At 36.5% G+C, this 144179-nt stretch overlaps 9 protein-coding genes, 1 long non-coding RNA gene and 5 pseudogenes across 17 annotated transcripts; 10 read left to right on the top strand and 5 right to left on the bottom strand.

The window, feature by feature from the left end:
* The first annotated feature begins 879 nt into the window (after positions 1–879).
* LOC148959721 (uncharacterized) lies at positions 880–2295 on the top strand. Its single transcript, XM_089110005.1, has 3 exons — positions 880–1211; positions 1751–1817; positions 2165–2295. The coding sequence occupies exons 1-3, from the start codon at positions 880–882 to the stop codon at positions 2213–2215; spliced, it is 450 nt and encodes a 149-aa protein (XP_088966131.1). The 3' UTR covers positions 2216–2295.
* A 1454-nt stretch (positions 2296–3749) lies between these two features.
* LOC135689310 (uncharacterized) lies at positions 3750–16348 on the top strand (annotated as a pseudogene). Its single transcript, XR_016144005.1, has 5 exons — positions 3750–4332; positions 4682–4724; positions 4887–4949; positions 6628–6684; positions 16282–16348. The product of XR_016144005.1 is annotated as an uncharacterized LOC135689310 (transcript).
* A 3407-nt stretch (positions 16349–19755) lies between these two features.
* Positions 19756–26880, top strand: LOC135688676 (uncharacterized). Its single transcript, XM_089109967.1, has one exon. It carries the CDS (start codon positions 19756–19758, stop codon positions 21385–21387), a length of 1632 nt encoding a protein of 543 aa, XP_088966093.1. The 3' UTR covers positions 21388–26880.
* Positions 26881–71555: 44675 nt separating this feature from the next.
* LOC135694147 (uncharacterized) lies at positions 71556–76210 on the top strand. 7 transcript variants are annotated; one of them, XR_016144010.1, is made up of 4 exons: positions 71556–74962; positions 75093–75156; positions 75778–75925; positions 76057–76210. XR_016144010.1 is itself a non-coding variant. In XM_089110004.1 (4 exons), exons 1-4 carry the CDS (start codon positions 74773–74775, stop codon positions 76145–76147), a joined length of 471 nt encoding a protein of 156 aa, XP_088966130.1. In that variant the 5' UTR covers positions 71556–74772; the 3' UTR covers positions 76148–76210. The 7 variants fall into 7 exon arrangements, 1 of the variants encoding a protein (XP_088966130.1); XR_016144011.1 differs by having other exon boundaries at positions 71556–74966; XM_089110004.1 differs by having other exon boundaries at positions 71556–74966; positions 75804–75925.
* A 5883-nt stretch (positions 76211–82093) lies between these two features.
* Positions 82094–104027, top strand: LOC135693859 (uncharacterized). Its single transcript, XM_065212443.2, has 4 exons — positions 82094–83190; positions 83319–83858; positions 84171–84437; positions 84821–104027. The coding sequence occupies exons 1-4, from the start codon at positions 82123–82125 to the stop codon at positions 85991–85993; spliced, it is 3048 nt and encodes a 1015-aa protein (XP_065068515.2). The 5' UTR covers positions 82094–82122; the 3' UTR covers positions 85994–104027.
* LOC148959720 (uncharacterized) lies at positions 95001–96079 on the bottom strand. The gene has a single exon (XM_089109977.1). It carries the CDS (start codon positions 96057–96059, stop codon positions 95001–95003), a length of 1059 nt encoding a protein of 352 aa, XP_088966103.1. The 5' UTR covers positions 96060–96079.
* Positions 99930–103336, bottom strand: LOC148959719 (52 kDa repressor of the inhibitor of the protein kinase-like; annotated as a pseudogene).
* A 16802-nt stretch (positions 104028–120829) lies between the features above and the next one.
* Positions 120830–122013, top strand: LOC148959718 (uncharacterized). Its single transcript, XM_089110011.1, has 3 exons — positions 120830–120937; positions 121499–121569; positions 121693–122013. Exons 2-3 carry the CDS (start codon positions 121531–121533, stop codon positions 122011–122013), a joined length of 360 nt encoding a protein of 119 aa, XP_088966137.1. The 5' UTR covers positions 120830–120937; positions 121499–121530.
* A 1164-nt stretch (positions 122014–123177) lies between these two features.
* LOC148959717 (uncharacterized) lies at positions 123178–123931 on the top strand. Its single transcript, XM_089109995.1, has 2 exons — positions 123178–123314; positions 123547–123931. The coding sequence occupies exons 1-2, from the start codon at positions 123178–123180 to the stop codon at positions 123929–123931; spliced, it is 522 nt and encodes a 173-aa protein (XP_088966121.1).
* Positions 123932–126972: 3041 nt separating this feature from the next.
* LOC148959716 (uncharacterized) lies at positions 126973–128076 on the top strand (annotated as a pseudogene).
* On the bottom strand, positions 127720–130550 carry LOC148959715 (uncharacterized). Its single transcript, XM_089110010.1, has one exon. The coding sequence runs from the start codon at positions 130134–130136 to the stop codon at positions 129582–129584; it is 555 nt and encodes a 184-aa protein (XP_088966136.1). The 5' UTR covers positions 130137–130550; the 3' UTR covers positions 127720–129581.
* Positions 130551–130895: 345 nt separating this feature from the next.
* LOC135683779 (uncharacterized) lies at positions 130896–132642 on the top strand (annotated as a pseudogene).
* A 309-nt stretch (positions 132643–132951) lies between these two features.
* Positions 132952–135455, bottom strand: LOC135683513 (uncharacterized; annotated as a pseudogene).
* Positions 135456–135868: 413 nt separating this feature from the next.
* Positions 135869–136525, top strand: LOC148959714 (uncharacterized). The gene is made up of 2 exons (XR_016144013.1): positions 135869–136037; positions 136398–136525. It is a non-coding gene; the product is annotated as an uncharacterized LOC148959714 (long non-coding RNA).
* On the bottom strand, positions 136387–137436 carry LOC135694171 (uncharacterized). Its single transcript, XM_089110008.1, has 2 exons — positions 137231–137436; positions 136387–136762 (listed from the first exon to the last, which is right to left on the bottom strand). Exons 1-2 carry the CDS (start codon positions 137434–137436, stop codon positions 136591–136593), a joined length of 378 nt encoding a protein of 125 aa, XP_088966134.1. The 3' UTR covers positions 136387–136590.
* Positions 137437–144179: the final 6743 nt, after the last annotated feature.

Genomic DNA, 144179 nt, shown 5'->3' with positions numbered 1-144179 from the left:
ATCTGCCCAGTGGAATAAATGCTTTAAGTCTTTCAAAGACCTTCATTTCCTTTTGTTAAGTATTATATTAAGGAAGACAAACAAACTAATGATTTGAAGATTTCTTGTTAGCATAAGCTCTAAAAATCCAGGCCCTTTTTAGGTAAAATTGTGCACTGTGTCCATTTCCCCTAAAGTTTCTCGATAGAAGCTTGAGATTTTTTTAACATTCAAAAGGCATGCTAAGATGGAAAGAGGGATCTAAATTGACAACCAGTGCTACTTGTTACATAGCTTTGGAAGTAACTGACAACCTGGATTTTTCAAGACCACGGCGAAATTGTACCAGTTGTTTTTATCTCCTGTTCAAATTAGGAGGATTGCTTTAGTAAAGTTTACTTAAAAAACCAAGTATCGTGTTAAAATAGTTCACTGTAACCTTAAATGGGTATTAATTTGACAAATTTAAGACACTAAGCTCCATCTCTACACATATGCTTTATTTGCCTTTGCCTTGGCAAATCAATTCAATAAATCTAGACTGTAGACTGTAGAACCAAATCTTGAGAGACACTTTTGGTTCCTTCAGTTTACCTTCTGCTCTGCAGAAAAATATCAGTGATTTGAAGCAAGCAAGCTGCTCGGGGAGCTTGCAGTCTTCACAAAGGCCACTTCTCGTATTCAATGCTCAAAAGCTTGGTAATTGGTAATTCGAATTGGTAATTCGAATAAATATAAAAATTGCTAACCTCAAGCAGCCAAATTTTATGAATAAAAGTTCTGTCTCTTTCTTCATTTTAGCCTAAATTTCTGAAAATTTTGCCCAGGCTATACGCAGCCTTCCTCTATTGAAGCGTCTTTTCATTCTTATTTTGCTTTTTAGCTCTTGTTCACTTTGGAATGTTGGCTGAGGCACTTAATGTCGATATTAAGTGTCATTCGGTCAATAATGACTTTTCTTGTACATATAAAAGTGGCAACGCGTGGGCAGAGGTCGATGTTTTGTGGTATTTTGGCAAGGAAGGGCAATGTCATGTATATCCCCTGATTGAGCTTCCTGAAAAGATACAACAAATGTGCCTTGCCTACGACTGTGCTGAGCACTTCGGTTGCTCAACAGGGGACGATTCTTTCTATTGTCCTTTTTGTTGCCAAACGTATCATAGAAAATGCCTTGGTAAAATTTATGACAACTGCTGTGGTTGTCATGCATTAGCAAAGGTACTTCCAGTGTAAGTATGTGTTTGAAAAAAGTTTGTCAATAAATGCTTGTTAGTCCCGATATAGTTTATTCACTTCAATGATGTAAAAAGAACAAGGAGCCAGAAAAATCACAGTTGTGTAGCAACGAACCTCATGTAGAATTAAACTGAACTTACTTACACAAATAAACACTATCACATATAAACGTGAGGACACAAAATAGCGGGGACAAAATAAATGAGTTTGTTAGAGGACTTTGTGTTTTTACAGAATGAGAAATTGCAATCAACTTCTTTACCCAGTTTTTAACTAGTAAACTTTTCTATGTCGAAAAATATGTTTGATATTTTTAACTTGTACTCGATAGCTTGTGTTCACTATAGGATTCAATTCAATTTGAGGACTTTAGCAATCAAGCAAGCTGTGTTTTGAGACTTCGGATATGGTTCTTTAGTTATACCATTTTTTAATTGATAAAGAGATTGTTCTTTTGATTTTCGAATTTCGATTCCTGGAAGAACTTTGATACCAGTAGATTTGTGTAATAAATACTAAATGATATTTGCAGGAAATCTAGATTGAGTCAGGGAGACAGCATCAAGAGAATGCTGCAGAATGGCACCTCAATGTTGGAGGTAAATGGCAATATCTATCTATTAAAAGTATGGTTATATCATTATTTGGTTATATGGTTATATCAGTAAATGGCAATATGGTTATATCATTACTTTTCATTTTGAGGTTACACTATGAAAAGAAAATTGGTTGCAATACCATTTGATATTCATCGCTGGATCTTAAACTTTAGGTGCATTTATTCAAAAATGATTAAATTTACATTCATTGATTGTAATTCTTCAAAGCTAATGCTATTTACATGTCTATATTATTGGTAACGTGCACTCAACAGTGCTGATTATGTAAGTGAGCTAATGACCTAGCACGCGTAGTCAGTGTAGATTGGTTGCTGCTCTATTTTTAGCTGACTAAGGATATCTGTAGAACAGACTGCCACAACTCATGCAAGATATAATAAAGGAGAAACCCAATGCTGCGTATGAAGAACTAGTTACAGATTTTCAATCGAAGATTATTTTTAACGACAATCAGCTGACGGAGCTCTAAAAAGTCACCAGATCACAAGATGGTTCAAAAATTTGGGGACAAAGATCTGGATGTATCACTGCAACTTAAATTCGTGACTTCTTTACAAAAGTAAATGCGATTTCCAGATCAAAGGCAAAAGCACCCAAAATCATGCCATTACTTGCAAAGTTGTTGAAGCACAATGACATTGGGATGTTGCCAGCCATAAAATGGGGGCGAAAGCATGAGGAAGATGCCAAAAAAGCCTTTTTCAGTGCTGTTGTTTCGAAGAATAAACATGGGAAGCTACTCGATTCTGGCTTAATAACCAACTGCTCATTCCCTTTAGTTCGGGCTACTCCAGATTATTTATTTTTGTGCCAATGCTGCGAGGGTCCTGTGCCAGTAGAGTACAAATGCCTGTTTAAGTTGCGGGAGAAGGGTGTAGAAGAAGGAGCAGACGGACTGGATTTTTTATACATTGATGAATACAACAAATTGCACCTAAAAAAGCAACATAAATATTTTTCACAAGTTACGACACAAATGGCTTTAACTGGAGGGAAAAGGTGCTTTTTTGTCGTGTGGAGTCCGAGAAGACCTGGAAAGAAATGCTTTTCTCTTTTTCAACGGGTATGTGGTTCCAGTGCTTCTGGAAAGAAAGCAGATTTATTACTGCCCCGAAAGGGAGAGGAGAAACCATGCTTGGAGAAAGAAGAGACACCGGACGAATCAGAAAACAGTATTAAGTGCACTGAGTGTTCCTTTGGTACCATTTGGTTTGTGTTGGAATTACAAGAGACAGGGAGCGATATTGGATTTGTGAGAGGTGCCTGTTATCATCAGTTTTGCCGTATGAAAACGTATCCATTATAGACGACAGTGACAATTTGCAATGAACTATACCATGACTTGATTTATATAATATGCCACTTTGTTCCTGCCCTGATTTGAAAATGTTTGCATATCCTTGTAAACTTTTTTTTGCAATATTTGTCAAGTATCCTTCATGGTCCTTGGATGCCTTGCCCTCTGCATACTTCTGGACCATCAGAACCCACAGTCAGAGAGCTCATTGACGATAACAATTCCCTTATTTCAAAACTGCACACAAAGCTCTAGGAGATAAAATCTTTGATTTACAAAGAAGCACCAGCTGTGAAGGGCATTCATCTTCGACAAGTTACACCAAAGAAGAAACCTAAAAAGAAAATGAAAAGTTTAATTAAAGCAAACAAAGAGGCTAAAGAAAGACTTGCCACATCACCATAGAGAAGTCTGAAGCTTTTTTAAGGAGGATGTAGTAGGGAATATTGTAAGCGACAATCAAGAACAACTAGGTTCTACAATTTTTTGTAACATCAGTTGACAGAGATACAGCAAGAGATAATTGAACAGATTTTGTTGAAAAAAATACAAAATTTTTTGTTGGAAGGCAGCGACTGAACAAACATGACTTCAAAAAGATATCAGAGAATGGCATGCTTAATAACTCAATAATCAATGTATTCCAAATTCTGATGCTGAAGGAACACCCTGAGTCAAATGATTTACAAGACCCTTTTCTTGGGCAAAACATGTTTTTTACTGTACACCACGACAAACCTTTTGTTCAAATCCTCTATGATGGAAAACTACATTGGATTGCTGTTTCAACATATGTATGTGGGCCTGGGAAGGTCTTCTACTTTGACCGTTTGTGTTCTCTGGTAGAATATCTGAAAAAGTTAATCAACTATTAGGTGCAGTCATGCATTCTTCAAGGTCAATTTTGAAAATAAATGTTGTCCCAGTTCAACAGCAATCAAATAGAGTGGGCTGTGATGCAAATGCCATTGCCTTTACAAATTATGTTCTAAAGGAAAAGAGAAATCCCACTGAGGTGACATTTGACCAAGAGATAATGAATCATAATCTATTAAGGTCCTTAGCAGCAAAAACAAAGCTTCCCTTTCCGACAACAACAAGAACTGTAAGAAGATGCTGCACAAAAACGATTTCATTTGACGTATATTGTTCTTGTATAATGCGCTGGGTACCATTCCACAACAACATTTTTGAAAGGTAAATTAATTACACATTTACTCACAATCATTCAATTTTATAAACTTTTCAATTTCCTCTCTAAGATATTAAAATGTCTTATTTTAGATGTGTATTTGAATTCGTGAATGCAAAAATAAAATTATATTGAACTTGCTTTATTTCAACAAAGATATTCTGTTACCTTTAGAGAAATATTAAGCAGTTCCATAAAAATTGCTAAAAATATTTTATAAAAATTGTTTTGCATTTTACACACATTTGAAAGGTAATTAAGGAATCTAACTTTTCACCAAAAGTTCAGCTTTTCAAAAACTTCAGAAACTTCAGAAACAGAGGCTTATGAAGTTCTTCTATTTTACTGTGGAAGGAAATTGCTTCGAAATTGGGTTGGAGATGAAAATTCGGCCATAGTAAGTATTCTTCATTTCAAAAAGATATTCTTTTACCTTAACTCTTATCCATCGTGTTTGATTGAGTGTTGTTGATATCAAAGTCAAATGAATTAAATCCTATTTTTTCCTATTTGAAATTATACAATTTGAAAAGCTAACCTTAAATCATATTTCTTCCAGATTTTAGCATATTTGGTTGGCGGCCAAGAGTTAATAACTCCTGTACGTGCATGGGAAATTCTTGTAAGCTGCGTATATTTTTTAAGATAAAATAAAACGATATACGAGGGTCACTCCAAAATTATTGAGATATTCAGTAACCGCTTGAGATATCAGTTTGAAATTTTTTTGGTGGCTTCTACCATCTATTTCACCCATGTTTTGTAATTTTTGTTAATTTCAAGCGCGAGAAAAAAGAAAGAAAAGGGTTTTGAATTTCAGCACCTTAGATGTTCTTATTTATTAAAAATGGAGCTTGAAAGACGTGATTTTCGCGCGATGATTTATTATGATTTTAAAAGGGGGCTGAAACAAGAAGAATGCCTAGCTCAACTTCTGCAGACATTTGGAGATAATGCACCTTCAAGGGCAACAGTTTTTCGATGGTTTGCCGAATTTAAGAGAGGGAGGGAGAGCCTTAAAGATGAGACCCACCCAGGGAGGCCCCCAACTGCTGTTGTGCCAGAAACAGTTGCCGCTGTGGAGAAGATGCTAAGGCAAGATGGTCGGATGACTTATTCTATGATGCAGGATAGCGTAAAGATTGGATCAGCAGTATTGCACACAATTTTGCATGAAAACTTGCAAGTTCGGAAAGTGGCTGCCCGCTGGGTGCCACATTGCTTGTCAGATGAGCAAAAGGAGCAGCGCGTCAATTGGTGCCAGTTTATGCTGCAAAAATTTAATGAAGGGAAGTCGAAACGGGTTTATGACATTGTGACAGGCGATGAAAGTTGGGTTTACCAATTTGACCCCGGAAACAAAGCGCCAATCCTCAATTTGGATCTTTCCAGGTGAAAACCCGCCGCAAAAATTTCGGCGATCCAGAAGCGTCGGCAAAAGGATGGTTGCGTCATTTTTCTCAAAGACAGGTCATGTCGCAACCATTCAAGTTGAAGACCGTCGTACAGTGAACGCGGATTGGTATGTTAACCACTGTATACCACAGGTTCTAGAAGTTTGGCGAAATAAACGTCCAAGGACCGGCTTAAGAGGTCTACTTTGGCACCATGACAACGCTTCCGCTCACACAGCTGCTTTGACCATCGACTTTCTGTCCGAAAATTCAGTTCAGTTGACGACCCACCGGCCTTATTCACCTGATTTGGCACCTTGTGACTTCTTTCTCTTTCCAGCGGTGAAAGAAAAAATTCGCGGAACCAAGTTTGATAGCGCTGATGATGCAGTTAGTGCCTTCAACGAGGCTGTTTCTGACCTTGCTGCAGAAAAATGGGCCCATTGTTTTGATATGTGGTTTTATCGTATGAGACTTTGTGTGGAAGCCAGTGGAGAGTATTTTGAGAAACTGTGAAAATTTGAACACGATGCCTCTTGCGGTTTTTGAATATCTCAATAATTTTGGAGTGACCCTCGGATTAGCTTGAAATTAATATTTATGGGGAAAATACAGAACAAAAATCTATATGTTAACAATGTAAAGAAGAAAAAGGAGCTCTTGTGTGCATTTGTAATTGACAATTTTTATCAATATTTTTTACATCAATAGTGGTTACCATTGATTGGCCTACCTAGTGCTTTTTCCCGCCAGCCTCAAAGAAAATAATTATTGTTATTATTATTATTGATCAAATAGGGATTTGTAACGTTTTTTGTTAGTATGATGACCAGGTCTTTTTCTGTTAACTGCTTATTTTCTTAACTAAGATGGAGTTATCTGAAATACAGCTTTCTACCGTTTTAGGAAAAAACATCGCCTTTGCATCAAGATCCTTAAGTGGAACTTCTATAAATCTATCAGGTAATGTGTTTCTAAAATATTGTTTGTCTTGGTATAGAAAATTCAATTTGAGCATTATGAGCACTGGATTTAAGAGAAATCAGGCTCAACTAGTTTTTATATTCAAAAGATAGGAACGAGGCTGTAGATGTGTTCAACAGCAAATGCTTGCAAAAAAACACGAAATCTCTACAATAATACTAATGTGCGGATATGCAAATGAGCTCGCTCCGTTGATATCGGTCCGATTACATCTGATATCGGTCCGTTCCCATCGAAAGTTCTTGCACGAACTCCGCAAAAACTGCTACACCCCTTGAACTGAGCTTCGGTAGTTCGGTTCCTCTGGGGTTGCGATTGTGTGGAAAGGTCTCGAATCTTCGTTTGCTCGCTTCCCTCGCTCCGAATTTGCGACGTGTCTTCTCTCAATGGGCCTTGCTCAACGAGGCCATTTTCTTTGCTAACGCTTCGCTCTCTTTGTTTGTCTTTTCAAAGACTTTTTCTAGCGCTTTCCTGGATGTTTTGAAAACGTCGATTGTCATCCAGTCAGTAGTTGTTGATTGAAAACCTTGACCTTTGATTCTAAAGCGAATATCCCTTTTCATCCCTAACTTTTTTGAAAGAGATCGAGTACCTTTTCGAAGGATTTTTCAAAACACTTCCTCCCTCCCTTTGATGGGTAAAATACTGGCTTTTGCGTTCGCGTTTCTAAAGGTTCTTTCTCTCTCTTTTCTTTTGCTCTCTACAAAAAGTTTCAAAACTTCTTCCTCCAGCAACCCTTCAATTTGAACGGAGGCTTTTCAAATTCGTTTTGCTTTCCACAAAGAAGCTACTGTGTGCCGATAATTTCGGTGATTTGGAATTGGATAAATCTACGTGCACTGCTGCTTGGCATTCCTTTTCGAACTCGAAGCGGTTGTCGACAGTCGTGTTCTGTGCTACAGTGCTACAGCTACAGCTACAGGTGAGTCTCGCTAGCTTTTTCTAAACTTTTCGCCGTCATTTTCCTTTCCTTTTTATCGATCGATCGATTAAAACCCCGTTTGTTATTATTTCGTTTGCAAGAGCCATGTAATTCGTGCTTCTGACAATCTTCCTTTTCTTCGTTTTAGTAGCTACGCACACTGCTGCCCGTTTTTTGGTTTTGCAATGGCTGCTGGCTGTTCCACTTCTTCACTGGTATCAGAATCGATGGCATGCGAATACAGGTAAGCGTTGTTGTTCTTACGTGTTTTCGATATTACTTTTTTCAAATGATTTTGTGCTCATTTCGATGAAATTACACTAAAAACCGGCTGCTAGACCCCCGCTGCGAACGAAAACTTTTTACCTCTTCTCGTGGTTTTGTGCTTAAAGGAAACTGGATTGGCTTTATTGCAATCAAAGTATGAAGAATTGTGGTAGATTTTTCCTGCTGTTTATTCTTGATGCAAGAAAATTTGATTTTCATAGGAAACCCGTTGTAATGCGAATTTTGTAATCCCGCCAGCCCCCAACTTTTTATGTCTAACGAGAATCCTTTGCAGCAATTTTTCCTAACCGCCTTCCTTTTTTGTAGATAAACGATCGGATTCGCTGTCTTTTTGGTACAACAAGTGGGTGTTTTTCGATTAAAATTTCACTTTTTGTGCGATTTTCCTGCCTCTTGAGTGAAAATTATTTCTAGCTTTTTGAGAGCATTTTTGGAATTTTAAAAAAATCATCCTAGAAACCATTTCAAATGACTTTATGCTTAATTGATGAAATTACACTAAAAACCGGTTGCTTACTGCTAGACCCCCGCCGCAAACGGCGAATTTCTACCTCATTTCGTGGTTTTGTACTGAAAGGAAGCTGGATTGTTACGGTAGATTGTGCCTGCATCATTTTCGGAATTGTAAATTAATCATTCTAGAAACCATTTCAAATGACTTTATGCTTATTTGGGTGAAATTACACTAAAAACCGGTTGCTTAATGCTAGACCCCCGCCGCGAACGGCGAATTTCTACCTCATTTCGTGGTTTTGTACTGAAAGGAAGCTGGATTGTTACGGTAGATTGTGCCTGCATCATTTTCGGAATTGTAAATTAATCTTTCTAGAAACCATTTCAAATGACTTTATGCTTATTTGGGTGAAATTACACTAAAAACAGGTTGCTGAAAGGAGACGCTAGACCCGTCACGAACGTTTTTCTCTTAATGTTTTACCTCTTCGCAGTTTTGTAATTCAAGGAAAATGGATTTGCTGTATTGCTCGCTTAACGAGAACAATTTCAAATGATTTTATGCTTAATTTGATGAAATTACACTAAAAACCGGTTGCTTACTGCTAGACCCCCGCCGCAAACGGCGAATTTCTACCTCATTTCGTGGTTTTGTACTGAAAGGAAGCTGGATTGTTACGGTAGATTGTGCCTGCATCATTTTGGGAATTGTAAATTAATCATTCTAGAAACCATTTCAAATGACTTTATGCTTATTTGGGTGAAATTACACTAAAAACCGGTTGCTGAAAGGAGTCGCTAGACCCGCCACGAACGTGTTGCTCTGAATTTTTTTACCTCACGTAGTTTTCTGCTTATAAGAATATGGATTGGCTGTATATCGATTTCTTTGAAACGTGCTTTCATTAACCATGGAATAACATCTTCATTAATCTTTTTGTTCTTCATCTAGATCAAAGAGCGTTTCAAGCAATAATTACGACGCAGACGTGATTCTCGGACCTTCGAAACGAAATTTATGGCATTTATGCTGGCGTTAAATCAAACGATGAAACAAGAAAAAACTTGACTGTGGAGAAAAGGACTAAAGTTGTATAATATAGATTAGCTGTTGTCCGTAAATTGTATTTTGTTAATTTGTTGTTAGAGTAAGATTCCTTTCTGATGCACGAAACTTGGCTGTTTTTTATCTTTCTATTTCTTAACTGCTTTGTTCCTGCAGTGTTTCAAAAGCTAATTGTGACGAAGATGTGATATGTGGACCTCAAATGTATAGAACTGCGTAATAACTCTATAACTCTTTGGAGTTTAGAAGAGGAGTCATTAATTCTTAAGAAATTTTTAGATGATATATATCTAAACGAGCACCATGGACCAATAACGGCTAACAGGAATTTATTGTTGGAAAACTTTAATGTTTGATTCAAAATAAACAGAGGAAGTTTAAAGGTGGCCCCAAATTATACCTTAAAACAGCATCACAAGTGAACAAGAATTGAACGAAATGCTCTGATAAAGATATTCATGTTGGATTCAAAATGAGCATTACAGCTTTAAGAATGGCCTTAGAAAATATTTTCAAGCGCCCTATAAGTCGACGAGGGCTAAGAATGTATGATTGGAAAACTCAAAAATTTGTTTATGACTAAATAGGAGAAATTATAGGATTAACTCATGAAAATGATGGGGGCTGGCAGAAGTATGTAGCTGTCAAGTTTAAAGTAGAATTCAGAATATTAAACAAAGCTTTTAGATAAGCCTGCAAGATATTTAAACGAGCACCACGATTCACCGAGAGATAAAAGAAGATGCAAACTTTAAAACATTGCAATTAGAATAAGCAGTAGAAATAAAGAGGGTAACCCGTGAAAGTATTTAAACGAGGACCCCAATTAGATCGTGGCTTACAAAATGTATTGAAGCAACTTTCTGTATTGTCTTGATATTGCAACCGTTTATGTATCAAATTGATATGCACATTTTAATAAACGGAAGAGTAGCTCCCAGTAAATCCCGCTCTTCGGGCACCCTATGGCCCCAAAATGGGATAGTAAGATTAGCCTCTGAAAGTCAAGAGTGCTATTAACCTTGATTTCAAAGGGGTTCAGATGGTGATGAAAGCTATGATATTGCTAAGTGGTAATCGTAATAATCGAGGAACTACTCATTGGATTGGTTCTATTAGGAATTTCGCAAGTATGGGTATCTGGAGCCAGCAAGTAATTAAGTTTGGGTTTACTTTTCTAAAAGGATTTACTGAATTACAATCAAGGTAACAAAGCATTATCTTCCTACAGAAAAGAAGCTCTTATCTCAATAGGGTTGTTGCTGCAAGTAAATAATACTTTGTCCTCGAGCAATTATTTCCTGCTCTTGCCAATAGTATATGCTACTCACAGTAGGCGTGACTATGGATTGGTTTAATTATGTTTGTCTTTTGTCACGTTTAGAATGTGCTTGCCTGCTTGCTGTATGATATTACACTTTTTGCTTGCATTCCTTATTAAATTGAAAGAATGTAGGAGGGCATTGTTTTTTTATTCTCATTTTCAGGATAGATTCAATTTTAATTTTATTTGTCAGAGGAGTAAACAGATAAGTAAAGTTGGGAAGTCTTACCATGAAATTTTATGGAAAATTAAAACACAAGACTTAGGGGGTAACCCATCAAAATATCTAAACGAGGAACACGAATAGACCTGGGCTGCAAATGTTTTGAAGCAACTTTCAATTAACGGAAGACTAGCTCCCCTACGAAGCCCGCTACGCGGGCTTGCCAGTGACCCTACGGTCGAGTACATAGATTAGCCTCGGAAAAGACAAGAATTTTCTTAAAACCCCCTGTGAATGATAGTAAAATCAGCCTCGGCAAAGACAAGAATTCTGTCGAAGCCCCCTATGAGTATGCAGATTAGCCTCGGACAAGACAAGAGGTGTATCAACCTCGATTTGAAAAAAATTAGCTCCGCACAGGTCACGTGATAAAAAAATTACTCGCACTCCTGTGACTATCGCTAGGAAGGGGGGAGCCTCTACCCTTCTCTATTTCAGGCGACCCCCTGACTAGCGATAGTCACAGGAGTGCGAGTAATTTTTTTATCACGTGACCTGTGCGGAGCTAATTTTTTTCAAATCGAGGTTGATACACCTCTTGTCTTGTCCGAGGCTAATCTGCATACTCATAGGGGGCTTCGACAGAATTCTTGTCTTTGCCGAGGCTGATTTTACTATCATTCACAGGGGGTTTTAAGAAAATTCTTGTCTTTTCCGAGGCTAATCTATGTACTCGACCGTAGGGTCACTGGCAAGCCCGCGTAGCGGGCTTCGTAGGGGAGCTAGTCTAACTAATACTAATATGCCAATATGCAAATGAGCCCGAACAAAAGACCTCCACACTGCCCCGCGATTGTACCACCGCCCGGCGTTGCACACGGTGCCCAGCCAAAACTGCTTGGCCGATTTTCAAAATTCTTTTTTTCCCTTCATCAACGAATCTTTGGTTCACCATACTACGGTCTCCTTTTTTTCCTTTTCGCTTCCGTTCCTGAGATATTTACGGTTTTCTCCCGGGTTCGTCTCGATCCCCACCGCCCCGCGATTGTACGGGTTTGCAGCCAAAACCGCTCGGCCGATTTTGAAAGTTCTTTTTTCTTCTGAATCCTCCATCCCGATGCACCATCATCAGGTCTGCTTTTTCTCATCGTTCTTTTCGTTTCTCAGATATTTACACGGTTTTCTCTGAGGATGCAAGATCTCGATTAGTGCTCTCCGTGGTCTTTGTCCCGCGTTTCTAAAGGTTCTTTCTCTCTTTTCTGTTGCTCTCTACTACAAAAGATTTCAAATCTTCTTCCTCCAGCAACCCTTCAATTTGAACGGAGGCTTTTCAAATCCGTTTCGTTTTTAAGACAAAGAATCTACTGTCTGCCGATAATTTCGGTGATTTGGATGATTTGGATAAATCTACGTGCACTGCTGCTTGGCATTCCTTTTCGAACTCGAAGCGGTTGTCGACGGTTGCGTTCTGTGCTACGGTGCTACAGTGCTACCGTGCTACAGCTACAGCTACAGGTGAGTCTCGCTAGCTTTTTATAAGCTTTTCGTCGTCATTTTCCTTTCCTTTTTATCGATCGATCGATACTCCGTTTGTTGTTATTTCGTTTGCAAGAGCCATGTAATTCGTGGTTTTGACGATCTTCCTTTTCTTTGTTTTAGTAGCTACGTACGGTACGCACACTGCTGCCCGTTTTTTGGTTTTGCGATGGCTGCTGGCTGTTCTTCTTCTTCACTAGCATCAGAATCGATGGCATGCGAATACAAGTAAGCGTTGTTGTTCTTACGTGTTTTCGAAATTTAAATTATTTGACATGATTTTCTGCTCATTTGGATGAAATTGCAATAAAAACCAGCTGCTAGACCCCCGCCACGAACGAAAAATTTTTACCTCTTCTCGTGGTTTTGTGCTAAAAGAAAACTGGATAGGTTTTATTGCAATCAAAATGGTATATTTTTCCTGCTGTTTATTCTTGATGCAAGAAAATTTGATTTTAATAGGAAACCCGTTGAGAATTATGTAATGGCAGCTTCCAACTTTTTATGCCAAGTGAGTATTTTTTGATTAAAAATTTCACTTTTAATGCGATTTTCCCACTGAGAATGAATCATTCTAGAAACCATTTCAAATGACTTTATGCTTAATTTGATGAAATTACACTAAAAACCGGTTGCTAAATGGAGTCGCTAGACCCGCCGCGAACGTGTTTCTCTTAATGTTTTACCTCTTCGTAGTTTTGTCCTTCAAGGAAAATGAATTTGCTGTATTGCTCCCTTAACAAGACCATATTAAAATGATTTTATGCTTACTTTGATGGAATTACACTAAAAACCGGTCGCTTACTACTAGGCCCCCCCGCGAACTGCAAATTTCTACCTCTTTTCGTGGTTTTGTAATGAAAGGAAGCTGGATTGTTACGGTAGATTGTGCCTGCATCATTTTCGGAATTGTAAATGAATCATTCTAGAAACCATTTAGGCACGTAAATGAATTTACGTGCCAGTGTGATTCTGGCTACGTAGGGCGCACAACCCAAAGATTGGGGGATAGGATAAAACAGCATGTTCCTTCCAACATACGAAACAAAACTGCCCCTCAAAGAGAACAGCCTCCTCGATCTTGTAGGTCTAGAAACACTGTTAAAACAAGTGATTCTGCCATTGGTCAACATCTTTTAGACAACCCAGATTGTGCAAAACTCTATAATGACGACATGTTTCGGATAATTGGCAGAGCCCGGTCGTCCTTCCATCTGGCAGTTTTGGAGTCAATCTACATAAAAACGAAAAAGCCGCCATTGTGTAGACAAAAGGAGTTTGTTTTCTCTCTTGGACTCCATTGGTAATTTTTCTTTAGGCTCGCGGCACTGATTGGTCAACTATACCGGTCTTGTGCTTGCGTTTTTCTGATTGGCCTATTTCGATCCACAACTGGGTATATATTTTTCAAACGTGTTTTTTCGGAACCTATTCTGACGTTTTATGCTCTGAGGAGTGTCAGACGAAAAAGCTTTAAGTATGTTGTAAAATGTTTGCTTTTTCAAAGCCATTTTCAAATTCTGTACCGCGAAAAAATTGTTCACAGAAACCATTTCAAATGACTTTATGCTTATTTGGGTGAAATTACACTAAAAACCGGTTGCTAAAAGGATTTGCTAGACAACGAACGTGTTTCTCTGAATTTTTTACCTCTTGCGTAGTTTTGTGCTTAAAAGAATATGGATTGGCTGTATATCGATTTCTTTAAAACGTGCTTCCATTAACCATGGAATAACATCTTCATTATTCTTTTTGTTCTACATCTAGATCAAAGATCGTTTCAAGCAATAATTATGACGCAGACATGATTCTCGGACCTTCGAAACGAAATTGATGGCATTTATGCTGGCGTTAATTCAAACGATGAAACAAGAAAAAACTTTACTGTGAAGAAACGGACTAAAGTTATATAGATCAGCTGTTGTCCGTAAATTGTATTTTGTTAATTTGTTGTTAGAGTAAGATTCCTTTCTGATGCACGAAACTTTGGCTGTTTTTTATCTTTCTATTTCTTAACTGCTTTGTTGCTGCAGTGTTTCAAAAGCTAATTGTGACGAAGATGTGATATGTGGACCTCAAATGTATAGAACTGCGTAATAATTCTGTACCTCTTTGGACTTTAGAAGAGGAGTCACTAATTCTTTTATGAATCAACATAATTTTTTTAGGAATTTTGATTGTTAAGAAAGTTTTAGATGATATATATTTAAACGAGCACCATGGACCAATAACTGCTAACAGGAATTTATTGTTGGAAAAACTTTAATGTTTGATTCAAAATAAACAGAGGAACTTTAAAGGTGGCCCGAAGTTATATCTTAAAACAACATCACAAGTGAACAAGAATTGAACAAAATGTTATGATAAAAATATTCATGTTGGATTCAAAATGAACATTAGAGCTTTAAGAATGGCCTTAGAAAAAAATTATAAGCGCCCTATAAGTCGATGAGGGCCAAGAGTGTATGATTGGAAAACTTAAAAATTTGATTCTGACTAAATAGGAGAAATTATAGGATTAACCCATGAAAATTTTGTCCTTCAAGGAAAATTGATTTGCTGTATTCGTCGCTTAACAAGACCATATTCAAATGATTTTATGCTTAATTTGATGAAATTACACTAAAAACCGGAGAATGTTTACCTAAAGTTGTTTTGGATTTGTTTACATCGGGGGGCAATTCGCTCTTGCAAGTAACGTGCGAGATTTTGCCTAAAACAAAAGGATTTCTTGGGATTATCAGATAAACCAATAGTATTTTCACAAAAGGGGTAATGATAGACCGACTGAAAGTTGCTAACACTTAGGGGGTTAAATCAGCAAATTACCTGCTTTAAATACCAGATAATGTATATTTCGAGATGAAAAATGAATTGATAGGTACAAGGGGCCAACTGAAATTTGCTGACAGAAAGTTATAAGCCAATTTTGAATAAAGAACGCACTTAGGGGGTAAATCTGCCATTACCAGCCTTAAAGGAAGGTAAAGCCAGATAATGTTTATTGCGAAATGAAAAATGAATTGATAGGTACAAGGGGCCAACTGAAATTTGCTGACAGAAAGTTATAAGCCAATTTTGAATAAAGACCGCACATAGGGGGTAAATCTGCCCATTACCAGAGTGTATATTGCGTCCTTGATCTTGCATGATCGCCATAAAAGCTATGATACTGCTAATGGTAATTGGATTGATTCTGCTAAGAATTTCCCAAGTATTGATAGTCAACAGGTAATCAATTTCGGGTTTACTTTTCTAGAAGGATTTACAAAATTACAGTGAAGGTAATAAAACATTATCTTCCCACACGAAAATAGCTCATATTTCTATAGGTTTGTTGCTCTAAATGAATACTTTTTCCTCAAGGGTTATTTTCGTTTATATGCCAATAGTAAATGCTACTCACAGAAGGCGTGACTATTAATTGGATTAGTTATGTTTGGCTGTTGCCACATTGAAATAGCGCTTGTGTGCTTGCTGTATGATATTACATTTGGTGTTCAGATTCCATATAAAATTGTAAGCGTGTAGGAGGGCATTGTTCATGGTGATTCATTTTGATTTAATTTGTAAAGAGAGTAAACAGGTAACTAAGGCTGATCAATCTGATTTGAAGGCTAGATGATTTTGGCATGTCCATTACTTTTCTAAAGAAAATGCTGGCAAATCTACTACAACAAGTATTTTTCCATCAATTCAAAGCAAGCAAAATCACTCCTCCACGACAAATTGTTTACATTCTTTTAAACCCTCCTTTATTTATGAGTGCCTATTATCCTGTATTCCTATTTAAGAAACAATCTTTCCTTCTCTGAACCAAAAAGTCCACCGTTACCAAAAATGAACAAAGACAAAGAAACGTTCGTTGTACATTTTAGAGGAGAGGTAAAAGTAAGTACTCTTCCTATCTCAAATATTATCTTTAGAAATTAGTTGCTATTTGCTTTGCTAAGAATAATTCCTTTTTTCTTATATGAATCAATGCCACTTATTTCTATAACACTATGCAAAAGAATCCTCTAAACGTTACGAATTATATCGTTGTAACACTTTCCATATTCACAAATTAAATGCACTCAACAATTTTTTCACAAGTTCTTTTTTACAGAATCTCCCGTACAATGACGGCAGTATTTGCAAATTGAAAATAGAAGCTGCAAGTGCATTTGCCCTAAGCAGAAAAATAAAATTCAAAATTGTAGATCGTCAGCGGCATCTCATAAGAGAATTAAGGTACGTTTAGCATTTGGTATAAAAACTCCCTTTCTACAGATCTTTTCGTCTTTTTACATTTATTTTTTAGCTGTTTTCTTGACATTGTTTTTTCAAGACTGGTTACCTTCAACAATTTTTATTTTTTTCACAGGGCCGGGGATGAGGTATTCCTGCATCTTTGCAGGAAACCAAGACAGAGTTTGCAGAAGAAAGTGAGAGAGACAGTAACTTTTAATTTTTCGTTTTCTTAACCCCCTTTTCATCTTTTTTCAATATGTAGATCGATTTCTTAACAGGCTTTTGAATTTATAGTATCATTTTAATTAGTTAATTCACTGATTAATTAATTACTATTTACGTTTGACAATTAATCACCGTTCCCCAAAAACTCCCCTGTTCAGAATTGACTTCCAAATAAGGGCAAGTGTCTTTCAATGATCACATGACCATTTCGTCTCATAAAACTTAGCTGTCGAATGACAACCCCACATTGCACTTTCCCATATCTCTGATGGCATTTCAACTTTGACGCATTCAAAATTGTAAGTATCTTTTATTCATTGATTTGCAACTTCCTTATTTCAGTCAACAAAGTTTCGTATCGACAAAATAATTTCATGAAACCCTTTACTAACTCAGGATTTTTCCGTTGATATTGCGTATGACTGTTTTAAAGATCTGACTTTCTTTATTGATTTAAAATAAGTTTCATAATTATTTTACAATTCCGCTATGTATTTAAGCTGCATATATGCGGAACCACCCCTCTAACAAACATTGACCCAAAATGGAATTTCATCAAAAACAATTACAAGAATGCCTTATTTCCATCTTAATGCGAAGCAAGCCATCTTTAACTCAAAACAATTTAGTTTTCCACCTCCTAGAGAAATTTCACATTATGCCATTGGAAACGCCATTTCGACAAAAAAATCATATCTGTAGTTAATTCTTTAATTTTAGTTTTGACCTTCTGCTGTTTAGTGATAATTCTAAATGATCAGGACTTCTACTCATTGATTCCTTTCGAATTCGTTGTATTTGTGAAGTTTATGAAATGAACCATTAAACAAATTTAACTGTAACACCGGAACCTTTCACATTTATAATGCATGCCAGGGGCACATCCGTACCTGTTTCTTTGGTTCTGTGAACCAGTCGAGTTGTATTTAAAATACCCCATTTTCCCAAGTTTTTGCATGTTCATTATGAAGTCTGTATGAAAATTATTAGTTACAATACCATCAAATGTTACAGTGCCATTGAAATTATTAGGCAGTCTATTTCTCTTACGCTCATTTTTATAAGAACAATTTTAATAGAACAGTAGCCTCAAAATTTGTCAAAAGTTAAGAACAAATTAAGAACACCCAATTAATTAAAGAACAAATTTAGAACAATCCAGCCTCAGATTGCCGAAAAAAATAAGAACAGTCAGCCTTAATTTAAATTTACTGGTTCTTTTACAAAAGAGTATAGTTATATGATGGTTACATACAGTTTGAACTTTCATTTACCTAAAATTTATCCGTTGATATAGCTTGCAATATGGCTCAATGTAACATTGAAAAGAAATTAAAGGAGCTGGCATCCTTCCTTGACGAATGCAAAACATCCCTTTCCGAAATTGAGAAGGGGGATACCAACCAAGAAAGATACATTCGAATTTGCAGAGCAAAGCTGCAAAGTGCCTGTAGCCGCCTTGAGGCTCTAACGAAAAATCTCGAAGAGTTTTTTTGCGAATTAGAAATAAGAAAAGACATGGATGATTCTGACTTTTTATTGGAAGTAAAAGACATTAATTAGTTGTATATATATGCATTTTACGTTTAGATTTTTTACAAATATGCATGTTCACTTTGTTTTATCTTTTCATGTCTCTGTTCTTCGGACTTGGAGATATCTACAAATCTACTAATATTAATTAATCATTTAACCTGTATCAGTTAACGATATATATTCCTCAATGATCTTATTGCCATAAAAGATAGGACAGGAAAGCAGGAAAGATGCTTATTTTACCATATCAAACATCCTCCTTGCGTGATACAAGGACGCCGCAACGACCAAGGGGCAAGAGGGTAGGCTTCAGTAGCACAGTGTATGTGCAGTGCCGTAGGAAGGACAGAACTATATAGGATTACCACTGTTTTGCAACAGTACTAAGAAAACAATTTCTTCATTGGAAAGAAAGGATTTTTATAATCTTTAGGGGCATGAGCATGTTCTTTTAATGAGATGAGATGTTCAAAGTAGTTTAACCTTTTACACCTTTAAAAAACTATCGAATTTTTTAAAGTGTCCATTGCATTGTGGGACTTGTTGGGCCTCATTTTGGAATTTTTCGCAAATTGGATTTGCACTGGCTCTATTTTATGTACATCCATAATGGCGACCTAGAACAGATCGTTTCTGTTGGGGTTACACTTGAAACGAAACAACAAGTTACAGGATACAAGAGACGTTTACTTCCATTTCGAAATTTTGGGGTTAAGTTAAAGTATGCAACTTTCTAATATTCTGGCTTCTTTAAAGCAGGGAAGTGTGTGGTTTTTTACCTGCTTTTTGTCTGTTTTCAATAAGGCCACAACCTTTCCATTGTTTACATTTTACATTATTTATTTACTGAGGTACAATCAACAATAAACTTGCGGAAATTTTTTGTGAAAATCACTTGCACCCTATGTGCATTTGTTCTGTTTTCCTGCTTTTCGTGCTAATGTCTATTCTTCTTGTAATTTTCGATTACAGGAAGTAAATCTACGTTTGGCAACTAAAGGGCTAAGTGACAATTACAGTAAGCTATGGAAACCAGCTCAGAAACCAAATAGAACCGTGGTTTGAGTGTGGCAAATAAAGTTAATTTCTTTTCATTGGCCTTCCTCACAGTCGTTTACCATCTGCAAAAAGGTCATATATAGGCCCTGGCTGAAAGGTCTGTGCAATATTCCTTTCCAATTTTAAATTTTTTCAAATCCAAATTAAATTACATGTTTTTTTATATTAAATGTCAGCCATATTGATTTTACTACTAAACTCTCACACCGTTTTACAGGTAATTTTGTAATCCCCAGCCTTGAGATATGCCACGTCGCCGTCGGCTAAACTTTAATCGGCAAAGAGCAAGAGAAAGGCAAAGACAATATTATCAGAACCGTCATAACAACAATGGACCACCAAATGCAGGTGAACAACAATTTGCTGTTGCAGTAAATGAATTAGCTGCATTGGATCAACAGGGCAATAATGAAGCTGAAATTGACCAACAGCCCCCCCAACAGTTTGATAATATTCAACCTAACCAACCTGCTGAGCAGTTGAATGCCAATCAGCACCCACAGCCATTTTTCAAACTACCACAGCCACATTACATTGGCATCATGGAAAATGCATGTCATCATTGTCATGGCAAATTTTTCAATGGTGAGCAGAACGCAAATAATGTTTTCGCCAAATGTTGCTTTCAAGGTAAAGTCACTCTACCACCAGTTACACTACCTTCAGCAAATATTATTGACTTATTCAGTGCAGAAACACCACAATCAAGGCATTTTCTTGAAAACATTCGTCATTACAATGCTGCTTTGGCAATGGCTTCCTGGAATGCCACAGTCAATGAACTTCCTGGTAGAGGACCCCGTGTTGTCACTATTCATGGGCAAACCTACCACTTGACAAGTGCAGCAGATGCACCTGAAGGCCAACATCCACAATATTCACAGTTATATATACTGGATACAAATCAAGCATTGCAGGAAAGGATTCATGATCCAAGAAATGCAAACCTACAACCTGACATCTTGCGGTTGCTACAAGATGAACTTATGACTGTTAATCCATTTGCCAGACAGTTCCAAAACATGGGACAAGTTCTTGAAAGAGAACGCAACAATGCAGTGGCAAACAATCAGCCATTACCACCAGTGAGAATGATCATAGCACAGCACCCATTTCAAGATCGACGTTATGATAATCCTATAGCCACAGAAATAGCTGCAGTTTATGTTGGAGATGAAGGGGCACCTCCTGATCCTGCCAACAGAGACATAGTTATATACCATACTGCCAAACACAATACAACAAAAATAAAGGCAACATCTCCAAATGCAGACCCAATGACATATTCACTGTTGTTTTTACAAAGAGAATTGGGGTGGATTATTGAACTTGGACGCAATCAGCAGCTACCAGCAGCACATCGTCCTTATCAAAGGGAGCGTATCTCTTTAAACAAGTTTTATGCTTACAGGATTGCATGTCGAGATGGCTTTTCAACCATTCACCGTGCAAAGTTGCTTTTTCAACAATATTTGGTTGATGCCTACACAAAAATTGAAGGGAATGAACTGACATACATCAGAACCCATCAAGCACAACCGAGGGTAGAATCATATCAAGGTCTTGTAGACCACGTACACAGACGATCAGAAGCTGAAGATGCAAATGTTGGCCGTATTGTCATTCTACCCTCAATCTTTCAAGAAAGTCAAAGAAACATGCATCAAAATTATCAAGATGCAATGACCATTCTCACAAAATTTGGTAAACCTGACATCTTCCTAACAATGACTGCAAATCCAAACTGGCCTGAGGTGAGAGAAAATCTCCTTCCACACCAGACAGCCAATGAAAGGCCAGATATAATCAGTCGTGTCTTCCACCTAAAACTCAAGGAACTTTTGTGTGACCTTCTTGAAAGAAATGCTTTAGAATAAGGTTGCATATGTTTACACAATTGAGTTGCAGAAAAGAGGTTTGCCGCATGCACACATGGTTCTGGTTTTCTCAGATGGTGATAAACCACGTGTGGCAGAAGACGCTGACAGGTTAGTATCAGCCGAGATCCCAGATCCACGACAATTTCCAAATTTGCATGAAATGGTCAAGAAACACATGATCCATGGACCATGTGGTGACCTTGATCCACACTGTGTTTGCATGCAAAATGGTGAGTGTAAGAAGAACTTTCCAAAACAACTCTCACAGGTAACTCAGGTGAATGGATACCCAGAGTACTGACGACGAGGACAACATCATGCGCAGCTACGTCGTCACTTGGTTAATGACTCTTGGGTGGTTCCTTACAATTCTCACCTTCTCATGAAATTCAACTTCCATATGAATGTAGAAATTTGCAGCACTGTGAAAAGTGTCAAATACAACTTCAAATACATTCACAAAGGCAACGATTGTGCACATGTTAAAATAAAAGAAAACACTTTACACCATGATGAGATTCTCCAGTATCTTAATGCAAGATATGTTGGCCCACACCAGGCAATGTTCAGGATCATGCAGTACAAAATGCACGACAGAAGTCATGTCATCATACGACTTGCAGTGCATCTTCCTGTACAATAGAACATCTATTTCCAGGAAGGAAATGAGGAAAGAGTTCTTAATGAGCGCCTTCAAAACCATCTTGTATCTCAAGGTACCATTCTTTCCTTCATCTTTGACCACTCTCTTCCTATAGCCTCTAAAATATGGACCACGGTTCAAAGCAACATGCCCAAGAACATTTACAGTTTTACTATCAAATATCTTAGCAACTCTCTTGCCACGCGAAAAAACCTATCTAAATGGAACATTACTCAGTCGTCCGATTGCTCTTTTTGCCATATGCCAGAAACGTTACTTCACATTGTTGCAGGCTGCAAAACATACCTCGAAGAAGGCCGTTACACATGGCGCCATAACTCTGCATTGAACTTCCTAGCACAATCTTTAAAAGCTATACCTAATTGCTCTCTTTGCGCAGAACTTTCAGGTTATCTCTCACCCTCTATCATAACAGGAGACTCTTTCCGTCCTGATCTACTTCTAGTCACTTCTGACCATCGACTAATTCATACTCGAGCTTACAGTAGGATACGAAACTAACTTGGATGTTAATGCTAACCGCAAAAGAGAGAAATACTCGAATCTCATTCACAGCCTAAGCTCAGCCTATTCTTCTATCATGTTTGTTAATCTTTCTATCAGTTCCCTAGGTATCTTTGGTCTCTCTTGCTCCTCTTTCATCGACATGTGCAACGCTCTAGATATCAGCGAGAATCATCTCCGCTTCATGATCTCCAAACTTTCCAACTTAACTATCCCTACTACCTATTACATTTTCTGCCCCAGAAATAAATCTTGGAATAATCCTGATCTTCTTCAATTCTAACTATCTCTGCTACTGACGACTTCTAAAACAAACAATGACGAACACACTTATTCCTTTTTTTGTTAATTTCTCTTGTTTGTGCTTGTAATAGTCTTTTTCTTTGTAAACCCAGGCTAGCCAATTGCAAATTACCTTTGTAATAGTGAAATTTGTTATTGTAGTTTTAATTGAATTGAAAATGAAAAGTTTCCATTATTATTATTATCATTATTTTTCTCAGTTTTTTCTTTTATCTTATGATTGTTATAGTTTTTTTCTTGTAAAACCAGGCTAGCCAATTGCAAATTACCTTGTAATAGTGAGATTTGTAATTGTAGTTTAAGTTGAATTGAAAATGAAATGTTTCCATTATTATCATTGTATGGTTAGGTATCTTTTGGTTTTCCCAATAAATATGTTGATTGTTACTGGTAGGTCTGTATGTATATCTGGCTGTAAATTTATAGGCTTTTAAGTATGTAAATGTTTACATGAATAAGATAGCATCAGATAGCATTAGCGAAAAATAGCTTTGTATTTCTTTGGGATCCTTGTAAAGGAACCTGAAGAAATCCTTTTGTAAGAGAATCTGAAGTCTTTTTGTAAGGGAACCCGAAAAAAGTCTTGTCTACAACAATACTTTTTGTGGCTTAAGAGGGGGCTGTCAATTGTTTTGTTTTTCATTCAGTACAGTTTGCAATAAACGATTTACCGATTACTAGCCCCATTATGAAATACTAGCCAAAATTTCTAGCCAAAATTTCTATAAACGATAACTGGCCAAAATTTCACTCGCCCCAAGCCCCTGGACAATACAAAAATTTACCAATTTTCAACCCTCCGATTTTACACCAAAACAAAGCTACTTTTACCTAAATTCTTTGGCAAAGTAATATTTAAAGGACAAGTGACACGCTTTTGGCACCAAATTTTTTTTTAATTTTTACTTATAGTAAAATGCTGTATGAGAGTGTTGTTGAGATATTTTTCCTTTCTGATTTCATTTTCCTACTTAAAAACCCTTTTCAAATTATGGCAGGAAATGAATCACGTGACACCGTGACGTAGATTGTGATAATTTGTTATTGCTGCTACTGGTATACAGTGCAATATTAACGTTTACAACAGGCTTCTAAACGAATTCAGTTCGTCTGGACCTGTCGAGTCGTGTTTCGTAAACTCTCTATCAATGACAGGAAAATTCCGAGTTATCACAATGTACGTCATAGGGTCACGTGATACAAAACAAAATTGCGCCCCCTGCACCCCATAATTAGAATCTTTTGTTCTAAACCAGGAAAAACTTACTTCTAAATGATGATCTATAAGCTAATGAAAAGATAGGGTGAAGTGTGTCACTTGTCCTTTAATCACCAAAGTATGTAAAAAATACTTACTTACAACAATTTATTTTGTTTTTGGGTCTTCCACGTTATACTTGACGAAGAGGTACAAACATCCTAAATTTGTGGTGTTCCCTTTGATCAGGAATATTCTTTTGCCACGTAGGCCCAGAACGTCCAGAAAATGTTTGAATTAATCCTCTTCAGTTTGCCTCTCAGTCAATATACCTCTATTAGAAATAGGAATCGGATTGTCTGAAATACAGAATGCCAAAGACATCCCCTTTTTGATCAGCTGACGTGAGTAAATGTGTCATTAAAGGCGTGTTCTCCTCATGATGCGAATAAGTTGGAAATAAGTTAGATTTAGCAGCTAGGGCATTTAGAGCCTATAGCGCATTTAAAATGAAAAGAGCCCATTATTAAAAATAACCAAGAATTAGAAGCTAATTTAAAGAGCAGTTATGCAAGGGTTCTGAAATATTACAGTATCTCTGATCCAAAGGGAATCAATTTAAAGAATTGCAGGAATGATGTTTCAACGTGGCCTATGTTTCATATCTTTGCATATATTATAAATAAGAAAGCCTTTGATACAGAGTATGTCGACCAGTACAAGATCAAGAAGGCATATTCGCATCTTATCAATGGATTTGTACATGAAAGTTTTTCATTTAACTTTAGCGGAGATAAAATTATTCTCAAGGCAAAAGTCAAACCTTCCAGAAAGTGAGGGAAGATCCAAGGGAGACATGGGTTCTTTGCACAAAAGCTGGCAATGTACTTGCTGCTCACTGTACATGTACAGCTGGGTTTCGAGAGTGTTGTAACCACATTGCAGCCGTTATGTACAAAGTGGAGTTTGCAAAAACAAACATGTTGATTGATCCAGCCTGTACACCTGAAGCTTGTGTTTGTTAATCGTTTTTAAAGACAATCAGCTGACAGAGCTCGAAAAGGTCACCAGATCACAAGGTGGTTCGAAAATTTGGCGACAAAGATCTGGATGTATCACTGCAACTAAAATTCGTGACTTTTTTACAAAAGTAAATGCGATTTCTATATCGAAGGCAAAAGCACCCAAAATCATGCCATTACTTGCAAAGTTGTTGAAGGACAATGACATTGGGATGTTGCCAGCCATAAAATGGGGACAAAAGTACGAGCAAGATGCCAAAAAAGCCTTTTTCTGTGCTGTTGTATCGAAGAATAAACATGGGAAGCTACTGGATTTTGGCCTAATAACCAATTGCTCATTTCCTTTAATTCGGGCTACTCCAGATAATTTATTTTTGTGCCAATGCTGCGAGGGTCCTGTGCCAGTAGAGTACAAATGCCTGTTTAAGTTGCGGGAGAAGATTGTAGAAGAAGGAGCAGACGGATTGTACTTTTTATACATTGATGAATACAAAAAATTGCACCTAAAAGAGGAACATAAATATTATTCACAAGTTACGACACTAATGGCTTTAACTGGAGGGAAAAGGTGCTATTTTGTAGTGTGGAGTCCGAGAAGGGAACCACTTATCGAACAAGTCAAATTTGAAGAAAAACACTGGTCAGACCTGGAAAGAAATGCTTTTCTTTTTTTCAACGGGTATGTGGTTCCAGTGCTTCTGGACAGAAAGCAGATTTATTACTGCCCCGAAAGGGAGAGGAGAAACCACGCTTGGAGAAAGAAGAGACACTGGGCGAATCGGAAAACAGTATCAAGTGCACTGAGTGTTCTCTTTGGTACCATTTGGTTTGTGTTGGAATTACAAGAGACAGGGAGCGATATTGGATTTGTGAGAGGTGCCTGTTATCATCAGTTTTGCCGTATGAAAACGTATCCATTATAGACGACCGTGACAAATCACAATTAACTATACCATGACTCGATTTATATAATATGCCACTTTGTTCCTGCCCTGATTTGAAAATGTTTGCATATCCTTGTAAACTTTTTTTTGCAATATTTGTTAAGTATCCTTCATGGTCCTGGGATGCCTTGCCCTCTGCATACTTCTGGACCATCAGAACCCACAGTCAGAGAGCTCATTGATGATAACAATTCCCTTATTTCAAAACTGCACACAAAGCTCTAGGAGATAAAATCTACTGTACTTTGGCAAGGAATAAACGAACCTTTATCAGTCTACACAGAGGATATAATAAGAAAATGCCAACATCTTTCTCTTTCGGACATGGAGATGATGAGCTTATTTATCTATGTTCTAAAAAACGAAATTAAAAGTCATGTCATTTTGAACCAGCCTAAAACGTTTGTAGAGGCTGATAATTTAGCCACGCTCCAATCAGCAGTCTCCTCCACTTCCGTATCTGAAAACCTTTTTCCTAGTGTGAGTAACACCCTGCAGGAGTAACAAATAAAAGAACTTGAATGCCTCTCAAATACAGCAAGAAAAACCTGTCAATGCTATTGACACTGCGTTTCGATCCAGTTGACCTCTTTAATATGGTCTTCATGTACTCTCTACCCTATATTGCACAAAGCAACAGATTTTTGCTGTAAACCTTGAATTGGGGCCAGAAGAAATGTCTTTACCTCTGATCTTGGACAACTGTAGGTAGAACTTGACGCGGAGCTGAGTTTTCTTGATACAGGTTTGACAAGTTAAAATAAGATTTATAAGGACATGGTAGATAAAGTGAGTTCCTCAAAAGAATAACTGTTTGCTCTTGCTTGGGACGTTTCAAGCAGCTAATCGAAATGAGCAAGAACTTGCAGAAAATGCCAAATACTGCTCTTGGATCATTGGCTGAATCTGTAACAGGGCACAATAATATCCTTCTAAAGCTGGCAACACTCTGTGATGAACTTCAACAATCTTTCATTGAAGCAGAGATGCAGGTACTCATCTATTCATTTGTAAGGTTTCCCCATGAAAGAGGGACATGAAGCCTGTGCAGTTCCTGTAAGACTGTTGCTCTTTCCTTCTATATGATACCAGAAAGTTTGGGATTTAAGAGATGAAAGATGCTCTTATTGCAAGAGATCTGATTCTTGTCGGCTTTGTCACTGATAGAGAGTGGAATTCTATGCAAACTCGAGGAAGTTATCACCATGTGTCAGTTAAATAATCAATGACGGATGCCAAAAAGAAAGCAAATAAGGTTCACATTAATGAAATAAAGCAGTTCTTAATATTATCTTACTCTACACAAAAGCCTGTGAAGGAGCACCAACCATGTCTTTTACAAGACATGGCCTTTTTTTAAATAAATTTTGCATGAATTGAAAGTGCATTGATAGAGCAATTTTCATTTTCAGAACAGCCAAATTTTTCCCTTCAAATATGATCCATACCCTTGTCTCCTGACAAAAGAATGAGTGAGTTCTGTCACTGCATCCAGTAGTTGTATATAAACTCATTAATGAGTATCCAGAGCAAGCAATTGATTTTATAGAGCATCGATCATTTCAAGAGATGTGAATCCAGACAAGAGGATATGTACATGAAAGAGAAGAACATGGTCATCTTTTGATGTGCTTAACAAAATGTTTTAGGTAACATCTCTTTAAAAAAATAATTACAAAGGCTTTTTCATAGAAGCACTACAGGACCCAAAACAGGCCTGACAGGAGAAAGGCAACAAAATGTGCACGAATGTGAACTTATCTGGTCTTATGATGTTCTTGAATTCATGGAGAGCAAAAGTTATAGAAATGAAGCTGATATCGTTGATATCATTAGGAACTGTCATAGAACTGTTGATGGTTGAGGATCAAGTGAAGATGACAGATCCCATCATATCAAGGCAATGTTTTGTTGGTTGTTGAGAAACTGGATCCCATCCCTCAATGAACAATCAATTGCTTCTAGATGTAGCCAGGAATTTTAGTAGAAACAAAAGTAGATGGACTTACCAGGGAAATTGTTGTAGGTTTAATTTCAAATCTTAGCTGTCTGGTTCATTTATATCAAGACTGCATGAGAACTATTGGATAACAAGGGATCCTCCAGTTTGTTTCCAAAAATATTTGGTGAGCTTCACAAAAGTTCTGATAACACAGTTTATTACTGGACTGCAAAAAAGAACATATTTTGTGATCTTCTGCTGCAATCATCCAACAAGACCTTGCAGAAAAAACAAGACAGACTTGGTATCATAAAGCAATCAACATGTGCAGATCCCGAGTAGCTTAAACACAACCTTAAGATCAAAATAAAACCATTCATAATGAATCTATTTCCTCATACAACAAAACTTCTTGATGATATTTTTCTATATATAATACACCAGAATCCAGAAAACCCTTTATCGAGACCGTCCAAAATTATGATTACCATTTTTTGATATTTCGATAATCATCTATTTCGACTACCATTATTTAATAATTACAACTCTTTGCAACTGATGTTACCTTTTCTAATGGCTATATTAAGCAACAAAATCTCGAGTCACCATTTAGAAATGCCTTTTTTTTGCAATCTGTTCTAAGAATTACTTTTCAAATACTTTATGTTATTAATTGTGTAAGAGGCATCTGACCAAAAGAAAGATCAAACTTCAACATGTTACATGATTTGTGATAGTATATCTTAGGGGTTTAATAACTGTGCCTCTGTGTCTTAAGGGTAAATCCAATAGCTGAGACTTTTTTTCAAAAAATTGAAGTCAGATGTCTTAATATCATATAACATGCGCTGGTAGCCCATATCCCCTTCCCCTTGATGTCAATGTTGGGTTTTATGATTGCGGAATAACTGGGGAAAAACAGTTCCCGATCTACCCAGGAGAGCAAAGACTTGTCGGTGTCTTTGAAATAATTGCATCACAGACATTCCCATTTGATCGCTGGTCAGATGAAAAATCTGTGAACGGGCAATTAAAAAGGATTAATTCTTGCTGCTTCGTACAACTTCAAGCAACTTGTAAGGTCGTTTACACGATCACATTCTGTGATCACATAAAATATTTAATGCAAATGGGACCAGAATATGATCATGTAAATCGGCCTTTAGGAAAACCTGCGAAATGCAGAAACAAGCTGGTCAAGAGTGTGTGGAAAATGCAAAATGCATCAGCTACTATTTCACGTAATACAATGTCGCAAATGGCCATTGTGAGGGAAGCTTTTTGAAACATTGTGCCCATCTGTATGGTGGTTTGTGGCTAAACTGTGCCAGGGACATTGTAACAACAGGCTAAATGCCTTCAGTTTTGCGGATGCTGTTAGGGAGCTATTGACAAAATTTCCAGTAAACATCATAATAATGATTCCACCAACTGTGGAAAAACATTCATGCTCGACCCCCTAAATGATATGTTCAGGGTATTTACTAAATCTGCCAGTACCAGCTATGCATGGCTTGGCACAGAGAATGCAGATGTCATTTTTCTAAATGACTTTCGCTACTCACAGGAAACATTGGCCTGGCTATATATGTTGCTTCTTCTCAAGAAATTTCTAAATGCAAACGCTGCTTTGCAGAACTGTTGATGCTCGGCTCGGATGCCTAGAAACTCTTCTTTGTTGATAACTTTCAATTGGTTATTCCTTAACTTAGTTAGTAGGTATTGATTACTTTCTAACTTTTTTATATTGAATACTTTCATACATGAAAATTTAAATGATAATACCATTACATAGATAGACTTTGATTAATATTTCGAGGTTCACTTATAGTAGTTTGTTCATTGGCACATTCCCATTGAGTATTGCAGGCCCCTGTTAAATTAAAAGGCATGTGTCACTTGTGTTTGGTGCCTGTTCTTAACGTAACAAAAAAATTTGGTTAACCATCTGTGAATCGTTGGTGAACCATTGGTGAAGCGTTGGTAGTTTCTCTTTTATTTGTGAGACACGCAACTTCCACCTTATTTTGGGTAAAACTTGATTATCTTGCAAAGCAGCCATTTATGAAGTTTGGTTTTGAACAGAGGCAGTTTAATTTCAGACAGAATAATAATTTCATACAATAAACTGTTACAGATCAAAAAATACAAAATCTACATATACACGTTATATACATTTAATGCCCTTAACAGTTGTCAATCCTCTATCATTGTTCAGAAATTTTATTCTGAACAAAAGCAGAGTAAAACCAAGTTCATCACTTTTTTCACAGGCGCCAACAAATTCTTACCTCACATAGGAAAAAACGTGAATTGTTCTCAGAAACATAATTATTAGCAGAAAACGAATATGAATAATGATTTGGAGTATATTGAAGAGCAGCACATTACAGAAAAATAAATGCAGTTTAATAAAATACTCTCATCTTTTATAAGAAACCATCTTAGACAGTGTGTACCCCCAGTTCCTTAAGGTTTACAAAATGTTAGAACATTTAGAAAGTTTTTAGAATATTTCTATTTTATTTTCAAAAACAAGAGCCTCAAAACTTTAAATTAGGTTTGCTAATCACTATGTATTTTTATTCTTTTTGTAAGTTTGTAGTGCAGGTAAGTTTAGTCAAAATTAGCAATAGAAAAATCACGAAATCTTGATTTTCGGTTATTCTCAATCTAAATAAGTTGTTTTTAGCTAGAGTATTGGGGTTTCTTAACCTTTTCTCATTTTCGAGTACTGGTTTCATACAGATGCTTTCTTATAAAAAAGAGTTCAGTGGAAAATAATGTTGCTATTGGGAAAAAATTAAATTTGTTATCATCAAAGTATCCAAATAGTTTTTGTTTATCTAAAACAGTAAAGGACTTTTTAGAGCATTTGTCCTGTTCAGATTCAAACGAAATATTTGAATGTGTTCTGGAATTTGTTCTTTGGCCAGGCGAGGAAGAAGGGCTGCCACGTGAATTGTATTCATTGCTTGATTGTTGTAGTTGAAATGGTTGCAATGGAGGATAGGCAACAGTTGGCTGTTGTATCTGTGTGTGTTGACCATGTTTCAACTGCACAAGCTGACGTTGTATATCCATCTTTGCCATGTCTTTTGCAAAGCCTTCTAGGATGTCTGACAATAGTTTCCACACCATTTCCCCAAATATTTGATTTGCTGTTCTCTTGTGTTGTTTTACGGTTGGCCTTGGTTTTTTCAGTGCATCTATTGCTGTCTCTATCAGCACATTGGTTCACTTAGCTTCTGTCTTTTTTGAGATCTTTGACGAAGGTTTATTTTCGACTTGATATGCATATTGACTGTTTCATCCGCCAGGAAACTGAGAGACTGGAAAAATTGCCATTTGCTTCGGTACATTTCTTCTGCACCTGCACCACTGACTCTGCTCTGGTGGGTCTTGTTTTTCTCTTCCACAAAATATCTTCTTGTCCACCTCTTCATATGTTGGCACAGGAAATTTATCTTGCTCTTGTAGGGCATCAATTACTTTCTGTATGGTGTTGCATCTCCTGTCTTACAAATGGTACTGAGGATTTTAAATATATGCAGAATAGGAAATATGCAGAAGGAGAACTCTCGGTCAGGACCTTTGAAGTTTGCATGCACAAACCTCAAGTGGTAAGAGTACGTAGAAACAATAGGCTTGCACAATAAACTTGTTTTGATACAGAGCTTTGGGCGAGGGATGGCGACAGTCTTCTTTAGTTGCTGCGAGGAAAAAATTGTAGAAGCCTGGCTCCACTTTAAACATAGGCTACAATATTAAGAAAACTTGTATACTCCTGTGAGGTCAAGGTCTCAGGAAAAAAGACGCAAAAATTCTTTAACACATGAATTTGTTCATTCAATTATTCGACTTAGAATGGAAAAATAATATGGCAGCCAACTCATAGAAAGTTTAAAGGCTATAAAGCAGAAAGTTAAAATTATATACTTCGAGCACGTCAGCATGAAGCAGACAAGGCAGCCATGAAAAGGATGCAACAACGAATGGAAGTAGACAAACCTCATCAGAATCGGAAAATGACCTCAGATGAATGTTATTAGAGCATTACACAGTAGACCTTGATGAAGTAGAGAATTACATAAATCGTAAAGAGCACTGAGGTTTGACTGATTTTTTGAAGTTTATAAACATGTATTTGCTTCAGTGTAGTAAACTGTTTTTGAATCTTTCCTGTTTTATAAATTTTTTTCTTATCCATATGCTTTCAAAGTTGAAGCCTTTTTAAATTTTCAATTCAGGGATGCATCAGTCTGAATAAATGGGAAAAAGACTGCCCAAATTGGAGAAAGTTTCTGTTGCAAAGCAGACTATAATACAACACCATAATTCACTTATCAAATTTTTCCTGATCCTTTTTCAAAGAAAGAGTAGTTACATTAAGAGAACTTGTTGAAAGACAACTGGTTACATCTTACAACAAGATAGAAATAATATGGTATGAGCAATCTGGTTTCAAATTGACCGGTCCCTAGTCAAAATAGTTACCTAAAAGCGCAATACTGTTAAGAACTTTATTGTCACATTTCTTTTTCTTACATTGGCAAGATTTATTACTTAAAGCCAATCAACTTGATGACAGGCAGCTTAAAGTAGACTTTTGGCTCATTGTGAAGTGTACATGTCAATGATAGGAAAACACTTTAATCAACATTTGTGATAATTTTGTGGTGTAGATATTGGTATACTTTCTAGGAAATTAAAGAGAAGATGATTGGGTTTCTTGGCAATAAATAAAGGTATGATTCCATTGCTTTATATTATTTTACACAAATAAGAAAAAATGCTCATTTTGATAAAGCCACACATTGTAATTGTAAAAATAAAGTTATAATTTAACTTATTTCTACCTCATCTTTGAAACTTTACGATTTGGTGCAATCAATCAATAATCCATAAACAATTATTATTCTAAATTGATGATAGGTTTAAGACGGATTAGAATTATAAAATTTAATATCTTTGTTGTATGTTTTGTAGTTCCTGCCCTACGAACAAAAACTGGGGGCCCTGAAACATAGGTTCGCCCGTGCTTTCCAATTAGGAAGAGGTAAAAGATTCATTATGCAAAATAAGCATAAAAAAAATTATACAAAATAAGGTATTTGTTATTACATTTTCAACTTTCAAAGTGTCAAATAGTGTACATGCTTTCCAAACTCCTCTAGTGGCGTTTCTTGCTTTCTCTATCTGTAGTATTGGGTTATCAATTACTAATACTAAGTTTTGAACTCAATATGTAGTTTTTTCGATGTTTATTATTTCACTTGTTAGTGTGATGAGTCTCACTTATAATGAAATAGCTAATCTGATGTTGAGTCTTTGATTGAACAAGAAAATCAAAAAAGCAAAGTTTTTCAGATGTTTCTCTTTTCAATATTTATTTTCAGTGTTTCTGTACTTATTTCTATTTAATTTCTTTTTCAGACCAGGGATGGCGATATATCTAAAATTAATGAAGACAAAAAGAGAAAAGGCGAAGAAGGGGGAGTCGGGTAGGGACAGCCACAGGTCTGGCCACTATCATAATTATATTGGCCATCACCAAAGTTTTAACATTCATTATAAATAGTTGTTGTTGTTGTTGTTGTTGATATTAGAGTGTTGATATTAGAGTGTTGTTTGGTTTTAGATTGTTGTTAAATTAAAAAAAAAGAAAAAAATCAATCTGAATGTCTTCTCTCTCTCTGTTAATCTACGTATGCATAAAGACCTGGCATGGCTGTTGATAGTTGATTAGATAATTTGTGGCATTTATTAAGGATACTGATGCTATTTAGTCGACTTCCATAAAAGTCAGTGCACAATTTCAAGTTTTATTTAGACTTCTATAGACCTGTATTTTGACTAGATGAGATTGTGCAGAGTTCGGAAGATATAAATTTGGCTGTTTGGTATTCGAAGCAGACCAAAGACCAATGATTTTTTTGTTAGGCTTGAAAAAAGGGAATCGAAGAGGTTATATTGTGGTTAGTTTTTAGATTAGGCGTGGCTGTGAATTCATTGTTACATGAAAGTAAAAAAAATTAGGACATTCAATAAATTTTTCATAAAGTGTAAATAGCACAACGAAACCAATTGTATCAAATCAAATATATTCCTTGTGGCTTTACTTAAAGAAATTATGTTTTCCAGGTGTTTTACATTATTGTTGCCGTTGTCTTTCTGTAGCGCAAAGAGATTAATTGATTATGTTGAATTGATTTTCAAACCTTCATTGATTTCCTTGGTAAATGGAGAGGACATTAATTTCAATCAAACCAATTGAGGGTCTTTGCTAATCTTTTATCATCAAAAATCCCAAACAATGTATGATGAACTCTTCTGTTCTGATCAATCGTCTACATCAGGATCAATTATCCCATCATCCAGACAGCATGCAGGTACTTTTCGAATTCGCAGGTTAAATTCGACGAGGCCGTTGATGAAGTTTGAGTTTGTCATGCACAGGGGGTGATTCGATCGTGAAATGGATGCTTATGCAATCATAATTGATCTAATTGTATTTGGTTTCGAACACAAATTACTACAGGATAAGTTTATTATGCTCAACAAGCATAAAAAAGCTATACAAAATATGGTATTTGTTATTATTTTTATGAGACGGGGAGGGTGCTGCTCTTATCAAATAGTGCTCATGCTTCCAAAAAAACTCTAGTGCCATACCTTGCTCTCTTTTTATCTGTCTTTTATAGTTTTTGATTACTATTATGTTGTATATTTGTGTATGTTGTTTAATATTGGAGTGTATTGCATATAGTGAAATTGAAAATTAATGAACTGAACAGGAAATGTGCCCTTACTAGTGTCACAAGGCTCACGTAACATGGTATAATGAGTCTTGTAATTAGAATAAGTTACTAGAGATCAATTTTTCGGATGTTTCTCTCTTCAACATTCATTTTCAGTATTTCTGTTTTCAGTTCTCTCTGATTTCTATTTCAGATCAGGATTAACTTTTTTTAAAAATGTTGTAAAGAAGAAAGGCAGAAAAAGAGAACAAAAAGCATACTTTGTTTTTGCAAGAACAATACACCCTGGAAAATTGAAAGAAGCAAAAGAGACCACAACCTAAAAAAATATCACTTGCTCCCTGTACTTTTCAGTGTTGACTGTGAGCATACTAAAATTTGATTGAAACTGAGGAAAGACAGAAAAATTAAGTAGAAAATGTTATAGTAGTTAACTTCACGAGGGATGTTCTAGAATTTGATTTCACTAGTGGGTTCTTATTTTGGCTGATTTGTAACATACTCATTTAAGTGTTGATTGTTTTGTTTCTAAGTTCTTATGAGCTGCATTGATGCTATTGGGTATAACAGGGAAGGAGTTCTGTAGTTTGAGCTTTTCTGTGAAAGTGATGGTCCGTTGGCTTAGATGAGTGTATTTAATTGCTTTGGGTTGGGCTTATCCTGCTTGTATCCTGCAACATTTAGGCCCATAACTTCTGTGATACATAAGGTACCTCGGATATTATTGCATCAAACAAAAGATCTTATCGAGACAAATCAATTGGTGGTATTGGTTTTGGGGGTTACACCTAGTAATGACGTCACTATGACCGGTTGAAGTTTTGGCACATTTCTGTATTGGTGTAATTGTTCTGACTAGGCCTGATCCCTGTTTTGTGATATGACTTTTCAAGCTTTATTCCCATAACTCGGCAACTATACAGAGTAAATTAGGGGCCAAGGGCTCATTTTCAAAAATTTTACAAAGGTAAACTGCTGGTATGAATATTTTCTAGATTAGGTGTGGCTGTGATGTCATTGTGACGTCATAGTTTTAATTTTCTTAAATGAAATTAAAAAATTAAATGTTTTACATCAAAATTTATTGAATCAAATGAAAGATCTCATGGATGCGATTCGAATGGTGGCATTGGTTCTGGTGTAGCGATAAAGGTTTAATTTTTTAACATTTTGAAATGTTCAAACCTTCACAAATTATCATGTTGCTGTCTGCCCAATCGTCGGCCTGTCACTGTTTCTCATTTATCTTATTGGTAGAGAAAGGAACAATCAAATCAAGGCGTTATTTGTTCATTTTTTTAAAACTTCATTTTTAAAAAAAGGAATGGAAATTTCTTTTGTTCATATCGATTGTATGCAAATAGTCGAACGTTTATGGCAAGTCAGTTTATAGAACTAATTTGCATAACAATTTCAATGCTGTGGTTCATCGTGGTACATCTCGTTTTGAGGCATGCCGCGATCAGGAAGATGCTTGTCCGATCTTTAGAAATTTACATGAATGGGTTATCATGTAATACTGGAAATACTTAATTGAATTGTTTATCAATTGAATCTGAGCCGTTGATCTGTTTGTTGATGGGATTTTATATCATTCGCAGATGGATGGGTAGAACTATCAGGGGTTTTTCAAGCCTTGTGGCGTGGTTGGATTGCTTTGGCATCGAGTTACTGATGTTCGGTAAGTTTCTTATTTATTTTAGTTTATAGTATCTTTTAGGTCTCTATTTAGGTTCTATTATTTTCATTATGGATACCCTCACTGTTTGCGTGTACAGAAGCCTATATACTTGATGTATTTTCGATTACTTGGTGTCATATATATTTTTTTACTCATTACACGTTTTGATGCGTTTGATAGATTAATGATATAATTATGATTCGCTTCTTTTCATTTCAGGATCAATCCAGACGCTGATGTCCACAGGCGGATTAATTTAGTCATATTAAATATATTGCTGAAATGTTTTCAAGGATAGGACTTTCTCCGTTATTTATCAAGAAAATGTACCTACATGAAAGGATAGAAGAATACATGTGCTGTTCGTGTGCGACTTGGCTGTTGAATGGATTCAATAATATTTTCATAATAAGACTTTTAACAAACTGGACAGTTATGGATTGATTGATTTACTTTTGTTTTTTTGTTGCATTGGAAGTATTTTGTTGATTCCATTAAGATACATCGCGTTCAAAATTATAATTATTTTTCGCCCGTTTTAAATCTTTGCTCACGCCATTTCTATGTAATAACATTTGAGTCCTGAAAATTTTTTTGCACGCAATTTCATGGTATGTTTATTTTTTCTAGTAAATTTGTTCCCTGAGCTATTATAGAGCATTCATTTTATTCCTACTTTGGAAAGGTATATTGTAACTAAATCTAAAATATTTCTATTGTCTTTTTTGACGGAATTTTGCATTTTCTCGTACTTTTAAATGGCTTTGGCCACCATTTTAGTGTTACTTTCTAAGAAATTTGTTTCGGGCGAATTCGCAATTGCAAAAAATGTTTTATAACTTTTGAGTTCTTTGTGTGCAAAGTTGTATAAATTGTTGAAAAATATGACTTCTTGTAATACATTGTAGCAAAATGTCTGAGACTGAAGAAATGCAAGAAATCATCCAAGAGAGAATAACCGTGTCTTACATAAATGGAAAAAGGTTATTATTTTGCTTACTTCATGAACTCAACAATTTCAATTAAACTCAGTATTTCCTTTGCGAATTTTTGTAACTTAAATTATAAATTAAAAACTTATATACAATTTTCCTTAACAATAAATTGCAGATAATTTATGGTCAATCTTTGCATTGGGAATTTCATGTCAATTTTTACAGTCTTAATTAGCTAAGAGAATTTATTGTGTTTTAAGATTTATTAAGTACTTTCCTATTCTTTTAGGAAATACCCTTCGAAAAAAAATTCTACGTTCTCAAAAATAAGAGTGTCAGAGATATCCAACATAAAAGAAAACAAAAAAATTTTATCTTTGAATCAAGAAAAAAAAAAGTTGAAGGAGCTAAGGTATTTATCTATCACACAAATTTTCTATCTAGACATTTGTATTGATAGAATGGACAAAACTTTAAATTGTTGTTTTTCTCAAATTATATGACCAACATTCCTTGATATTCTGCATGTTAGTTTTATTCAATCTTCATAGTTGCATATCAGTATAAATTTAGGGCTTTTTTGGCTGTTTGAGATGTTGATAGAATGGAAAAAAACATTACCTGCCTGTTTATGCTCAAAATATAACTTATCTGACAAAAAGTTCTTGATTATTTGAATATTAATTTCATTTACTCTTCATAAATGTCTGTATCAGTTTGAATTTAATGTTTCTATTTAGATGTTATATTTCTGTTTAGACTTTTTGTACGTTGGAATTTTGAATTGTTGTGTGTAAATAATTAAAGAGAATTTTAAAACAATCCTTTTTTGCTCTTTCTGTATCTAACTTCTAACACAATATTACTCTCTAACTGAATTAACTAGACAAGTTTGGGTCCTGATTAGAATTTGCAGCTATTTATAAAGTAAAAAAATTTGCAAAAATTTCCAATTTTAAGTTATGCATATAATGAAATATAAGATTGGTCGCGGTTTCCAATACAGAGGTAGCTGTCTAAAAAGGCATTGCCATCCTTCTTGTGATTTAGTTTCTAAGCTTTATTGTCATAACTGACAAATAATATGCTGTTTCCACGCTGTTTTCTTCTCTTATCTGTTTTTGGCCCAGGCTTGATGATTGAGAGGTGACTGACCAACTATGAGTGCAGGCTACCAGGGATCTTTATCAGGCTGTTTGGGAATCCTGTGGTGTCTGTAGCTTGGTCTCCTGCAGGGAAATTTAGTTCCTGTATGAATTTATGCTGTCTCTTCACATTCAACATAATTTTGTCACCTTGTGTTTGTGCCTCCTCTGCAGATTTTTCCAGTGGAAATATAGTTTCAACAATAATGGGCTATAATTCCACAGTCATGTGTCTGTTAAAGAATAGATTTGAGTAACAAGTTTCAATGTTGGTTGAAAACCTTCATACTGACTTGTGCTGTATTTTATCCTTTCAAAGCTGGATTTCATTAATTCTCTTTTATAAACTACCAGGTGTAATTGTGAGCTACTCTTGCGAGAAATTAGAAGAACTATAAACTCGAGGCACTTTTTCTTTAGCCTTCCATAATGTTTTATTTCTATATTAGGGCCTGTAATGGCAACAGTGATTAATTGATTTCAATTCTAAATCTAAATTGCGTAATCCAAAATATCACCAACAATATCTTATACATCATCATCAAAATTATCATACATATTTGATGGCTTCCCTGATTCTTTGGTAAAGTTTTGAAATAGACATAACATAGCTGAAAACAAAATGTTTATTACTATCTAAATGGTCATCTATTGTACCTTAATGACCATTCAATGACCAATATTTTGCAAGATGAAGCGAAAATATTGTGTTTTGAAAATAGATAAACAACAGCTATTATGATATTTGAACAAAAGACTAAATTAAAAGCAATGAGGCATTTGTTACTTCTCTATCAGATTTTCATGCAACTCTACATGGGATTTAGAAAAAGTAAACACGTATCAGTAAAAGAGCTATTGTCTGCCTTTTCAGGACTGCAGCTTTCACTTGAATAAAAACTATAACTTTCAGTCTTATTACGAAGTAACTATAACTATAATACCTATTGTGGGGCTATTACTAGAAAATGAAACATTGAAAATAACTGTCAAACATCCAAAAATTGACATGATGACTTTCATGAACAATTTTCCAAAGCTGTCACTGAAAAAAATCATTGGGAGCCATCATAAATTCAGAAAAATGAGACAAAAACTCCTCTATCTTTCATCTCTTATATTACACACACATTTTTAAAGTTGAGAAGGTTTCCAGGGGAAATATAGCCTTCAGTAACAAAGCTACAATTTAAAACATTTGAATACCAACATAGTGACTGCAACACACACTATTAAAGTGAGTTGAAAGGCAAAAATTGTTTTTATTGATTTCTTGAGTAGCAATCTATATAATGAGGTATTTTCATGTTGATCTATTTATTCCTGTATTTCATTGATTTGTTAACTTATTGTGAAACCTTTACTGACAAATTAAACAGTGATTGACAATGTTGAAACTTCTTACCATCAAAACATTTTAACGTGGTGACTTTGATTCACAATTTTTCAAGTGGGTTTTCAAGGGGAAATGAAGTGAGAAACGTTTCTTAGCCAATAATAAAGGTTCCCCTGCTGATACTAAAGCTGTTTGAAATTTTTTTAATACCTTGTGTAGTGTTTAAGCTATTAAGATGCCCTCATTGATGACGGAGCAAGAACGCAGTCAGAGACTGTGACACGTGACCTTGTGACGTTAAGTGGTGGAAACGGAGAAACGTTTTGATGTAATGTAGTAGTGAGTTCAATGAGGTTCATGACAGGTAACAATGGTGCAAATTCTGATAAAAGCATAGAACTTGGTTAAAATATAGAATTTGATAAGCGTGACAAGATAGAATATAGACCCATTTCGGGAAAAAACCCTTGTGCTATTTTTAGACTGAGGTGCTAATGCCCAGTACTCAGAATACATTAGTATGGTCAATATATTCATGTAAACTATGAAACTTGGCAAACTGACACAATTTGTCTTGCTGATAGTGATAAAAATAGCATGGCTTTTGCAATCTACGAAGAATGCAGAGGAATGGTACTTCGATATTATGAATTAGCAATATCACGATGAAAAAGCTGATGATGACGATGATGATGATGATGATTATTATTACTATTACCATGATTATTACCATGATTATTACCATGATTATTACTATTATTATTACTATTACTATTATTATTTGGAATTAAAAAGTTTGCAACTAGATCTGCACAGCCTAAACTCTTCATTAAGTTTTGGCACATTTCTGTATTGGTGTAATTGTTCTGACTAGGCCTGATCCCTGTTTTGTGATATGACTTTTCAAGCTTTATTCCCATAACTCGGCAACTATACAGAGTAAATTAGGGGCCAAGGGCTCATTTTCAAAAATTTTACAAAGGTAAACTGCTGGTATGAATATTTTCTAGATTAGGTGTGGCTGTGATGTCATTGTGACGTCATAGTTTTAATTTTCTTAAATGAAATTAAAAAATTAAATGTTTTACATCAAAATTTATTGAATCAAATGAAAGATCTCATGGATGCGATTCGAATGGTGGCATTGGTTCTGGTGTAGCGATAAAGGTTTAATTTTTTAACATTTTGAAATGTTCAAACCTTCACAAATTATCATGTTGCTGTCTGCCCAATCGTCGGCCTGTCACTGTTTCTCATTTATCTTATTGGTAGAGAAAGGAACAATCAAATCAAGGCGTTATTTGTTCATTTTTTTAAAACTTCATTTTTAAAAAAAGGAATGGAAATTTCTTTTGTTCATATCGATTGTATGCAAATAGTCGAACGTTTATGGCAAGTCAGTTTATAGAACTAATTTGCATAACAATTTCAATGCTGTGGTTCATCGTGGTACATCTCGTTTTGAGGCATGCCGCGATCAGGAAGATGCTTGTCCGATCTTTAGAAATTTACATGAATGGGTTATCATGTAATACTGGAAATACTTAATTGAATTGTTTATCAATTGAATCTGAGCCGTTGATCTGTTTGTTGATGGGATTTTATATCATTCGCAGATGGATGGGTAGAACTATCAGGGGTTGTTCAAGCCTTGTGGCGTGGTTGGATTGCTTTGGCATCGAGTTACTGATGTTCGGTAAGTTTCTTATTTATTTTAGTTTATAGTATCTTTTAGGTCTCTATTTAGGTTCTATTATTTTCATTATGGATACCCTCACTGTTTGCGTGTACAGAAGCCTATATACTTGATGTATTTTCGATTACTTGGTGTCATATATATTTTTTTACTCATTACACGTTTTGATGCGTTTGATAGATTAATGATATAATTATGATTCGCTTCTTTTCATTTCAGGATCAATCCAGACGCTGATGTCCACAGGCGGATTAATTTAGTCATATTAAATATATTGCTGAAATGTTTTCAAGGATAGGACTTTCTCCGTTATTTATCAAGAAAATGTACCTACATGAAAGGATAGAAGAATACATGTGCTGTTCGTGTGCGACTTGGCTGTTGAATGGATTCAATAATATTTTCATAATAAGACTTTTAACAAACTGGACAGTTATGGATTGATTGATTTACTTTTGTTTTTTTGTTGCATTGGAAGTATTTTGTTGATTCCATTAAGATACATCGCGTTCAAAATTATAATTATTTTTCGCCCGTTTTAAATCTTTGCTCACGCCATTTCTATGTAATAACATTTGAGTCCTGAAAATTTTTTTGCACGCAATTTCATGGTATGTTTATTTTTTCTAGTAAATTTGTTCCCTGAGCTATTATAGAGCATTCATTTTATTCCTACTTTGGAAAGGTATATTGTAACTAAATCTAAAATATTTCTATTGTCTTTTTTGACGGAATTTTGCATTTTCTCGTACTTTTAAATGGCTTTGGCCACCATTTTAGTGTTACTTTCTAAGAAATTTGTTTCGGGCGAATTCGCAATTGCAAAAAATGTTTTATAACTTTTGAGTTCTTTGTGTGCAAAGTTGTATAAATTGTTGAAAAATATGACTTCTTGTAATACATTGTAGCAAAATGTCTGAGACTGAAGAAATGCAAGAAATCATCCAAGAGAGAATAACCGTGTCTTACATAAATGGAAAAAGGTTATTATTTTGCTTACTTCATGAACTCAACAATTTCAATTAAACTCAGTATTTCCTTTGCGAATTTTTGTAACTTAAATTATAAATTAAAAACTTATATACAATTTTCCTTAACAATAAATTGCAGATAATTTATGGTCAATCTTTGCATTGGGAATTTCATGTCAATTTTTACAGTCTTAATTAGCTAAGAGAATTTATTGTGTTTTAAGATTTATTAAGTACTTTCCTATTCTTTTAGGAAATACCCTTCGAAAAAAAATTCTACGTTCTCAAAAATAAGAGTGTCAGAGATATCCAACATAAAAGAAAACAAAAAAATTTTATCTTTGAATCAAGAAAAAAAAAAGTTGAAGGAGCTAAGGTATTTATCTATCACACAAATTTTCTATCTAGACATTTGTATTGATAGAATGGACAAAACTTTAAATTGTTGTTTTTCTCAAATTATATGACCAACATTCCTTGATATTCTGCATGTTAGTTTTATTCAATCTTCATAGTTGCATATCAGTATAAATTTAGGGCTTTTTTGGCTGTTTGAGATGTTGATAGAATGGAAAAAAACATTACCTGCCTGTTTATGCTCAAAATATAACTTATCTGACAAAAAGTTCTTGATTATTTGAATATTAATTTCATTTACTCTTCATAAATGTCTGTATCAGTTTGAATTTAATGTTTCTATTTAGATGTTATATTTCTGTTTAGACTTTTTGTACGTTGGAATTTTGAATTGTTGTGTGTAAATAATTAAAGAGAATTTTAAAACAATCCTTTTTTGCTCTTTCTGTATCTAACTTCTAACACAATATTACTCTCTAACTGAATTAACTAGACAAGTTTGGGTCCTGATTAGAATTTGCAGCTATTTATAAAGTAAAAAAATTTGCAAAAATTTCCAATTTTAAGTTATGCATATAATGAAATATAAGATTGGTCGCGGTTTCCAATACAGAGGTAGCTGTCTAAAAAGGCATTGCCATCCTTCTTGTGATTTAGTTTCTAAGCTTTATTGTCATAACTGACAAATAATATGCTGTTTCCACGCTGTTTTCTTCTCTTATCTGTTTTTGGCCCAGGCTTGATGATTGAGAGGTGACTGACCAACTATGAGTGCAGGCTACCAGGGATCTTTATCAGGCTGTTTGGGAATCCTGTGGTGTCTGTAGCTTGGTCTCCTGCAGGGAAATTTAGTTCCTGTATGAATTTATGCTGTCTCTTCACATTCAACATAATTTTGTCACCTTGTGTTTGTGCCTCCTCTGCAGATTTTTCCAGTGGAAATATAGTTTCAACAATAATGGGCTATAATTCCACAGTCATGTGTCTGTTAAAGAATAGATTTGAGTAACAAGTTTCAATGTTGGTTGAAAACCTTCATACTGACTTGTGCTGTATTTTATCCTTTCAAAGCTGGATTTCATTAATTCTCTTTTATAAACTACCAGGTGTAATTGTGAGCTACTCTTGCGAGAAATTAGAAGAACTATAAACTCGAGGCACTTTTTCTTTAGCCTTCCATAATGTTTTATTTCTATATTAGGGCCTGTAATGGCAACAGTGATTAATTGATTTCAATTCTAAATCTAAATTGCGTAATCCAAAATATCACCAACAATATCTTATACATCATCATCAAAATTATCATACATATTTGATGGCTTCCCTGATTCTTTGGTAAAGTTTTGAAATAGACATAACATAGCTGAAAACAAAATGTTTATTACTATCTAAATGGTCATCTATTGTACCTTAATGACCATTCAATGACCAATATTTTGCAAGATGAAGCGAAAATATTGTGTTTTGAAAATAGATAAACAACAGCTATTATGATATTTGAACAAAAGACTAAATTAAAAGCAATGAGGCATTTGTTACTTCTCTATCAGATTTTCATGCAACTCTACATGGGATTTAGAAAAAGTAAACACGTATCAGTAAAAGAGCTATTGTCTGCCTTTTCAGGACTGCAGCTTTCACTTGAATAAAAACTATAACTTTCAGTCTTATTACGAAGTAACTATAACTATAATACCTATTGTGGGGCTATTACTAGAAAATGAAACATTGAAAATAACTGTCAAACATCCAAAAATTGACATGATGACTTTCATGAACAATTTTCCAAAGCTGTCACTGAAAAAAATCATTGGGAGCCATCATAAATTCAGAAAAATGAGACAAAAACTCCTCTATCTTTCATCTCTTATATTACACACACATTTTTAAAGTTGAGAAGGTTTCCAGGGGAAATATAGCCTTCAGTAACAAAGCTACAATTTAAAACATTTGAATACCAACATAGTGACTGCAACACACACTATTAAAGTGAGTTGAAAGGCAAAAATTGTTTTTATTGATTTCTTGAGTAGCAATCTATATAATGAGGTATTTTCATGTTGATCTATTTATTCCTGTATTTCATTGATTTGTTAACTTATTGTGAAACCTTTACTGAAAAATTAAACAGTGATTGACAATGTTGAAACTTCTTACCATCAAAACATTTTAACGTGGTGACTTTGATTCACAATTTTTCAAGTGGGTTTTCAAGGGGAAATGAAGTGAGAAACGTTTCTTAGCCAATAATAAAGGTTCCCCTGCTGATACTAAAGCTGTTTGAAATTTTTTTAATACCTTGTGTAGTGTTTAAGCTATTAAGATGCCCTCATTGATGACGGAGCAAGAACGCAGTCAGAGACTGTGACACGTGACCTTGTGACGTTAAGTGGTGGAAACGGAGAAACGTTTTGATGTAATGTAGTAGTGAGTTCAATGAGGTTCATGACAGGTAACAATGGTGCAAATTCTGATAAAAGCATAGAACTTGGTTAAAATATAGAATTTGATAAGCGTGACAAGATAGAATATAGACCCATTTCGGGAAAAAACCCTTGTGCTATTTTTAGACTGAGGTGCTAATGCCCAGTACTCAGAATACATTAGTATGGTCAATATATTCATGTAAACTATGAAACTTGGCAAACTGACACAATTTGTCTTGCTGATAGTGATAAAAATAGCATGGCTTTTGCAATCTACGAAGAATGCAGAGGAATGGTACTTCGATATTATGAATTAGCAATATCACGATGAAAAAGCTGATGATGACGATGATGATGATGATGATTATTATTACTATTACCATGATTATTACCATGATTATTACCATGATTATTACTATTATTATTACTATTACTATTATTATTTGGAATTAAAAAGTTTGCAACTAGATCTGCACAGCCTAAACTCTTCATTAAGTTTTGGCACATTTCTGTATTGGTGTAATTGTTCTGACTAGGCCTGATCCCTGTTTTGTGATATGACTTTTCAAGCTTTATTCCCATAACTCGGCAACTATACAGAGTAAATTAGGGGCCAAGGGCTCATTTTCAAAAATTTTACAAAGGTAAACTGCTGGTATGAATATTTTCTAGATTAGGTGTGGCTGTGATGTCATTGTGACGTCATAGTTTTAATTTTCTTAAATGAAATTAAAAAATTAAATGTTTTACATCAAAATTTATTGAATCAAATGAAAGATCTCATGGATGCGATTCGAATGGTGGCATTGGTTCTGGTGTAGCGATAAAGGTTTAATTTTTTAACATTTTGAAATGTTCAAACCTTCACAAATTATCATGTTGCTGTCTGCCCAATCGTCGGCCTGTCACTGTTTCTCATTTATCTTATTGGTAGAGAAAGGAACAATCAAATCAAGGCGTTATTTGTTCATTTTTTTAAAACTTCATTTTTAAAAAAAGGAATGGAAATTTCTTTTGTTCATATCGATTGTATGCAAATAGTCGAACGTTTATGGCAAGTCAGTTTATAGAACTAATTTGCATAACAATTTCAATGCTGTGGTTCATCGTGGTACATCTCGTTTTGAGGCATGCCGCGATCAGGAAGATGCTTGTCCGATCTTTAGAAATTTACATGAATGGGTTATCATGTAATACTGGAAATACTTAATTGAATTGTTTATCAATTGAATCTGAGCCGTTGATCTGTTTGTTGATGGGATTTTATATCATTCGCAGATGGATGGGTAGAACTATCAGGGGTTGTTCAAGCCTTGTGGCGTGGTTGGATTGCTTTGGCATCGAGTTACTGATGTTCGGTAAGTTTCTTATTTATTTTAGTTTATAGTATCTTTTAGGTCTCTATTTAGGTTCTATTATTTTCATTATGGATACCCTCACTGTTTGCGTGTACAGAAGCCTATATACTTGATGTATTTTCGATTACTTGGTGTCATATATATTTTTTTACTCATTACACGTTTTGATGCGTTTGATAGATTAATGATATAATTATGATTCGCTTCTTTTCATTTCAGGATCAATCCAGACGCTGATGTCCACAGGCGGATTAATTTAGTCATATTAAATATATTGCTGAAATGTTTTCAAGGATAGGACTTTCTCCGTTATTTATCAAGAAAATGTACCTACATGAAAGGATAGAAGAATACATGTGCTGTTCGTGTGCGACTTGGCTGTTGAATGGATTCAATAATATTTTCATAATAAGACTTTTAACAAACTGGACAGTTATGGATTGATTGATTTACTTTTGTTTTTTTGTTGCATTGGAAGTATTTTGTTGATTCCATTAAGATACATCGCGTTCAAAATTATAATTATTTTTCGCCCGTTTTAAATCTTTGCTCACGCCATTTCTATGTAATAACATTTGAGTCCTGAAAATTTTTTTGCACGCAATTTCATGGTATGTTTATTTTTTCTAGTAAATTTGTTCCCTGAGCTATTATAGAGCATTCATTTTATTCCTACTTTGGAAAGGTATATTGTAACTAAATCTAAAATATTTCTATTGTCTTTTTTGACGGAATTTTGCATTTTCTCGTACTTTTAAATGGCTTTGGCCACCATTTTAGTGTTACTTTCTAAGAAATTTGTTTCGGGCGAATTCGCAATTGCAAAAAATGTTTTATAACTTTTGAGTTCTTTGTGTGCAAAGTTGTATAAATTGTTGAAAAATATGACTTCTTGTAATACATTGTAGCAAAATGTCTGAGACTGAAGAAATGCAAGAAATCATCCAAGAGAGAATAACCGTGTCTTACATAAATGGAAAAAGGTTATTATTTTGCTTACTTCATGAACTCAACAATTTCAATTAAACTCAGTATTTCCTTTGCGAATTTTTGTAACTTAAATTATAAATTAAAAACTTATATACAATTTTCCTTAACAATAAATTGCAGATAATTTATGGTCAATCTTTGCATTGGGAATTTCATGTCAATTTTTACAGTCTTAATTAGCTAAGAGAATTTATTGTGTTTTAAGATTTATTAAGTACTTTCCTATTCTTTTAGGAAATACCCTTCGAAAAAAAATTCTACGTTCTCAAAAATAAGAGTGTCAGAGATATCCAACATAAAAGAAAACAAAAAAATTTTATCTTTGAATCAAGAAAAAAAAAAGTTGAAGGAGCTAAGGTATTTATCTATCACACAAATTTTCTATCTAGACATTTGTATTGATAGAATGGACAAAACTTTAAATTGTTGTTTTTCTCAAATTATATGACCAACATTCCTTGATATTCTGCATGTTAGTTTTATTCAATCTTCATAGTTGCATATCAGTATAAATTTAGGGCTTTTTTGGCTGTTTGAGATGTTGATAGAATGGAAAAAAACATTACCTGCCTGTTTATGCTCAAAATATAACTTATCTGACAAAAAGTTCTTGATTATTTGAATATTAATTTCATTTACTCTTCATAAATGTCTGTATCAGTTTGAATTTAATGTTTCTATTTAGATGTTATATTTCTGTTTAGACTTTTTGTACGTTGGAATTTTGAATTGTTGTGTGTAAATAATTAAAGAGAATTTTAAAACAATCCTTTTTTGCTCTTTCTGTATCTAACTTCTAACACAATATTACTCTCTAACTGAATTAACTAGACAAGTTTGGGTCCTGATTAGAATTTGCAGCTATTTATAAAGTAAAAAAATTTGCAAAAATTTCCAATTTTAAGTTATGCATATAATGAAATATAAGATTGGTCGCGGTTTCCAATACAGAGGTAGCTGTCTAAAAAGGCATTGCCATCCTTCTTGTGATTTAGTTTCTAAGCTTTATTGTCATAACTGACAAATAATATGCTGTTTCCACGCTGTTTTCTTCTCTTATCTGTTTTTGGCCCAGGCTTGATGATTGAGAGGTGACTGACCAACTATGAGTGCAGGCTACCAGGGATCTTTATCAGGCTGTTTGGGAATCCTGTGGTGTCTGTAGCTTGGTCTCCTGCAGGGAAATTTAGTTCCTGTATGAATTTATGCTGTCTCTTCACATTCAACATAATTTTGTCACCTTGTGTTTGTGCCTCCTCTGCAGATTTTTCCAGTGGAAATATAGTTTCAACAATAATGGGCTATAATTCCACAGTCATGTGTCTGTTAAAGAATAGATTTGAGTAACAAGTTTCAATGTTGGTTGAAAACCTTCATACTGACTTGTGCTGTATTTTATCCTTTCAAAGCTGGATTTCATTCATTCTCTTTTATAAACTACCAGGTGTAATTGTGAGCTACTCTTGCGAGAAATTAGAAGAACTATAAACTCGAGGCACTTTTTCTTTAGCCTTCCATAATGTTTTATTTCTATATTAGGGCCTGTAATGGCAACAGTGATTAATTGATTTCAATTCTAAATCTAAATTGCGTAATCCAAAATATCACCAACAATATCTTATACATCATCATCAAAATTATCATACATATTTGATGGCTTCCCTGATTCTTTGGTAAAGTTTTGAAATAGACATAACATAGCTGAAAACAAAATGTTTATTACTATCTAAATGGTCATCTATTGTACCTTAATGACCATTCAATGACCAATATTTTGCAAGATGAAGCGAAAATATTGTGTTTTGAAAATAGATAAACAACAGCTATTATGATATTTGAACAAAAGACTAAATTAAAAGCAATGAGGCATTTGTTACTTCTCTATCAGATTTTCATGCAACTCTACATGGGATTTAGAAAAAGTAAACACGTATCAGTAAAAGAGCTATTGTCTGCCTTTTCAGGACTGCAGCTTTCACTTGAATAAAAACTATAACTTTCAGTCTTATTACGAAGTAACTATAACTATAATACCTATTGTGGGGCTATTACTAGAAAATGAAACATTGAAAATAACTGTCAAACATCCAAAAATTGACATGATGACTTTCATGAACAATTTTCCAAAGCTGTCACTGAAAAAAATCATTGGGAGCCATCATAAATTCAGAAAAATGAGACAAAAACTCCTCTATCTTTCATCTCTTATATTACACACACATTTTTAAAGTTGAGAAGGTTTCCAGGGGAAATATAGCCTTCAGTAACAAAGCTACAATTTAAAACATTTGAATACCAACATAGTGACTGCAACACACACTATTAAAGTGAGTTGAAAGGCAAAAATTGTTTTTATTGATTTCTTGAGTAGCAATCTATATAATGAGGTATTTTCATGTTGATCTATTTATTCCTGTATTTCATTGATTTGTTAACTTATTGTGAAACCTTTACTGAAAAATTAAACAGTGATTGACAATGTTGAAACTTCTTACCATCAAAACATTTTAACGTGGTGACTTTGATTCACAATTTTTCAAGTGGGTTTTCAAGGGGAAATGAAGTGAGAAACGTTTCTTAGCCAATAATAAAGGTTCCCCTGCTGATACTAAAGCTGTTTGAAATTTTTTTAATACCTTGTGTAGTGTTTAAGCTATTAAGATGCCCTCATTGATGACGGAGCAAGAACGCAGTCAGAGACTGTGACACGTGACCTTGTGACGTTAAGTGGTGGAAACGGAGAAACGTTTTGATGTAATGTAGTAGTGAGTTCAATGAGGTTCATGACAGGTAACAATGGTGCAAATTCTGATAAAAGCATAGAACTTGGTTAAAATATAGAATTTGATAAGCGTGACAAGATAGAATATAGACCCATTTCGGGAAAAAACCCTTGTGCTATTTTTAGACTGAGGTGCTAATGCCCAGTACTCAGAATACATTAGTATGGTCAATATATTCATGTAAACTATGAAACTTGGCAAACTGACACAATTTGTCTTGCTGATAGTGATAAAAATAGCATGGCTTTTGCAATCTACGAAGAATGCAGAGGAATGGTACTTCGATATTATGAATTAGCAATATCACGATGAAAAAGCTGATGATGACGATGATGATGATGATGATTATTATTACTATTACCATGATTATTACCATGATTATTACCATGATTATTACTATTATTATTACTATTACTATTATTATTTGGAATTAAAAAGTTTGCAACTAGATCTGCACAGCCTAAACTCTTCATTAACAACGATCCTGTCCCTTTTGTGAAACATGGCCAATCTTTCAAATACCTGGGTCGTTTCTTCAATTATGATATGAAGAACCAGGAACACAAGGATCACTTGACCTCTTCTCTCCGTGAGATGCTCAAAGTTATCGATTCCTTGAGAATTCACCCGCGGAACAAAATTCTACTGTTTAATCAATACATCCTTTCAAAGCTCTCTTGGGATCTCACAGTTGCTAATCTCTCCAAAACGTGGGTTTGCGAAAACTTAGATCAGCTTGTCAAAAAATTCAAACAGTGGCTCGAGCTTCCAATATCTTCGACATTGAGTGGCATAGTTCTTTCTCGTAAACACTTTGGTCTTGAGCTTCTGCTTCCTTCCGTAAAGTTTCAACAGTGCCAGATTGTTCTTCGAAACTCACTCAAATCTTCGCCCAACGAAAACATCAAATCCCTATGGATGAACACCAATTATGGACCTAATATACAGTTCGACGCATACAAGAACACTAAGGCCGTACTGAAATGTGTAAGGGATGAACACACTGAAAAGCTCAAAACTCAGTTAACATCTCAAGGCTTCATCATTTCATTCCTGCTTGAGCATTCATATACAAAGTTAACCTCACTCTGGTCTGCAGCTCAAAGTAAACTTCCAAAAAACATCTTCAACTTTACGATAAGGTATCTCAACAACACACTAGCCACAAGGAACAACCTCTGCTTATGGAAAATTAGCTCTTCTCCAGATTGCTCATTCTGCCTTCAGCCTGAATCACTTCTTCATGTCGTAGCTGGATGTAACAAATACCTTGAGCAAGGGCGTTTTACTTGGAGGCACGACTCTGCCCTGCACTTCATTGCATCATCATTTCAATGTATCCGAGATGTATTCATATATGCTGAGATTCCCGCTTATTTATCACCATGTATCATAACTGGCGATTTGTTCCGTCCCGACATGCTAATCAAAACTGCTTCTAACTGTCTGTATGTCATCGAATTAACTGTTGGGTTCGAGACTAACCTGGACAATAACGCTTCGCGTAAAGCTGAGAAGTGCCGTTCCCTTCTAAAGGAACTACGCCCTAAGTTCAAAAAAGTAAACTTTGTTAATCTATCTATCAGCTGTCTCGGTATCTTTGGTAACTCCTGTGATTCTTTCATCGATATGTGTGATGAACTAAAACTTGACTACCAACACCGTAACTTTATAATTAAAAAACTGTCAGCAATAATTATACGCACATCCTATTATATATTCTGTATGCGCAATAAGACTTGGACAAACCCTGAACTGCTCTCCTTCTAAAGATTCTTTGCACTGATATGATTTTATTTAAATGTTATAACTTTTGTAAAGTTAGTAAACTTCTCACCAGGCTAGCCGATAGTAACTACCTGTAAAGTGAGGTTACTGTTGTAAGTAGAAGAATATAAAATAAAAAATGTTTTCATTATTATGATTTTGATGACAACAATAAAGATAATCATGATGATGTAAGATAGACAGCATTTTAGTGGAGCATTTTTATTATTTTTGATGCTGTTTGTGGTTGATTATAATTGTAATAATTCTAAGAATAGGAGCCGAGCTCCTATGTGAAAGAACAGCAGGGAAGACTAACAGAGAGTTAGTTTATTGAACACAGAATATCTTCTTTTTGAAATTGAGATATAAACAATTATAGTCTTTAATGTGAATTAACTCAAACCCAAAGAATACCTTTCAATTAGAAAGAAATCACACATTTATCAATTGATAACGAACACTACATAAAAAATCACAGATTTTAAAAAAAAATTGAAAATAAGACGGTATTACAAAAATCACTCAAATGACAACTATTTTAACAATTTCGGTTGTTTGAAAATGTGTTACATCGAGAGAATAAATTGGAATAAAATTTCAGGGGGTGTTTAGATGTGCTTATCTTATCGTGAAATAATCATATGTAATGTATGTTGTAACCAAAATCGATTTAGTTTTGGAGTATTTCATGGTTGGAAAAACAATTGTCTTTCCATAGATATTCATCTGAGTAACAATGTTTCTGTTCGCAACCAATCACTGCCAGGTTGTTTGGTTGTATACGCCATAAAGAGAAAAATATTTTGTTGTTTATCCTAATCGCTTTATGGTCTGCTTTATGGGCTGGCTCTTCCCTGCTATTGTTAACGTTGATGAAATTATTTATTTTTCTATATTTTCTATGGGTGCTTATAAATGTTTTTGTTTAGTGAGCAAGCATTTGTTTAGGAAAAGTCATGGTAATTAGAAAGAACAGAACGATTCTCGGTTTTAGTTCAGTCAATAAGCTGATTGGATAACATGGTTTTAAGGAATGCAACATTTGGCGTTACAGGAATTCTTATTATATAACTAGAAGCATTATTTGGTTGGCGACAAAGATGGTGTCAAATAAATGGAGCAATTCTGTTTTGATGACATGAAATTTTGAAATTCTGTTTGGTTATAGTCGATATCGATTTGTTTAAGCTCCAGAAATTTATTTTGGAGCTCCGAAGGAATTTCTTTGTATGTTTGGGCAACATCTGTCTCCAAAAAGCTTCCCAAGACATCAATTGTAGCATTCAAAGAGAGTTGTTGATTCATTCATCTATTCCAGGTAGCTTCTACGTGATCTGTAGGTTGCTAACCATGGTCCTCCAAGAAACCCTGTCACTACACCTACTTTTCAGGATACCATAGTTCTGGGTGTTAATATCGTCCATCCAAGTCCTTCTTTGCCTACCGCTAGATCTTTTCCCTTCAATGTACCCCTCCACGCGATGTTACAAAAAACTGCTCCACTTGATCCTCTTGCCACATGCCCAAAGAGTGCAGCTTTTCTCTTTGCTATGATGGTAAGAAGCATAGGGGTTACATTCATTCTTTATAGCACTTCTTCGTCGGAAACCCTATCTGTCAACAATCTTCTATAACACCACATCTCCAATGCCCGAATCTTGTCCATCATTTCTTTCCCAATAGTCAATGCCTTGCATCCATAAGTAAGAACAGACCAGACATATGTTTTCAGGAGGTTTATTTTCGTTTTCCTGTTGATGTTACTGTTGAACAATTCTTTGTATCGTTGGAATGCAATCTTAACCTTGTTGTCCTTTTTCTTATTTCGTCTGTGCAGCGTCCATCCTCTTTGATTTGTGATCCTACATAGCAGTAGCATTTTACTTTTTCTAAAACAGTCTTTCCTGGTGTTATTTGGATTTTGTTCCCGGAAATTTTTGATGGCCATTACTTTGGTCTTTTTAGCATTTAATTCCATTCCGTGGATCTTGCATGTTTCATTTAATCTTGTTATCATTACTTGGAGATCGTGTTCTGTTTCTGCGATGATGATCATGTCGTCAGCACATCTAATATTAGTTATTGTGACACCATTTACTTTGATTCCTCTTGTGTCATCTAAAGCTTCCCAGATAAGTTCTTTGCTATACATATTGAATAGAATTGGTGAGAGGATGCAGCCTGTCGCACACCTTTTTTGATCTTAAAACTTCTTGACTCGCCGTTCATAGTTCTGACTACTGCTGTTTGGTTCCAATAAAGATTGCTGATTAACCTTGGTGATTGCTTGTTAAAATCGTTATCTCGCATGTTAGGGTAAGGGGGCATTTTGCAATTGGCATACAGCAAGTGCAAGATTGGCATGTTATGAATCTTTCCGTACTTGTAGTTGCTAATTTTGTTGCAAAATTTTTGTTTACGCATGTATTGGTAAGGGAAACTTTAGGTTTGTCTATAGGTTACTAGTGAAAACTTTACCAATGTACATTTGTCTTTACCAATTATAAATTTCTACGCAATAAAAACAAATTTGAAACTTAACTGCCTATGCAATACCTTTTTATCTACATGAGCGTAAATTAAGTGTCAAATTTGATTTTGCTTTATAGTAAAGTTTACATTTCATGGCAAATTTTCCAGCTACATACATGAAAAAAATTTGATTCATGTTGTCTCATTTTATTGAAAGCTGACTCAACTTAACCTTAAACCAAGTGTTTACTATTTCTTTCGAATTTTTTCTGTTTGTAAGGTCCTTCTCGCAAGCAAGAACTGCTGTTCTTGCAAGCAAGAACAATTAAGTCATCAAGAGGTTCATGCTTCATCATTGAATGAAGGCAGTTCTTAACGATCTTTAGCTGATGTAAAGTTCGTTCACCCTTTGCCACTGACACAGAGGCCGTGAGTAAGAGCTGATACACTCTGCTGACAATGAATGAAAGACTGTCTGGTGCTTGTGTGCTCTGGAAGAATTTGGGCATTTTGACCCAATCATAGTGGCAAAAATTTCCAATTCGATGATCAGGACTTCTGCTTCAATTCTATGGGCAGGAGGAAATAAATTACAGATATCTTCAGCTGTTTTTTTTCTTGGCTTCTTCATTGGTGGCTGCTAACAATCTGCTAGAGGCTTAATCTTTTCAAGACAAGCTTTTATCTTTGCCGAATATTCAGTGATGAGGGAATCAGGGACCAAGCCCATCTCCTTCCGGTAAAATTCTTGGAATAACAACACAGCCGTTGTTGCTAGATTTTCGACAATTCCCTGGGGTGGATGTCTAGCTTTGTGGTGAGGTCTGTACTCCAACATTGGGTAGATATCTTGCTGTTCTGCAAAAGCAACCATAGCATCCACCTCCGCATACATTGCTGTTTTGTCCTTTCGAATTTCTGCGAGATTCTTTACAGTGGTGTCAATGAGCTTAGAGGTGTGGAGAATATTGAGCGGCTTGTGTGAAGAATAGGAGAATATAGAATGGCTTGAGCAGTCAGAGTGGTTAAAATGGTTGAGTGGTCAGAGTGGTTTGAGTGGTTAGAATGGCTTCAGCGGTCAGAGTGGTTTGAGTGGTCAGAGTGGTTAGAATGGCTTGAGCGGTTGGAGTGGTTTGAGTGGTTCAACTGGCTTGAGTGGTCAGAGTAGTTTGAGTGGTAAGAATGGCTTGAGCGGTTGGAGTGGTTTGAGTGGTCAGAGTGGTTTGAGTGGTCAGAGTGGTTTGAGTGGTTAGAATGGTTTGAGTGGTCAGACTGGTTTGAGTGGTCAGAGTGGTTTGAGTGGTCAGACTGGTTTGAGTGGTCAGAGTGGTTAGAATGGCTTGAGCGGTTGGAGTGGTTTGAGTGGTTCAACTGGCTTGAGTGGTCAGAGTAGTTTGAGTGGTAAGAATGGCTTGAGCGGTTGGAGTGGTTTGAGTGGTCAGAGTGGTTTGAGTGGTTAGAATGGTTTGAGTGGTCGGACTGGTTTGAGTGGTCAGAGTGGTTTGAGTGGTCAGACTGGTTTGAGTGGTTTGAGCGGTTGGAGTGGTTTGAGTGGTTCAACTGGCTTGAGTGGTCAGAGTAGTTTGAGTGGTAAGAATGGCTTGAGCGGTTGGAGTGGTTTGAGTGGTCAGAGTGGTTTGAGTGGTTAGAATGGTTTGAGTGGTCGGACTGGTTTGAGTGGTCAGAGTGGTTTGAGTGGTCAGACTGGTTTGAGTGGTTTGAGCGGTTGGAGTGGTTTGAGTGGTTCAACTGGCTTGAGTGGTCAGAGTAGTTTGAGTGGTAAGAATGGCTTGAGCGGTTGGAGTGGTTTGAGTGGTCAGAGTGGTTTGAGTGGTTAGAATGGTTTGAGTGGTCAGACTGGTTTGAGTGGTCAGAGTGGTTTGAGTGGTCAGACTGGTTTGAGTGGTCAGAGTGGTTTGAGTGGTCAGAGTGGTTAGAATGGCTTGAGCGATTGGAGTGGTTTGAGTGGTTCAACTGGCTTGAGTGGTCAGAGTAGTTTGAGTGGTAAGAATGGCTTGAGCGGTTGGAGTGGTTTGAGTGGTCAGACTGGTTTGAGTGGTCAGAGTGGTTTGAGTGGTCAGACTGGTTTGAGTGGTCAGAGTGGTTTGAGTGGTCAGACTGGTTTGAGTGGTCAGAGTGGTTTGAGTGGTCAGACTGGTTTGAGTGGTCAGACTGGTTTGAGTGGTTTGAGCGGTTGGAGTGGTTTGAGTGGTTCAACTGGCTTGAGTGGTCAGAGTAGTTTGAGTGGTCAGAGTGGTTTGAGTGGTTAGAATGGTTTGAGTGGTCAGACTGGTTTGAGTGGTCAGAGTGGTTTGAGTGGTCAGACTGGTTTGAGTGGTCAGAGTGGTTTGAGTGGTCAGAGTGGTTAGAATGGCTTGAGCGGTTGGAGTGGTTTGAGTGGTTCAACTGGCTTGAGTGGTCAGAGTGGTTTGAGTGGTTAGAATGGCTTGAGCGGTTGGAGTGGTTTGAGTGGTCAGAGTGGTTAGAATGGTTTGAGTGGTCAGACTGGTTTGAGTGGTCAGAGTGGTTTGAATGGTCAGAGTGGTTTGTTGCTTTTCATTTGCAAAAGTCACTTCTTGGGTCTCTGGGATATGATTTTTTCTATCTCTGAACAACTGTATTCAAGTCTTAAAGGTCTTTAGGTCGTTGGCAGATATGTTTTCATTGAGTCTTTTCAGTCGTTTTTTACTTTTCCAGCGATCCAAATGACGGAAAACGATGACGTAGGAACCAGGCTTTAATAGGGCTGTGTTGCTGTGTTGTGAACAAACCAAAAACACAGCTCATTTGCCATTTTGCACCTTGTCCAATGGCGGAAGATGCTCTAGTGCTTCAATACGTTCAATAACTTGTACTATAGTTCTGTGAGTTTTGAAAACATGAAAGCCATTCCATTAAGTGACAGTATAAGCTATTACGATCCTAATGTTTATTCTCTACAGATCCTATCACTAGATTTTACTGACAATGCTAACTTAAATGTATTAACAACAACTTTTGCAGCAGCAATGCCTCACCAAATTAAGTCTGCGTTCTTTAACCCAGGGGCAGTTAGATGCAGATTGGGAACACATGAATATAAGGAATCTGATGATGCTAGATTAATGCGAAGACTTGATAATATGTATCTTTTAGATTTTCAGGAATGTAAACTGAAGAATATTGATGGTTATAGGACAGCTTCAAGTATTCTTTTTAAAGGTAAGAAATTATGATTTGAATATCCCTTAATGGTACTTGGAGAATGGCCAACACAGTTTTATTTTTTGTCAAATTGTATACAACAGGTTGAAAAGGAACCAACTTTACAGTGGATCAGCTAATTCATAGGGTTAAGTCTGTACTTGATTCAAAAAATAAGAAACATGAGTTTCGGAGTGCTTTTACCCCACTAAGGTACTATTTCTCAAATGCCAATCAGTTGCAATCATTAAAATTAAGACCTGCATCTATTTTGACAAATCAAGACATCTTTTGTTTACAAGATCACAAATTCAGTTTCTGGCAATTACAGCATTAATAAGGACTTGTGGGGATGTGAAAATATTCCTCTTGAATGTCTTCCTATAGGTTACCAAAGCAAGTTTCCCCCAGGTAAATACGTCATGTGACCTCCTACAATGCCTGCCAAAAGTAGTTGGAACACCGAGATTGTACTCGTAATAAATGTATATTTTTCAGCTCATTTCTCTTTTTCATGTCCCTAAACATGGGTTACAAAATTTGCGTGCTAGCATACATTTGTTGTCATTTTCCAGTCGCAATCTAACATTGTATATGGGGGGAGGGGACACGTTTAGTAGGAAAGATGATTGAACTGTTCCAACACTTTTGGCGGGCATTGTTATTTTGCATTCTTTTCGTGTATCAAAGACTGACATGTTAAAGATGACTATTGTAGGGTTTTGGGGGATGAGCATTCTAATGGAATCAAAATTGAAGGTGTATGGCTAACGTGTGATGTCATAATTGGTATATTTTAAATGTTCCGTCTTGTTTTCCCGACAATTATTGTTTATTGTTGATTTTTCTATCTATTCAAGGTATCATAACACCATTCGTCTCTTTGATCTGTTATTCCGTACATTTTTTAGCTTTATTTGCTCATAATGTTTGCTTTACAGGGTAATTTGTAGCCTCCATTATATATCCTTCTTCAAATGGATACAAAGCTGGCTACTTTTTATCTTAAGCTGTACTTCAAAGAGACATTTAGTAAAGTGGTGGCAGCACAATAGCATTTGAAGCTATCTGAAAGTTATAAAAATCAAGTTCCTTGACTTTTTTCATACAAAATTGAACGTATTTAAATGTTTGAATAATATTCTGTTTCATAAAGGGTAAGCGATATACAATACTTTAAAATAACAAGTCATTTAATTGGAGAATCAAATGCTGATTGCAAATAGTTAAAAGGTGAATTATATTGAGCGGATAGCTAGGATTTAACATTGACAGCTGTGGATTTCGGTTGTTATTTGGGATGAGAAGAACCCTTTTTAAAACATGGAAACGAGGCTTACTTCTAATAGAATTTCAAATGAGCCTTATGAGCAAGACATAATTTGTAGTGATAAATATTACATCAAATAAAGGGCATGTGACATTTGGAATGCTTAATCTATTGTGACATTCGTCATAAATTATAGTTTTGATATTAGAATGTAGGGTGGGAGTAAACAACTTTAAATTGTGATATGAGGCGTCAGTTCTGGTACTAAAGAAATTTTGAGAAATATTGGAGGAAGAATTGCATTTTCAAGGAGGATTACGGATAAAAAAAGAACGTACATTTATTTTATGAGAACAAAGACAAACTTGTCACTACGAGAAATTAGCAGACTATAAAATGTATCGCCGTCCTCTGTCCTGAGAATATGCAGAGAGGGAATCAACGCAAAGAGTGAGGTAGAAAGCAAAGCTGGTAAAATCAAAGCAGGAAGACCACGTCTCTTTACTGAATGAGATAGAGCACGGTACATAGGAACATTTTTGGGTACGAGAAAAGAAAACCGCAACGTAACAGTGCTTCAAGTGGGCAGGAAGGCCGGTATGACACATGTCAGCTGTAGGACTTTGATACCAACATTGAATGAAGCAAAGTACTATAAATTAACGGCAAGAAGAAAGGGTGTTTTATCGGCTGACGACCGATTAAAACGCGTAAAATTTGCGAGAGAGGCAATAAGAAAATACGGCAGTTGCTTTTGGAGTGATGATGTTTTGATCCATCTAGATGGCGTCTCATTTATACACAAGAGCAATCCCTATAGAGAAGCAGTATCAGCGCAGGGCAAAGTGTACAGACAGAAGAACGAAGGACTAAAGATAACTAGCAGAGAATTGAAAAATTTGCCTGCCGGGAAAAGAATACATTTCCTGGGTGGCATCAGTTCTGGATTTGGTGTGTCATTAATCGAGGAATACACGAAAATGGAGGGACATTATTTTGAAAAGTTTGTGCAGAAAACTCTTCACAAAAAGCTTCTTGAAGTGGCTGATGTGAAAGGAAGAGAAAAGTTGGTATTTGTCATGGATAATGATCCTTCACAATCAAGCAAGGTGGCACTTGACGCTGTAGATGAGTGCGGAATACAGTTTCTGAATATACCTCCTAGATCACCGGATATAAATCCTATAGAAAATATCTTTCATAATATAAGATTGGCGTTGAGGAAAGAAGCAATGGAGAGAAAGATTTGCAAGGAAACTTACGCTGAATTCAAACAAAGAATTATGAAGAACTTAAAAGATTGCGATACATCATTAGTTGATAATACGATAGGAACTGTACATAAAAGACTGCAAATTCTGGCACGCAATAAAGGTTATCCAACGAAATATTAAAAAAAGCTTTTAAGTAATGTTATAACGCTATGTCCATTTCTTGACAGTGTATCTCGAACAGAAGAATAAGGGGGACTTTTTCATGTTTACAAGTAATTTTGAAACAGGGAGGGTAAAACTTAGTGTAAACAATGGCTAGTACAGCAGATTTCAACAGTATGCTCTTCTACACCGGCTATTACAGCATGCATATCATTGACAACCGTGCCTCGCTAAAACTTTAACCAGACCAGCATAAAAATTTGAATTGAATTGGAGTGTCAATTTTTTTTCAACGTTCAACGGTTGGAAAAATTATAAGTTTTGATGAAATACAAAGCAGTTCAGATATAGAAACAGAAAATTTTTTTGAACAATAATAGGGTGGGAGCTGCATATTTTTAAGATTTCTCCACGCTCAAGGCTTTTTTGATAATAACATACTCAATGAGGTCATTGAACTTTCAAATTGCTGTTGAACGTGAAATTTGTCCTTTTTTCGTGTCGGAAGAAAGGAAAAGCTGATAAATAAGTTATCCACAATGTTGAATAACTTACTGTACACCCCAGCATGTCATTTTCAAAAGAATAAGTTAAAGGAAACTATTGCTGTGGATAATTTTCAAATAATTTTCCATTTGTTACTCGTTGGTTAAATGACAACGAAAATGAACAACATCAACAACAAAAGTACAAGGACATAATGATAGTGTTCAAGACAACAGAAGGCTTGCAAAGCAACGTGCACAGATGGGAACAGCCTTTTGTTTCTCCAAAGGTATTTGAAAGGGGAAGCTAAACATTCTCCACCGTACATTGATCATCTCAGTCTTGCGGTCATCGAGAAGACCATTCTTTACGAATGTTATTGGGGCCTTGGATGTTGAAAGATCAGCGTATCTTTTTCAAAGAGAATGTCCTCGCTATATGAGGTTTTTGGGGCTGCAAAATGAACAACATGGCCTTCAAGGAGAAGTAATATATCACTCCAAGGTAGAATTATTGGCAAGTACCTGAAATCGTTCAGGAGTATTATTTCTTTGTCCTCCACATCCAGTCAATCATACGAACATGTGGCAGGAGAAAGAAATGACTTGAAGATTAACCAGAGAGGACCCGAAATTAATGTTTTGCCACAATTTGCTGGCCACAATTGTAAATGTTTCGCCCCTTCCCACAACCCATGACTAAAAGTTTTACGATCGCATTTAAAAAGACTGCTCTTTCTATTTGATTGTTCTCTAGAATTTAAAGAACACAAGAAAGCCACCCGCCCCCACAGACGCATTTTTCCTTCAAGTACCCTTGAAGGATCTCAAGGCAAGTCTGTGAGGATCGCTCAAACTTTTCCCTGGCAAACTGCATGTCCCAGACAGATTTCAGCAGTTCAGATAGTTTCTTTCCGCACCTGTTCAGTACGAATTCATACAGCGCAGAATCCCCAACTAACTTCCTGCTGTTGCCTATGCCAAAACCTCCAGCATGGTACATATCTTGAATTTGATAATTAAATCTGCAACCCGAAGATTTTTAAGCTTTTTCTTTTTTTCTTTCAACCTCTTTTCCCCCTTTTCACAGTTGGCTTTCTTTGCATTTAGCGTTCTCGGTGCCTGCACTAATCTTGGATGGTTCAAGCTGGTCACAAAATCAGGATCCTCTTTTGTGACATACGCAAAGGCAGTGTGATATCCAGGATGGCCTGAAAAATTTACGACAATGCTCAAGCAGTCTTTCAATAAATTTTTCACTTTCAGTCAGCGCTGATTCTTGCTGAGAAGAACACACATATGAAGTGGAAGCCATCCTCTTTATGGGGTTCCATGGAACACGCCCATTGCACCACTTTGGTAGTGGTACTTCCATGAAAAGCTGTAACAACAGCATCCGCGAAAGAATGGTGATTAAACGCTTCGGTATTTGCATTACTGTATGTAACAATGTATATCTTTCGACCTGTGTCAGTTGGAATCTCCCCTGAGTTTTTCGGCCATAGCGTAATATGGAAGTAAATGATATCGTCAATATAAGTTAACCCTGCTTGTATTACATAGACAGGTTGTTTTAAATCAACCGTCTCTAAACATCCCTAAACATGGGTTACAAAATTTGCGTACATTTGTTGTCATTTTCCAGTCGCAATCCAACATTGAATATGGGGGGGGGGGAGGACACGTTTAGTAGGAAAGATGATTGAACTGTTCCAACACTTTTGGCAGGCATTGTAGGTTGTAATAGTGGATATGTTATTTGTTGGAAACAGTTTGATGGATGTGCACATGCATTCCATAACAGGCGTCTGACAAATGAAGATGTACGCACTTTATGACAAACATTTCTAAAGAAAGAGCTTGAGCGGCTTGAAAAAATTGCAAAAGATGCAGTTTTATCACAGGAAGTTAGAGATTATATCAATGATAATATATATAATGAAACAAATAAGGAAGTTGACGATGACCCATGAGTAGAAGAAATCACAGAGGCAGAGGTAATAAACAAAATTGGGGAACTAACTGAAGAATTATATAGTCTCTCACCTCCTTATTTAATTTCTGAAGGACTCTCTTCTAGTGACTGTATTTAAAGTAATGATAATCGTCGTCCTCATTGTAGAATCTTTAAGCATGAAATATAAGGGCATAAAAAAAATCTGAGGATAAAAAGCACTGTCCAATTTGTCCAGGAAGTATTTGTTCTGCTTCAGGACTTTGCATTCCATGTACTTGTGATTTTCATACTTCCCAGCAGGCAGTGCCCAAGAAGAAAGTTCAATTCTCTTTTCATTAATCTTTGTCAGATATTATCAATAAATGCATTATCTCTTCACAGATATCACAGGAGCAGATGGCAAGATCATTTTGGTGCAATGCTTGTACAGCAGTTTCCTTGTAGACTAGCATTTTCTCTCTAGAGCCTTTCCCTTTGATAGTAGCCTTTTGACAGTCATCAATATGGAAATAATTTTAGAGCAATGATTCTCTGCAGTAAACTAGACTATGTTGATTCATTTATGGCCGTGTTCCATCAAGAAATGGAGGAAGGTTATGGTAAAACAGTGAGAGGTGCAAACTACACCCAGCTTGAAAGAAAGTTATAAGAGGGTAGTATGGTTTTCATTTTTCCAGTTTTTCATGATAGTCTCTATTTTTGTTCCTGTTGATTATCTTCTTTATTATGTTTTGTTCCATTCAATTATACCTAAATTTCGATTGATATATTACATGTTTTACACAGTTTTGGATTGTGTGCTAACGCTTCTATAGCAAATTTATAAGATGCCAAAGATGCCAATTGACCAACACCCTGGAAGAGGTCCCAATGTAATCACCATTCATGGTCAAGCATACCATCTAACAAGTGCAGCAGAACCACCCCCTGGGGAACCACTCAATATGCCCAGTTGTGTATTCTCTTTACAGTCCAGGCTCTACAGGAGCAGTTAGCAGACCTAAGAAACACGACCTTGCGTCCAGAAATACTGGAATCACTGCATGGCGAACTTGTGGCTGTTAAACCTTTTGCCAGGCGTTCCCAAAATATGGGAGAAATCATTGAACAAAAGCTAGCAATTGCAGCTGCAAACAATCAGCCAGTCAGGAAGATCATAGCACATCATGCACTTCAAGATAGACACTAGGATGAGCGAATGACAGCAGAAATAGCAGCTGTCTACATTGGAGGTGAAGGAGTGCCTCCAAAACCATGTCGAAAGACAGCTTGAAACATATCAAAACAACCAGCAAAACACTGTGAAAATAAGAGCAACAAACCTAACGACAGATCCAATGACCATTCATTTGCTTTTTTTTGGCACAAAACAGGTTGGCACACGAAAATTACACAGAACATTGCCCAACCTCAACAGCAAGTTTATAGGGCAAGACATGCAAAGAAACGCATTTCATTAAACAAATTCTATTCTTTCAGGGTTGGCATCTGTGACGCATTTACCATCATCCATTGTTCAAGCCTGCTGATTCAACAGTTCTTGGTGGATACCTTCACAAAGAGTTGAGTTCATAAGACGTAATTCTAGCTCGGCTCAGGATTGAATCATATCAAGGCCTGATGGATCACATCCATGCACGTGCAGAAAAGTAGCATGCCAATGTAGGCCGCATTGTGATCTTACTCTTCACATTTCATGGTAGTGACAGAAATATGTTGCAAAACTACAGTGCATACATGATGCCATGAATATTTTAAACAAGCAACCAAGCAACCAAGCAACAGGCCAGACATCATCAGCCATGTCTTCCATCTGAAATTTCAAGAGCTCTTTGAAGACCTCCTAAAGAGTCTTTTTTAGGACATCCATCCAAATATTTCTTAACATCGCTCTCAAATCATGGAAAATCCTGGCCATACCTATAAGCTTACTTTGTTCACTACGAAGTTGCCCACACTTTTTGAGAGAGAACCATTAAACAGCCAGGATTGCCTAAAAAGAGAAAAAATAGCTTTCCAACACATCTTCAAATCTTGGCATTCATTTCTTTCATAACATATGTGTTGTAATGTCATAGCTACGGAAAAGTTTATTATTGGTATGTCTACAAAAAGTTTAAAATAGATTGTAGCTGTATATTTTCCCATAACCAACAAAACACCCCTATTAAAGAAAGAAAGAAAGAAAGAAAGAAAGAAAGAAAGAAAGAAAGAAAGAAAGAAAGAAAGAAAGAAAGAAAGAAAGAAAGAAAGAAAGAAAGAAAGAAAGAAAGAAAGAAAGAAAGAAAGAAAGAAAGAAAGAAAGAAGAGAGAAAGATAGATAGAAAGAAACAGCTTTCCCGCACATTCAAAATCTTTATCTGGCACTCATCAAAATTTTGGTCACAACAAATGTCACCATACTGCTATTTACGTCCTGATTGATAAGCTAAAAATACACTGCAGCTGTATATATTGAGGGTGGCATTGAAATTCTTAATTGTGACATTGAAGCAAAACTCTAGGGACAAAATGGACATCATGGAATTAACCAAAATTTGATGAGATATTAGGCAGACAATCGAATGGATGCAGGGGCAGGACTTGCTAAAAAGAGGCATACGGTGCAGGGAGCGAAACTGCAGGAGACAAATGGTGCTGAGGGCTTGATAGCCAGGATGGTTCCAGGTGGAAATGCAGGTGTGGGAAGACAAGAACCATCCGTGATGGAATAGATAGTTCTCATAATGATTTGCCACTGGAGAAGATAGTTCTCATAATGATTTGCCACTGGAGAAGATAGTTCTCATAATGTATTTCTGGGCTATGGACCCCAGTATGTGGACCTGGAGCGGCGTTACAGTTTTGTAAGAGCACACAGTTATTGACTGGTACAACATGTTGCCAGAAGATTGTTCTGCCAACTTCTTTGATTTCCAATGATCAACAGAATGCTTGGTGGCCCGGACCAGGTTGTGGAGATTGATGAATCGGTGTTGCTAAAAAGGAAGTATAACAGGGGGACGAACAATGGGTTTTGGGACTGGCAGACAAAGGTTGGTGTCACCAAACTTGTCCGCAGACAGGATGCAGATGAGAATACAGCGTTATATACGAACTGGATCTACCATATATTCCAATGAAAAAGTTACTTACAGTGTCTGTCCTGTATTATTTACTATCAAAGTATCAACCCATCCCCACAATTTTAGCTATGCTCCCACTAGAAGCGCTACCTTTCCCTCCTAAGCAATTTCCTACTTTGATGTTTTCCATCTTACTTTGAGATGTTGAGTTGAGATAATTGTTTTCAATTGGATAGTTACCTAGTTTAGTTCTGTTGTAATTTTGGCGTTTTTCATTTCATCAAAAACCAAAACTATCCTTATGCTTATTTTATCCATTGTGCAGCTCATAGATTAAATCTTGTGGTTTGTCATTCTGCATCTTCCATTTCTAGTGTAAAAATATCTTTGCTAATGTTGGTGCTTCCAGCAGCTTTGCAAGTGTAAGCTCCAAATGAAAATTTGAGCTATGGAAATCAGAAAACTGATAATTTTACCACTTTGGCGAGTCTTTGGCCAAGGTTTTTTTATTCTGCTGCTAACATTGTTGGTCAACCATTTTCAAGATCAGACAAAAAGTATAATTATAAACAAATTTATTTTGAAATTATTGACAGCATGAAAGCAATTTTGAATGAAAGGTATTTCAACTCCAGAGATTTCAGATTTATGGACTTAGTCAACCCCACATTGTTTTCAGAGTGGCAAACTGGAGATCCAGCTGGGAAATTAGACCTCTTGAGAAAGATGTATGGATCCCTTTTCAATATGCCAGAATTAGAAAGTCAACTGCATTTTATTAACAGAGATCCTGACTTCAAGTAAGGCAGCTCAATGGAGATCTTGGAATTTATTCATTTGTTTAACCTCCAAGCAAGCATTACAGAAATTGATAAGTTATTAAAGCTTAATGCAACAATTGGGGTTTCAATTGTGTCTGTTGAAAGATCATTTTCTTGTCTGAAGAGAGTGAAATCTTCAAAATAAAATGGGTCGGGAACGTCTTTGTTCTTCGTGTAGAATTTTGATCCAAAAAAATATTTTGAAACAACTTGCAAAAGAAAATATGCCGAGACCTTTCATGGCCTTCTCAAAGCCCAGACCAATATTATTGAAAATGCTTGGCTTTATGTGAAAAATGCTATGATTAAAGATCCTCCGAAGACAAAGCAAAAATCAATTAAGGAAATCTTTGACATCTGGGCAAATATTCTAGCCCCTTTCATTAAAAGGTTTGTACCAATCAATTCCTTGCCAGCTCCTTGCTGTCTGTTTGTCTGGTGGCTACCCTACCAAACATTAAAGCTAACTGACAATTCAGAAGAACAATTGGTTTGAAAATTTATATTTATGTAACTTAAACTTTGCACTTTGATTGGTTGAATTTTGAAGTGATTACTCTTGCCATTCTATGGATATAAGCAATTAACTTTTTCTTTTGTTTTCGTTGATGTGACCCAGCAAGGATGCAACATTGACTTCTGTTCTAAAACTTTTGATAGGGTACTGTATGTAGAGCTTGCTTAAGAAACAAGAGCTGGGAATTCCAAAAATGTTAAGTAGCTTTAGTATTCAAGCAAAAGAGTCAACCAACAGGTTAAGCTTGAAAAATCTTAGTGTTGGCATGAAAACGTTTGACCCAAATAATAAAAATTCTTAAAAACTTTTGAATGCATCATTAAGAAGATAGGTTTTTTGCAGCATCAAAATAAACATTGTATAATTCTTATAATTATATTTTTTTAATTATTTGAGTCAGTTATAGAGGCAATTTACATTTTACTTTTTATCAAATCTATTGCCAAGATTGATGGGGCTTATTTAATTTAACATTTCTTTTGTGTCAGGGAAAAGTGGGTAACGAAAAGTGGGTAACGTACCAAATTTTCAGAGATAAGGGTATGTTGCGATGCCGGTTATGTCAGAAATAAAGGGGTAGAAATCCATTATTGGAACTCACATGGTACATAGATTCTTATAGAAGTGAAGTCAATTCTTTTATTAAATGAAGAAAAAAAGAAGCTCAAGGAGCTTAGGTATTTACCTTATCACAATTGTAAATCCTACTGTTGTACAGTAGAAATTTGTTGATTTTTCAATTTATACGCTGCTAATATATTATATTTTTAAAATAATGAAAATATCTCCAGAATTTATTTTTTTTCTGAATAAAAAGATATTTCAGCCAATGTGTGAGATGTGTTACATTTTCATATTTATATATAATCATGAAATACATTTATGATACTATCGGAGCTGCATCATTACCACTTGCATCTCTACAAAATTTCATCAACTACACTAACAATTTCCATCCAGCGCTTCAATTCACACACACCATCTTTGAATACAGTGTACCCTTTCTTGACATCTTGCTCCCCATCCACAGCAACTCTATTAATATCTCTATCTTCTATAAGGAAATGATGATCATGTTATTTATCTGTTTTAAAACTAATTTGAAAAATATTCCCACCAAAGGAGTCTTTAAACATGTTAGGTGAGTAAGTTAATTTTTTGTTCTGAGCTGAGCCAGTAATCTTAGAATTAGTAAAAGTTAGATGCATTCCATGTTCGAAATAATGGGACAAACAAAGCTTTTGATTTTGCTGATAATGGCCATGCAAGAATTTAACTCCAGATAAATTGAACTTAAGGCAGGCTTTCGTTAATTGTGTGAGGCTGGATTTGTTCTTAAATTAGCGTGTAAGCAGTGGTATTGCTAGCTATTGCCTTCCAGGCAGGTGCAGGTGTTCTCGCCTCGTTTGCCTACAAAGAGAGTGTCTATCATTCTTTGTTTGCAAACATATTTGGAAATTATTCCCCAACGTAACCCTGAACCGCAAATGTTTTAGAGATGAAAGGGGTTTAATCAACAGGGTTGGTTTAACAACATTGTTCATAATTATTTTTCACATTGGCTCAGCCTCTTCACATTTGTTTTAATTGGTTTCCAACTTTTTACTGGTTTTAAGGCTCATGCTCTCAGCTCGTGCAATTTATTCTAATGAAATTTTTTGACTGCCTACTCTTAGGCGCCTTATTGCCGTCCTCCCTGCGCTAATTGATTTTTGAAAATTGTTCCAACCCTCCGCTCTTGTTAGAACCCACTCTCCCCCACCAATTGATTTTGGCACTTTGTGTTAATTACTGTAAAAAGTAATTAACAATATATGTAACTCATAATTTAGACCCCTCTGGTAATTGGAACCCCCCCCCAATTGATTTTGAACATAACACCTGTCCCCTCCCATTTATTCCGACCCCCCCCCAGCAATTAGGCACTAAATAGAGAGTAGCAATGGCTACTAAATAAAATATTGATTTTTGGCATCCTGTAAACCTTTCTGATATCTACTGAACTTGACAATATGTACATTTTCCAAGTTTTATCTTCTTCCCCATGATAGGCAGCCAAAATTTTTAACATTACATTAACTTACGTCTCAATAAAAGGAATGAGTATATAAATTTCTCTAAAGTTTGGTGGTGTAAATTGTCATTTATCTTTAAGAAAATGGATACAGAAACAAGAAACAAAGGAGTTGTGGAGGAGATGGATGTATGATCTCATGTTTTATTTTATCCTTAGTCTTGACTATGAACATTTTTGTTTTTTTAATTATTTCACGGAGAGGCATGTTTCCCTTAGCAATGCTAGTGTGAATCTCACAACTTCTTAACTTTGCGTAAATTCACCCAATTGCTTGGACATTTCACTTTAATGCAATCAATTAATAGTATATCAAAATTGATTATTCTAAATTGATATTTGGGTTTGAATTTTGTTTAAGACGGATTAGAATTGCACATTTTAAAATCTCCATTTAGCGTAATATAGAACCTACAATACCAGCAACAGATTGGCACAGTCAAGCGCCATTTTGCTATGATTTTTATTTCACTTTTCTCAACTACCTGGCATGAATAATAAAACAGTGATTTTAAGCATCGTTTTCTGACTTTTTGATATTCAGTCAGTTTGACGACAATAATTTGACCCAACCAACAGTTACTCTCTACGTCTCAGAAATAATTATATATTTTTAAAATATTGTTTATAGTCTTTTGGTATAAATTTTCCCTTACCGTCAAGGAGGTTGAAAACGGAGAAAGTTTTGAGGGGAAAAAGAAGGTATGATCACAATCCTGTGTATTATTTTGCATTAAAAAAAATCAAATTATTCATTTTGTTAATATTCTTCTTAGTCAGGCTAGAATGTACGTCAGTCGTAACTGGATGTACTGCTTGAGTTAATTTTAGGCTGGACTTTACTTTGTTTGCAATTTCACTTCTTATCACCATATTCTTTGAACATTAAGCTGAATTCACACTGGACGCGTCACGGCGCGGCGCGTCATGACGCTGACCAAATATGGTTAGCATTTTCGGCAGCTATGCGCACGCAGCGCGTTTTTTCAGCCACGCGTCACCGAGCGTCAAAGTTAAATAAATTTAACTTTGACGCTCGGTGACGCTTCAGAACAATAGAAAACCTAGAGAATAAACAAGGAGCCAGACGACATGACAGCCAGAAACGTAAACAAGGAGCTTCTGAAATAGGCCATAATAAAACTGTATTGCTTGTACGGTGAAGTATATTTTGATGAGTCTCTCTGATTAAAGTAACAAAACCAAATCACATTTATTAGTTTGTGATAAGTAACAGTATTATTCGTGTTTAGTGTCTTTGTCTATAAAGTTGCCTCGTTGATGTTCAATTCAACAATGATGTTGAGTCATTGTATGTTCCGTTTTGGTAAAAAAATATTTCAATCACTCTCCGTTTAGCTTTCAATACCTCCCAAAGGTGTACTTCCGAGGAATTTAATTCATGGAAATTTTGGGGAGTGTTGATAAAAATAAGCTGTTTAATTTTCCCTCGAATTTTGGCAGGAAGGGAAACCCCATGAATCTGTAAAGCCAAACATTTTGCTAATTGTAGTAGACCTTCCAAATCTTTAATATCAATAAAAATTTCGGTTCTATAATGAATGCTTGAAGAGAATCGTCTTTCTGTCAAAACATTGGCCAACCTCTCGAACCGAAATGTTAAAGAAACCGCACGAGACTTAGAATACCTCATTTTTTGGCCAAGATGCTGTTTTTGATATACCGTTTCATCCGTTTCTGTAGCAAACTTAAATGTCCAGCTTGACTTTGCAATGCAAGGAATACAGTACAACTTGTCAAGAAATTTGCAAGTTTGCTGTGAACAGCATGGGAAAACAGAAAACACGCCGCTCGATGACGCATCGTGTGTGAATAGCATGAAGAAGTACATGACGCGACGCTCGATGACGCTCAGTGACGCGCCGCGCCGTGACGCGTCCAGTGTGAATTCTGCTTTACGCTTTGTTGCACTCAATGAATATTGCATCAAATGTGATCATTCTAAATTGATCTTAGGGTTTAAGTTGTCTTCAAGACGATTTTGAATAGTAGATTTCAATATCTTCAGTGCTACTATACTAGCAAATTAAAAGATTTAAATTTTTTCATTTAACAGTTTTGATATTTAGTCAGTTTGACAACAATAATTGTACCCTATCAACCGTTACCCTTCGTGATGATAGGCAGCTTAGAATGGTTGACTGTTTGCGTTAAAAATTTTGGAATATCTTTTAGGAAGTGGAAAAAAAAGTAAAAAGAAAAGAGAGCAGCAGGTGGAAGTTGTCGTTGGGGGAAGGAAGAAGGTATGATCTCATGACTTTGCATTATCTAACAGGAGTAAGAAACCTTTGCTCATTTTCTTATTGCCACAGGTAGTAAATATTCTTCAGCAAGAATAATATGAACTTCATAAGTGGACGTTCTGCTTGACCTGCATTTAGAGTTGAATTAAATTTTGTTATAATTTTACTTTCTTCCACTCAACTCCTTGACCATTAGGCTTTGTTGGAATCAATCAATAATGCATCAAGATGACTATTCTAAATTGCTCTTGGGAGTGAAGCTTGTGATTTTGACTGATTAGAACTGTAAATCTTGATATATTTATTGGATATTCTATAGATGCTGTCATACCAAAAGAAATTTGTCGCAATGAAGCGCCAAATCACAAAGGAGTTTCAGCTGCAAAGAAAATCCCCATTCATAATGCTGAATGGGGACAGAAAAAGATTGAAAGAGATAAGGTATTTAAGACAATATATTCCTGCTGTATTTTCATGCTTAGTGACACCTCTCCCCCCCCCCTCCCTATTTCCTCTCCCCTTTAAGCTCTGCTTAAAATGGCTCTACACACTTTTTTATAAGAATACCTAATTTTCTGCCGAGCCTTAACATTGTTAAAAATTTTCCATTTGGAGCCTAAGATTATTCTGAAGTTATTCTTGCTCGACACAAGGTCTTAATTCGCCTTAAGATCAAAGAAAAACATTTAATTTTTCTTATGTGTTGCTTCATTTTGAATTGAGCAAAAACAAACAGAACAACAAATGTGATATTAAAATGCAAATTGTAATTTTACAAATACGATCGTATTCAGATCTGGATAAAGGAAAGTTTTCAGTCTTGATGAAGGTTGAGCCTGGCATTATTATTAAATTAATTTTAAATTTTAGCAATTTCGAGCCTCAATATTCTTATAGACTTGATGAGCTTCAATATTCTTATGGACTTTATGAGTTTCAATATTCTTGTAGACTTTATTCTTATAAAAAAGTGTGTATTCTCAATAAACAAGCATTCAGTTTCTTTTTTACAGACATATATGTTCGGAAATGCTCCCCTTCATCTATGAGCCCATTTAATAATAAGCTACTAAAACCGTGTAAAGATATTAAGCCCCTACATCTGCACAGATTTCAAATTATGTCTCTATGCCTAGACACCTTTTTGGTGATAGTATTGAGAGAATTTCATTTTTCATCTTAACAATACTCTCATTATTTATGAGAAATAAAGGTCGATGCTGACTACTCCAGTTTCTTGATGTTCTGGAAATTTCAATACTCATTGTTCTTAAAAGTTTCTTAATTATGGTGTCACGAGTGACCTTTTTTATCACATCAATAGATTCGCTTCCGTTATGTGTCTTAAGTTCTAGGCAACAAAGTATTTATTCGTTTTTGTCTTAAGTTCTAGGGCAACAGAATAATAGTAGGGCAATGCTCTTGGATTTCACAAAATTTCGTTGCTCTCAGTTGTTCAAGTCACGATTATATATTTTCTTAATTTTTTAGCTTCGAGTACTACAGTTTCATAATATTTTTTACTGTCCAGCACTTATCAAAAAATGAGTGTATTTCAATGTCTTTGTTGCATAATTAGTGTCGGCTTAGTAACGTTTCTCTTCTCCCTACAGACCAGGGATGACAATAATTGTCAAGTTCACAAAACCAAGTCACCAAAGACATAACAAGACAAAACAAACCCCCAAATCGGGGCGAAATACATTTTTCATGCCGGTAGCAGGCCAGTCTTTAACCGTTAAATTTTTTTTGTTCAATGTTTAGTTCAGTAGTTTGTTTAGGGAATTTTTTTTTATTTTATAGATTTGTTATTTATTGTAAATTGTATATTAGCTTTTGGTTGTTGTGTTTGTTAATTAAATATTTTATAAATTATTGTTAGAACGAAATTGTGGACATTCATGTTTTTTCGTCTTCCTTCTTATAATGAGCATGTGGAATATTGCTGTTTCTGTCATACATTGATTGAGAACTGTTTTAAATGGTTCATGCAAGTTCAATGAACTCGTATTATATCAAAAGGAATCAAATATAAGTTCAATGAACCGTAGAAGTTAAATGTGGGGTTACACAAAAAAAATGGGGGGGGGGTTATTTATTGCACATCAAATTGAATTACACCAATTGAAAGACCTTATTGAGCGATTTGAATGGTGGCATTGGCTTTACTGTATCGTAAGGAAATTAATTTATTATGCAGAATTCTTTTTCAAACCTTCATCAATTGCCTTCACCAATAACTACATCAATGGACAGGGCCGTAATTTCAATTGATGCGATTGAGTGTCTTTGTTTATATTTTTTCTTTGAAATTGTCAAACAACAAATGATGATCTCTTTTGATCTGATTGATTGTTTACATAAGGATCAAATATCCCATCCAGACAGCAGGTATTTTTAGAGTTAAAATTCCATGTGAAATTTGATGCGGCCGTTTATGGAGTTTGAATTCATAGTGTCATAAATGATGTTCATAAATACTAAACACTCATCTAGGAGCCAATAAAATAATAAGCTACCAAAACCGTGAAAAGATGTTAAACCCAGAGATCTGAACGGATTCCAAATTATATCTTTATGTTCATAGACCATTGCCGGGTAGCATCTGTCATTAAGTCTGGGTAGCAAAGCTGATATTTGGACTCTATGGCTGTCAAATGTAGCGGTGGTGATTTCTGATACATCAAAGCCGTAATTTCACAATCATGCTATCCTGACATCATGTCATTCACTTAATGTTGTTTTAACTGATTAATTGAGTGGTAATCTGTGAGTAAATATTCATGAGCTTTTCAACTCCATATACATTACATTTGTTTCTTTACTTATTCTGAGACTGTCCCTGGATAATTGAACTCTAAGTAGCAATGCTGAAACTTCCAAGCATCAAAACATCAACATGGTGACGTTCATGCACAATTTTTCAAGTGGGTTGAGAGGCAAGCGCTTTTTCAAAGAAAATATCGAAATGTGAACTATATACCATTCAAATATATACTTGTAACCTTCTAGAGTCATTTGATGTACCGTCATTATTATTTCATGGCAAACTATTGCTAAAACTGAAACCTTTAGAAACAACGCTGAAATTTCGTAAGATCAAATCATTAGAATGATGACTATTATGCACAATTTTTTTAATGTTTCAAATGGCAATTCTCAGCAAAATCTATCGCCGAGATTCAGGAAATTTAAATTTTATAGGACAGTTTTGCCTGATGTGTTGCGAACAACGATCAAGCTACGCCCCCTTTCTGATGTGACCCCATTGTCTACAAGATCGTTATTAGGGAAACTTTTTTGTGAGTGCGTGTCGTTAACGGTCATTAGTGAGGCATCGATTAAGAATCTTGATATTTAATGTCGACATTTGATTTTGGCAAACTTGCTGGGTCACAGCTTTCATTTTGGTTATTCTTGGATATTTTGCAGGATATTGCCATGGCGCGTTGACCAAAGTATTGTAAAGGATATTCTCATCCAGCTTCATCACACGGTAAGCGATTTTTGATATCAAAGATCTCTTCGTGTTTTACTTTGTTTGTACTCAAATTTTGCTTCCCGTTTCTGAAGATAAATATGTTGAATGAATTCTAAACGAAATCTCAAGTGTTTCTAAATGAAAAAGCAGGTTTTCCAGCCATTTACATTTCGACATGCATGCAAGTTTTAATGAATTGTTTCTACGCATACACTAGCTCTGAAATCTAATACCGGTTATTCCTCTTTTTCATTTATGAGACGTACTGGCACCACAATTCGAATCAAAAACATTTCTTCTTTGGACTTTGTTTAGCTTTAATCTGATTAATTTGGATGATCTTTGTGTGTTTATTGTAACGATGAAGGGTAATTCAAAATGTTGCGTCCCCCTCTCAAATAGTTTCAACGATTGATAGGAGCCCTATTTCATAGATTCTCATGCCCTACTTCCAATTGTTTTTTTTACGAGGATGTTTATGAAACACACAGTTCCCTCATTGTTCCCTCAATAGACGACGGGTGAGAGCTATTTTATTTTATTTTTTATTCATGTTGTTCTTATACTCATTCGATTTAGTCCATGTTCCTGCTTCGGCATTTCCTTGGAATTAATAAATTGTTTCACCCCTTCAAGGTGTCATGTACACCTGATATTCACAGGAGCTTCCACATCATGATGATGTCTTTCGAATGAAGGGGCAGATCGCTCGAGAGTTTGAGATACCGCGCGCAACAAGGTTTCGCCTTGTAACACCAGCAGGGCACCCTGTTCGACAGATAAGGTAACAATAGGTTGCATCTTTTCTTTTTCTTTTCCTTGCAAGCAAAATGAAATTGACGTAAATGATAACTGCTGTGCCTACACTCTCCTTCCTTGCCGCAAATTCCTAACAAATTTTTTTTCATTTCACAGGCCCGGCGATGAAATCCACGTACGGATTATTACGGGAAAAAGAAGGGACAAAAAAGAAAATAAGACCGTCAATTTAAAATTTAATTTATGAATTTTTACCAATAAATTATTTTAACCTAGCGAACATTTTGATGATTATTATGATGATGAAGTACATATTCGTTTCTCTGCTAGAAATCTGCCATTGAACACAGGTTAGGATAGTTTATTATCAGTCAGGTTTTATAGCATGATTAAAAGTCCTCAAAAATGAAACATTTGTGAAACTATATATATTCTATTTCGGCAATATGAAATTTTAGACACATATATTAAGGAAAATTCATATAAAGATTCAATTATTTTCAAATTTTGAGGGGGTGAAGAGTAAATAAATAAATGGCTTTGCTGGATGCCTCTTCGTGAACATATCAAACTTTGAGCCTATGTTTTAATGGGGTACGACAAATTAACGAGGGCTTGAAAGTACATGGTTAGACAGGGCCTCCGACGAAGGGGGACCAAGGGAGCCTTGGCCCCCCCCCCCCACTTTTTTGCAAAACAATAGAGTTTTTTCAAAATCTTTTGTTATGGGTGTTCAATTTTCACTTGCCCCCCCCCCCCCCCCCCACTTTTCAACCTTTGTCTGAGCCCATTAGTCAGGGCTGTTAGCCTCAGATTTTGGAGAGAGTTATGCAAAATCGCATACCAGCATGAAACTTCGTCCACAAGGGTAGTTTTGGGCGCTGAACAAGATAAGATGCAGACCCCAGCTGGGAAATGCCCCAAATGCTATTTTTAGGCTGTTGTCTTTGGTCCCAGGCCTGAAAAGCTTTAATTGTAAAAATACTGCCGCTAGTTGTGATAACAACATGAAATTTAAAAGAAATGGGCAGTTTGATATGCTTGAAAAGATAAGATGCAGACCCCAGCTGAGAAATGCCCCCAATTGCTATTTTTAGACTGTAGTACCTGGTCCCAGGCCCCAAAAGCTTTAATTGTAAAAATACTGCTGCTAGTTGTGATAACAATATGAAATTTGAAAGAAATGGGCAGTTTGATATGCTCGAAAAGATAGGAAGCAGACCCCATCTGAGAACTGCCCCTGTGTGCTATTTTTAGACCGCTGTCCTAGGTCCTAGTCGGCGGAAGTGGTTATCCTTATTACTTTGATGAACTCTTTTATTTTGGTTTTCGTAGGAAATTTACATAGGGAATTAAGAATCTTTTTTCGTTCTCCTGCAGAATATTGATAAAGGTTTTGTGCAGTCTAGCTTAAATAATTTAAAAAAGTATTCGAACAGAATTTTAGTGGAAGAAATCTGATTCCTTCCTTTTCAAACACAGTAAATGAACCGGATGTTGTAATGGTTTCATTCCATTTCCTTCAAAAGTTTACTTTCGTGATAGGATCTATTGTCTTGTTTAACAATAGCGATGGGGCCATCGAAATTGCAAACAATTCATATCCGATTTTTTTGAGAAATAAGACAATGATACGTGAAATGTCTAAGAAAATATTTCAACTGGTTAACCCCCATAGCGAGTTGACCAGATCTAGTTCAATGAGCAAAGAAATACTGGAGACAAACTGGGAAAGTTGTTTTTTTTGCCAAGAAACGACATCAGAGGTACTAGAATGTCCAGCAAGGAAAGGCACTCACTCCGATAAAGGTTCAGGATACAAAAGCATTGCAGAACAGCTTAAAAGGTTTCAGGGCATTGGTGAGCTTCCTTCTTTCCTTGATACAAGGACAGGCTTAACAAGCAACGAGGTATAAGCTGGCAATCTTTTGCAAAATGAGGCCAAATTCCATAAGTGTTGCAAAAATAAATATGACGACTACCATTACCAAAGGGTATGTAGGAAAAAAAGAAAGAAACAGCTGATGTTGAAATCGCTCAGGCCCCACCTAGCACACGCCAAAGGTACAGCGCAGATAATTTCAAAGTTATGTGCTTTTTTGTGAAAAGGATGATTTGGAAGTGAATTTGACAAACGCTCAAACACTTGGCCTGGACAAGAATGTTCATGACGCGGTAAAAGAGCTCTTTGATGAAAAACTCTTAGCCAAGTTAAGCGAAGGTGACATGGTAGCAGTTAAGGCCCAATATCACAAGCAATGCCTTGCCGCTCTTTACAACCGTCTGAAAAGCTTTCATCGAACAAAATCTGTTCACGAAACAGAGGACGCTATTAGAAAAGGGGCAGTGTTGGCTGAGATTATTGATTGTCTTAGGGACATGGTAGAATCTTCCAAGAATATTTCCGTATTCAAGTTAAGCTGTATCAAAAAGCTCTTTTGCGATCGTCTTGTGGCGCATGGTGCTACTGCAGAAAGTTTAAAGAATGTGCACAGTACTCGTTTGAAGAATGACATCTTACATCACATCCCAGAGCTCCAGGAAGAAAAGCAAGGAAACAATGTTCTCCTAACACCCAAGGAAGAAACCGGTACCGCGATTTATCAGGCATGTCTAGAGAATGACCAGGATGATGGAATTTGCCTTTCTAAAGCTGCCAATATCATTAGGAAACATGTATTTTCGCATAAGATTGAGGACCCTTCCCAATTTCTTGCATCTCAAAAAGCTTCAGTACCCCCATCTCTTGTCACTTTCATCAGTATGCTCATTAGCGGAACATGCATAACTGATTCATTACCTACATCAGCACATAAGGCTTCACTCATGCTGGTATCACAACTAGCAGCAGTATTATTAGGATAAACGGTCTTGGGGCCTGGGACCAAGTATCACAGTCTAAAAATAGCATTTGGGGGCATTTCTCTGCTGGGGTCTGCATCCTTTCTTTTTAAGCATATTTTAATGTGAAATTCAGAATAAAGTACTGACTTTTTTAATAAACCAGCAAAATATTTAAACAAGCACCCTGACTCATTGACAACTGAAAGAATGCAATGCTGCAAAACTGAACATCATGATCGGAATAAACTTGAGTCCAACGAGTGCACCAATGCTGGAAAGTACACGGTTAGAATACTTCAACATTAGAATCCTATGTAAATATAAGGACTTCTGCAAGAAGCCCTTGAAAGTGTTTAACGTCAAAAATTCAGAATAAAGAACAGAGCTTTTAGATAAGCCTGCAAAATATGAAAAGAAAACGAGCGCCACAGTTCATCGCAAAATAAAAAAAACAAGGGGGTAACCCATGAAAACATTAGAACAAGGACCATGGATAGATCGTAGCTTGCAAAACATATTTCAATGCAAAACATAATCGAATAACGGTCTTGTTTTGAAAAAAGTCCTCAAATTCTTTTGTACCGAATTTCTTATCCCAGATTCGTAGTGAGAGCAAAGATTTTCGTGTACTTGTAAGTTTTCATTTTGGTATTCCTCACAAAGTTGATAAAAATTTTATAAGGAATTTGACCGTGATTTACGACTAGGGGGGTAAAGTTTCCCCTTGAACGATTTTTGCGGTCAAATCTCTTACAAGTTTTAAAATTCCATGTCTCCGTAAAATCTAAAATACAATCACAAACCCCATAAAAGTTTGTATCTATGCTTAAATTATGATGATGAAACCAATTCTGAGTTTTAACAAGTCATAAAGTGAAGTTTGGATAAATTTGCAAAACGAGGCTTTAAGTCGTATTGGTGTATGAACGGAAGACACGTCCACGCAAAGCCTGCTACGCGGGCACCCTATGGCCCCATACTGGAAAAGTAAGATTAGCCTGGTGCAGAAAATTGAATTTTGACCCCGAATCAAGCAGAACTGTTATGTTTCCAACCAGCATGTAGCCACTGTGTTTGAGCATTTCTAGATGCGAATTTATGTGGTCTTTCCTTTGTTTCACAGAAATTGTTTGCACTTGCTGACTTCCTCGTAACAGAAGTAGGTTTCACTTTTGTTTGAAATAATTCTAAGAACATCGGATTATTAATTGGTCCACTGATTTTTTATAAACATTCAATGTGTTTGAATTTGCTGCAGAAATTCTAAGGCCTTGCTCTGTTTGCAGAGTTTTTTGATTGGTCAGGCTGACTTATTCCTATCAGAAGTGAACATGTTTGAGAGAGAGAGAGAGAGAGAAATCGCAGAAATTGGCCATTCCAAAGAGATAAAAAAACATGTTTTTTTATCTTTTTCTCTTTGCCTTACCGAATTTTTTATCTTCAATTTATTCCCTTATAGATCCCATGCATTTGCCATTTCACAAAGAAACTGGCAAAAACAAATTTATGGCATTAATTAACAACTTGGCATTAACTATCATTTGGCGACAATGTAACATTTCTACCATAAAGTAACTGTGACGGTGTTAATGGATATGTAACCCTGTAGTGACCCTGCCTAGGCCTATTTTCCATCCTACACCATACACTCGTTTCTGCCTATTCATCACATTCCACTTAACACGTAAGACATTTCCCAACAGGCAATTACGGCATCATCATCATTAATCACCATGACGATCATCAGCATCAAAACACTGCTGTTGTCACCTTGCCTCTCCCAACCTATGCATTGTTTTCCTAGCGTCATTCAATTATAGTTACAACAATCAGTTTAGTATATATGTATGTAGATAGATTCATTTAATTTAGTTACGATAACCCCAGTTAAAGTCAACACGCGTCTTACTGAAGCTCCTCTGACTCCGTGTTCTCTGCACGTTAAATAAGACTACATCGAAGTTCTACTCATCAACGGAGGGTCGTCACAGAAACACAACTATGGTAGGTAACGCCGTTCAACAAAAACTCGCGTTCCTATAATGGTGACGACGACGTGACACGAAAGATCCTTCGTTGATTCGACTTCACCGCAACCTAGCTATACAAGGCAACGTAACACTCGGACACAAGTGTCTCCATTCACCCGCACAACGGAACCTCGGCAGCATCACGGCACTCTCCGGTGTTCAGCAGCGTCTTCGGCTCTTTACAGGTTCTTGGTTACCCTACTCACAAAACCTTGGCACATTACATCGCTGGTTCCTGGTCAACCTACGAAAACCTCGCATCGCATCATGGTTCCTGGTCAACCTATAAAAACCTTGTAATACAACACGGACATCGCCCCAAATTTCATCGCTGCTTGCAAGGACACCACATGGATGCAAGTCAGTGCAGTACCGGACAATCAAACATTCTAAGTAGTATTTAATATAATTTTTATCGTTCATTTTCTTTAACTAATCATATCGCTAATTTTTAATTTTTTTTATCGAATGCTTCCCTACCGCTTGCCTTCTAGGAGGGGAGCTATGTAGTGACCCTGCCTAGGCCTATTTTCCATCCTACGCCATACACTCGTTTCTGCCTATTCATCACATTCCACTTAACACGTAAGACATTTCCCAACAGGCAATTACGGCATCATCATCATTAATCACCATGACGATCATCAGCATCAAAACACTGCTGTTCCCACATGACATTTCCTCTCCTTTGATCATCTGTCGTCACCTTGCCTCTCCCAACCTATGCATTGTTTTCTTAGCGTCATTCAATTATATTTACAACAATCAGTTTAGTATATATGTATGTAGATAGATTCATTTAATTTAGTTACGATAACCCCAGTTAAAGTCAACACGCGTCTTACTGAAGCTCCTCTGACTCCGTGTTCTCTGCACGTTAAATAAGACTACATCGAAGTTCTACTCATCAACGGAGGGTCGTCACAGAAACACAACTATGATAGGTAACGCCGCTCAACAAAAACTCGCGTTCCTATAACCCCTTCTGTATCATCATAAACGTATGTTCAAGGACGAGAATTAATTATTGATTCTATCTCAACCAGTAACGTTTTTAATTCATCAAAAGTTAGTCGCGCTCTACCCACTATTTCATGCAAGGTACGTTTTACCGATCTGATTAATCTTTCCCAGGCTCCACCCATCCATTAGCCTGCGTGCAGACTCAAAATTTCCTACATGAAATAGTAGAGTCTGCGCAACGAAGTCAAAAACCTTGTCCAGCCTCCCTTCCATTTGATAAGCCGCAGCGTCAAGCCAACGCCCGCGTACGGTTTTTGTTTTTGTCAGTTGTTTTCCTTTGAGTGGTGTTGGCTAAATTCTGGGCGCGAACTGATGGAAGAGAAAAATGTATTGCATTCTATGTTTTACGGAGATCGACAAAAGTAAATGTTGGGACTTTAATTTGGTAGAAGGAAAGGGGAACTTTAACGTGAAGGAAGCACTGGAACTCTTGGAGGATGTTGTGATTCCATGCACCCCAAAGTCATATGTCTGTAGGGTTTGTCTTCGTATTTTAAAATGCATTCATTGTTCTCGAATGAAAGTAACTGAATTGCAGAATGAAGTTGTTGAGAGATACAAATCCGAAGCTTTGAAACGTGGATTTGCAGTTAAGGAAAAATCTTATAAAAGAGCACTCTTCGCTGATGGTTTTACTGGTGAAGAAAATGCTGAACCACGCCCCGCAAAATCAGCTGTTTCTGAGAGTCAGTTCAAGGCACTCCGTCACAGTTTTTCGTTACAGCAATCGTTTGCCACTACAAGCACACCAATAAAATCTTCTGGAAAAAATAGAAATAACTCTTACGCAACTCCATCTGTGGTTACACCTGAAGATGGAACTAGTGCATCAGATAAATCTAGACCGACTGTTCTTGTAAAGGTTTCTTGGAAATCATGTGCAAAGAAGAAGAATTTGCCTGACGACCTCATATCAGTTGGTTCTATGCTGTGCCGTGGAACATACAAGCAGTTAGCTGGCTCTGTGTGGCGCCATCAAAAATTGCGAGCTCACTTGATTGAACTGTTTTTAAAAGAGATTGATAAGGAGTGCGTAAAACTGTGTGTTGCTAAGGAAAAGCCTGACAAATCAAATCGTGCTTTGAAGATTTCAAAAGAAAAACCTGACTGTAAGAAAGCCTCTGAAGCAGCCAGCTCCCTTAGACTTACTGACAAGGAAGCCATTTGTAACTTCTCTCTTGAAGGCCTGGACAAAGAGCTGCAAGAGAGAGCCCCTCTAACAAGATCCATGCTGATGACAGTCAGTTGGTGTAAAAGTAAAAAGAAGGGTGATGATCTCATTTTTACTCCAGCTGTCTGTATGGCAGCAGCTGTTTGCCTGAAAAACAGATCCAGACATATGACGGCAGTACAACTGATCATTTCATTGATTCTGAAACATTCTGGATTCATGGTATGATACACCTCATTACAGTATATGCACATCAAAATCAATAAAGCTATTTAATTGCTAATTAATTGTTACTTATATGATTGAATACAACAATGCTAATTAAATTTGTATTAATTTATCCCTTTTAGGCTACACTCACACGGCTCAGTTCCTTACGGCTTGCTGTTTCACATACTTACTTGTACCGAAAACTGGATGAATTTGGAAAAGATCACCTTTCTGATATAGATAGGAAAGTTTCCATTGATGGAAAATCCCTCTGTGGTTTTCAGCCTGCTACATCTGCAAGAACTACAGTTGCACATGCCCCCGCAAGTGATGGTCGTCAGATTGTTATTGATAACTTCAATTACACATCTGCTCCACATGAAATGACAGAAGAGCGCCAGAACACAGTAGTTAACTGGGTTGGAGCAATGGTAGTTGAGAACAGAGTATCAGGAAACCAGCTCAGTAGTGAAAAACCCGATATTTCACAATTAATACAAATGGATAATGCCCTTTTCCTGCCAAGCGCCATTGACCATAGAAAGCAGCGAGACAACTACATCAAATTGTGTGGTAGGATTGCTGTGAAACATATATCATGTCTGGAAAACTTTACTGATTGTGTTAATCATCACATAAAACATCAGTATAGTTCATTGATGTCCAATCCTACCAAGAGTGTAAGTTAATTTTTTTCCTCCTTATTTCTCATAGACCATATATAAATTTCATTGTCTTCAGTGTCTATTATTCATATCAAAATTGGTGCCTGATCTTTATTTATATAACATATTCCATCAAATCCAACTTCAATTTCTTTTGGTTTCTCAGCATTGAAGAACATGTGTAGGCTGCCTGCTGAACACAGGCTAAAACTAGTGTACCTCTTTGAAGAACAAAATCTTCAATTACCTTAAAATTAACCCTGGGCAAGGTCAATTGCAGATTTTTTCAATTTTCTATATAGACCTACATAATTTGTGCTTTTGCAGATTTTTGCAGAAATGATATATGAAAATGAAAACGATTCAAGTGGCATGCAGGCAGTAATGACACATCTTCACAAGACATTTGTGCCCTGTGATGACAAAGATGATCCAAAGATTTTTGGGCAGCAAGGCATTGTTGGTGATCAGCTTACTGTGGAACGTGGAATAAATGCCTTGCTGCAACTTGAGAATGGATTTACTGCCAGTGATAGATTGAAAGGGCTGCACCTGGAGGTTGCTGACTTTCATGGAGGAATGAAATTTCTGCAAGTGAGATATTTGGGCATTTAAAACATTTCATGGGTGTATATGGTGAAGAAATGTTCTTGTGTGAACAGTTGTTCTAGGAAACCTCAAGCCAAACACAACAAAATTATTGAAAGATGTCAGTCAATTTAATATGGGAAAATTGTGATACTATAAAAAATGTAGCACAAGATCAAGTCACACAACAAGATCAAGTCAAAATACTGATAAATTCCCTCATTGTCAATTTTATTCAATGATAAAAAATTATTCTCATCTTTTTGGCAAGTATAATGCACTACAATTATACTAGTACCTTCTACTTTGTTTTGCTCATTTTGTTTTGCTTTACTGATTATAGTAAGCCCTTAGTAGAATATATTTAATGAAAATATTTAATTTTGTAGGTGGTCTTTGACAATTTCTATGACCCTAAATCAGCAAATGACAAATGCACCATGTTTTCAGACAAAGTCATTATAAACAGGCGCAATGTTAATACAGATGTTAGCCGGAAAGTTGATGGTTGCAAGCAATTTTTTCTTCTTGAAATTCATGCAAGAATTGTTGCTGCTTATTGTGAAATTCTTAAAATCAACTCCCCAAAGGAGGCATCATCTTGTGTGGAGGATATTTCCAAATTGAGCCAAAGAGAAAAAGAAGAGTTCTTGAACAGAGTTTCTGCTGAGGTTGTAGACAGTTTTATTGTCCAGGAAAGCAGAAATAACATTTTGGAGAAACACCAGACATATGAAGATTGGCTCAACGAGACAAATTTGATCAACGCGCATGGTCTGTTTGTTTGTCGGCAGAAAGGTTGTCATGCTACTTTTAAATTTGATGGTGTCAGGCGCATGCAGCATGAGAAAGCTCATGGTTTACATAAGGCTAATGCAACAAGTCATAAAGAAAAACTGCAAGATGATGTTTTCAATTACCAGTGTGCTTTACTTGACATTGGAATGGTAATTACAAATTTTTTTGATGCTATTTCAGAAGGTGATGGACAACGAGTCATACGTTGTTGGAAATTCATGTTGCTGTTCCTGAGAAATGATGGAGCCCGCAGCAGGAAATATGCCCTTGAAGCACTTTATTTGCTGTGCCAGGTCAATGCACTTTTGTCACCAAGAGATGCACATCGTCTGATTTGGAACCGTTTTCACAAAAACAAACCGGGAAATGGTGGAAACATACCTCTGGACCTTGCATTAGAGCATTACAACAATCTTTTGAAGAATGTTGTTAGAAATCTTGGTCCCAATTCCACCAATAGAGCAGTGATTAATCGATTTTGTAAATCACTTTCTGTTGTGAAGAAGCTGATGTACAGCTTTGACTCAAGCTGCCAAGTGATAAAAGGTTCTGGGAGGCATGTCCAAGCATCAATTGACAATGATCTGAACAAGATTGTTGCCAATTTGATTAAGCAGAAGGCATTGAAGCCTGAAGCAGGAAGAAAATTGGTAGCATTTGCAGATGTTAGGCCAAGCTTGTTAGAGGAATTTAATGTTCACAAAATGTACAAGTGGATTAAAGAGCACAAGGAGTATTTCAGACTTCAAAAGGCTGCCAGATAGGTAAAGAATGGTTCAGTTATATTCAAATATTAACATATCAATATGAATAGCATTATCAAGAGAAGAATGAACAATCAATTCATGTTTTGGATGGGTATTTTTCAGTATAAAAGTTTTATTTTTGTATATATCATCTATTAATCTTTGTACCTAAAAATTGTCTTAATGTCTACTAATTGCAAAGCAAACAAAACTTCACCCTGCTTTATCACTGTAAACACAATTTTTAGTATTTTCTAATATATATATATAAAAGGAACTGTTATTTTTCTATTGTTTTCACTTTTGTGTTGAAACAATTTAATCACCCTCCAATGAAAAAAGTGAAATAAAAGCATGTATAGCCTACATACAGTACTTAACACTCTATGGCAGACCATGAAGCAGCAATCTTTAAGGATTACTCTCAAAACTAGATGATGGTCTAGAAAAAGATTAAAATGCTTGGTCATATTACTTTTGTCCCTTGTAATTAATTATTTTCGCACTCTCTTTCATCAAACTTGTTTTTGCACCAATTTTTACGTTGCCTCCCCTTTTCCCATCGTGTAATATACATTCCATGAGAACAACTAAATACTATTTCAATGTTCACATTTCCATTGGTTCCACTTCCTCATCAATTGTTGGTTTTATATTCTCATAGTTCAGAATATCACTTAATGATTGATTGATGGGTCCAGATTTGTCCAGTGCCTCCATTCCTGCAGCCATATCTTGAAGCTGATCTGTATCATCTAGAATATCAATTTCACTGTCATCTCTTACTGCTAGCCAAGTATCTTCTAGTTCATCTTCAGCATCTTCTGTTGCTAGGTTTCTTGCTTCATGTAACTCATCTGGTGGTAGGTCACCAAATACATCACTAACAGCAAGAAGAATTTTGACTGCATGCTTCATTCGCCAAATTTCGACAACAGCGAATACATCATCTAATGTGAAGAGATGATCACAATGTCTCAAAACCTGCCAAATATGGAAATCTGTAAACTCTAAACAGACACTTGGGAATGAAACTGATACATGTGGAATTGATTGTCTGTGTGTGTTTTTGTATTCAGTCAATTTTACCTTTAAATTATCCTTTTCTTCCTGTGAAACAGATCTCTTTCTTTCACATATCTGTGCTTTATTTGATGGCCTGTTGAATTCTAATGTCCCACATTTTTTCTGAACTAATGATGGACAACTACAGTTTTTCAAACACACATCACAACAATCACCAGGTGCTACTGCACCATGTGGACCCGGAAAACTATCCGGAAGGAACTTTCTTCTGCATCCATCAGCAACAACATACTGCTTCATTTCTGACTGACAGTGGCTTGTTAAAAAGCCATTATATAACAAATAGCAATGACTTTGCTTACTATCCCTTCCTGCCCGTCCACATTCCTGAAGATATGACTCAACAGTTTTTGCTGGCCCAAAATGGATTATTCTATGCACATTTCTACAATCAACTCCCATTCCGAAAGCCACTGTTACAATTATTATTCTCAAATGACTGTCCTCTTTATTAATTTCTTTGAGTATGTGATCCTTGACTGATGCTGGTGTTCCAGCATGAAACATTTCAATTAGTATGGTATGCATGAAACATTTCAGTTGGTATGCATGAATCACCATTATAAAATTTGTCAGCCAACACAATTTCAAACATTTTCCAAATCAAAGCACATTGATTTCTAGTTTGACAAAACATAATTAATCACTGGACTTTTCTCTACAATAAAGGTGCTAAACATCCGCAAATTTAGTGCATTGAAAATTGATGCCTTGGTAGACTTTGATGCTGTTGCAGTGAAAACAGCAATTTTAACACATGAACCAAGAAGTGCTCTAAACTCTCCAACTAATCCAAACCATTTTCTGAAAGGAGTTCCTTGTGTTGCAGTTAGGCCCCTGCAAAATAGAGAAAAATCATATATAGTATTTAATTAATTTCATGTACTTAACATCTAAATTAAGCCATTTACAAGCTACCTAAAAAAAATATGCTGTACTGTTAGATACATAAAGACTGAAGAACTTTGATGATTTGCTCTGAAATGTGATAAATTGTTTATTGCCTCTTAGTTTAAAAATGTTTGTTGCATTTTTAAACTAAGAGGCAATAAACAATTTTGATTGAAAATTTGAAAATCAAGATTTGATTGAAAAATGGATTTAAGCTGAATTTTTACTGAATTTATGAACTGCCTATAAAAACCTAAATAAAGCATATATTTGTTTCTACAGGATTTTTTATAACATCTTGAATAAACACATTTTCAGAACTACATTGCTTCAGGGCATGTTTTCTCTCTAATCACGGTGCTCAGTTACTTGACACAATCAATCTTTGTGTCTGGTGAATCATTTATTCTTGCATATAAGATACAAATGCAGGCATTTTATTCATTTAGTCATATTAATATTATATGGTGGCGTACAGAAATATCAGGGACTGCATCTGCATTTTTATGCATATTTTATTTGAATAATGTTTCCATTAACAAGTTTTTCTCAGTGAACAAACCTTGCTGATAGATTTTGCTTTTGTAGGCAAGAGTGCAATGTGTAGTCTATTTTCATAAGTATCTAAATTGTGTACATTTTCATACCTATGCATAAAATCACAAACAGTGGCAAAGCACAAGAAACATTAAAAAATAAAAGGTGAAAATAAGGCATGGTATTTATATTCAATTCAATTACTACTTCAATTACAGCTAAAGCGCACTAGGCTGCTTTAAAATTGTCATAATTACTGCAATTTTTCGTCTGATGACATTTGACAAAAATCTATCGGTACATACCACTGTCCAATACAATGTGCCTCGTCAAATGCAACTGCAACGCATCGTTTCTGGAAACATGTGGACATGAGAAATGTACGCCACTTTTCAGAAGCTAGCATTGATTCAGGCGAAGTAAAAATGTAAGTGAAATCTCCGCCATATTCGTCGTCTTTCAAAATACTGTTCAGAACCTCTTCCGTCTGATCTGCATATATTGCAGCTGCTTTTAACCCTAAAGCATTTAATTTCATCACTTGGTCCAGCATTAATGATTGCAGCGGTGAAACAACCAGAATACAACTGGAAAATGGATTTTGATCTAGCAAATAGTCTGCAACGAGAGGGGATGGCTTGAAAAACGAATGATTTCCCATATCCAGTTGGAGCACTGAAATAGAGGTCTTTGCCTCTGAAAAATCCACGAATTGCTTTCTCTTGATCAGGATACACTTCATCTACGTTAAGAACGAATTTAGCGAAGCTTAATCCTCCAGCAAACGATTCTTCAGCAAACGATTCGAGGTTCCACGCGATGTTCTTTCTACCTGTTGATGTTTCAGTCGCCATCATAGAAATATAAATTTAAAAATGGTTTCGCTTGACACACACACAGCCCTGCAACGCGCGGCGAGAGCGGAATACCGCTCCCTGTAGAAATACAATAGAGCCTCCAAGAAGCCAATCAAATCATATGCCAACTTTTTGGCATATGATTTGATTGGGTACAAAACAATATTAACACAGTGGTTTGAACAATAAACAAAGAGATATGGTTGTTCTTCAAAAAGAGGCCGGACAAGCTTTCACACTTTGTTTCGCAGACTCTACTTTTCCCATAGTCGAGTCTGCACGCAGGCTACCCATCCATGGGCTTTTTGGTACTATGAATTCCCAATCAACGCCTTTATCTACGACTATGCTTTTCACGTTTTTCGAATTAAGAATCTGCTTGAATTAAGAAGCAGCCTTAAAGCAAATGAAAGTAAGAATAAACCTTATAATCAGTTTATCTTTTGTACATAGGAAAGTTAATTGTTTAGCAGAAATTTGTCAGTCTGGGACCGGAGGATAGAAAGTTACCAAACCCTTTTTTAAATCAAGATGTTTTCTTTATTGACATGCCCACCTATTTGCATTGTGAAGCATACTTTCCTGTTCTCAAGACCCAAATTTCTCATTTAGATTGTTCATTTTTAGGAGATCCCATTTAAGAATATAATTTCCCAAATAAAAGTGGCAGCAGCTTCATCATTTGGTTTGAAAAGAAAAGATAGATTTCTTTTCGTAACAAAAGAAGGAAGAGCAGTGAGAACGATAAGGTAATTATAATTCAACAAATCTATCTCATTGTCAATCTTTTTAGTTTGGCTTTTACTGTGTAAAAATTTCTTATTGAACTTTTTTCAACTGTGTAGACTTGCAACAGCTTTTTATTCTTTTTATAAGACTATTCCTATTGCAAATGTGTCTCTCTCGCTCTGTTCTTTAACAAGTAAATTGCTTTACAGACCTGGCGACGAAATAGTAATTTTCTTTAGGAAGAAGCAGAAGAGGAAGAAAAGGCGCCAAGAATCCAGAAAAACAGTTATCATATCATATCATATCATATCAAATGAACTTTACAATTGTCATATCAATTCAACTCTTTTTTGAATATTTTGAACATAATATATTGCCCCTATTAAATTTTCACTTTTTGAATAAAATTGTAGGAAAAATTTGCTGTGTTCTGTTTCCTTAGCAAACCTGCGAATGCTGTCAACAGAATGCTAGCCATCAACTGTGGCCCCTGTTTTCATGTAATATAGTACTCCTTGAATGTGTTTTGATGATAATCAAGTAGAAAACCTGCAGTAAAAAGATAATCCTTGAAACAATTCTCTTTGTCTCATAACTGAAAGACGACAATTGTACGAGTAACACTGATAGATTTGAAATAGTTAGTCTAGAAATTATCACTTTAGCACTCACTCGAAGAGAATCAACCGAATTTAGGGTAGGGGGAGGGGTCACACCCTCCACCAAAGCCATTTTCCTATGAGCATAGTCTTTGAATAGCTGACTACAAATCACTACCAATGCTCTCGCTTTTACCATGATATCGTGTTGTCTACCGTATCTCCAACCAAATCCTTTACGAACCTTCTAAGTAAGCAGTGATGTCCTGGCGGTCCACTTTTAATACCTCGCTAATAGTAACTCTTCCGTCAATAGGATTTGCAACACAAGCTAGCCTTGTGACCTACACATAGATTTATTTATTACCCCATTTGCCCATCTGATATCCATAATCATAATCAGCAATCCTCCTTTAAAATTTATATTGCCAAAAAATTTAAAAAAAAATAGCTTTGATCATGGTTAACCTATTCCAGATCTTTAACAAGGGCATCTGAAAATAACATCCACCTTGTAAAGCCATTCCACTTGAATTCACACTACTGGTTACAGGCATGAAATTTTGATCCAAAAGCTCAAAACTTTAAAATTGAACTCCATTCATAGTCAGAAATTTTCAAGCAAAATTTGCTGCGACTATATATGCAGCCTACTGCAGAAACAACCCCCCAAGAAGGCATTGGATAATAAACAAGTTTAGCAAAATACTATGTTTTTCGATTAGAATAAAAACTGATGTAATTCTGGTCTTATATCAGTTTTTAAGTTTGCTTTGATAATGTCACACCTTCTTTTCCCCCTTCCAATCAAATACCTTCAAACTCACTAAGAAACCTCACGTAGATGTATAGGCATAAACTTTGCATTTAGTACATTTTGATGACATGAGTGGAAACTAGCATGAGCAACAGTGTTTGCAGTTTGGCTTTAGGACCACCCGAAACTAATGCTTTCTGTATAAGCACTTTTGCCAGTTCATTCAACTTACTTCAATCAAGTAAAGAAGTTGCATCACCTTTAATGTACCCCCGTGTGTTTCTTTTCCCTCACACGCTAGATTTAATAACTTTTCGTGCTTTTTGCGGCCTTCTACAACATCACGGTTACCACGTGACTCGTGTGCTTTTTTAAACTCGCTTACATGTCTGATCAGTCCACATTTTACTTGCTTCGTACAAGATTGGTGAGTCAATTTTCAATAATTGTTTTCATTTGTAATTTTTCCCTTCTTGCACAGATTCAGTTAGTATATCTAATGTATGCCTAGCCTGAGTTTGTTATGTTCGATTGCTTTAGCTGCATAAATTAAATTTATGTATTACTTGTTACCAGCTCTCCAGTTGATTGATGTTGAGATGTAGTTAGAGATGGAGGGCAGATAATGTTCTGTTCTGTTAATAAATAAAGATATAGCAAACAATGTTCTGTTTTAATGTTTCCAACCTGAACAGCAATATAAAATGGCGCCCAAAGTGGTTGGCATGAAATTGAGCATTGAAACATGGAATCCCTCCATAAACTGATTAAGATTCGTGGAGCAAACCGATCCGTGGCAACAAAATTAGAACGAGAAGCACTTGAGTTGCTCAGCGAACCTGGAGAGCCCCGAGACGATGAACGGATTTGTCGATTAGAAACGATTTTGGAATTATTGGACTCGAAATTGAAGGAATTGAAGTTATTTGACGGACCAATTATTGATGTATTGGAAGAAGAAGAAAAGATTAATAGTGAAGTAACGGAAGCAAACAAATATGAATTTCGCATCTCTAATGCCATACGAAAGATCAAGCGAAAACTGCATCCACCAAACCCATTTTCCCTGGCAACTAGTACAAGAATTAGAAGACAATTACCAACAACACCACCAAGCGTGAGAAGGCTTTCTTTACTTACAACTACACCAATAACACCAGCCAATCCTTTCAGTGATGAACACGACGGAAATGGAAATAATTCCCTTCAAAGTGGAAGTTCGTCTTCGTCGCATGGAAATTCAAATTCGAAACTGCCGAAGTTGCAATTACCAAGATTCAGTGGCGATATTGTGAGTTTTTTCAGTTTCTGGGAGAGTTTTAATGCAGCTGTTCACGAGAATACGAACATCCCAACGATAACGAAATTTAGTTACCTGAAATCATACTTGGATGGACAAGCGACGAGAGCTATAGAAGGACTGCCTATGACGGAAGCAAACTATGAAAATTCCCTGCTGATACTTCATTTCCCTGGGCTGCTACTGTCATGTACAAAATCCCATTCACGTGCAAATTTGCTGTGTTTGCGTGAAATTATTGTGGACCATTGTCAGAGAAAACTTCTTTAGGAATACCAAATTTGGAGAATATACGCTTGGTGTGCAATACAACTGTAGGAGCCTCTGTATCTTCAAATTGAGAGAGGTCGAAGAATTTGGAGGTGTAGTCAGCCACGATAACATAGTCTTTGTTTCTGAGTGAAAACAGATCTGTGGCAACTTTCTGCCACGGTGCGTCTGGAATATCGTGAGGAATGGGTGGTTCAGAGGACTGTCTGTTTTGATGCTCTTGGCATGTGCTGCAGCATTTGATCATGTCTTCCAGTTCACCATTGATGTTTGGGCAGAACATGGTTTCTCTAGCCCTGGCCTTGGTCTTTTCAATCCCAATGTGACCAGTATGAAGTGATTTTCTCATTTCAGCCCGCATGCTAGTGGGGATGATGATACTCAAACCGTTCAGTAGTAATCCTTCGTGAGTGGTAATTTGATCACGGTGGTTGAAGTAAGGACGAGTTGCTGGCTGGGCATCTTGGCGTGATTCTGGCCATCCATGATTTAAGTAGTGTATCAGTTGTTGCAGTGTGGCATCTTTCAACGTTTCTGCGGCAATTTGGCTGTGTTTAGCAGCAGTGATTGGTAAGCTTGACATAACGGAGTGGATGTAGCAGGACAGTTCTGATTCTGGTATTTCTTGAGTTGTGTCACTTAGAGGAGCACGACTAAGTGCATCTGGGATCGTGAGTTGGCTTCATTTTATTTAATGCATCTCAAAATCATACCGCTGGAGGCGGAGCAAGAATCGCTGAATTCATGGAGGGCACTTTGTCAAGGCTTTGTTGAAGATTGATTTGAGTGGCTGATGGTCATTATAAATTTCAAATTTTTGGCCATAGACATATTGCCGAACTTTTCGCATCCAAAGACGATGGCTAAAATTTCCTTCTCAAGCTGGCAGTAGTTTTTCTCAGATTGTGTGAGGGAGCGACTGGCATAGGCAACTGGATACCAGCCTTGGGGATGCTGCTGCTCAATGATTGCACCAAGGCCTTGGCTCGATGCATCTGCTTGTATCCGGATTGGCAGTGTGGGGTCAAAAAACTTCAGTATTTGGTTTGAAGTGATGACTTCTTTGAGCTTGTTGATGGCATCTTTCTGTGGCTTGTAAAAAGAGTAAATGGCATCTTTCTCGAGGAGGCTTCTTAGTGGTGCTGTTAGATCGGAAAGGTTGGGTATGAACTTTCCCAGATATGTTATCATTCCCAAAAAACGTTGAAGCTCTTTTTTTGAGGTGGGCTCTGGCATGCTCAAAATTGCTGTAATCTTCGCAGGGTCTGCTTCAACCCCATGAGCTGGTATCTTGTGGCCAAGAAAGGTGGTGGTTTGGGCTTCAAATTTGCACTTTTCTTTGTTGAGTTTCAACCCTGAAGATCTGATGGAGTCCAGAACTTTAGTTGTGCGGGCAGCGAGTTCAGCTTTGTCAGAACCCAATATTATGATGTCATCTTGGCTATTGAGAGCGCCTTCAATGCCTTCTAAGATTTCTGAAATTTTTGCTTGGCAAATTTCACTAGCTGAGTGAATGCCAAAGGGAAGCCGCTGGAATGAAAAACGGCCAAATGGAGTGTTGAATGTTAAGAGTCTAGAAATTTCTTCATCCACTTCAATTTGCCAATATGCATTGGAGGCGTCCAGTTTGGTAAAAAATTTTGCATTGCTCATGGAGGCAAGGATTTTCTCTGTCGTTGGAAGGTGGAAGTGGTGGCGTTTTATTGCTTTATTCAGGTCCTTGGTATCCAGGCATATTCGAAGCTTTTCATTGAGTTTTTCTACAACTAGACTGTTTACCCAGTCTGTAGGTTCATGAACTGGTTTGATGATGCCCATTTTAACCATTCTTTTGAGCTCCGTGTGTAACTTTTCTTTTAGTGCTATTGGCAGCTTGCGAGGTGGGTGGACAACAGGGGATACTGTTGGATCTATGGTGATGTGGTGTACACCAGGAAGTTTTCCAATTTCACCAAAGCAATCTGGAAATTGCTGTGTCATGATTTCATGCATATTCTTATCAACATACATGATTCACTTGATAAGATTGAGATGAGAGCAAGTGGTAAGGAGTGGCTTCTATGTCAACAATGATGAAGAGTACTGGGTAACATCTTCCTTTTTGCTTTAAGGTCAGAATAGATTTGCCAACAACTGGAATGGCTGAGCCATTGTATGCTGATAGTTTGACAGCTGATTTTTGGAGCTTGGATTTTTGTTTAACCTGCTGGTAGCCAGCTTTGGAGAGGATATTTACTTGGGCACCAGGATCAATCTTGTACGGGATGGTTGATCCGTTTGTTTCAATTGCAATGAGCCACTCATCTTTAGTGAGTGTGTTGACTGATCTTGGTGAACTGCACCAACAAAGTAGTCTTTTTTTAGTCAGTATCTGAGAATGAATCTGGGTCTGAAGACATATCCAAGGGCACTTTTTGCTGACTGCTCTTACACGCTTCTGGCTACAGCGTGTGGAAAAGTGACCTCTCTTACCACAGGTGTTGCAGTGCTTGTTGTATGCAGGGCAGTTTCCCCTATAATGGGAGTAGTTGCAGAATTTGCATTGCTGAATTTTGGTTGTGCCATGTCTCTTGTCAGGAAAGGGGGGTTTCTTAGCTTGCACTGTTTTGGTGATAGCGGAAGTAGATTTTTCTTCACTGTTGGCTTGGATAATTTTGGCATGTTTGCATGTAATTTCAGCAGCCTGGCCTATCTTTATACACTTGTCTAAATTGATTTCAGGCTCTCTTAGCACGCGTTCTTGTAGAGCTTTGTCATTGGTTCCAATAGTGATCATATCCTTGATCAATGAATCACCAAATTCACAGTCCTGTGACAGTTTTCGAAGAGTGGTGGTGAATTCATCAAAGCTTTCACCATCGTGCTGCCTATATGTAAGGAATGTGTACCTCAGGAAAGTTAAATTCTTCCTGGGTGCACAGTAGCTGTCAAATTTCTGAATAATTTTATCTAACTTGATATTGTCTCCATCAGAATCAAATGTAAAAGTATTATATATTTCACGCCCTTTTTTGCCTATGCAAGTGAGAAAAATGCTAGACTTAACCTTATCTGACATGTCAGAGGACTCAGTAGCGTCAAGGTAGAGTGTCAGTTCCTGTTTCCAAACACGCCAATTGTTAGAAACATTGCCGTCAAAAGTAAGTGTGAAAAATTGGTGACGAAAAATTTAGGCCTGACTCCATCATAACAAAATACAGATGTTTGTACGGTTATGGACAAGGAAAGTGACAAAATAAGCAATACGTAGTGTCTACTTATTCTTCGTGAACTGTGGGTCTTGAAAAAATCCCAACTGACACCATGTTATGTTCTGCACGAGTACTGTAAAGATAGGACACGTCTTCTCATCCATGTGAGTATAATCAACGAACGGCTTAAGTTACTACTTCATGTAAGAATACTAAAACTACTGCTTCATGTAAGACAACATAACATCCTCCACCTACTGTAAAACCTCTTGAAAGGAGGATTTTACAAGCGTGAGTTTGCTTGCAGAAACATACAAAGCTACAGCAACGGTGTTAAGCTCAAAATTCTTCTTTATTCAGTAGCGATTCCACTATGAACTAAAAAGAATGAGTTTGACTAAAAAAAGCCATTCTTTCTAACAGAAACTTCTACTGCAATCGTATTCCAATAATGATATTATTGTGTGATATTGTGTGCATGGAAACTGTATGCCGTGTTGTTATTTTCAGTTTCATCAAGGTGATCATCAAGGTGATCTTCCAATAAGTTTCATCAAGGTGATCTTCCAGTATATTCACAGGCCAGTCCACTTCTGATGGGGATAAAGAATATGTGGAAACTGCTTGAATCTCTACATTGGCTAAAGACAATACCCAAAAACTCTCAATTCAAAACTTTGAAGAAATAAAAAGCTACCACATTACAGACACTACAACCTACCACAAAACTCCCTTTTGTAAAGGAGATTCGATCATCGTAACAAAACTGCTAAATATGGAGACCTTAAACCAAATTCTGGGTAGGGTAGAGACGAAATCCCACCCATCAAAAGTAGGAGCTGTGAGGCTCCTTCGCATATATTTATATTTCGTACTTATCGGACACTACAACCAGTAATCAGTAGCTACAAGGAACACTTGGACAAACACGAGAAAACAAGTATGGGGACTGTCAAGAATTTTATCAATGGCTACCACCAGGAGACTAGAGAAAAGAGCATTGCTGTGTGGCTGTTCTATTTAAGGAGGGGAACCCTTAGCAGGGCCGTATTCCTTTTTTTTTCTGAAAAAGGTAGTATTAGATGCCAAATAGTAGGGTGTCTTAATAAAAAGTATTGGGGTGTGAAATTTAAGCCTACTCAACGTCTGATTGATTGTCTTAGAGCAAAAGTTTATCGAGAATAAGAGAACAAAGATGAATGTCAGGTAAGATAAATAAACATGAATATAGTTTGGAGATTGATTACATGTTTAACATTCAAACACATGTAACGATAGGGTTCTTCTTACGACGGTGAAGTATCAGTTAATAGCCAAGCTCGTTAGTGGAGCGATGGGCTAGGCCAACGGGCCTAGCCCCAAGTAGATAGCACACAAGAGATACTCGTTCTTTGATGTTATGTTTATCGTTAAAACAGTAAGACTAAATTATTCTAACTAGGATTACATTATATTAAAACACAACAAAGGAAGACTGTCAAACATCACACAACACGATGACAGTGACGCACATTTCCCGGAAAGGGAGTTACTAACACAACAGCGCGACAAACAAACATGTGACATTAACACGCAACATAATCAAAGATCTAGCTGAACATAATAGCAATAATTACTGAAGTTTACTAATGTTAAAACGTTACACCATCCCCTCTCTTTAAAGTAAATACGCCGATGAAAGTTTCTTAAAAATTTAAAAGTGACTTAACATAAAAGGTCCATAGAGTCATTGAGGCCCGTAGGCATGAACTGGCAAGCAAAGGTAATTCATACAACATCGCTTGATATTTCCAAATCCATAATGACATCCACAGAAATAAAAGTCAAATCCGAAGGATCCTGCCGTCCTTCTGCTGCAGCCCTCTATGGCCAGCACCCCTAAACTGTATTCGGAAAATAACGTCCTCCTAAATCACCAGAACTTCATCGTCTTCTACTCCATATTAGAGGAAAGGTATGTTGGTTGAGTGGCAATATTTTTCAAGATAAAAAATAATAATCAGCAGTACACGAATAGATCAATTCCAAAATTCCATGTCGACCATCCTACTCCTCGCAAAATATAAAAAGGAACACCAAATAACAAAAAAGTTTCAATTGATTCTTTTTGTCACCGCCATCCGACTCTACTTCTCTACTTCACCACCATCCGACTCTGTCACCAAATGTAACGTCTTATGTTAGTCGGGTTCTTCTTAGGATGGTGAAGATACGATGGGGCTAGGCCAATGGGCCTAAGCCCCGAATAAGTAGAACACGAGACAGACTCTATTCTGATGTTGTCTTTATTCGTTCAACAGCAAGACTAAATTATTCTAACTAGGATTACATTATATTAAACCACAACAAAGGAAGACTGTCAAACATCACACAACACGATGACAGTGACGCACATTTTCCAGAAAGGGAGTTACTAACACAACAGCGCGACAAACAAACATGTGACATTAACACGCAACATAATCAAAGATCTAGCTGAACATAATAACAATAATTACTGAAGTTTACTAATGTTAAAACGTTACACACAGAAAGAATTAAATACTGTTGTATTTACCTAATGAGAGCATTCCTGCAAATATCTCTCCAAATGGTTGCTCCAAATATCTCTCAAAATATCTCCCTGCAAATATCTCTAGTTTATTCATTTAAAGTTTACTTTCATCTCAAAAATTAAACAAAATTTAGGCAGCTGACCTAATCGATATAATGTAATGTTATTGCAGTGTTAAAAATAATGTCTTGTTATTTTTCAAAAAGAATAGTAACAGTTGATGAAAGGGCATCTTTATCTTTAATTTCATTTTTATCTTGAATTGATCAGTGTCTTTGGTGCAAAACCATCTTGTTATGTCAGTGCAATTATGAGTAAGCACGATAGACCAGGCTCTGCCAATTATCTGAAACATGTCGTCATTATAGAGTTTTGCACAATCTGGGTTGTCCAAAAGATGTTGACAGATGGCAGAATCGCCTGTTTTAACAGTGTTTCTAGACCTACAAGATTGAGGAGGCTGTTCTCTTTGAGAGGCAATTTTGTTTCCTATGTTGGAAGGAACATGCTGTTCTATCCTATCCCTCAATCTCTGGGTTGTCGGTCCTACATAGCCAGAATCACACTGGCACGTAAATTCATAAATAACAGAACTTTTTTGGTTGGTAGGAACGCAATCCTTTTGAATGGATGGAAGGGCTCTCCTAGTGCTGTAAACAATACGAGGATTGACAGCAAAGAAACATTTAGTTATGGCTTGCCAAATCTGACTCTCGAATCACAAGGAAGTGTGAACTGGGCAATAAACTAAAATAAACTGGGCACTTTTGCGGATCAAACTTTTAAACAGCCGAAAAACTTGCAATCTTCTCCTTAGTATAAGATAAAATGACGTCTTCTGGATAGCCGTTGTCCAAAATGATCATTTTAAGTTTTTCCAGTTGAGCGTGCAGTTTAGATTTCGAGCAGATCATAAGTGCCCTATGTACTAAAGTTTTGACAAGGTTGACTTTGCATTGTTTTGGGCAAAATGAATCCCAGCGTATGTACTGATTGGTAAAAGTAGGCTTGCTCGTTTATTTTTATTCATTGCATGTTTGAAATGTTTATCTTTCAAGGCTTTAGTGTTCTTCGATATTAAATACATTTCGGACATAACAAATTCGTCTTGTGGATTGGTTGTTTCCTCTATACCTAAGATGTTTGATAATATCATTCTTCGCTTGTGCTTTCTTGCAAATTTTTAAAACACTTTATCAACATCTACTGGTATAGCTTTCTGGGTATAAATAGTTGCCAAGCCATTTGATTGCTCTTATGACATAGTGCTTCTTAGGTAGGTCTTTAGAAGGCGAACTGATGATGCATATCTTTCACAAGTGCAGCTCGTAGCTGGACGAATTAATGTTGGAAAGAGTTTGTGATAGGTTTTGAGGGAGTTTGTCTTTGGGGCAGTTTATCCATTCATTATCAATTGTAACTTCACAAGAAACCGATGATGTGTCTGGTAAATCATTACAACAGTGCCAACAAAACATTAAGAAGTTGTGTTTCCAAGATTTGTTGATTCTCTGAATTCATACATTGTCACAGTGCTGGGAGATTGAGTCAGATGGTTCAAAGAACGACTTAAACTCTTTGTCCTGATCTGTCAAAATTTTGGTGTCTTCATGTAGACACTTGTCATCAATATTAGCAGGCTGCCTGTATCGCTTACTCGTAATTGCACTGACAATAGACATTCCCTTTATAGCTACACAATTCCCGTGGGAAAAACGTATAGAAAGTTCATTAAGAAGGCAGTCTAAAAAAAGGAATGGCGACATTGCGCTTAAAATATGTGCTAACATCATCTGCGGAATGCTGCTCCTGTTTTTCTGTCGACTACATGATCTTGGGGCTTTAACAGTAGCGTCAACCTGGTTTGCAATATCTGAGGCATCATTGAACCAGGCTTCATGATAACCATTGACAAGATTACGAACAGTTGTCAAAGATTTAACCATGAGGTTGACTTGTCTTAATGCTTCAACAAAATCAGTCTCAACACCCTGAAGTGGGACGGTTGCTGTCTTCATGTAACCAAACAAGTTTCTTACAATCACCAAAGTCATTGAATCAAAATTGGACACAACTGAACAAAGTACAAAAGCATCAAAAGCAGAACTGTCTCAGGATGTGTCTAAGTTGTCTGGAAAAGTAGAGAGAGTTTGTTGTTTTGGGGAATTTTGGAAAAATTTCGCAATAACTTGCATATTATCCATCATGTTCTTGACACTCTCAATGTTACAAGCTGAAGCAACACAGAAGTTCAGTCTATGTGATGAACAGTCAGTGTATAACGCCATCTTGTTTATCTGCAGAATTCTTGTTGCAACACCAGAATATTTGCAAGCCATGTTTCCAGCGCCATCATAACATTGCCCCAGCATTTGTTTCAATTCAAATTCATTATCCAAATTAAATTCATTCAAAACACAAGAGATAAGTTTATCTGTGTGTCCCTTTCCGGTTTTTCCAGAATCACAAAGAATAAACTTTAAAAATGGATTTTCTGGATTTGCCCTTTCCCATCAACATATCTTATAACCAAAGGCATTTGTTCCTTATAAGAGCAATTTGTGACTTCATCAGCAAGGATAGAAAAAAACCACACTCCTGAAATTCCTTAATGATTTGGCTAGTGATCACATCAGAGCAACAAGAAATAAGCTCATTTTGGGTAGACTTTGAGCGATAAGTAGCATTTCGTGGGGCTGAATCAAAGTTTTCCTTTAGGACCCCATCTCCACTGTTTATTCTAAAATCAAGTAGAGCTTGGAAGTTTCCACAATTTTGGCCATCATAGTATTTTGAGTCATCTCTATGACCATGAAAGGGAAAATTTCGACGAGCATTAAAAAGAACACATGTTGCAATGGATAGCAGCTTCAATCTGTTTTTCATTGTTGTTTTATTTTTTATTGTATTTTGAACTTCAACAAATGACTTTCTTCTGTTGCTCATTACAGATTTAAATTCTGACATTGTAGCAACAGCAGTCTTATGAATTTCAGAATTGGTATCATGGTCTTTAAGCCTTTGGGGAGCAGATGACCAGTTAACCAATGGGGAGCAGATGACCAATTAACCTGACTTTTCATCAGATTGTTGAGTTAAGCTGTATTTGCTCCCATTCTTCTGCCAGAAAGAACGCAAGGAGTGCAAAAAGCTCCATCTAGTTTGCCTTGAATGTAAAAAGCTCCATCTAGGAATGCAAGCCAAGAATACTCCTTCAACCAACATAAATTGAACTTCCTTTTTTGCAATACAACTGTTTGACAGGAAATTGAAACTTTTCATCAGGTCTCCAAATATTATCCATGATATCAAATTTAGAGTTGTCTGGAAGGGTGTCTGCACATGAGTAAATGTTGCCAATGTCATGTATATCAATATGGCAAAGACAAGATGGTCCAATTGCTGTGACAGTATCATAAAAAGGAGGCAAAAATTTACAAATAAAGAACATGATATGTTCACGTTGGTGAAAGTCACTATCCAGGATTACTAAATTTAATAGTTTTTTAAAAATTATTGATCTCCTTGTTATTAAGGTGGCATCAGATTCAATTGCAAGGGCTTCTTGATAAAAAGGAAGGCTGCCGATCAAGTATTTTCAGGATAACTTTTAAAAAATCTGGGAAATAGTTTCAGGGATAGTATGGTAATTGACTCATTCTTTCCTTAATGGTAGCTAAGACTAAGAGTCAATTCACAAGATTCCCCCTAGCCCCCTCTGTCACAACGTTTTTCGCTGATCCTGGTTAACCTATAGATTCATAGTAATGTCTTCGTTCTAATCCAAAAGGTTTATCTATTTGAGAATCTAGACTACTGGAAATATTTTATTTAGCAAAAGAGTGGGACATGCCCCATAGCCTCCTTGAGTTGAAACTTTTTGGTTGCTTTTTTCTACACTCGTTTTTAATAAGAAGCTGAATATAAGAAACAAGTACTGGACAGTCAGAGAGAATTAAATAAATCAGTACTCGAAGCAAAAACTGTAAGAAACATTTTAATTGTGATAAAACTGAGAACAACCAAATTTTTGTAAAATCCAAGAACATGGTTGCTCTTTTGTCCTAGAACTTAAGACACACGGGATAAAAAGTATCCTGCTCTCAGCCCCCAGCCCCCAGCCCCCAGCCCCCTTGCATCATAAAGTCAATTCAGAAATGTACCTTGCGAAAATCTGAACTTGAAATTCTGACTGTCGCCTCTATGTCCTGTGCAACAGTCTAAATCTGCACCTGATAACAGAGAGCCCACAACTGTTACCATCTTCCTGATTCTGGACATCCTCTACCTTTAGATTAAGATTTCTTGTTTTGGTGAATGGATTAAACTGGCAATGACATTTTGAATTTGAAAGTCAAAATTTGAACCCTGAAGACTATTATGAACACGGACAGATGATATTTCACTCATACCAATAGTTGAAATTGTAATCCAGTGGTTGTTTACTTTTTTCCATACCTGTACAGACTCGCTATTTAACATTCTTGTTTCTTTATGCACTGCTTCTTTCTCTTCTGTTTCTAATTGTGAGCAAACCTCAATTTCACAGTCAGAAGTGACTTCTTGTTCTTCAATCCTTAGTTGCTGCATGTGGTGTAATGATATTTATTACATCAATTTAATTAACTGCTAGGTAATATCAGAAGGAAATTGAAGTGAGTAAATATCTTCAAAATACCAGCAGTTTTTGAACCTACTTTATTAGATCATTGGCCCTACTGCAGCAATTATAAACAATTGATTTTGAACGATTAAATAGAGGCTCCTGATTGCTCATTTGATGATAAATTCCTTTTATAGTAGACACTTTGATAATTAATTACTTAACTTGTGTTTAAAGTTCAAAACCAATCAATTATAACTTCAAAACACTTCAAGTTTAAATTTTGAAAAATTTTTTTCTAGATTATCAATAATGTAGATTTTTTATTGTCTCAAAGCTTTGAAACCTTTGCACAACTTGCTCGTTGTCGTCCTTTATTCAGCCGTTGCGGTTGCTTGTGACTGCCATGAACATTTCTCTCCAATCCACTCTGTTCTGGGCCATGGTTAGCGCTTCGTAGAGTTGCATGCCAGTGAGCGATTTGATGTTATCAGTCCACCGCGTTGGGGGTCTGCCCCTCCCTCTACTGCCCTCAACCATACCCAATATAGCAATCTTTTCTATGCTGTCATCTGGTTTTCGTGCAGCGTGTCCGAAGTATGTGAGTTGTGCTCTGTGAATGAGATTGAGTAGACTGTTTGGACGGTATACTCTGTCAAGCACGCTTGCATTGGTTTGCCTTTCGGACCAGTGGATGCTCAGCATACGACGCCACGACCACATTTCAAACGCGTCAATTCTTTTTCGGGAGCGTGTCTTTAAAGTCCATGCCTCCGCACCATAGAGGACGATGGAAAATACCAAAGACCGCATCAGTCGGTCTGCAACAACTTGCTAAATTTGATCAAAAACTTTTGAGGCAGGTTATTTTATATGCCACATGATGATTTGAAAAAAAACATTCACAAGATCACATTGAAGTTTCTGAGATCACAAATGGTCATTGCTCGCCTTGAATTTTGCAGAATAGGCCATTTTTATGGACGTTTTTTTAAATGAGGACTCTTTAAATGAAATTAAGGCACTTGCATGTCACTGTTTCTGAAATCTTGGTATTTTATTTCAACAAGAATATGGAATATTTTTTTGAGCAATGTCCAGCATTATTTGTTTCATAAACAATATTGCAATGGGCTGGAAAACATGAAAGTGAAGACTAGTAACATGTTTTATCGATTGAATTCTTTTTTTTGTATCAGTCAGGGAAATCAACAGTTTTGGGCACCCTAGCAGAAAGTGAGTATCTCTGAGTTGGCCTTGATAAAATCTTACAAGTTTGTGCTATTCTAGTTTCCCAAACACATATAGCCTTTCCATACTAAAATCAACAAATTTGATATAACCTTCCAATAAGTCCCTCCTTTATCTTAATATACCAGACTAGATTTGAATAGAGAATAGGGAAAATTTACCAAACATTTCTTTGACAAAGAAAAACAAAGCCATAATATGGATCATTACCTATTGCACCAGATTCTAAGTCAATGGATGAATTTCTCTGCATCCGTTCATGGTCAGCCTTTGCACCAATTGTTCCTTGTCTCTTGTTTCTTTTCTACGATTCTTTTCAATAGCAAGTTGAACATGTTGCTGCTGTTTCCTTTTTTAGCTTGCAATTTTGTTGGTTGATGTGATGTTGCAGATCGCTTACTATGAAATTGTTGCTCATTTTCAGTCATCAAGTTACCTTCTTTTCCATAATCTCCCTTGTTTCATTGAGTATAGTTGATAGTTTCTTTTCCAGATGAGTCAGTGCTTTCTGATCCGTGATGTTAAATGTGAAACCCCTCAGTTGGTCCACTTTGTCACTGCAAGTGGCACCTACTTATCTTTTGGCCAAAGTATGTGGTAATGGCAAAGCTTTCATTTTACAGATGGGCACTTGTGTGCTTGTATCAGTTTCTTCTTGCTTTATCTCATCTATTGTGACAATATCAAAATTTGAGTTGTCTGTTGGTGTTTCACACTCTAGATGGCACACTGTGAATGAAGAAGGGGAATTTCAATATGCTGCTGGTAAGTCCTCCCAAAAATACTTTTACATATGTAATATGATTGCAAACATATGTTTACAAGAAAGAACATTTTGCTTCTAGTCATGACATTGACAACTTGGCATGCCATTTGCGTTTAACTGCTCAATGTATCCAGCTTCAGTGTCTGATCCCTGACTCTTTATTCTTACAACTCCTTCTTCCTTTTCACAGACCAGGGAGCATTCCATCTTTCTCTCTGACAGATATTTCCGCCAGTATTTCTTGGGGCAAAAATACCCCGCCAAAACCTAAGGGGCAAGAAAAACTAGCTGAAAATATTAAGGGGTCAATTTCGAAAAATTATTTCAATGGTGACAATTTGACTGGCCGAAAATAATTCTGCGATTTTATTCATTATTTGTTATGGTCCTGTGATCGTACCGTTATGATTGACTGAAAATGACTTTGATTTATTTATTATTTGTCGTCGGTATGAATTTTGGAAATCATCATGCTTTTGTAGCCAGTTATGGAGGGCAATGGCTGTATCGGGGCTCTCAAAAACCTCCATCTGCAAGATAAAATGCCAAACGCATTTTCAACTACCTGTCTTGCGAGAGATAATCGGTAATTAAATATTTGAAGCTTTTCTGTTAAGTTTTTCCCAGGATAAGGTCGCTGAATTGTTTCTTTAAGACAAAAAGCTTCATCAGCTACAAAGCAGAATCTTGCCCTTGTTCCAGTATTTGGCAGGAAATCATCAGTTGGGATATTAAGATTCCCATTATTCAGTGCATCACCAAATGAAGAGTTATTAAAAACACTAGAGTCATTTTGCCTCCCGTAGTCTCCAATATCAACGTAAGTAAACATGTAGCTGGCATCAGATACTGCCATCAATACGATGCTGAAAGTTCCTTTATAATTGTAAAAGGAGCTGCCTGAATTTGGGGGGCAATTGATGACATAGTGCTTTCCATCGATGGCTCCAAGACACAAAGGAAACCCCCATAAATTCCAAAAATCATTCGCAAGGTTTCTCCAGTCATCTTGAGATTTTGGTGCAGCCACTGCAATGGGGCTCAATGCACACCAAATTTTCTCTGGCACTTCGTTTAAAATGTCACATACTGTAGACCACCTAGTCCTATAGTTGTACGAAAGAGATGCCTGTGACTCGCCAGTTGCCAGGTATCTTACAGCAATAGTGTTCCAAATACTTTTGGCAGGCATCGTAGTCTTCTTAGGTAACTAATCTTAGGAGTTTTTTCTTCAGGAAATCTGACAGGGTTCAGGAACCCTTGGAACCCGGTCTGGATCAGCCACTGAGAAAAGGTGCACGTCTAACCCTCATTACAACACGGGCAGAGAACACGGGCAGAGAACACGGGCAGAGAACACGGGCAGAGAACACGGGCAGAGAACACGGGCAGAGAACACGGGCAGAGAACACGGGCAGAGAACACGGGCAGAGAACACGGGCAGAGAACACGGGCAGAGAACACAGGCAGGGAACACGGGCAGGGAACACGGGCAGGGAACACGGGCAGGGAACACGGGCAGGGAACACGGGCAGGGAACACGGGCAGGGAACACGGGCAGGGAACACGGGTAGGGAACACGGGCAGGGAACACGGGCAGGGAACACGGGCAGGGAACACGGGCAGGGAACACGGGCAGGGAACACGGGCAGGGAACACGGGCAGGGAACACGGGCAGAGAACACGGGCAGAGAACACGGACAGAGAACACGGGCAGATTGTTTCACAGATCATAGGTTGCTTGTCGCTAAGTGCCTCTTCTCTATAAAGCTCAAGACATAACAGAACTTTGAAAGCTATGCAAGGAAACAAAATAATTTTTTCAGCTTATAGTGGTACATTAAATTTCTAAAATTAAGGCCATCTATTTCTTGCTATCTAGGATTTTACCTAGGTCTAGATTGTGTAACCCAAACACCTGATCCTAAAATCTTGACTCTGCTTGGGCCTGATATATATCCAATCGCTCTCTGCATTGCCAGCAAGTCCCATTAACAACATCAGATAAGAATTTTTCACTGTAAATGCTGTGACAATAGCTTGTTTCAACGGCTTCCTTTGCAATTTCAAAACATTAAACTAGCAAACCCTTCAAAAATGTCTTCTTTTCTTTTCTTTGCTTCCACATCAAATAATCACAACAGCTTGAAAACAGAGACAAATGACTTTTCCTGGTTACATAGTAAAGTAATGAAATTAAGGAATATCCTCAATCATCTTCATATGGTTATTCTCAAAGTAGAGTGATAGTAAAGCCACATCCCTTTCAAGTGATTCTAAGACTGGACCCAGATCTGAACCACACGCAAAGATAGTAGTGTCATCTGCGTAGTTACAAGTCTCAGTATATTTCACCAGGTAGAAGAAATCAGTAATATATATGTTGAAGAGCAGGGGTCCCAGAACTGAACTTTGGGGAACACCTAAGGAAGTCATTTTCGAGGTGCTGAATGCACCATTAACCTTCACTCTTTGCTGCCTCTCATTTAGGTAACTATGAACTAATTTTAGAGCTGATCGGCTGAAGCCGTAAGCAGATAATTTGGCAATCAGTAGTTTATCATTTAAGCAATCAAAAGCCTTAGAGAGGTCTATCAAGATTGCTCCTGCAAATCCTTTATTGTTTAAAACTGGTTTGCATTTCTCAAGAAAACCTTTTAAGAGCCTGTTGTCTATTGTGCCGTTCGGAAATCCACAGAGATATCGAAATAGGAAAGATTTTGAGTAAATTACAATATTTTCAAAGATCAAATGTTCAAAAACTTTAGAAATAGCAAACAGAATGGTTATTGGTCTATAATTTTCCTTTTTCATCTGGTCATTTGCTTTGAACACCGACACTACCTCACCTTTCCTAAGTTCCGTAGTAAAAGTTCCATTGACAATACTTGCATTGAAAAGCTCTTGAAGTATTTGGGTGAATATGTTTGAATTTTCTTTTAAGATGTTACCTGGGATGTTGCCGATAGCAAAGGCTTTCTTTATTTTTAGTTCTTGTAGTATTGCGGATACTCTTTCGTTTGCGACACAACTAAAGGCAAAATTATTAGATGGATTTGTATTCGCAGATATCAGTTTCATACTCTTATAATTATTATTTTGATAATCACTTTTAATTATTAAATTTACTATAAAATTATTTTGGGACCCCTTTTTATAAAGCCACCCGTTAATATAGTTACTATCATAGAATAAAAGTCCGATAAACCTCTTTCCATGGTGCCTGAACTTTGAAATGACGAAGGTCTGTTTCTTAGAATAAGGTCTATACATTTAGGATAATCGGACTTAAAACACGTAGGCTCTTTAATAAGATTTTTCAGTTGTTATAGTCCCATAAACAATTTTATTTCTTCTTTTTTCTTCAATATTAAAATCACCCAAGGTGATAAAGTTCTCATAGCGATTGCTTCAATGATCATTTACTTTCCCCATCTCATCAAAGAAATATTTAACATTTTGGGATGGGGGGCGATAGATGCCAGATAAAATATATTTCTTTTTGTGAATATTTACTTCTAAAATTCCACATTCGATGTCCTCAGGGGTTTTCAAATCTGTTAGCTCTTTCACAGGAATTCTCTTTCTGATGTATATTAGAAGACCCGCATCGTTTTCATTGCGGTCATGGGCGAATTAAAGTCATCCATCAGGAATTGGTTGGTTGCAAAATTACTGTAAAGCTTTGTTTCAGCAAAAACCAGGATATCTACAGAATAAGACAATTGGTGGCTAAAATTAATTTCTTATGGAATTTATATTCAGGTAAGCTAACGCGATCCGTTTCCGTAGTCGAAGTCATTTTAATTGTGTACTTGCATCATCTGCCCCTCCCATATCCAAGTTTTTAGGATTAATATCATTTGAAGAATCGCTATCATTAGCACACTTAATACCATCGAATTTGGAAATCTATTTAAAGGATCAAGAGTCTGATATACCCGCCATCCCCTGATATATCGCATAAGATCACAAGTATCGTTGTCCAAAAACGGTTCAAGTGGAGGTTGCTACCTGTTGCTGCGCAGGAGAGCTCATTGTTCATTTGTTAATGTATTATTGTTGAACACCTTTATCGTTTAATCAAAGGATGTATTGTTATTGAGTATCGGACACAAAGGATGCATTAGCGCACAGAACTAAGACGTTGCAAGCTTAGATTTGTATTGATCACCTGTTTTTTGGAACGTTGTTGACAAATTACAAAGATGGCGCTTGCAGTAAGTGTTGACAAATATTGTAAGTATGTTTTCCTTGAGTTTATCATTTCTTTTTGCTCTATTTGCTGGTAGGCAAGCATTATTTATATTTTTTCGTTTGTTTGTTTCTATTGTAGCGAAAACCACATTCACATTCATATGTATTATCCATTCGTTGCTAAATTAGCGGATTTAAATTTATGGGTATTCGAAGAAGGTCCAATTTTTGCTGGCAATTCTAAGTGGCTTGGCGCAACCGCTTGGTTACATGCGCAGCGTCACGTAGCAAAAAGGATAAATATAGTGGCGTAACCTCGCAGACCAAAGATTGCAAAGCAGAAAACGGACATGAAATTGAATTTAATGATGTCACAGGTTTACCTGTAGAGTCCTGTCCACAGAGAACTCGAGGGTTAACATAAAAAGGTATGGAGATGAGGGATCTAATACAAACAAGATTATGTGACGTTCATGAGTGATATCATCAGTAAAGGATATGCTAGAAAGGTAGCTGACGCCAAACTTTTCCTTCAGTTGCAGCTGTCTGTAAGGCTTTTTCGAGTGTTTGGTTGAAGTGCTCAACCTCGTCATTGGCTTGAGGCCAATATGGAGTTGAGAGTTCATGTTTGATATTCAATGCATTACAATATCAACAAATCTATTTTCAGTTTTTATTGCAACGGGAATGCCACGAGTAGCGAACATTTGGTCAAGTTTCGGTATTACACATGAAGCTTTTGTCGATTTAACTAGTTCAACCTCTGGGTAATGTGAGTACCTATCGACGACAACCAATAAGTGGTCATTGGATGGTAATGGTCCACAAAAGTCAATGTGTAACTTCTCCCATGGCCCAGATGGCATGTCTGAAAGTTAAATAGGCTCTGGTGGTACTGCTTGACTAGCCGCTTGACATGCTATGCATGTATCTATAATCCTTTTGACAATTTCATCTATAGCTGGAAACCAGACTTTCTCTCTAAGAAGAGCTTTGGTTTTCGACAAACCTAGGTGACTCTCATGAGCCAAGTTGATTGATTTTTGCTGTAGTGAATTTTGAATGGCAATCCTTGTCCCTCGTAGGATAATGTTGCCTTTTCCAATTGTGTATTCATTTTTACAACTGCTAAAAGACTTTGCAATTTCACTCCATTGGTTCAATTGTATTGCGTCTCGAAGACCTTTAAGAGCATGATCTTCAGTAGTTGCATCTGCAATTTCCTTTAATGTCATAGCTTTAGGTACGCTGTGTTCACTTGTGAAATTCATATATTCTTCAGTCATAACTTGTTGTTTTTTTACCACTGTTAGGAGCTGGATGCCTTGACAAATAATCAGATTATTTGCCAGATTATTATGAAAAGCACAAGAAAGTCAAAGCGGAGAAGATTTTGGGTAAGAGATATGCTAAAAAGAAGGCAGCAGTACAGCCAATACCACAGTTTAGTCAAAGAACTTGAATTATTTGACAGGGAGTATTTCTTCAAATATCTACGAATGAGCCCTGAAATATTTGAGCATATGCTTCAAATTGTTTCACCTTTTATAAAGAAGAAACATTGCAGGAGTAGGGATCCACTTTCCCCAGCAGAAAGATTGGTCGTTACTTTAAGGTACTTGGCAACAGGGGATTCTCAGCTGTCACAGACATTTAACTTCAGGGTTGGTCGAAGCACTGTATGCAATGTTATAAAGGAAACCAGCAATATCTGAAAGCACCAAACTGTGCAGATGAATGGACAAAGATTGCTGATGCTATGTATGAGGTTTTTGCCTTAAAACATGGCTAATGAAACCATGAGAACATTTGAAAAAAGTGAAGGGTAATCGGGGAAGACCAAAACAGACATGGATCAAACAAATGAATAGAGACCTGAAACCAATAAATAAAACAGTGGATGAACTAACTGAGAACGATTATGAGTGAAAGGAATGGAAGAAAACAGTGGCAAGGTTAATGTCTTGAATTAAGAAGGAAGAGCCAGCAAGAAGAAGAAGAATTAAACCATATGGTTGCAAAAGATTGCCACAGGTAGATAAGATTTTCAATTACCCCCTAATCTGCTGCAGGTGTACTATAGATAATAATTTTGGGATTCTTACAGCAAGATAGCGTATATTCCGTCAACCTATCAAAGCAAAGCCAGAGACAGTTGAAACGATCACAAAAGCATGCCTATGCATCTTCAATTACTTAGGACTCACACCAAATGCACAGTATGTTCCATCCGGATTTGTAGACAGTGAAGATGGGAATGAAAACATTATTCCTGGTGATTGGCGCAATGCTACAGAGGTTGCATCTGCCCTGTTATTTGTAGTTTGCCTTGTTATAGCTCTTTACCATGGCAGGTCAATCATGTTATTCAAACAAAGAAGAACTGAACTAATTTCATTATTTGAACTAAACTTTTAAATACATTGAAAGGACTGACACCAGATGTATCTGAAGAATTTGTAGTAGAAACATTTACTATAAAAATTCTGAAGATGTGTCTGCAGAATTAGTTGTCAGTTGTCAGAAGATGTGTCAGCAACAAGAAATAATTAAACATGCCAAGAAAAACATAAATAGAATGGAACTGAACAAATACAAACAACAAGAATATGTTACTCTAGACCTAAGAACATTGTTTCCATTTTTAGTGCGTTTCCAGCTTACTCACACATTTCTAGCTGCAAAGTATTTTTCTCAAGATTTATACATATCTTTAATTTTCTTAGTGTGAAAGAGTGTAAATTGCTTGAGGTAAGATTGAGAATATATGTTGAAAATGACATTATTGCATGAAGAGGCCAAAATTAATTTGTTATTGTTAAGAGTTATCAGTCTATCAGGTCTATAAATATCAAAGCAAACGAAGTTTAAAAGTTTTATAGCTCTTGAAAGTATTGTTTGAAGTTGCGTCAACAAAAATCTAGCCTTCAGATTCTCCCTATTAGTTAGGAAACAATAAAGACCTAAGTTTCATCATCAATTTGATTAACGGAGGTTTTCATTCAAGATTTATTCACTATTGGAGATTCAATCTTTATCTGTTGAGGTAGTAGGGCAGCAACCAAAATCCTAACCCCAGCCTTAACCCTAACTGATCCTAACCTTTACCGTACCCCTAACCCTAATCATAACTCTTACACTTTTCAAACCTCACTCTAAACTTTATATGCAAGGCTCCAATGAACTTTCATGAACATTTTTAAGGGAAATTTTCAGGGGTGTACAATTTTACCAGCTACCCCCAAGGAGCTGGAAAATGGAAAATTTGAAGGAAATTTTCCACTCCTAAATCTGAGTTTTAATTTGGCAATTTTTGAAGCCTTAAGGCAAATACTCATTTTCTAGGATCTCTTTTATTGGAAAAAGAAGTTTGCAGGCCAGTGACTGCTGAAAAATCTAAAAATATTATCAAAGATTTTATGAGACTCCTGCAAAGGAGCACACATTGATTGTCAAGTCATCAAAAAGTAATGGCAGACATAAATTAAAAAGCTCAAAAGGATCAGCGAGTCAGACAAATTTCATGATGTTGACGATGGTGATGATGAAGACGATTATAATGATGATGATGATTATGATGATGATGATGATTATGATGCTTATGATGATTTTGGACTAACTTATTGATCGAATATTTTGTAGCCCCCCTAGGCCACAGTTTTTAACATAAAAAAGCCAAGGCTGGTATTGAAAAACTTTTATTTTTAATTCGTTATATTTTGCATGCTTCTGCAACAACAGCTGTACATCATTTTCATAAATAAAGATATTTTTTAATGGATTCATTTTTACACCCACTGCCATTCTGATACCCCTAAAATTGTCGTGACGGTTTGTGGCAAAATTGGGGGAGACCCACCAACCCTTCTATGCTTTTTAACAACCTCTGCAAGTTCTATGCTTTTGTGGCAGCAAGTGGTAGCCACTGGCATTGGAGTGTAGAGTAATTTTTGCATGGCGGCACCAGAAAAAATTTATAGATTGTTACGTCTCTCCTCCCATTTATTTGGCATCTTCTTCCAAGAGTAGTTAATAAAACCCAGTCTATGATAATAAATCATGGTCTTGCAGCTGAGTATAGACAGTATCAACATTCAATATCAATAAAAGAATAAAAGAGATAATAAATATGCAATTATTTATCGCACAAAGTCAGATCCATAGATTTTAGTTGTGCCAGGATATTCATCATATTAAGACGACCATCGTGTACCATCATAGCAGATTTTTTGCCTGTGGATTAGAAGATCGTACCTCAAATGGTAAAGTTTAACATGAACCTAACTCAGGGGGGAGGGGGGGAGGGAGGGATGGATTAAACTTGTAGCGATAAAGTTGAAAAGGTAGGAGCATAAAATTTTATAATATAAGTTTTGCATCGATATAAGACAAAATAATACCTTGTCTCCTTTCTCTCCTTTTTCTCCAGAAATTCCTGGTTCTCCTGGATCACCCTAAAATGAAATAATGTGTGGACATAAAGCTGATGGCAAATAAGATATTGGAATATTGTTTAACAAACAGCATGTTTTCACTATATGCCAGCATTTGAAAATCAGGCTACACGCGTGCTTATAAAGGATCACAATTACTCTTTTGAGCTTTTGATGAATTTTATTTTCTCATGCATTTTATTTTCTTATGAAATAAGTCAGAAGGTTGGAGTTATCTCTCGTCTCTCCTCCCATTTATTTGACACCCACGAGTAGTTAATAAAACTTAGCCTATAATAATAAATCATGGTCTTGCAGCTGAGTCTAGACAATATGGTCACTTTGTCAAACAGCTACGTATTCCTCAAGTAATTTATATTGGAATTTTAGGCTCATAACTTGTTCCCGATCCAAAGACTTACATATCGTTTTACCAGAATTTGAAGCAAAAGACGAAACATGAGTATCTTGTTCAAAGCTCTGCTGTTTTATCCAACACTCATCCTATTTATGGTTACTGGTAAGCAGAAACATTACATAAATCGTTTACACCTGCAATTAAACTTACTAGCCACCGCTGCAATCTAACAACCACACCCTAGTAACTTTCACAATGGTTTGACTTTTAAGCAACATTGCCCCCTTAACCCAATCCACCTCCAAAATATCAAAATAAAGAAAAAATGAATTATCGTCAAAGCGACATTAACCCCAGCGGAGAGCTTGTCTAATTTTTGAGGATCCAGAATTTTAGAAGAGGCTCTTAAAGAGAGGACATATTAGAAAGATAGGTTTAATTTTCAGTTTTAAAAATATAATTAAAAATATAAAAAATTAATTCCAAAAATTTCGGACAGTAAAATTTGCAGAAAATACTAAGTCCGACAAATTTAACTTTTGAATTTTTTAGCGTTTGAAATTTTTACTGTCCAAAAATTATACCCCCAATATGTTAGTTGAGAAAATTATAGAACTAAATCAATGTTGTTAAGGAAGACAACAAACGGGATCAAGCTTCATTTCTAAGCCGGTATAGGCAGTGTAATAACCATGGACCATTATTCATAGGTTCTTTGCTGTTTTCGCCACACTTTGTATTCAATTGAGAAACTTGTGGGCCTACTACTAGCAAATTAAGAAACGTTCGTGCTGCGACCCGAGGAGCTAGCTCCTCTAGGGATGCTATAAATTGCATAAAACATATGAAGGGAATTTGATTTTGGAGGGTCCAGGCATCCTCTTTGGCAACGCCCCTGGCTATTGATATTTGAAAATTTTCCCTATCTTCATCAGGGGCATCATCAGGATCAGTTTATAGCTAAAACCCCTGAAAGGCTGATCGCTGCTGGTGGACAGCATTTTTAAACTTTAGCATTTTGTATCCAGAGTCCAAAAAAATTGGTAGCCATGCTGTTTTTTCTTATTGTGATAACATATCCAGGGCATGTTGCTTTTGTTTGGTGTCCATTCTCTTTATTTTCCAACACTGGTTTTACACTAGTCAAAAACAAAAACCAGGGGCTTATTTCAATTTTTGCGTCATGAGAAGGCTTGATAGAGCTTTAACCAAACCTATTATAATGTTTTGTTTCAATTGCAGCAACTATTGTATCATTGTGGATAAGGCTAAATCCGTTCAGCATGCTGCACAACGCTTACTGATGGCAGGAAGTGATCCAACCCTTGCAAAACTTGAGCACTTGTACAAAACTTGAGCATAAGTACCTTGCAAACAGCCAGGCTACTTTTTCAACAGGTGTTGGGAGTGTCAACTTTGAATAGAAGTGAGCAGTAGGAAATTACAAGCAAGATAGCAAGATTAGAAGGAAAACTGGGTATTTTGCTTTTAGAAATTGCGGAGTTTCTTTCACAAAGAGATTCCACACAAAGATACGTGATGGGAGAGACAGTTGCTGGTGCACAAGGAAGACCTGCTAAGGACAATGGCATTGAACAGGGCTTCACTCTGGTTCCAATTGCAGTAGAAAAAGTAGAAAAAGTATATTAAAGTAGAAAATATTGAAAAACATCATCTACTTTAATATCTGAGCAATATTTATAGTTTTCTATCATTTTTTGTGAATAACACAATTTTTGATTCATTTGTAAACTTCTTACTTCTTTACTTCAATTTTAGGAGTCAGTGTTTCAACTGTTAAGCGACGAAAGAAAGAGTAAGGGATTGAGATCGAACACTCAGTTTCTGATGATGATTTGGATAAGATGGTTAGTGCCACTTTGGCTAGGCAGCCATCTATTGGAGTTGTGATGCTCCAGAGGCCCCGCTCCGCATTAATGAAAATGCTTAGCAGGCGCGATAAAAAATTGGCATAACACATAGACGTTACCAAGTCCCCTCCCTAAATTCTCTGTGGCACATAGACAGCAATCTAAAACTTACAAAGTAAGTTAAAACCAAAGTTTTACTCGCTAATAAATTGTAATTTATGTCAGTCCTGGTTAGTGCAATGGTTTATTGCATTTATCATGCATTTAGTCTATTAAATTTATTTCATTTATATCTAAAGTTTATTGAATATTGGAATGATACATTTCACTTGCAACAAATTTTGCTCAATTCCATTCTGTGTCTTTTATATCTTAACTCGCTGGTGGCGTTAGCAGTTAACATTTCATTGTTAACTAAAGGCATTCGGTGGTAAACAAAAGAGGCTTTCAGTTGGACTTGTGCCTTTTAACTGTCTTGAAACGATTTTTTTTAATCATACAGTCCTCAAAGATATCTGTGGGTTATCTTTCCTCAGCAAATTTCTTTTGGAAGAAAAGAGCCCTAGAGATTTGTCAAAAAGCGCTTGTTTTATTAACTTATTGTTGTCTACAATTTTTAATAGAAAATTTGGAATGGTCATACATGGAGCAATCGATGGATGTTCCAGAAAGATATTGTACCTCTTTGCTGCTGACAATAAACTTCACGGTACAGTACAAGAGTATTTTGTAAAGCTACCGAAGAGCACGGCTGGCCACTTAGAATTCGAACTGATAAGGGTAGAGAAAACAAAAATATTGGGGAAATAATGGAGCAAAAGTGGACAGGCCTTCTAAAAAGACTATACTTGTTGGCCCCTCGGTTCACAACCAGAGAATTGCAGGAAGTGCAGGTCCTAAGCTACCAAAGTGTGTCTCAGATTTTTTAAATTCCTCCTCTTCTTGAAACTGTACCCTGTCAAAAATTGGCAAATAATTGTTCCACCCTCCCGCAGCTGTATTTGGGTATAAAAGACGGACCAGAGAAAATAAAAAAAATTTGAGACACACTTTGTTTGCCCAACGTCTGCCCTGGCCGTGTGCAAATTTTCGAGCCATTCGATTGGTTCCTTGGGTACATAATAGCTTTTTCGTACCTGCATGTAGAGGAATTTCGAGTCCAGAGAAAACGGGATTTTACTGATCGCACTTGCAAGATACACTCGTAAACCACAGTGTAATCCGGGTCAAGTCACTTGAAGATTTAAGATCAATAAGCCTGTTTAAATAAACACGGCCGTACATTGGGTATATGGATGTGCCAAGCGATATTGTAAATGAGACATGTGACTACAACCGCAAAGCAACGATAATCGGCTTAAAAGGTCAAGAGATTTTCAGGCCTCGACTAAAAGTTTTGATAAAGAAATTATGGAAACCTTCGTTTACATGGGATTTTTTCCACTTTCAAAATTTCTGTTTGTTTCAAATTTGGTGTCATTTTTTGCCTTGAAAGCTCGGCTACTTGAATGTGAAAAAATTGAAAAAATGATGTTTTCATCCAGCAAACGTTTACCGTAACCTTAAACAACCTTGGTAAATTTAAAGAGCAGTGGAACAGTCACAGTTTGTGGACAGAAAATCGACATACACCAAACCAGTTGTACATATCTGAAATAATGAAGCGAGCCAATAGTTCTCTTTTGGAGATAGAGGATTTACATTCCGAGACTACTCCTTTTCGATTGAAAATCTATTTTTAAATGATCAGTCATCCATTTTTACCAGGTGAATCTGAATATACCCGCCACGATAGATGTTGGACCAGAGAACCAACGTGCAATTTTGAATATACTGCTAAGCAACGGCTCTTCTGAATTAGACCTTGGCCTCAAGAACTACTTTCTTTTAAAGTTCTATTTTCGTCAGAACCCAATAAATGCAACAGGTTCACTGTAAGGGGCTGTTCAAGAAGTACGTAAAGTTTGGGGGTTGGTAGGTGTCGGCCCTTTTCGTGACAAGCAGTTACGAAAATATTAAGGGATAAAGGTATCAAACTTACTCTGTTACCTAATGCAAACTGACCCCAAAAAATAACAAAATTTTGATAAAAAGGGCAAATACCTGGTTTTGACTTTGCGTGCAACAGGTAAACCTAATGCAAAAGATTGCAATGTATCAAATTGTGACTATAATGCCTTTTTTATGGTGACATTCCTCAAACTTGTTAATTAAAATTCTTATGCCGAAAATTAGCCAATTTTCAAGAAACCGGCAGGCGATCAAAACAAAATGACAGTTATTTTTCAAATACCCTTCTTATCAAGCCTTCCCCTCTCAACAGCTGGTTCTTCAAATACGTATATTCATAAATTTCCTGGGTCTCTATTATCAGGTTTCTTACAATCTGATCTTGTTTCTTATAAAAAGCATGTATTGGGCAAAGTACCTTGGATGAAAACAGCACGAGACAAGCAGAAATCACCGCACAGTAGATTTAATTTTGTGCGAAACAAGCAAAATTCACTGCGCCTTAAAAGGCATTTTGCGCGAAACTGAGCAAAAGTCACGGTGCAAGTGCTGATAAAGTTACTAGTAAAACTTGAAGTCGAAACCAAAAACAGCATAGAGCGAGTGATAGAGCACAGATTGAGAACACTTAAAAAAGATCTCAGCACTTTATCAACTTGGCTTAGTGTCATGCTGTTTTAACAAGTTGCTCTTTTTGAAAATGGCATGCGTTTTTGCTCAACAGCAAGCAAAAGCAAAATCGGGCTCGAAAATGAAAAACCGAGCTCGAAAATGGAAAACCTGGCCCTTTCGGGGAAATCGGGAAACTTTGAAAATGTTTTTGAACGAAATATTCCATTATATTATATTCCAGAATATTCCAATTATGTACTATTTACTTCAACAGGAGATTAGCTCCAGTTACGCCCACTACATGGGCAAGCCCTTGTCTTTTGAAAAAATTTACATTAGCCTCTGCAAAGTCAAGAATTCTCTTAAACCCCAATGGAATAATAGTAACATTAGCCTTCGAAAAGACAAGAATTCGGTTTAATCTCCCAATGAATTTCCATCTGAAAAGCCTAGTCACTATCTCCAATTGAAGTGATGTGCCCTGTTTCAGGATCAGGTGATGAAAAAGCAACTTTGTCTGCTACAAGAAATTTTGGTCAACAATTTACTCACAGTCCTGTGATAGGAAGAAGATTTGAATTTAGCTTTTTCGTCTGACACTCCTCAGAGCATAAAACGTCAGAATAAGGTTCCGAAAGAACACAATAGAAAATATATACCAAGTTGTGGATCAAAATAGGCCAATCAGAAAAACGCAAGCACAAGGCCGGTATAGTTGACCAATCAGTGCCGCCAGCCTAAAGAAAAATTACCAATCGAGTCCAAGAGAGAAATAGAACTCCTTCTGTCTACACAATGGTAGCTTTTTCATTTTTATGCAGATCGACTCCAAAACTGCTAGATAGAAGGACGACCAGACTCTGCCAATTATCCGAAACGTGTCATCATTATATAGCTTTACACAATCTGGGTTGTCTAAAAGATGTTGACCAATGGCAGAATCACTTGTTTTAACCGTGTTTCTAGACCTACAGGTTCGAGAATGCTGTTCTGTTTGAAAGGAACATGCTGTTTTATCCTATCCCCCAATCTTTGGGTTGTGCGTCCTACGTAGCCAGAATCACACTTGCACGTAAATTCATAAATGACGGAACTTTTTTGGTTGGTAGGAACAAAATCCTTTTAAATGGATGGAACGGCTCTCCTAGTGCTGTAAACAATCCTAGGATTGACAGCAAAGAAACATTTGACTCTCGAATCGCAAGGAAATGTTACCAATCCATGGTAGTTTTAAATAAACTGGGCACTTTGGCGGACCAAACTTTTGAAAAGCCGAAAACTTGCGATTTTCTCCTTAGTATAAGATAAAATGACGTCTTCTGGATAGCCGTTGTCCAGAAAGATTGTTTTGAGTTTTTCCAATTCAGCATGCAGTTTAGATTTTGAGCAGATCATAAATGCCCTATGTACTAATGTTTTGACAAGGTTGGCTTTGCGTCAAAGAGAAACCTGGCTGTCACCCCTTTTGAAATGGAGTCAGATGACCCCAGAACATCGCAAAGCATTATCAAAGAAAGTGCTAAATGTTGCTTTACCGCCAGAAGTTGTCACAAGGACATTGCAAACTCTCTGTTTCGCTTTCAGATTGGCAGCACCCTACTTCAGTCCTGCTGTATACAGTGAAGAATATATGGGCAACAGCGGAGTTTATCCTGTCGAATTACCACGTTCAGCAATTGTTTGGAGGAAATATGTGCATACCTGACGACGACACTGCTTACACAGTCTAAGTGTGTTCCGGCTATACACTGAAGTGTCACTGCCAGCAACTTGCAAGGACAAATGGTTTGTGTTGCCATGTGAAAGCTGTTGCAGAGAAAGGAGGCTTTTTACAAAAGTTCCTTGAGATTTAAGCTAAGAATGGAGATGATCCAAACAGAAGTGTTCAAAACAACCTGCCCCCGCGTGCTGGTGACAAACCAAAACAGAAAAAGCCACAACGAGGACGAAACAACATTCAGAAAGAGCCTATCACAGAGGATGAAAATCGCAACTTGCCAAAGAGATTAGAAGATTTGGATTTATATGTTCCCAAGCCTTACAGGACAAATCCGGTCAAGAATTTTTTCTTTCTATTCCATAAATTTACAGTACGCAGAATTTGAATTATTTTGTAGAAATAACATGTGAGTTATATTAATGGTTGAAAATCGTGTTGAAAGGTCCGAGTTTTATCAAAATATTGCCTTAAAACCGCATTAGTAAAACGGCCTGGCACTAGTTAACTTGTGACGTAAACTGAGTCAGACATTTGTGGTCGCTAAGTCTGTTGTTAGTTGTTAGGTAACAAACCACAGCTACCGCATAGGCCTAAAAAGTTTATGATACTGAAAATGCTGCGAAGATGCGTTGTTTATGGTTGTGGAGAGTCAGCATTGAAAGGTGTGTCTGTTCACATTATCCCTTTTTTTGACGACAAAAGACCGATTGCAGTCAACAGACGAAAGCGGTGGATGGCTTTGTCGAGAGAACGAGAAAGAAGTGGGCAGCAACAAAAACATCGGCAATCTGTTCCCAGCATTTCCATCCAAATGATTTTTAACAGTATTTGGCTTAGTCTGATACTCTTTTAAACTTTCAAGGCTCATTTTTGCAGACCTTGCGATGTGATGAGCACGGAATAAGTTCCTTTCCATCCATTTATCCTGTAGAAAGCAATGAAACGTCTGCTTCATCGGAGACGATGCCACAAAGTAGGCCCAGTAATCGCCCACATCGACAGGTAAGGATGTTATCAACGCTAATATTATGCTCTTGTTAACTACAAGGTTTATTTTTCTTATTCTTGCATTTTTCTCATCAGCACTAAAACTTGGGATTTGTAAAAAGGATGTTTTATTTTTAGATTATCCGTGAAGCTTTACGTGATTCAAATGCGCCATCGACCAGTGTTTGTAGCCGCCGCAGATCGGAATCTGTAGAAATAAGTCAGAGAGAAGAAGATAGTTCATCGCAGAGTTGTGCTGCCAGCAATTTTGAAGATGATCATAACTTTGACGCTTATCAACCAGAAGAGCTGCAAGTAAGTATTCAAAAATCAGGTGCATTGGAAGCGATTAAAAGTCAAAAAAATTCCTTTAGAGGTAAAATTTTGAAAAAAGAAAGTTTAACAAAAGTTGGGGAGCGCACATGTAGTAGCATAGTGACGGGGCGGATACCGGCATGACAACAAATATTGTTGAAAAAGGGAGTTTTCTGGTTTGCCAAAGGGTATGGACTCCCAACCCCATTTTTACCCTCACTCAAATTGCCTTTGCCCCCAAATCTTACCAACATAGCTAAGTTACTGTGCACATGCTCCTGATAATAAACATATTTTGATTTATTAACTATTTAACATTCACTCCAGCCAGAGGCTCTCATGTAGACTAGAAGTGAAACAGTTTGCACAAAAATATAAGATGCTAATTGTTTAATTTGAATTAGCAATTTGCTATTGTGTTCAGCCTTTAAATTTAAGCATTCTTTTTTCATCTCATAAAACATTTTCTTCCAGTGACAGAATTTCTCTCTGCCATAGTTTAAAAAGGTTTAAACTCAAATGGATCAGTGTGTTGGTTGCGGACATCTGTCTTCTGAGAATAACCATTTGAAAAACTTATGGATTGATGCAAAGCACAAAGTTGCTGCTGAAAGAAACGAGATTTCAAAGCTCCAAAGGAAGCTTGGTAAAGAGTCATATTTTAGTTAAGAAACAATGTATATTTGAATTTCCTAGTGGGTTAAAAAACTGAAGTACAAAAAAAGAATATATACAAAAACATGTTCCCTGATTTTTAACACTGTATATATTACTTTTACCCACATATACAGAGAGAGTTTGCTATAAAATTTATTGTATTCTTACTGCCAAGTATTACAGGCAAGGATGTTGTGCAGGGGGTGCTTTGGGGCTCAACCCCTGTGTTAAAATGTGATAAGATTACAACGGGGCTCAGTCATCCTTAAAAAAGAGAGCCTCCCTCTAGATATTAAGGTGGCATCCCTTGGAAAAGTCCAAAAAGCTGACTTGTTCTTGTTCTTCTTATTGATATGCCTAAACTTTGTATGATGTCCACTCACAGAAACAGGTTTTCAGGGCAAGGACTTTATTGACCATAATCTTGATTGGCAGTCTTACATGTTGCCACTGAGCTAATTCAATTAAAGGTTGACTTCAGGAACAGAAAACATCTTTATCAAAATAGCCCAAACATTAATTCCTTGTAAATATATCATAGTCTTGTCAGTGATTTATATATTTCACAGAAAAATTTCGAGCTAATGAGAAAAGTCAAGAGGAGGAAATTTGGGAAGATTTGTAAGTAAAGTAAGAAAAGTAAGGGAGACTATGGATAATGATGATGGAGAAAATGATATGGATAATGATTTTGATGATGATAATGGGAATGATGTTGAGGATGATGATTATAGTATCGAGGATGAAAATGAATGCGGAACAGAACTTGATGATACAATCACTAGCAGGTATTTATCAACTGTCTCTAATATGATTGACAATTCTTCCGTGATTGAACTTGTAATTCTGATATAAAGAAAATATTAATCACCATATAGAACCCTGAAATGTGGAGCTAATTGCAAAAAAAGTGTAACACTAGCCTTGTGTTAACCTGGATATTAAGATGTGGATGTGACTTTAAAGTAACATCTACAGAAAATATTTCAAAATTTTTCAACATATTTTAATGATTTTCAGCCCAAAAGAAAGTTGGTCCAATGATGTTAGAACAGAGCCAAAGTTCATTGGTTTTTCTCTCCCAACTTCTACTTTTGTTTCGTGTCTGCCCCTCATGCAAAGCAGATGGTGTCTTGACAGGGCAAAGAACAATTGGCACATTTATAGAAATTGTATCTTTCTGTGCAAACCCAAAGTGCCCAAAACCAGAGGTCACATGGAGAAGACTTACCAAGGACAAGGAACCCAGCAGGGAATTTCCTTCTCTCTTTTGCAATTCTTGTCGCTGGTGCATCCGGTGCAACTAAGATTAGGACTGTCTTTGGCCACATGGGACTTGCTTGCATATCACTCGCAACATACTATACTCATCAGAAGGTATGTAAAAGTTGCTGGTCATGCCTAGTAACAAAGTTTAGCAAATAGTAACAAATTTAAACATCTACTTTCAAAAAAGATGTTCTAATATACTGCCATTTATATGGTTTTTATATTAAGTTATGCAATATCCGGTTACAGTCTCACAAAATAATGCTTGAAAACTTGTGATTTTAACGAAGTGTCACTGTAAATGGAGCTAAATTGAATAGTTTTACATATTTTGGTTTAAATTTTGTGTGACTGTAACCAGCAGTGTGCCTTTGAGCAATGATTGTGAACTAATTCGACTGTACAGACATGAACAAGTAGCCAAAACGAAGTATTTTATTGCCAGCAACATGCCTGTGCATGTTTTGCTTTAGATTTCACAGGACAATAAAGTTGCTGTTTCCTTTATAAATATTGCCTACTGTATCAAAAGATTCCAGGTAAAGAGCATTTCAAAATAATTGTTTATTCCATTGTTTGCATGACCTAGGGTATGCAGTAGAACTTATACAATATCATTTCTTTTAGGAGAAGCTGTTTCCTTTCTTCTATCTTCATTGGAAACAGTATCAACAGAAGCTGATAACAGACATTAACCTTGGAGAACAATTTATTCTAACTGGTGATGCACGACATGATAGTATGGGTCATAGTGCTAAGTATGGACCATCATACAGTGTATTTTGTTGCAACAAACCATCAATTACACACTTTGATCTTGTACAGGTAATACCTCTGAACCTTTCTTAGTAGTTTCGATAACTCCTTTTCATCATGTTGTTACGAAAATTAATTTTTATGTACCATGCAATACAAGTTGCAGTTTTTGTTTGTAAGCCTTGGTGTAGCCCATAAAGAATTGTTAATGTCTCTACTGCATTTGCCTTCACAGTGTGATAAAAGACTTTCTCTATAAAATCTGACATAACTGTTTAACTATGCTTGATAACTTGCATCAAAGGCACACTTTCAAGTGATTGCTTTTTATCAGTAACTGATGTATAAAAATAAATCTACCAGTTTGACATTTTCTAGCGTAGTGAGGTGGATAGCAGCTCAGCTATGGAGTAAGAAGGGTTTCAACGAAGCATGACATTCGTTGCTACATTGCCTTGTGGAATATCCACAATTATATCAGACAGACACTGCTCTGTTGCCAAGCAGCCCACTGTGAAACATTACTTTGATCTCTGGCATCTAAAAAAAGTAAGTTTTCATCTGATTCGAAAAAATGAAGAATTGATGCCTATGATAAATACAAATAATGTATGCAAGCTTCATCTTTAGCAATTCTTTTCATTGCATTCATCTGCTTTTCTTTAGAGGTTCGTAAAATTTTGACAAGGATATCAAAGCTAAAGGGTTGCGAAGTATTGGCAGAGTGGATTCAACCATTTGTGAACCATTTGCATTGGAGTGCAACGACAACACCAAGTGGAGAAGGCAACGTAATTCTTGCAAAACTTAGGTCTTTCTTGGGCACATCATCGATCAGCATAAAGATATTGAAAATCCTCTTTTTAATAAATGTGCACATGGAGAAAATATTTCACAACGCAAATGGCTGAGGAAAGGTTTGTATTATTTGCATAAAGTACCCTGCATTATTTCTTTTTATTACTGTTGATCAAGTGTACAATTTTCAGGGCAAGGAAGCATTCTGTAAATTAGTTAATGAAAGTTTCTCATAGACTAAATTCTAACATAACTTAAAATACTTAATTTATTATAATTTTTTAAGGAAAAAATTACTATGTGGACTCAGCTTTAGGGAATTTCATTCAGACAAAAAAATTTAAAACGAATGTTCTTGATTTTGCATTTATTGTCTCCTCGCAGACACTGATGAATTTGAATCACTCAGTTCTGCCCTCAGTAACAAGCTACTGGAAAAAGGCATCCAACAAGCTTCTCCATTGGCCCAGACTAGCTGCTTGGAAGGTTTCCACTCAGTGGTTAATCATTTTGCCCAAAAATGATTGGTTTCTCGTATGTTGGAATGTTTTGCAGCTAAACTGGATTATTAGACTGAAAATTTCCATATCTTCTTGTGCAAAACTTTGTGAGGCTGTGTTAATGAACAACATCAACTTTTTGGCTTATTTACTTTTTAACAGTCAATAAGGAAGCTGCTTCTTTGCATTATATTTAAAAATGACCTGTACACAGGCTGAATATCTTTACAATTTTAGGTTGCGAATACAGTTCAAGCAGTTTTTTCTACATTTCTGATTTGATTTCAATTCAGATCAACTGGTTGCAGCATTTAGCTTTTAAATAAAAATTGACTAAAAACACAATTGCTTTTATGCCTACCATTTGATTTTGTTTCCTAACAAATAGCATATCAATTTCTTTTCAGAGATGCATTGGCTGCTCTACATTTCAACTACAACTTGGACAGGGAAATCAAAAGGAACGACGACGGTTCAGCTCAATAGACCTTTTTCACAATACATTTTGAAAACGAGGTCTTGTATCGAAAACGAAGCGAAGGTTGTTTGAAGCTTTGGTTGACTGTCTGTTTGATCACGCGAAGTTAAGTTTCTTTGATATTTCTGTTATTCTGACCCGTATTCTGGAAAATAATGGATCAATTTCAATCGCTTTTACCACATGGAAAGTCAGTTAACTGTCTCGACGACTTGGGATCGCTAAGTGTCAAAGAATTGAAGAATATTCTTTTGAGTTACAGAGGGAAAGTATCTGGCGTGAAGGCCAATTTGATCCTTTGGGTCTTTGCGATCTATTCCCGTTTGGAACGACAAGAAAAGGGTATCCCAAGCTCAGCAGTGTCTTCTTCAATCGTAGATGGTGAAAGTTTCACATACCATGCCTTCTTTGAATCGCGTTGTGGCCATTTACCTTGGATTCCAGACCTTCGTAATACTCCCGTTTTCACCTTCGTTTAGCTGTATGATTATCTTGTTATCAGAACAATGAAGTTTAAGGATATCGCATAAAAGTAAAAAGAGCACTGGTTACAAAAAGCTCAAGTCCTTTCAGTTCTTTCATGAAGGATATATCAAGAAGTTTTCTGTTGCCAAAGATAATAATTTTACATTCTTTGATGTCCGCATGAAAGCTGCCATGAAGAATACTTTGTATAAAGTTCTTGTTGTTCTTTCAAATTCAACCGGCGATGTTTGCAGTGCAGCATGTACATGTCCAGCTGGAATTGGTTTAGGTGGTTTTGGTAACTGTAATCATGTCGGTGGTGTTCTTTTTGTCCTGGAAGATTTTAACAGAAAAGGGTATCAAGACTGCCCAAAGCCTGTTTCCTGTACTTCCAAGTTATCTTCCTGGAATGTTCCTGCTTCAATGAAATCTATTTTGCCTCAATCTATTGATGAAATTGTTATTCAAAAGTTTAAATTTGGAAAAGATAATGTTAATCCAAGGAAACCAAAATGCTATGACCCACGAGCACCGGAAGACCGAAAACTGGATGAGGAAGGACTTGAAAAATTGAAGTCAAAGCTTGCAAGTTGTTTGCCAAACAGTCCTTTTTTTTCTTTCTACAAGCTGCCAGAGTCACCCTCTTCAATTTCAACTGAAATTGTATCATCTTTGAATTCCCCATTTGATAATTCTGATGTTAATTTGTGTATTCTTGAGGACTCAGTTCCATTCAATAATTTTTATGATATATCTTGTCCTGGTTTCAAAGAGATGATGGAATATTTTTGCAGCACAAAGAGTAACCTTGGTGAAAAAGAAATCAAGGAGATAGAAGAATCAACTCGTGGCCAAGCATCAAATGAAGCATGGAAATTCCATAGAATGTACCGCATAACTGCATCAAATTTCTATACTGCTGCAGTGAACTCTGTTGAACCATCAAGAAAGCTTCATTCTCTTCCTTTTCCTCTGCTAGTACTCATCATGGAAAGACTTTTGAATCGCATATTCGCTCTTTGTATTCACAACAACTGTCAAAGGAAGATGGCTGTAACATCTCAATCGAAGAGCCTGGCCTTATTATATCAAAAACTCATTCTTATCTTGGTGCATCTCTTGACGGAATTGTAAAATGCAATGGAGACGTTTAGGGGATTGAAATCAAAACCCCATTTTCAAAATTTAATTCTCCTCTTTCTAAAGCATTGTTGGATAAGAGATTTTTTCTAATGAAAAAGAATGAAGTTGTGATGCTCAAAAGGAACAGTAAATACTTTTTTCAAATCCAAGGCCAAATGTTTTGCAGTGGTTTGAAAAGGATAGATCTAGTTGTTTGGTTTGGTGATGACCACCCATTATTCATTGAAACCATTAAATACGATGAAAATTTCATGCAAACATTTATTCTGCCACAGTTGAAATTTTTTTACTGCAGAGCTGTTTTGCCAGAGTACCACACCAGGCGTGTTCAAAGAGGGGAAAAACTTTATTTACAGGGTGGCTGGGAGAATTTTTCAAAGAAAAAGAAGAATATAACAAAAGAGGCATAAACTTGTTTGTTTGTACAGATAAACAAGATATAATTTCAGACAATGACAGTTACAGGTGTGAGGCTGGCTCAGCTGTTAGAGGTACTGACTACAGATCCATGGGTCCATGGTTTCGAGTCCCTGACATGACCAAACTTTCACCCATATCGGGGAGAGCCACCAGCTTTTGTAAATCCAGGCGTAGGAATCACAAGGTGTGGTCACAACGGAAGGAAGGACCAGGACACTGCTTGATAAGCATAGCTTCTCAGTGTTCTAAAAACTACCTTCGGAAGCTAGGTAGCAACAAATACAAATACAAAATACAAGCAGAACTCTAAAGAATTATACAACTTACTCCCATGGAAATCATGGTTTACCAGTTTGTCATAAAAAGCTTGGTGCCATTAAGACAAGAACTATACATGATTTGGTGTATAAAACAGGATGATTCTAATATTTGTAACTCTAAATAAACATGTCCATTGATGATGATGAATCCTGTTCCTGTTTGTTTTAAAGTGCTAGAATTACAGGAATAGACATTGTTGTGCTAACTGAACTTATAGAACAAGTTTAAACTGTTGCTCTCAAGTATCCTGTTAACCATGATCAAAATTATGATTATATTAAGGAAATATATGCAAAAATTTTATTTTGAATGAAGATATCAAGTGAAGATTGTGATATGTTATGTGCGGTGTTAATGGTATGAACTAAAAACTACAAGTAAATAGTGTAACTTGTCAACCCAACTGCAATAAACAGTGCAGTAAATACTCATAGAAACTAGCTAGGAAATGCTGAATACTTCACATGATTTGCACGCATTTACTTTCAAATGGTTTGCAAATGGAAGCTAAATGTTCTTTTCTTGGAATTGTATTTGCTTTATATTGTAAATGTATTTAGTGTGAATCATTTTGACAGCCTAGGCCCCCTCCCCCTGTAAGTATTTTATTTTAGAAAATACCCCAGTGTCAGACAAATAGGCTTGCCTCTTACAATATACATTTAAAAAATAGCCCACTGCAAACATTTCAAAACATACTACTTAAAGCTTTCATTGCACACTCCTCAGAGTATAAAACGTCAGAATAAGGGTCCAAAATGACACAATGGAAAATATATACCCAGGTGTGAATCAAAATAAGCCAATCAGAAAAACGCAAGCACATGACCATCAATCGGTGCTGCCTTCCTGTAGGGAATTACGTAGTCTCTCCCCCTTAGTGCATACATATATGGTCCTTTGTATTAACTATTCCTAACCAAAACTGGTGAAAAGTTAGTTAAGTAACAGCAAACTGTAAAAATTTGGTCAGAGATAGAGGATAAAGTTAAAGGCATAACACCATCAAGAATATGATAAGTTTTTACTCGTCCAATTGCTCTTTCAACATGGATTCGGACTGAAGAAATATGTGCAGTCTCCTCAAATTCCTCTGGAGTCAACTGGTCACGTGTCCCTTTGAAAGGGGGAATGTTCAGAGTAACACCAGGGGGTAAAATTTCTGCAATATCAAAGCCACGATCAGCCATAACATTGTCACCAGGTTCCAAAAGGGATAAAAGTCCTGATTTCAAGGTTATTTCTTTGTCTGAGACTCTTCCAGACCACAGCTTAAATATAAAGGTAACTGCACCATTGGGAGCTATCCCAACAAGGGCTTTCCAAATATTGTGGTGTTTATACTTAGACCACGTTTGTGACTGAGCAACAAGTGAAGAAGGGACTTTAATGAAGATTTCAGTACAATCAATTATGATCCTTGTAGATGGATACCTCTTGAACTGTTCAGGCATGTTCATTTTAACAAGATCTTTAGAAGGAAATGGAAAGAGGATCGGCAATTCATGATAAAGAAAGTTAATCCAAGTTGTGAAGATTTTTGAAGCATGTCCTACAGAAATACCAAATCTGTCTGCAAGATCAACCAGAAACAAACCAACTTTGAGACGTATCAAAACAAAAATAAATTCTTCAAAATGTGACAACTTCCTTCTACGTCCACGCTTTGAGGACTTAATAGATTCTTCAGAAGGCTTGCTTGATGCTTTGTGTTCACGCCAGTATGAAAGTTTTTGAAGCTTTGGTTCAAAATATTCAAATACAGCACAAAGAGAAGAGTAATTTGCAAAGCCTGTGTAAAATCTTACTGCTGAGTCATCATCTTGAATTTTCTTAATAGAGAAAAGCTTCTTTTGAGTAGCAGGAAGCTCTTCATTTAATCAGAAATCTGCGTTGAAAGTTTCTCAACCTTCTCCTTTAGCTCTATAAAATCTAACAAATGCGGGTCTTTCAGGATGCCTGGTGAACATTCATGATCCCCTTCACTTGGCAGGAGACAACTTTCAAGAATTGTAGGTGACTTGACAAATGAAAAGTCTGTTTGCGTTGCCACTGTCCTAATAGACCCCTTTCAAAATTACGTCACGCAGTATTTGAATGAGAGACGAACGCTTGGAATCGAGGCAACTGATGTAGTTTCGTCTCATCTCCTTTCATACGGTGCGGTGCGACAAGGATTAACAATCGTAGCTTATCTTTTTTATAGAAATACATTAAAATTTTATTGTTAAAATGAGCAGCGAAGACATATTAGATATAGGTCAAGATATATCCAAGAAGAAAAAACGATCTTTTGGACGTCAATGCGCCGCTTATGGATGCTATAGCTACTTTTATAACTCCGATGGATCTCGAACTGGCCTACATTTCTTTGCTTTTCCCAAGTCAAATCCTGAAAAGCGTCGCTGGTGCTCTTTGATAAAAAGGATTGACGGCATGGATGGTTTTAAGGTCAGCAGCTCGACCTTTTTGTGTGAAAAGCATTTTACGTCAGCTGATATAAAGCGAAACCCGAACCATTGGCGACTTGTTCCTGGTGCTGTCACCTCCTTGAATCTTGTGGCTGGTACTGTCCCTTCAACAGTAGGCAAATGCAAAGCACGAAAACCTCCATCAGCTCGTTTTGAAATATTCCCCAGCTCATCTCAGGATACATCTTCACAGTTTTCAAGCTTTGGTGGTGAAATTGATGCTGAACTTGGCTCTCTGTTTGAAGAAGATCTTTCTACATCAACTCTATCAATATCAACACAAACTGATTTCTCTTTTGTAAATTCCCCAACATACCTTCCAATTGATTTTGAAAAGATGGAAAATGATATAATGGATTCATTCATCAAAAGTGACACTCTGCAATCTCAAAGTCAAGAGCTCTCAGCCAAAGTAATTGAATTAGAAAATCAAGTGGAACAGCTAGAGTTGAAGCTTGCTCAAGTTAAACTGTCTCTTTTTTCTATTGAAAAGTTAAAGTCTGATAGTTCTGCAACAAAGTTTTACACTGGTTTTCCAAACTTTCCTACACTGATGTCAACATTTGAGTACTTTGAGCCTAAAGTCCTGCAAATGCAATATTGGCGTGGTAACAAGTCTTCACAAAGCTTTGATGATTATCACAGCAAGTCTTCACGTGGCCCAAAGCGCTCTCTCACTCATCTGGAAGAATTCATTCTTGTTCTAATGAGACTGAAAGTTGGTTTGTTTATTGATGATTTAGCTGGTCGTTTTGGAATTTCTTCCAGTCAGGTTTCGAAAATCTTTACAACATGGATTTGTTTTCTTTACCACGAACTCCCACTGCTTTTCAAACCCCCTTCTCAAGAGGCTGTTCGTCAAGCCATGCCTGCTCAATTTAAAGATTTCCCAACAACGAGATTAATAATTGATTGCACAGAAATATTTGCAGAGGTTCCATCATCTATGAAAGCACAGTCCCAGACATGGTCCGAATACAAGCACCATAATACATGGAAAGTTTTAATTGGCATTTCACCCTCTGGCTTAATTACCTTTGTCTCAAAGTTATGGTCTGGTAAGGTCTCTGATAAAGAACTCTTAAGTCAGGTGTTCTAGCACTTCTTGAGGATGGTGATAACCTTATGGCTGCCCGTGGCTTTGATGTCAAAGATATTCTTCCTCCTGGAGTGACTCTAAACATCCCACCTTTCAAGGGTACACGAGCACAACTGACAGCGAATGAGACAGAAGAAACTGCTCGCATTGCTTCTGTACGCATTCATGTGGAGCGTGCCATTGGAAGGGTAAAAAATTACCACATCCTTGATGGTGTTCTACCATTATCATTACATTCAACAGCTAATCAGATTTTCACTGTTTGTTGTTTACTTACAAACTTTTTGCAATTTTAGTTGAACCTAATGATAATAAATAAATTACTTCTATATATATATATATATATATATGTATATATATATATATATATATATATATATATATATATATATATATATATATATATATATATATATATATATATATATATATATATATATATATATTTATAAACTTTCTTTACATCTATCTATGTTTGTTTTAGCCATGTTACATCTGCTCTATATGTACAGTATACAATGATATTATGTAAAGATTAAATACATACCAATTCTTTTAAGCATACAAAATGTTTACTTGAATACATATTTAACTTATAAAAACTTATTAAAAGGCTTTCAGAAATTATTATGTTTAGCCAATGATACTGAACATTATTACAAATAGGATATATTTTGTGTGTGTATATCTTAATAATAACAAAAATTATTTGGATTTATCAAAGTTTGTCCAATTTCCATATAAATATAATTTGAATTCACGTTTCACTCGCTCAGTGAAAAATTCAGGAAGAATTGCTCTGCAGTAAAAGAAGTGAAGCCTTGGTAGCATGTATGATAAAACAAATTCTTCATCATATTGTATTGAATCCACAAACAATGGTTCACTACCACCAAACCAAACAACAAAATCAATACGTTTCAAATCAGCACAAAACATTTGGCCTTGAACTTGATAATAGTATTGATGTTTGCATTTGAGCTTGATAGTGCCACCATTATTCTCCAAGAAGAACTTCTTGTCTTTAAGTGCATCCTGAAGAGAGGTTTTGAACTTGAAGAATGGACATTTTATTTCCAAACCCCATCTTTCATTCTTACAAGAAACCATGCCATCCAAAGATGCACCAAGAAAAGGAGAAGAAGAAGATAATTGCAGGCCAGTTTCAGAAACAATGACATTCAGGCCATGCTCTTTCATGAAGATTGTGTAGAGCTCAATGGCATGTCCTTCAAATTTCTTGCCATGGCTGGTTGCTAAGGTTGAGAAAGACTTGTAAAACATGGATTTTATTTTTGAAGATGGTTCAACGGTGTTTACGGCACCAGTGTAGAAGTTTGAGGCTGTTAGTCGATAAAGGCGATAATCTATCCAATTGCTGTTGGAGGATTGACCACGGGTCACCTTCTCAATGTCAGAAATTTCTTCAGCAGACAAAGATAGGTTATGACAATAAATGTCCATCATATCTTTAAAAGATTGTTTGGAGATATCGAAGCACTCATTGAAAGAGACTGCTTCGGCTAAAGATGGATCTTGAGTATCAGTTGCACTGGTGAAAGCACTGTCACTTGAAGGAGGAAGATCAGATGTTGAAGCTGGATAAAAACCAAACAATCCACTGTTTGGCATGAATTTTGTTAATTTCGATTTTAAAATTTCAAGATCATTAATGTTCACGGTTCTATGGCTGGTAATGCGAGGGTCAAATGTTTTTGATTTTGGAACATTATTCCTTCCAAACTTAATCTTCTTTATCACGACTTCATCAATTGGAGCTGGATTAAAGGACCGAAGGGAAGGGCATTTGGCACATTCCATGAGGATAATTTTGATGTGCAGGAAACTGCTTATTCAAATCCTTGAAGACCACGCCGGTTAAAATCTTCCAGGGCAAAGAGAACTCCACCAACATGGTTGCAGTTTCCAAAGCCACCAAGACCAATGCCAGCAGGACAAGAACAGGCAGCAGAGCAAACATCACCAGAAAGATTTGAATGCTTTAAAATTACTTTATAGAGAACCTTTTTCATAGATGCCTTGACACGAACATTGAAGAAAGTAAACTCCTTGTTCTTAGCTACATCGATCTTTTTTATAAAGCCTTCAAAGAAAAACTGAAATGCTTTCAGTTTCTTGTAGGCAGTACTCTTCAGAAGGATGTGCTTGAATTTTGATGTTCGAATAACCAAATATTCATAGAGCTGCAGAAAAGTAAAAGGGGGTGTTCCACGTAAGTCAGCTGTCCAAGGAAGGTGCTTGCACTGATCATAAATAGCCTCAAATGTGAAATCATTTTCGTGACAAAGTAAGGAGGACTCATCTGAAATGTCATTGGATTGAGAATTGAAATTCTTTGCACGACAAAAGACAGCATATGCACGAAGAATAAGGTCGGCTTTGACACCGGAAGTTTTCTCCCTATATGCTACAAGAATATGCTTCAATTCTTTAATAGTCAATGCGCCAAGATCTTCTAAACAATCAACTTTCTTTTCCTTCGGCAGCAACAATTTGAATGCATCCATTTCAATGAAAAATCGGGCGTAAAAAATTCTTAAACGTAGAAATATATAATCGACTCTGTAGATGTCCAAAGAGGCCCGAACGTTCGCACAGACAACTACATCAGTTGCCTTGACTCCAAGCGCTCGTCTCTCTTTCAAACACCGCGTGACGTAATTGTGAAAGGAGTCTATTGACAGAGCAGCAAGGCTTTCTGTCATTTCTTCATCAACAGCAGGCAATGAAGAATTTGAAGAACAAGTAGGTAGCAGAACGGAAGTTGACGACATAGAACACATAGAAGATGGTTTCCCCAAAACATCGGTAGAACTGTGATCTCTTGGCTTCTTACGAACGGCTTGGCTTCTTTCGCGTGATACAGGAGGTGTATATAATTTCAAGGATGGGGCTGCACCAGGATTTAACTTCCATCTCATAGGGTTTCGTTTGATGTCTGAATCTTTAAAATGCTCTTGACATAAACGAGTACTCTCTGTTACTCTAAAACCGGCTAGACCATCCACTTGTTTAATCAAATTGCACCATAATCGTTTCTCTGGATTTCTTTGCGGGAACTTAAAAAAATGTAGGCCGGTCGGCGTGCCGTCAGGTCTGTACGAAAAATTATAGCACCCAAAAGCCGCACATTGCTTTCCTAATGGCGATTTCTTTACGACTCCACTACTAGAGACTTCGCTATCCATAATAGTATTCTTCCTAAAGGTATAAAACCGCGTAAGTTTGAAAGAAATGTGAACCGAACTTGTGATCGCTATGGAAAGTCTTCACCCTCGTATGACTCAAACAACCATAGCTTCGCTTTCGATCGCTGACCTCGCTTTCAATAGGAATTGTGAAAATGGTCTATTAGCTGTCCATTACCCGAAATTCAAAAATGGGGAGGCTACCATAAAAAATATTAGAGTTCATCAGAATTTTGGTGAATATTTGTTTTTCTTTTTCTCATTAATTACTCTAGTACAGATAAAGTAGTTGACAGTTTCTAAAGTATTTTAGTTCAAATAAGGTTTGTGTGCTTGCCTAATGTGGCTGTCGATGTTAAACTATCCTCTCATATTTTATATCAGAATATGTGGAGGAGCTTTTTGCCACAACAATGAAAAGCATTGATGAAAGACTGTTGACTGCAGCCATGAAAAAATTAAAAGAGGCTACACCATCCCCGCTTTGTGCAGGTTTTGACAAAGAAAATAGGGAAGAGGCAAAAGAAAAACAGGAGCAACGAAAGCGAATGGTTACACAAGAAGTGCCTCCAACATCTTCAGGTGAAATGGAAAAGATTCATAATGCACAATGTTGAAAACTATGTCAATGCCCATATAATCACAGAATTATTGAAAGAATTATTGGAAGTGATTGCCTGATCAGTATGTAACAACAGGTGCGATGGGGACCAAATGTAACTGCTGGCAAACATTTTATGTGAAAAGTTTCATTTTGCATACAGTTCAAGTGTTTCATATGTTTCAAATCATATGTTTCAATTTGCATATAGTTCAAATGAAAGATTATCCAACTATAGTGTACTTAATGTTCTTAATGTACTTAATGTACTTAATGTTCTTAATGTACTTAATGTTCTTAATGTACTTAATTATCCAACTATAGTGTTCCTGACATTTCAGGTTCAGCTGATGTTGTGGAACCTCTAAAAAAGAAAGCACCTCATTGCACAGCTTGCAAAAGACCGATGAAAGGACACAAATTACTACAAGACTGTCTAAAAAATTTAGAGCAATCAGATTTATTATAATTACCATAAATAGGGTCTAAGCAGCCCAACTCCTCCTTCGACACCCTTACTAACGATAGTCCAGTCTACTGTAACACGTTTTCATCACGTTCTGCATATCCTGTTGCTCTCTCATTTCCTAAATCAAATTTTCCTCTGATTGCATTATAAGCACATGCAGGCAGTGGCACACGCTTTTTCCCCAACTTTCCATGAATCAGCCTTGTAGAAGCTCTATAGGCAACAGCTCGCAAAAATCTACAAAAAAATAACTGCTAACAAGGAGGAAAGATTAAGAAAAATAAGAAATGAATCATTGGATCATAACCACTGATAAGTTGTGGCAATAAAGTTTCTTTCTGTTTTCAAAAAGGATGGAAGAACAAAGTTTTCCCTAGTGAAAATAAATTCTTTGTTAGAAATTTGATAAATTTTTAATTTCAAAACTTTGATATTTATATTATATATCTTGACAAATAATGAAAATTGATGTTTTACCAGTCCGACTTAAAGTGCTTCATGTCATACAGGCATAGCTTCAAAGGCGTTTGTTGACAAATATATTCTCGCATGTTTGGCTATTGATGGAGTGTTCATATCTGTTTAAAATTCATAAAAAGCCTTTCACTTTTAAGCACACTAAAGTACCTAATTTCTAAATTCGATGCATTTAACTGCTAATTTATATTAGTACCTCAAATAGAGAAAAAGAAATTGACTACAAACATTTTTTCTGATCCTAGATTTCGGTAGTGTGTTTTTTGAGTTGTTTTATACTGGTCAGCCAGCAACTCTATTGTCCATTGGTTCAGGCAAGTTAGTTCAAATCTTGGATGACCAATGACGCATTCAGGAGGCTTCCCAAGCTCTTCTAGGACCCGTTCTCCATGTACTGCCGCAACACATTCCTCAATTTTTTGCAACACTTGCATTCTTTGGCATTTTCAAGAAGTGCAATGTCACATTGACCGCATCTGCACCTAGAAATGAGTCCCAAAATAAAGTTATGCAAAGATGTGTTAAAGTTCTATCCATTAATTAAATGAGATGATTTTATCGGATTCAAATCCAATCAAACTTATCACTGTTGTTTTCCTTCATGCAAGAAAATACATGAAATAAATGTCTCAACCTCAAGTCATTTAGAGCTGAATGGTTGCCTTACTACAGTGGGTAATTGAATTTTTTAATCTGTCAAGAAACTGGAGTACTCAATTAGACCTTAGTTTCTTGACATAAAAAAGGATGTAACCATGCCAAAAACCATAACGTAAATATAAACTATTCAATGATAGATTGGTAATATAAATAATTCACCAGAGCTTTAACAAACAATCAAATACAGCGATACTACAAACAACAACTTGGATGACAAATTCCAAATAAAAAAAGGAAAGATCGAATTGAATTGTTAAAATGTAGCCAAAAAAATTCTATAAAAATGCCAATAGAAAAATATAAAATAAAAAAGAATTATCTAGAGAGTTTATGAGGCATGCAGTCTGTTTTATAAAATTAATGTAGCAAGATTGGCTGTTTTTGGCGTTTATAGATTATGTAAAAGGAAATTGAGATGTTCGTTGTAGCTTGTTTTCATTGATCTAATAGCTTGAAATCATGCTCAAAATAAAGTAATAATTTAATATTGCTTTTAGTATTCAGAAAGTGAAATTTTACAATTGCAAATCAGTTATAAAATTCTGTTGTGAAATACTTCTAGGCAGCGTCGGCAAGAGGGGCCTAGTAGGCGAAGGGCCTTTGGCCTAATCACAAAACACTGAACAACCTACCAGGTATTAAACGGCTCCGTTCCATCCAGACAGCTAGTAAGTATTCTTTGTCTGGCTTCGTCCTCTCTGCGCTGTCGGTTATAGTTTCGAAGCTCATCTGCTAATGGTTCACCCATACAGGGACCCTCGAAATCGGCATCGTTACCGCCAGTTGCTTGGCCTAGTCTTTGCTCTACGCCTTGGGCTATATCATCCGGGTCTTCCACATCAAGCTCGAATTGAGATGTGTCACTAAGATCTTGATCATCGTAAGTTTCTGAAGAATCGCTGATATCCGACATGCTTTCCCGATTTTGAAGTGAGATGAAACAAATTTTCGAGAGTACGGCGATCAGCGGGTCGTCAAGTACAAAAGACTTTACTGTTCCTTTGTTCAGGCATATTATGACTCAGTTTACGTCACAACTTACCTAGTTCCAGGTCTCGTTCGCCTTGCGGTTTTCAGGTTCGCCTTGCGGTTTAGACGACTTTAAACCCCCCAAATCATACGTTGTGTTTCCCAATGACAAAAACTATAATCACCATTAAAATGTTAATACTTTTAAGTGGCAGATATTCAAAAATAGTGATAGGCCAGATTTGACCTTTACAGATTCCAGAGATTTTCCACAACACGGAGAAGTTTGATATACGTTTTCTAAAAGATAAGCAATGCGATAGAGCAGAAGCATGCATATCATGCAAGATTGCCTTTGGCAAAGAAAACCCTGTTTCTCCTGAAGGGGACATGGTTATCGTACACAAGAAGAGATACGAGCGTCCAGTAAAGGATCAAGATGGCAAATTTCTCAGGATGACAATATCAAGTAAGATGGTTAGAAAATTCTACTGCCTAAAGAAGAGCTGCATCTTACGTTGACATCTATACTTTTGGAGAGGAATCTTAAGAATCAATGACGATACAGAACGACAATTCCGCATGTGCAGTTCATTGCACACGAGCTGCATTTCTATTTGTAGAAAGCACATGAGCTGCATTTCTAGATAAATAAGATACAATGATATATTACAATGTTTCATACACGTTAATAGAATAAGCTGCAAATGGTTTTATCTTAACTTACTATTTAAATCTCAAAAAATTAATTTTTTAAAACGAAGTTTAAAGTGAGGATTTTGCTGTAATTGTGTTCCCTTTTGATCGTAAAGTCGTTTTCTATTCTATTCCCGAAATGATATGATCTTTATCACATGAAAATTTGGTCTATTTTCTAAGGGTCGAGAATCAAACCGAAATCTCTAAAGCAGGACTAAACAGCAACACAGCATACATTGTTAATGGCAATGGCACCTTGTTCCCGCATTTTCTAGAGACATCATACCCTACCGACGTGATTTATGTTGATACGACCCCATTTTAGTAGTTGTGAAAAAACTGTATTTTGCGAAATTTCGCAAATTACTAATTTTTTAAGACACAGTTTAAAGTGAGGATTTCGCTATATTTGATTCTCCGGTGGATCATGGTAATCTTTTGGATCCTAATTCTAACTAAAAAAACATACATTATGACGTAAGCTGTTTTCCACTGCAAAAATTTATTTTGGACAGACCTCTCGTGAATACTTTGTTGACAAATTTTGAATGATTGAAAGGTTGGATTTGCAAATGACAGCCTAATTGTTCATTACACTTTGTCTCCTCTGTTGCAGTCACAGCGGCATTGACGTTCTGTCTTGCTAACCAGACACTATGCACTTAACCCCCGTCTTCTTTGGGACGGGCTCGGAGCATGGATTCTACCACTAGAGAATGAGAAGAAACATGTCGCTTTAATGCAATAAATATGCGTTCTTATGATACAAGGAATGCAAAGTTTATATATCACTTTCAATTGGTTTATGCTTCGATTTCAGCTATAAAAGGCGGATTTTATGGCTGCTATAAAAGACGAAATTTCGCAAATTACAATAAGCCTAACAATAGTGTAAATCTGTATGACAAACATATTGTTGTATGTTGCCCTGTTGCAATCATATTTTTTGGTAACAGTCAGATGCTTTTCAACTTCTTTAGCCCAAGCCCACAAGATGAAAAATTAAAAACAAAAATAGTTAATTTGACACTCAGGTAATGAAAGATGACACTCAGGCTTCTACCTTACTTTATTCATAGACTTTCGTATTATGGTCTCAATTAATGACAGCTTGTAGTAATGGAGAGGCTGGATTATTTCTAATAAATATTTTTTAATTGAGATACTATTTTTGAGCCTCTATAGCCAAGGACCCCTAGGTCAGTGACCCCTTGACCCCCCCCTTTCCTAAGCACTGCTTATTGTAGAATATCTCTAAAAGAAGCAAACCTATATGGTTTTCCAGTTCTACAACAAAAGTTGTATTTTAAAGAAAATTGGGTCTTGTGTAAGCAGTATGTTAGCAACAAACATAAGTTGTCATAAATAATGGCTTCTGGAGTTAAAGCGAACAAGATAAATTTCTATAATACAAATTTATGCTAATAAAGAGTACAATTAGACATCTAGATTGGTTCAAATATTTTACAGTTTCTATGTGCAAAAAGCTATAAGTAAAATGAAAATTAACAAAGCTTATTGCCATTTAATAATTACGTTTAATTGATTATTTCAGGGAAGTCGGAGATTTATTACAAAAAGTGGCTAAAAGAAATATCGATTATTTCTGACTTAAGATAGGGGACTAGTCCAGAAATCATAAATTTTGATCAATTATGCTAAAAAAATGTTTTCGTCAAGAGAAGGTAAAATACTATTGTAGATTCAGAAAAATCCATGCAAACAAGGGTTACTGCCCTTCTTTAGGGATGAATTTCTATTTTTTGTACACCTAGGTAGGTTATGTTTTGTAGCAAATCGTGTGTAAATTCCTGGACGGCAAGCATTCTTCCTCGACATGCTGCATATCATCTGAAAGGTCGTCTCCTATTCTTACTGAAAATACTGCGTTATTTATTACTTCATGTAAGACATTCTGAAATATTTGCTTCTTTTTACCTTGTAATCTTTCAATGATTACGAGGCCGACACTCTTTCAGGTGATTGGCTCATTCATTAATCCTTGAGCTCTTATTGGCAGTTGCAATCAGGTGATAACTTCACAAAAGTCACTTCGCCCTGCTGTGTGTTGATTTTGTATTGCCAATTTTCAAGTTCTTTGGTCGTTAGCAATGCAAGCAAAGACTGTGAGTACAGCAAAGAAAGAAGCCCTTCGACAAGCGCAAGGAAACATGACTATTTCGATCTTCATCTTAATGAAATGATAAACGTGGCAAGCCAGGCAAATCCAGTTGCCAGAGATGGATGTCTTATTTTTGTACATACAACATCTCTAAATAAGTTGATCGCCAACCTACAATGCCTGCCAAAGGTGTTGGAACAGTTCAATCATCTTTCCTACTAAACCTCTCCCCTCCCCCCATATAAGGGAAATGAACTGAAAAATATACATTTATTACGAGTACAATCTTGGTGTTCCAACTACTTTTAGCGGGCATTGCATGTTGCCCTTCTTGTTAGGAAGCCAGAATCGTTTTCAAAATCCACAATAACAAACATGAAGGATTCTGTGCCAAGGGCTATGTTTACTGTGAAGCGTGTGAAAACGTCGTTAAAGAAGAACATCTCAGTGAAAAAGTCAGTGATTCACAATCATCTTATGAGTCTTATGAGGTAAATGCAAGAGCTGTTTTTGCATTCATGGTGATTGTTTGTGGATTCAATGCCATCAAAGACTGGTCTACAAAGATGACTCTACCTAACTTTCCGAGCAAATTGGCTTATCAAAGTGTGAAAGAAAAAATAGTCACTGGCAGTAAAGAAACTTTTAACAAGGTTTCAACAATTTCGGCAAATGTTTTACACCGAAAAATGGAATGGTGCCTGATAAAGATGGCATTCTCGACACTGCAGTCTCATAGGATGGCACATGGCAAAAGAGAGGTCACTTTCTCATAATGGTGCTGCAGTTGTCATTGAAACTTTGACAGGCCTGCCAATTGACTCTGAAGTTTTAGCAAACTTTTATCATCAATGTCTCAAATGAAAAAAATGATCAAACACACTCAGTCCGAATGGCAAGAAAATCATGCAGAAAAGTGTAATATCAATTGAGATGTTTCAATGACACTACAATGCTGTCAGATGGTGACAGTAAGTCATTTGATCGGTTGAAAGAAATGGATGTCTATGGAAAAGACATTGAAATTAGCAAAGAAGAGTGTATCAACCATGTGTCCAAGCGAATGGCAACAGCGCTAAATAACCTGGTTCAAGAATGCAAATCACAAAAGCAATCAATAACTGGCAAGGGCAAATTAACAAAGGAAAAGATTTTGAAAATTCAAAACTATTATGGAATGGCAAATAAGGACATTACACTTATGAATAAGAGAATTTTTGCCATCCTGTTTCACTTAACATCAACTGGCAGTAATCCAAAGCAACACCGTTGCCCCTCTGGAGAACATTTGTGGTGTTTTTGGAACAGGGCAGAAGCCAAAGGAGACATTCCAGGCCCGCACAAGGAACATGAGACAATTCCTGTTAATGTTAGCAAGAAGCTTGTGCCAGTATTCCTGCGCCTTACAGATGATGGTTTGTTGGAAAGGTGCAAGTAAGGTTCCACTCAGAACCCGAATCAATCTTTGCACAATCTAATTTGGAGATTTTGTCCAAAACTATTTTTTGTTGGAAGAAAACTCTGGCCAGGTGCAGGTAGTGGGATGCCATGTGTTTTTAGATCCCACGTCCCTTGGTAATTGACCATACGCCTCGTCTTGTGATCTGGTTGCCATGGCGAAACCTGTGTAAATTTTTTCTTCAGCCTCAATTTTCGCAAGTTTCATGTCCAGCGCCAGCCTCTTCTTTCTTTGATTTAATCGTAATTCTTCATGAGCAATGTTTTGACACTCTTCAAGTCTTGACGCCTCTGCAAGCAAAGATACCTTTGTTACAGCATTCTTCAACAATGTTTCAGCATTGGAGCAGATCTTAGAACACATTGAAGTGACGCAAGAATGAGAAATAATTTCGCTCACCGAGTCTTCAGGACTGATTTCAGCCTTCAGCATCTCTGTTGTTATGGAAAGGGGTTGTGTCAACAACGATACTCTTCCCTTGATATCATAATATCGTCTTTCAGCTTCGTGTGTGTAGGCGAGGCATTCTTCAATATCATTTTCGTCAACCATTACAGGTTTGTATTCTTGACATGCCACTTTGAAATGTTCAAAAGTTTCATTGAGCCTGGCTTCGGCACATCTACTACAGTTTGTTCAGTAGTCAAGCAATCAGCAACACGATTCAGAACTTTCGTCAGCTCTCGTTTTGCATTGGCTCTCATTTTCTTTAAATGTCGAACATGCTCAGTATCGATACTATCAGCACCACAAAACGCCATTATCTCTTGTTGTCAAATACGAACTTGAAAGCAAATCTGCTACTGAGGAGGGCACGAACTAATCAGAAATGAACCCAGATAACACTAAGCAAACACAACGCTGGCCTTCTTTCTATCTTGATAATTGTTCGCTGAATAAACAAGATTACAAATAGTTGATAAAATTATACATAATTAATTAACGAGTTCTAGATGTAATGCAACTAAATGAAAATAACAACGTGAAGAAAAAGCAACATAAACAGTAACAGGTTAACCGAAATTAATTTCAACTTACTATTTATTTGACCTCGTAGCATTATCTAAGCAACAGGCTAAATACTAGGCCGAAAACGGTATCTTCTATTGCTAGCAACTCGTACGTACTACTATCGATGCTGTTCTCTCTTTTTTGGGTAAAACAAGCCCAAAGCTTATATAGGGCGAGAAATGAAGGAAACGCAATGGGTAGGGTAACGGTAATGGGGAGGAGGCCTAATGGAGGCTTGTGCTGATGATACAGAAGGA

Source organism: Rhopilema esculentum, chromosome 9 (genome assembly GCF_057945365.1).
Source record: "Rhopilema esculentum isolate cy_ngs chromosome 9, ASM5794536v1, whole genome shotgun sequence".
Lineage (NCBI taxonomy): Eukaryota > Metazoa > Cnidaria > Scyphozoa > Rhizostomeae > Rhizostomatidae > Rhopilema > Rhopilema esculentum.
Note: the sequence above shows the minus strand (reverse complement) of the source record. Positions and strands in the feature narration are given on the sequence as shown.

Excerpts from the sequence above, each read along its gene's own strand:
- LOC148959721 (XM_089110005.1), top strand. The coding sequence starts at position 880 with ATGTTGGCTGAGGCACTTAATGTCGATATTAAGTGTCATTCGGTCAAT. Across the intron at positions 1,212-1,750 it reads TTAGCAAAGGTACTTCCAGT|GAAATCTAGATTGAGTCAGG; the intron begins GTAAGTATGTGT and ends TGATATTTGCAG. Across the intron at positions 1,818-2,164 it reads ATGGCACCTCAATGTTGGAG|CTGACTAAGGATATCTGTAG; the intron begins GTAAATGGCAAT and ends CTCTATTTTTAG.
- LOC135688676 (XM_089109967.1), top strand. The coding sequence starts at position 19,756 with ATGCCACGTCGCCGTCGGCTAAACTTTAATCGGCAAAGAGCAAGAGAA.
- LOC135694147 (XM_089110004.1), top strand. The coding sequence starts at position 74,773 with ATGATGACTATTATGCACAATTTTTTTAATGTTTCAAATGGCAATTCT. Across the intron at positions 74,967-75,092 it reads TTAGGGAAACTTTTTTGTGA|GATATTGCCATGGCGCGTTG; the intron begins GTGCGTGTCGTT and ends GATATTTTGCAG. Across the intron at positions 75,926-76,056 it reads CACCCTGTTCGACAGATAAG|GCCCGGCGATGAAATCCACG; the intron begins GTAACAATAGGT and ends TTCATTTCACAG.
- LOC135693859 (XM_065212443.2), top strand. The coding sequence starts at position 82,123 with ATGTATTGCATTCTATGTTTTACGGAGATCGACAAAAGTAAATGTTGG. Across the intron at positions 83,191-83,318 it reads TGAAACATTCTGGATTCATG|GCTACACTCACACGGCTCAG; the intron begins GTATGATACACC and ends TATCCCTTTTAG. Across the intron at positions 84,438-84,820 it reads GAGGAATGAAATTTCTGCAA|GTGGTCTTTGACAATTTCTA; the intron begins GTGAGATATTTG and ends TTAATTTTGTAG.
- LOC148959720 (XM_089109977.1), bottom strand. The coding sequence starts at position 96,059 with ATGTCAGATAAGGTTAAGTCTAGCATTTTTCTCACTTGCATAGGCAAA.
- LOC148959718 (XM_089110011.1), top strand. The coding sequence starts at position 121,531 with ATGCCACAAAGTAGGCCCAGTAATCGCCCACATCGACAG. Across the intron at positions 121,570-121,692 it reads GTAATCGCCCACATCGACAG|ATTATCCGTGAAGCTTTACG; the intron begins GTAAGGATGTTA and ends TTTTATTTTTAG.
- LOC148959717 (XM_089109995.1), top strand. The coding sequence starts at position 123,178 with ATGGATAATGATGATGGAGAAAATGATATGGATAATGATTTTGATGAT. Across the intron at positions 123,315-123,546 it reads GATGATACAATCACTAGCAG|CCCAAAAGAAAGTTGGTCCA; the intron begins GTATTTATCAAC and ends AATGATTTTCAG.
- LOC148959715 (XM_089110010.1), bottom strand. The coding sequence starts at position 130,136 with ATGAACATGCCTGAACAGTTCAAGAGGTATCCATCTACAAGGATCATA.
- LOC135694171 (XM_089110008.1), bottom strand. The coding sequence starts at position 137,436 with ATGCAAGTGTTGCAAAAAATTGAGGAATGTGTTGCGGCAGTACATGGA. Across the intron at positions 136,763-137,230 it reads AATCTAGGATCAGAAAAAAT|ATTTTTGCGAGCTGTTGCCT; the intron begins GTTTGTAGTCAA and ends ATTTTTTTGTAG.